This window comes from Patella vulgata, chromosome 6, assembly GCF_932274485.2.
Source record: "Patella vulgata chromosome 6, xgPatVulg1.2, whole genome shotgun sequence".
Taxonomy (NCBI): Eukaryota; Metazoa; Mollusca; class Gastropoda; family Patellidae; genus Patella; species Patella vulgata.
The window spans coordinates 66,957,282-67,080,463 of record NC_065884.2 but is presented as its reverse complement, the minus strand read 5'-3'; the positions used below and the strand labels follow the sequence as shown (position 1 = coordinate 67,080,463).

Below are 123,182 nucleotides of genomic sequence, written 5' to 3'. Positions count from 1 at the left end.
ATTTTATCGTTTGTAATTGATCAGAAATTACAATAACAAAGGGGTTTATATCATTTTATACACTCATATTACATTAACATGTGTTATATCCCCTTTAATGTTATACAATTAATTTGTAGGTGTAAACAATATAATCTTTAAACAAGTTCCTAACTTTATTGATATGTCAAATAGATTTTAATAGTATTAAATTAGTATTTTTATATTTATAATTTATGTATATCGTTGACTTGTGGGGTTAAAATCTGAGGAGGGGGGAACTACTGTTGTGCTTGGTACAATTTGTCTGGAAGTGTGCCGAGCATGGTAATGGCTTGATCCCTACTGGGTTCATTAAATTTATAGGCCAAAGACGTGTTCTTCCAGCTTAACACAGGGTACAAATTTATGGATACACAATAAACTGAGTTTAATACTAAGCGACGTTTATATCCAGCTTGATGTTCGGTGTTCCATATTAGGCCTGTTGGTTGGGTTATATTAACATGCGTATATATACATGTATTGTAAAAGATTTTATCACAAAAGTTTGGGCTAGATCAACCATTGAAGGTAGGCCTACCACATGTACCTAAGAACAAAATAGCCAATGCCAGGCAAAAACTGTAACCTCTATCACGTTTAGGTTTTCGGCAAAGCGGGTAACTCTGGAAAGGAGGGTAGCGGAACCGCTAAATATCCGACAGGGTTCGTCCACAATGCTCCAAACCTTATACCTTTTATATTCTCTGAAAAGGGGAATGACCCTTGAACGGAAGGACGCTGATAATTTATAGGGTTCGTACTGCCATGACCATAGTGATTCACAAGCCAATTGTTGACGAAGAGGCAGAGTGGGGTTTAACGTTCAATCGACACAAACTGGGTCATTTCCGGAGGACCCGGAGAATACCCGAGGTTGGACAGGCGATTACCACCGCCACTTGACTCAATGGCAGACCTTATGATTCAACGCGCACGCGTTAACTACCCCACCCCCACCTCCCAAAAAAGAAGGAATAACTCGGGAATGGAAGATCGCGAAACGCTAAATATGGGGCTCGTCCTCTCTTAAGGGTAATGCTTCGTTCCAAATTCTAAAAAAAAATATTCATTTAAACACTAGTCTCTCGCGATGTTCAAACTTATTTCGGAAAAAGGGGCATGGACCTTAACGTTGTATATAGAGTTCGTTCTGTCATAGATAAACGTACAGCCATTAAAAACTAGCCTCACAAGCCAATTGTAAATGGACCGACGGGTTGACCCATATACTGGACGAAATTTTCTCTGTTCTGATGTCGATGGGACAAAACAACGAGGCCACATCTCATTTGCATTGGTGAATTGTTCTCAAGTAGAAGATATTATTAACACAATTCAGAATCGGAACTTACATTTGCACAAACATAAAATCTAAAAACATGTATGTTAATATCTTCCATAAGACCGCCAATTCCTCTGAATTAACCGCCGACGATTGTCGGCGATGAAAAGTTACAGCCCCAGACGGCCCCAGACGGCATTGCATGTTTTATTAAAACATGGAAGGCGGTCGTACATGTTACGTTGATTTTGATAATGGCGATAATTTTACAGCATTTTATATTTTTGCGAAGAAATTTCCATTATTTATAAATCTGTTTATTGCCTATACTTCGCGATGAAAGTCAAACCAAAGCTATCTCTGAAGGCTGTGGAATTCTCGCCATTAAATCAACATCAACGTAACATGTCCGACCTTCTTTCTTCCATGTTTTAATTGCAATGCCGCCTTATGCTGATCAACAGTGAACACAGAGTAACAATTTACTCTGTGCAGGGAACACAAAATAATATAATCAAAGGGAAGTGACTGTATTGTGATAAATAGATTTATCTCCCTTTAATCAGGCGATACACTTCCGTATTCCATTTTCGAGAAATTTCCCGGATCTTTGTTTACATCGTAAAAACCCACGTTTTCTGTGTTTGAAATTGTCAAGGCGCTAAATTGCAGTCATTAGTAAAGACACTTTCTATTTTGTGGCCTCAGCTCATCAGTCATGACTCGGTCTGAAGTCGACATTACTCCCTCGAAAGATGGAGGGGTTCTGAAAGAAATTCTGAATCAAGGAGATGAAAATGGTGGCTCGCCGGCAAATGGAGACACTGTATACGTTCATTATGTTGGAACTCTGGAAAATGGTGATAAATTTGATTCAAGTCGAGACAGAGGCGAAAAATTTGAGTTTCAACTTGGAATGGGTAATTTTTATTTTTTTTCTTAATTTTAAAATTTCGATCAGGTTCAGCAGGCTACCGCATGAACCTTTGGAAAATTGGTTATTAAATTAGTGAAGTAAAATGGTAGATCGATTTGTGCACCTTGTGAGCTTTTGAAAATTAGAAAGATAAATATCATTTTATACCGAATCTACAGTATGTTACTATGTAGGGCCTCCGTTAGCTACAAGAATTAACGTAACTAAAAACGCTGAGATATACTGATGTGCTTGTTTTTAGCTACGATTGGATGCCTTTAGTTCCAAGTGGCAAACTCACTTTCTTTATTAATGCATGTACCATCTTAAAAATAAGTTAATTTTATACTATATTAGTACTTATTACACATACACAGTCCAATCTACTGAAACAACATTCATTTATCAGCAAATATTGACAATAAAGTAAATCAAGCGTTGTGGTTCACAAAAAACCCAAAAACAAACAATAACAAAATCGTCAAGCAATCATAATATGATATAACATGAATATTATGTCAGCTGCATCGAACCGCCACACCACCATTTTCTGGTTCATTCTAAGCTCCAACTCTAAACAACCATCTTCTGGTTCATTCTAAGCTTCAACATTAAACAACCATCTTCTGGTTTATTCTAAACACCAACTCTAAACAACCATCTTCTGGTTTATTCTAAACACCAACTCTAAACAACCACTTCTGGTTCATTCTAATCTCCAACTCCAACCCACCATGTTCAGGTCCATTCTAATCTCCAACTCTAACACGCCATCTTCTAGTTCATTCTAATCTCCAACTCCAACCCACCATGTTCAGGTCCATTCTAAGCTCCAACTCTAACCCACGATCTTCTGGTTCATTCTAATCTCCAACTCTAACCCACCATCTTCTGGTTCATTCTAAGCCCCAACTCTAACACACCATCTTCAGGTCCATTCTAAGCCCAAACTCTGACACACCATCTTCAGGTCTATTCTAAACTCCAACTCTAACCCACGATCTTCTGGTTCATTCTAATCTCCAACTCTAACCCACCATCTTCTGGTTCATTCTAAGCCCCAACTCTAACCTCTAACACACCATCTTCTGGTTCATTCTAAGCCCCAACTCAACCCATCTTCTATTTTCTTTTTATATTTTAGGAAGTGTTATCAAAGCCTGGGATCTTGGTGTTGCCACCATGAAGAAAGGAGAAATCGCAAAATTCACATGTAAAGCAGAGTATGCCTATGGAGCTTCGGGCTCTCCTCCCAAGATTCCACCAAACGCAACCCTTATTTTTGAAGTGGAACTCTTTTCATGGAAAGGTAGGTTGAAATTGTGGTCATAATGTTGGCTATAGTGATAAATGTAGAATGTACATTTGGTGGGAGTTTGAAATAGATTGAGGCTAAATTAAATATGGCGACACAGGGTTATATTTTAATACCAGAAGCAATTTTCTGCTTTTTATTTTTGAAATTAGAAGCAAAAACTTTCAATAGTTGTCATCACACAAACAATCTAAAATTAATACAACATTTTATTGCCTGGTGCCAAATGGAACAGAATTTGATCATTTGGACCGTTGTCCATTCAACCACCACTTGGAGAAATGAAATGGGGTTTAACGTCCTACTGTTCAGATCCTTACCTGGGCTAATGAAGACGGGCATACGCCATACAGTGTGCTATGAGGGAAATTTTGCCCGGGCAGCGGCGCTACGGCCTACTCTCATATCAAATTCCAACTGCCAAGGGATCTTTTACGTGCACACCAATGTGTACGCTCAACCACTTGGAGACTGGATAACCTCTAATACGTCATGTAAACCAGGTTATCCAGTCTACCACCACTTGTTTACAAAAATGTGTATTTACTTGGTTTTTGCATTTAAAAAATGCGGTAATAATTGTTTACACGAAAATACTAGTATTTTAGTTACGGCTGAATTATTAACCGTGGGAAATTATCTTTTCACCTTCTTAGGGTCAGTATAGTTAGGGATAACACGATTGGTCAATAATATCACATTATTTAAGTTTTGCATATATTATATGTCGGCTGGTGATGTATTATTTCATTGGTTAAGTTATGTGTGGCCGATTATTTCCATTCTCTTCATTGAGACTCGGGAGTTTGTTCAAGGGAAGTGAGTCTTATACACATCAAAATGGTGTCTTACATGAAATTTTGTCCTAAATGCTTTCAACCTTTTGAGAGAGTTTTATAGCTACAGAAAAACTCAAGTTTTAAAATTTCCTTTTTAACCAAAATTACTGTAGTCACAAAAACTTTGCATTCTAGTTCAAATCTAACATGCAATATTCATATTTTAGCACGCTTTTTGCGTCCTTGTTTTTGCTAATTTCGAAGTCTGGCGTTATAGTTCAAATCTTACATGCAATGTTCATATTTTAGCACACTTTTTGCATCCTTGTTTTCGCTAATTTCAAAATCTGGCGACGAGACGTCATATTGAAAAAGGAAGAATCTTTATCTTCAAAATATAGTAAGCCTGATATAAACAAGAGTATCTGAATTATTTCCTTAACAGTCAGAGAATTTGATAATATGTTACTTCTTAAGTATCGACTCCAGGAAAATACACTTTTATCTTAATCTGATCTAATTTAAAGTAGCTGATTCATTAAAGGTCAAAATAAGATCAAACTTTAAAGAGACACTACCACCAATTTTACATCAAGGAGACAAGTCTAATAACACTCAGATTTGCTTATACTTCGAGTCTCAGCAGAATGAGTGGAACTTGATTGTCGAGAATTTTGACCTTGACATTAAACGAAATGAAATAGGGTTTTATGTCCTACTGTTCTGCTCCGGCTGGGCTAATGAAGACGGACATTCACCATACAGTATGCTATGAGGGAAATTTTGCCCGGGCAGCAGCGCTACACCCTACTCTTATATCCAATTCCAACTGTCAAGGGATCTTTAACATGCACATGTAAACCTCATTTCTCTTCTTTTCATTTCTAACAGCATAAAATTATACTATAGAACAGTGGTTCTCAACCTTTTTTTGCCAATGGCACACCTTGGAACACATGTAAATATATACCTGGCTAAATATATATGAAAAATATTTGAATTTTGTGAAAAAAAACCCCCAAAACATGGCAAGTCATATACGGCATAGATTTGTAGACAGAGACTAGTCATAGACACATAGAATGACTCAAACTAAATAAAGAAAAACACAGCTATGAAGTTACCAGTAGACACCCGTGAATACTCAATTGGGATCACATGGTTTTCGCAATTTCTTAGTGTGCCGTTCAAAATTTCGCGTCACACTTAGGAAGATCACAAGGTCTGTCATTGGGTCAAGTGTTGTATCCTATGTTAGTCTCGATATGACCTAGTTTGTGTTGAGTGGATCAGTCTTTCATGTTTATAAAATTGTGCGGGAGCCATAAAAAGCTCCTGATACCTTGAATATATGCAGGTACTGAAAGTAGTTTATTAATCTCAGTATTTAGGAGAGCGATTTAGCTAATTTGCAGGAGTCTTTAATGACTCCTTCGAAGGAAAGCTGACGTGCGTCTGCGTGGAGAGGAACAGGAGCAAAAGCTCTCCTTAAACGTGAAGGACTGGTGGATGTTAATCTCTCTCTCTCTCTCTCTCTCTCTCTCTCTCGAATAGGCCACTCTCTCTCTTTCTTGAATAGGCCACTTTAAAAATGACAGTGTTATCATTATCTCATGGAGTCATAATATATGAAGAACTTCCTGAATTTATGTGAAAAACCCATAAACTTCACATCTTATAATTTGATTAGATTAGATTAGTTTGATTACAACTCTGTGTTGTGATGTGGATGCATTCACCGGTTGGATGTATGTGTAATGAGAGTATGCCACACAGGGGCAAATAACATTGTTCTATATTTCAGGAGTGTTGGTTGGGGTGGGTGAGAGTGATGGTGTGAATGTGTGATAGAGAGGGAGAGATGGGGTTTAACGTCCACTCGACACAAACTAGATCATTTCGGGACTAACATATGGTTTTATTTTTATTTCAATAATTCGCCTGCGCGTAGGGGTCTTTAGTAGTGGGAGGAAACCGGAGGACCCGGAGAAAACCCACGAGGTTGAAAAGGAGACCCTATTCCTTGTCACGTACAACCGGGGAATCGAAACCCCGCCAGTTGACTCAATGACAGACTGTATGATACAGCGCACGTGTGCTAACCATTCGGCCATCCCCCCACCCCCCCTCCCCCGTGATTGTGTGATAGATCTCTTATAAACTTACATGTACATATGAATGTGATCGTACATGTATGGAAGGGTTGGGTGGTCAAATGGTTAGCACGTGTGCGCTGTATCATAAGGCCTATCATTGAGTCAACTGGCGTGGTTTCGAATCCCTGGTTGCAGTGTACGTGACAAGGGATACAGCCGTCTGTCTTACCTCGTGGGTTTTCTCCGGGTCCTCCAGTTTCCTGCCACTGCTACAGACACCTACGCACAAGCGATTTATTGAAATAAAATTAAACCATATGTTAGTCCCGAAATGACCTATTCTGTGTCAAGTGGCCGTTAAACCCCATTTCTCTCTCTCTCTCTCCCTCTCTCCCTCTCTCTATCTATCTCCTCACAATTTTTATTCAATTTTGACAAAACTTGAAATATAGGTTTATATCCCAAAGATCTGTTCCTTTCGATATTGGCATGTATCCGATTGTAATTTCATGGATTATTGTCTCTGATTGTACAAAAAATCACGTTTTTAGCTTGTGGAAAATTGAGAAGTCAGAAAGTTTTTTTTGTTTTTTTTTTCTCCTCCACCTCTATTCTCTATCCATCTCTTGCAAAATGTGGGCGTATCTTGCCTGACAAACGCTGGTTGCTTTTTTGATGAAAAATATTGTTATTGATCCAAAATCTCAGAGATATATAAAATGAGCATATATTTTTATTTATTTCGGTTGTAGGTGAAGACTTGACGGAAAACAAAGATGGTGGAATTATTCGTAGAATTTTAACGAAAGGAGAAGGATATAAACAACCAAAGGATGGCTCATCAGTTAATGGTAAGTACGAAACAGACCGTATGTGCAATCTGATTAAAACACAGATCCTATTTCGTTTCGTTTTATTTATAGTTCAAAATTTCGTTTTACTTGTCTTTACTACACTAGGATCTGGAAGAGTTGTTATCATTGACGAGTTCTGGATGATGTGAGGGATTAGTCAATGAAAAGGTCTGTTACAGCAAGCTTTTGGCATGAGCTGCATGGAACTGTGGGTAATCCACTAGAATCATCAATGCTGATTGGTTAATCATATGTCTGACGTCATAAGGTCAAAAGCCGCACGTATGACCTCTGACACGACCTCACAAAAAAACTGGTCAGATCTTCATGTAGTGGAGGCCATCGAATATTAGAAAACAAAACGAAATATAGATAGTATTTTAATCAGATTAGCTGTATGTGGTATTAAAAGCCCGAGTTGTATTGTGTTTTGAGACATTGTACGTGAATTCCCTTGGAGATGAAACATTGGGAATATTGCCTATCAGGAACGTTCTGCATTGACGGAATTGCAATCGTGTGACATGAAATTCAATCCTGTCCTGTCATAGTTCTGTCAATCTCGACAACTGATGTGGTGTGAGTAGAATTGTGACGTAATTAAACGCAATGAATATGTATCAGCTGTCATGGTTGATTGAGATATTTTCGTATGCAATCCCCATTTTCACTTGATTGTCGCTATTTTGGGGTTTGGCAGAATTTGACTCTGGAACGTTTAATCGAGCATCCCCTGAATGTGGGGGAGGGAGACGAAGGGAAGTTCGACTGAACATGGTTATGAATCTTATGTAAAATAGAATCAAGTATCAACACCAGAAGATACAGAGAGGTTGGATGGCCGGATAGTTAGCATGTGCGCGCTGTATCATAAGGCCTGTCATTGAGTCATCTGGCGTGGTTTCGATTCTCCGGTTGTATGTGACAAGGAGTAGGGTCGCCTGTCTAACCTTGTTGGTTTTCTCCGGGTCCTTCGGTTTCCTCCCACTGCTAAAGACCCTTAAGCGCAAACGAATTATTAGATAAAAATTAAACCATATGTTAGTCCCGAAATGACATAGTTTGTGTCGAGAGGATGTTAAATCCCATCTATCTCTCTCTCTCTCTATCTCTATCTCTCTCTCTCTCTCTCTCTGGTGCAGAAGTGTAGGATGTTAACCAATTTCATTTTATTTGTATTTTTCAGTTCACTATGTAGGTAAATACGACGGTATCAGATTTGATGAAAGAGATGTACAATTTGAGGTTGGTGAAGCAAGCGAGCAGAATGTCATTGAAGCCATTGAAATCGCTGTTACTAAAATGAAGAGGGGAGAAAAATGTCATCTTACCGTAGGACCTCAGTATGCGTATGGTTCAACGGGAAGCGAAGATTTTAAAATTCCACCAAATGCTACTCTAGAATATGATGTTTATCTTTCTAATTTCGAAAAGGTTTGACTTATAATTTTTTATTATTTTGAAATTGTGCAATATGTTGGCATTCAACATACTCCTCGCAGTGTTTCGTTTGATTATACCTAATCCCACAAAACACTGCTTTAACGAAAGCAAATTTCTGTTCCAAATTATGACTGGTCAATGGTCAGATTAACAACCAATAGCTAACTGCGTTACAAAAGCATAACGCTTAAAACAGAGCTCCAAATTGGACCAAATATGTTTACATAACGTTACGTCATGACTAACAATTTTATTATGCCCAATTAACCAGTGCATAGCAGAATATTGCAGAAAAACTAATTGCGTGACAAACGAGGCTATCAAATCAAAAATAATGTAAACAATACTGTTTGGAGACGAACATACTTTCACCGTTTTTAATACCTTAAATCATTGTCCAAAGTTTTAGGGAAGACCCCAGATTAAACGAAGGGCTGTCATGTTGCTGTACTTGGGATAGACAAACTCCCTCAAAAGCTCAAGTATCAGAAACGAATCCAGCAATGGTCAGAGAGGAATTTCTCAGGCCATTGCTTCAGGAATATGGCATTCAATAACAATAGATTTGCATCAATCCTGAAAAGTCAGTGTGGGTGTATGCTGTCCACAATATGCTGCTGACACCAGTTTTCGTTAATTTTTTCCAGAGTTATTACCCTTCATCACTTTTGTGACAAAAGTTACCAACTGAGTACACGTAATTTATATGCATTGTTCAGATAAATGAAACAAAGAATCACATCAAAGTTCAATTACATGTCTGTTAATTACATCTAGAGTGATGGCCCTTTGCTCCCGTAGAAGGTGATGAACACTCTAGCACAATGGTTCTCAACCTTTTTTTGTGAACGGCACACTTTGGAACACATGAAAAAATGGCGGCACACCTGGCTATATAAACATATTTGAATTTTGCAATAAAAAAAAATTTGGTAAGTCAGACGGCATACAACCAGAGACTAGTCATAGACACATAGAATGACTCAAACTAAATAAAGAAAAACACAGCTATGAACTTATCAGTAGACACCGGTGAATACTCAAATTGGGATCACTTGGTTTTTCACATTATCTTAGTGTGCCGTTCAAAATTTCGCAGCAGCACACTTAGGAAGATCTCGCGGCACACTGGTTGAGAATCACTGCTCTAGCAAGAAAGTTCATCATGGGAATTAATTAAAAATTATATTCTTAGTTTTGATTATTTTGTGGATAAGAATTACGATATTGCCCTTGATTATGTTACAGAATCTTGTCAACGCGCCGATGATAGTATCTAAAAATTCAAAACGAAGCAACCTTTGTGGACTGCTGGGGCGACTTGGCAGCTGTGGGCATATGTTGATTTCCTAGCAACCTATATTTGGATGTTTTATATTCTAGATGTCATGAATTTCTTACTGAAATCTACAGAAATTTAGTTATGAGCTAACTTAATATTGGACAAAATTTGAAATTTGTTTAAAAAAGTCCTATCCATTATTATTATAAATCCTATTGTAGGCTAAAGAACCATTTGAAATGGATGTACCAGAAAAATTAGACCAATCAGAACTTGTTAAATCTAAAGGAACCAATCATGTTAAGGTAAGGAATATATTAAAATGGTTAGCGCATGCTCACTGTATCATAAGGTCTGCCATTGAGTCAACTGGTGTGGTCGCCTGTCCAACCTCATGGGTTTTCTCTGGGTCCTCCGGGTTTCCTCCCACTACCAAAGACCACTACGCGCAAGCAAATTATTGAAATAAAATTGAACCATATGTTAGTCCCAAAATGACCTAGTTTGTGTCGGGTGGGGGTGGACGTTAAACCCTCTCTCTCTCTCTCTCTCTCTCTCTCTCTCTCTCTAGATGAGAAAACCTTCCTAGAAACATCAACAGAAATAAACTTTTAAGGAACTTGTATTCCTTACAATGTTACAATCATCTCCTGTGTTATTTTTTTGACTGTTTTCATTTTGTAAGCGATTTTATATAAGCTGATAAAGCTAGTTATCGTATCCTATATTTATTATATAAATTTTGTAAATTTAAATGAATAAAATATTGTTTAAATAAAATTTTGTAATTTATTTTATTTATGATATTTTGTAGGCCGGTGAATATCAACGAGCGATTAAATGTTACAATAAAGTTATATCATATTTAGAACACGAGACGAGTCTAGAAGAAGACGAACAGAAGAAGAGAGATGCTTTAATGTTAGCGGCACATCTTAATCTAGCTTTATGTCATCTTAAACTAGAAGAAAATAACTCAGCTGTTGAACAATGTGATAAAGCTTTAGAAATGGATTCCAATAATACGAAGGCTTTCTTCAGACGAGGACAGGTAGAAATATAAACGCTCAACCTTTTCATTGCAAGTTCTTAAAAGCCTAGGGCCTGTTTCATGAAATTTTAACTTAAGATAAAATCAAATTTTTTCTAATTTGATTGGATAATATTAGATTGATTTGAGTGTTTAGCCAATCAAAATTGAAGTATCTACTAATATTTGGGTTTTACCTTTAGTTAAGATTTCGAGAATGAGGGCCCAGATTCTATAATATTGTCCAATAATGGTTTGATTCTGTTCAATATTTATCCAAGCCGGGAGATTATCAAGATTATTTTAATTTTATTTTCTTAATTGGATCTTAAACTGTGAGAATTTTCATAAGTTCTTCTCCCAAATGTTTCCGGCGTGGTTCCCCCTTGTCAGTGATGCAGGACGGAGGGCCTGACAAGGATAGCTGTCTAGTCCTTCGGATGAGACGAAAAACCGAGGTCCCGTGTATACATTGGAATGCACGTAAAAGATCCCTTGGCAGTTGGAATTCGATATAAGAGTAGGCCGTAGTGCCGCTGTCCGGGCAAAATTTCCCTCATAGCACACTGTATGGCGTATGCCCGTCTTCATTAGCCCAGGTTAGGAGCAGAACAGTAGGACGTTAAACTCCATTTCATTTCATTTCATTTCTTCTCCCAAATGACGAGATATTAAACTCCATTTCCTTCCTTTCAGGCACAACTTAATAAAAATGAGTATGAAAATGCAAAGAAAGATTTTGAAAAAGTTATCGCCCTTGAACCTGAAAATAAAGCTGCGAAGAATCAAATTGTTATGTGTAACCATAAACTAAAACAGTTTATTGAGAAAGAAAAGAAAACTTACGCTGGAATGTTCTCTAGATTTGCGGAACAGGATGCCAAGGTAGGGTTATTACACGTATTTACATGACCGTTTGCTCATGGAGGTGGGGGGATCACGTGGCTAAGTGGGTAAGGCGCTAGCTCGCTAGCCTGGAGGTCGGGTGTTCGATCCCTGCATTGGCCGAGAAAGTTCATCCAGATTTTCCGGCGTGGTTCTCCCTTGTCAGTGATGCAGGATGGAGGGGCTGACAAGGAAAGCTGTCTAGTCGTTCAGATGGGACGAAAAACCGAGGTCTCGTGTACACATTGGCGTGCACGTAAAAGATCCCTTGGCAGTTGGAATTCGATATAAGAGTAAGCCGTAGTGCTGCTGTCCAGTCAGAATTTAGTCACATTGTATAGCGTAGGCCCGTCTTCAATAGCCCAGTCGAAGCAGAACAGTAGGACGTTAAATCCCATTTCATTTCTATTGAACAAAAACAATATTTCTGTATAAATTGAACTGTATTTATTGTGTTTTAAGTTCAGGTTTTTTGAAATTCTTACCGTCGGGTGAGTTCTCCAGGTAGGACAGGTAAATCCAAGGTAAACAAAATGCGTTAGAAATTGACCAGGTGGTAAAATTGTGACGTAGAAAGCCCTGCTTTGTGAAATAGGGGGAATTATGTCCGATAGGAGTTAATATACATTCAAAAGCAATTTATTTCATTTTGTTTCTCATTGCCAGTTTCCTGATAAAAATACACCCGTTATAATCAAAACAAATTCTACTGGTGAAGTAATGGACAACATTGATAATTGGTCCAATGAAATGGCCAAGGATATGATGTCCATTGAGCAAGAGATGGCAGCGTTCGGAGAAACGATGCCACTTATTCCAGACAAAGAAAATATAAATCCTAGGCGCAAGTGAAAGGTTGGTGAATTACCTCCCATTTGTTACCAAATTGGGACTGTCCTATAAAATGAAATGGGGTTTAATGTCCTACTGTTCTGCTCCGACAGCAACCGTCTTCTGATTCTATTTGTATCTTTTGAACTGAACCTGTAAACCAAAAAACCCAACCGCTAACATCTTAGCAGAAGCACCTTTCAAATGAACTTTTTAAAAAAGCATCAAGTGATGATTGCATTATTATGATTTTTAGATTGTAGATTTTTCTTCTTAAAAAAACCCCACAAAAACAACTAATAATGTCTTTTAGAGAGACATGTGATTCATTTTGCACCTTTGGAAGGAATGAAGGGTGGGGGGCAGATGGCCGAATAGTTAGCATGTGCATGTTGCATTATAAGGTCTGTCATTGAGCCCAGTGGTGTGGTTTTGATTCCCTGGTTGTATGTGACAAGAAGTAGGGTTGCCTGTCCAACCTAGTGGGTTTCTCCAGGTCCTCTGGTTTCCTCCCACTGCTAAAGACCCCTACGCACAAGTGAATTATTGAAATAAACATTGAACCATATGTTAGTCTCAAAAGGACCTAGTTTGTGTTAAGTGGATGTTAAAACCCATAATAACTTTTAAGATTTATATGAAAGAAATCCAACCTAATAACATATTTGAGAGAGAGTGCGTTAATGTAAACATATAGGATGACAGGGTTAAACATACATTATCCAAGAGCTAAATCTGTCTATTGCAGGTCTTTCTAAAGGTGTTAAATGTTATATAAATTAATAATTAGACATTTATTAAAATGAAAAGACCATAATCAACTCTCAATGCCATCTTACATGTCTGATTTTCAATGGATTTGAATCTGATCTGCTGTTAAGCACCCATTATGAATGCGAAAATGGCTAATGGGGACTTCGTTAATTATCGTGACAGCAGTAACAGTGACAATCAAGGCTACAGTGATTTTAAAATAAGGTTTTCTCGGCTTGGAGTGTAGCAATATGACTGAAATTTTCAGAATATTCCCTTTACATTATCTCGTTTTTAACTATTATAGTGAGAACTGCCAGCTCTTTATCTTATCTTTCATAATGTATTATTAATGATGCATCATCAGGACTCGGTTTGAATTCCTCAAACTGTGCAATCTGTGAAACAAAATGAAATAACTGTTTTTATGATGAAAGGTCTTTTTTTTTTACTTCCTTCATAGGAAATAATGCCAGTAGACCTAGTGTATAAGAGATGGATTAGATATTTTATATCAAAGTATTTTTTAAAATTATGCGACTATTCTATCTCTGTACCATCCAAAACATGCCCAATAATACAAGAATAGTTTATCCACGACCTCGATCTGGGTTTAGTCGAGCCTACTGTACTGTTATCGTCTGCCACAAAAAAGTCAGAAGAAATTTCCTAAGTCGGATCTTCGCTCAACTAGGATCAAAATGTTCGGTCCATTCGATCTAATTCCAGCTTTTTTCCTTCACCGAAGTCAGATCAGCAGTAATCCTAGTATGTTCAGAATTTCCCGAAACCATGGTCTAAAACAAGCTTAGGTATTCCATGCACAGAGCCCTAGAATACTTTCCTACGTCATTTTGACTCAAATCAGCCTATTTGACGTGACTCATTAATAGAATTTTCCCGGAAAATTCGAAACTAGCTGTCTGCTGTAGGAGATACTGTCCAGAAAATTTAAGACATTTTTCAAAGATGTGCCTTTAAATAATTATTATTTCTAATCGTGCTGTGATTGAATTTTGGTCTTCGGCTAACTCGGATCTTCGCTTAACTCGTATAAAATTGGTCAGTCCACTTAGATCTAACTTATGCGAGGTTTACTGTAATTGAATTGATAATGACTAGAGAAACCTAGTCAAAACATCACTCAATAATTTGCAGTACAGTAAACTTCGCATAAGTCAAATCTAAGTGGACTGACCAAGCGAAGATCCGAGGTAGCCGAAGACCGAAATTCAATCTTAGCTCGATTAGAAATAAACCGCAAGAGCCGGAAAATTGATTCAAAGGCACATTTCAAGCTTTTGTTTGTATGTGCAAGTAGATAACTTCCGTTTTGGTGTGAGTAGATAACTTCTGTTTTGTCGCCATCTTTGAAAAATGTCCTAAATTTTCCCGGAAAGTGTCTCGTACAGCAGAAAGCGAGTTTCGAATTTTCCAGGAAACTTCTATTATTGCATTGTGTCAAATAGGCGGATTTGAGTCATAATGATCCGAGAAAGTATTTTTGGGCTCTGTGCATGGAATACCTAACCGCATTTTAGACCATCGGTACGAACGAAACTGACTTAGTCAAATTCTGAAGATACTGCCTATCTGACTTAGGCGAAGGAAAAAAAACAGAATTAGATCAAATGGACCAAACATTTTGATCCGAGTTGAGCAAAGATCTGACTTAGGAAATCTGACTCTAATAAGAAAAACGTGCAGGATCAAAGGGTCCAAACGATTTTATCCGAGTTGAGCGAAGATCCGACTTATACAAATCGACTTACGCGAAGTTTACTGTATTTTATTTTCTCATTTTAAGACGTTTATTAATAGACTATTTATTTTTCATAGAAAACTCCTGAACCAATGAATCAAGATATTGGAGATAGCAATGGTGAGAAGAAGGAAGAGGAAGGCGGGTCAAATGGGACAGAGGAATCTGAAATGATAACAGAATAACCAACAAGTCTGGAAAGTTTGACGACAAGTTGTAAACAGAAACAGTTTTTTTTATCAAGTTTTGTCAAAAACAAACATTTGTTAAGATTGGATATGTTAAGATGGATGTTAAGAAGATGAGCCATGGTTCCCATGGCAAATTGTTTGAGATGTTTACTTTAAAAGTTTACTTATTCTTTTGTAAAATAAAAAAAATAAAAAACTTGTCAAGGAACTGAAGCTTGTCCCCCTTGGCAAATGGTTTACTTTAAAAATGGACATGGAAAATATGAGAATATTTGTGGAATTGTTTTTCATTGTTAAAGAAAATTAGAATGACAGATGGACATTTACCCTGAAAGTCAGTGAGTACCATGCATTTTTTGATGCCGACATTAATCTTATGTGTGCACTGACATCGTGAAAGAAAAACTACATGGGCACAATCGTCAATCTCGGCTCTCAGAGAAACGTTTACTGTTACTTTCTCTCTGGGGAATCCCCTCTTCATTAGCTCAATCGGTGCAGAACAGTAGGATGTTAAACCCCATTTCATTCCTCTGGGAAATCGCCTTGGCCATATGTCGGTCATTTTGAAAGTCACATGATGTATCCTTCTGCCGGTTGCTTCACATCAAATTTTATGCTCATATTGCCGAATCACTCACATCGCGCCCTAAAAATAGTTCCCAGTAAATCATCAAATCGGCTGTTTTCGAATGAACTTTTGATGTAAAGATGTGGAAAAAGTTAAATGGACCATTAATATGGAACTCGTACAAGGAACCAATGCCTAATTGTCAAGAAATCGTCAGCATTTGATTCAAACAAATCAAGCCAATCAGGAGCTACTGGGGGTTGGGGGGAGGAGCTAAGAAACCCGATTTAGACTAATTAATGTCTGGTGTGTTTCCCCGGAGGGAAACTAATGGTACGTACACCCTCTCTGGGAGCCGAGATAGCACAATCGCATAAATGTTTAAGACCTTTTTGTTCTTGTTTCTAATATTCTAAATGTGAAGTTTAACTCGGCAAACCTCAGCAGATTCTGTTACTCTACATCTAGCCTCGACTGTATGACGGTAAGTGATATGTACCTATGCCTATACAATTGCGATGCGGCACCGGTTTACTTATCAGGAAAACTTGCCGCTTCTAAAAAGAAGTTATCAAAATTGCGTCGTTCGAAGCTTGTTTAGAACTTTCAGTGCAAAGTTGTACTTGTTTGTAGAAAATAGGATAAACTTGAAAAAAAAACAGCTTCAGACTTTGAAATATTTGTATGATAAAACATTCTTCAAAGGCGTCGTGGCGTCGTCATGGGCAATGCTTTTGGTAAATCCGGGAACTTCAGTTGTTCCAATGGCGGACTTCGTCATAAAGCCGAGGCTAGATGTAGGGTACTGAAATCTGGTGAGGTTTGCCGAGTGTGTAAAGTTTATGATCGTCGTAGGAGAGACTGTTAAACATGGAGTGTGATTGTAGGTGTGAAATCAATCTGATTATAATACAGATCTATATTTCGTTTCCTTTTTTTATTCCTTTGATGGCCTACACTACGTGAAGATCTGATCAGTTGTATTGGGAGGTCGCGTCAGGATCATACATTTGGCTTTTGACTTGATAACATCATTCATTCGATCAACTTGTTTCTTGTGGGTATTGTTTACTATTGCTGCGAATGTCTACCCACAGTTCCAAGTGCCAGATGACAAGAAATTGACTCAACAGACCATTTAATTGGCTATTCCCTCCATCAACCAGGTTAGTTAACAACGCTTCCAGTGAAGACAAGTAAAATGAAATCTAGAATTATTAGATACGAAATGAAATAGAATCTGTGTTTTAATCAGATTGGTTTAAAATGGTTGTTTTAATATCAGAACATATGTCTATTACATATTACTTTAAAGTCGCTGATAACATCATTTGCATTTTTGGGACAAAATCTAATGTTTCAAAACTTAATCCACTCTGATAGATTATTTAACATTTAAAAATACATTATGTAAGATTTAGATAAAGAGCTGACCGTTCTTGCTATAATAGTTCAAAATAGATAATGAAAATGAATATATTGAAAATTTCATTCATGTTGATATTTTTATTTCTTAAATGTTAAACATCAATATTCAAGAGCTAAATCTGTCTATTGCAGGTCTTTCTTCAGGCTTGAAATGTTATCTAAGTTATTAATTACACATTAACTTACCGGACGGCTGCGATATAAATAGATTTTAACACGCTTTGTAGTCGATGCGGTTATTGTAGAAATGGATAATCAAGACTTTGTTTATAATCGTAATGACAGTTAAGGCTAGACTATAATTATATCGCTGATATATAGGCTCAGAGTGAAGTAATCTGACTGAAATTTACAGCATATTCATTTTTCATTATCTATTTTTAACTGTTATAGTGAGAATTGTCAGTTCTTTATGCCGCTTTAAATAGTCAATCTGAGATATTTTAGCATTGAAAAACTGACACACAGAGACTTAAAACACTTTTCATTATTTTAATACAGGATAATTTGTTGATCCTTGCATTTAACAATACTTGTTCTATAGTATATAATAAATTTAATTTTATCGACGGATTCTTGTTTTCTTACTTTATTATCCTCGCCTGTCCAACCTTGTGGGTTTTCTCCGGGTCCTCCCACTGCTCAAGATCCCTACGCACAAGCGAATTATTGAAATAAAATTAAACCATGTTAGTCCCGAAATGACCTAGTTTGTGTCGAGTGGACGTTAAACCCCATTTCTCTCTCTTTTATTATAAAATGGTGTTCTACATCCTTCTGTTCCGACTGGGCTAATGAAGTCGGGTTTACCCATAGCCTACAGTGTGCTATGAGGTAAATTGTGCCTGGACAGCGGCACTATGGCCTATAACAAATTCCAACTGTCAAGGGTTCTTTTACAAGCATGCCAATGTGTACAAAGGATATCAAGTTTTTCATACCCATCCAAACAATTATACGTTGTCTCTGCATCCAGCACCACTGCGAAGTGGGAACCTTAAGGGAAGGATATTGAAATGCGATTCATCCCAGATGACGCCTCACGTAAACTGCTTAAGAAAATGAAATGAAACGGGGTTTGATGTCCGACTGTTCTGCTCCGATTGGGCTAATGAAGGTGGGCAAATACTAAATTCAAAGGAAGTTGGTTAAGGGAAGTAACTCATCTTGTTGCAACAGGAGGCAGACCACCATTAATTTCCCCATTGACTTCAGTTTTAATTCTGGCCTCTATGCCCACCTCCAACTTTTCCCCAAATTTCCGTTAGGCTGAATGCTTTCCACTACAGACAGAGGAGCAAATGGTCATGTCTTTGCACTAAAATTTGTATATGGTTGACCACCAAAATTTTGAGATAAACAAACTTGAAAAAGCATAGTAAAAACATGTAACTTGTTGCCGTACATATCACTGTAGCCAACCTGATAACCCTGTTATTCTTCCACCTCAAAATCATGAAGTTACCAAAACCTGGCAGAAAATGTTAATTCAAACTCTCTTCGTCCATTCTATACCAAAATATCAACAAAAATGGGCATGGAAAAGGGGAGAAAAGAGACAGAGAGAGAATTGCTATAAATAGATGAATTACAATTTGTGGGTACCGAGATGGTGAAATTTAATGGTGGTCTGCCTCCAACAAACAAGCTGCCATATTGTTGTAAACGTAAGCAATGAGGCTAAGATGAGTTTGTAAACACGATACTAGATCTTTGTACAATCTGAGAAATATCTTTCTGTGTTTATACCCACAATTCTAACCCTAACCCTTCAGAATAGTTTTAGCCACAATACACCATTGTTACAGCTTCAATTTGTACATTTGACATGTAATTTATAAACCTAACCTGAACCCTAACCCTAGAGAAAGATATTTCTCAGATTATACAAATATCTAGTATTGTGCGGTTTGTAAACTGTTGCCAACTGTTGACTGACCAACAGTTGAAAATGACTACTTATTTCAGCCCGATGGACCACATGGGCTAAAAAATAACAAAGGAATAAAAAATCACAGTTTATTGTAAATAGTATAATAATTTGTGGCATGCAAAATACACAAAATCTACTAATTTACCATATAAATATAATTTGTTATTTATCAAAATCTATTCTGGTAAATCTAAAATTCTTATATTCTATAAATATTATATTGACCCTCGACTAATAATAAGTGGATACACATAAATTCGGAAAATTAGAGTTCAATTCGTAGATTTTCTAGACAATGGAGACAAAGATACCTTGTTTATAAATCAGTTAAGCTCCCTTGAGGACATATTCCTGAAGCAATGGGCCCAGAAATCCCCTCGGATTTCGGTCTAATTAAACACTGCGAGGAGTATGCCTTGGGGTTTCTGGTAGTAAACCTCAAATAATCTACTACTACTACTTGAAAACTATGTTCCAGCGCAATTTGAAATAATAATAATACATTTATGGTACCATGCTTTTAGAGAACCATTTATGGTACCATATCATTAGAAAACCATCTATGGTACCTTGTTATTATGTTATAAAATTTATAGTATGGTACCTTGTTATTAGAATATCATGTTATTTATGGTACAGTACCTTGTTATTAGAAAATCATGTTATAACATTTATGGTACCCTCCCGCCATCATAAAAATTTATGTGTACATAGAGAGATAAATGTATTATTTGGGTTACCATGGATATTATTTTTAATATCACCTAAATGCACTGAGTGTTATAACAACTACTGTAATAATATAAAACACTATAAATAAACCTTTTATAAATATCCTCGGTTTTAAATTCTGGCCTATTTCCACGGTCCACCACTTTGATATATATTTCAGGGATTCAGCCCATGTATATTTTAAGGGTTAATAAATTCCTTGTGTCTAAGTCAATAATTTTGACAGGCAATAAACCTTTTGACTGCTACAAATGTTAAAATTTTTCAATAAATATGACAATGCCCCATAAAATTTACATTTATTTTTGAACAAACTGAGATTCTTTATATATGAACATATTTATGTTAAATAAGCCATGATTGGTCTAGAGCAAGCTTATCACTCACATTCGACTAATCAAAGCGATTATTACAAAAAAAAAGAAATCAAAAATAATACATGATAATAAATGAATACATAGAAATTATGTAGTTCTAATAAAAAAATCTAATAATGTCTAATAAATTGATTATTTTAACCATATTCAACAAGCAAACGAACAAGAAAATAATATAACCCAGTTGTCTGGATAACCATCACTATATCATATACACGTCAGGTAGTCATTATCAACCAGTCTGGACATAAGGCACCTGTCACAGACATTGTCAGGCACAAATTATCACATAACGTACATAGATTAGGCGCGGATCCAGGAGGGGGGGGGGCACACACCCCCTATTTTTTGCGGTGGCGAACAATTTTTTACCCCATATATACTCGCGGGAAAGGAATTAACAGTCAGTTTAGGTTGGAAATCATAATTTACTCTGAAATGAGTCGGTTGGTGACTTGGTTGATTGCCCGTCTGTTTCGCCCACCGAAGGCCGGGCTTCGTACTCCAAAATTGGGGCAGCACGCCCCCCCCCCTTTCTGAAAATCCTAGATCCGCCCCTGTAGATATATATATATATATTTTACTAAAAATGTGTGATTATGTATGCCTGACAAAGTCTCTGACAGCTGCCTTATGTCCAAGCTTGGTTATCAAGCATACAAAATTATAAAATGCTTGATAATGACCCGTGAAATCTTGTGAAAATGTCGTGTGTATATATTATAGTCAATTTTATCCATCGAACTGTGTTTTGTTATATTATGATCAATTGCTAAATGCCATTCAAAGATTATAAAAAGATAATTGATTGTGTACCAGATTCTAAGCAAAATTGTTTTTTTCTGCCACAACTGGAGAAATGAAAACACTACTTGTCTAAGCTTAGCCTGTTTCAGGTGGGTTACACAATATTCATTTATATGGAATTTTGGGTTAGGGTAAAGATTACTGTCACTTATTCAACATTTTCCCCTAACTCATGTTATGTCTACAGCCAATTGATTGAATCATATAATGGAGAATTTGGAAGCCATATATATTTTCAATCTATGCGAAATACATCTTTTCAACAAATGTACTTAAAACAATGTGCAGAAGATATTCATAACAAGTGATTCATATTTTTGGACAAGGAACTGGGGCCCAAACACTACCGATCATGGTGTTTTCCTCTTGGGGGTTCCTTCAATTCAAGTATAATTGACATGAAACCTAGCAGACTCGTTCCTTGGCTTCTATTTTTGTTATGTCAGAATTCCAAATGTCGGCAATGATGACGTCATACTTGCATTTGCCAAGCCTTGGCAGACTACAATACTTTAAATCTAACCTCGGCTGTGTGATGAATTGGAACTATTTTCAAGTTCCTGGATTAAATATGGCAGCGGCCGTGTAGACGCCTGTGAAGAGTGTTTTATCTCAAGAAACTGTATACAGCCGAGGTTAGATGTAGGGTACTGAAGTCTGCCAAGGTTTGCCGAATGGTCATGCTCAGATCCTGGTCAAAATAATTCAGTTATAAATTGAACCACAGATAGTTGAAGTATTTGAGACCGTTGTTTAAATCTAAAATACGTGGAAACTGTTGAAACTTTCTGTTCAGTTCTGACTATTGTATCGTAAGAAAAATTAACAATAACTAACATATGTTTTTCTCTTCGATGTCTATGAAACATATTTATGCTGTCATAAACTTATATAACAAATAATCATTATGCAAAAATAAAAAGCTATCAAAGCTAACTAATAACTATATATATACCCCACTTAGGGTTGTACACATCCTCGGTATTCCCACTGGTATCATTCTATTCTACTCCATTAACCCCTTTGTTCATTCATGGAGTAGTCCAGTGTTGGGATTTCAAAATTTTTCTTGTCACGACATTTTTATCTAAAATAAAGGGACATAACTCTTATCCATTATTCTAGTCCATTCCCACTGGTATCATTCTGTTCTACTCCACTAACCCCTGGGTCCATTCATGGGGTAGTCCAGTGTTGGCATTTCAAAATTTTTCTTGTCAGACATTTTTATCGAAAATAAAGAGACATAACTCTTATCGTTATTTAAGCAGATGGTTTCAGACCACAATTAAAAATCACATGTCAACAAACAATTCAAATTATCTGCTCTTGATGATGGCAAATGTAGAACGGAATGAAACCACTGAGGATACTGAGGAAGGGTTGTACTCTATGATAAATACAAGACACTTGTGCTTTCAAATAAATTACATATTTTTGAATTTTTTACTACATGACTAACTCGCATACATGTGTTGTGTAATTGGGGCGTTGGTCACTTGGGGGATACTCAATTGAACGTTCCAGAATTGAGTGGGATGCTCGATTGAGCATTCCAGAATTGAGAGGGATGCTCGGTTGGACATTCCAGAATTGAGAGGGATGCTCGATTGAACATTCCAGAATTGAGAGGAAATCTTGATTGAACATTCCGGAATTGAGAGGAAAGCTCAATTGAACATTCCGGAATTGAATTCTGTTAATCCCAAAAATAGTGACAATCGAGTGAAAATGTGGATTTGGATCTAGAACCCATGCACCTACTGCTTGAGAACATATCTCAACCAACCATGACAGCTGATACACAATCGTTGCTACTCACACCACCTCCGTTGTCGAAGCTGACAGGAATGTGACTGGACCTGATTCCACGCCACTCAATTGCAATTCTGTCAATTCTGAACTGATCATCAAATACCCCTCGTTAGTCTGCAGGCAAGGAAACAAAAACAAAATCTAATACCATGACCATGTGGTCTTATGTTATAACTGGATGAAAGAGAATTAATCTTATTGTTATAACTGGATGAAAGAGAATTAATCTATAAAGAGGTAGTATTATGACTTATTCCATTTAAAATAGCATTATTCTATAAGTAACCAACTATTTGTATTGTTATCTCCCCTTGTTTACGTAACCAAGCATCTATTAATAATTTACGTCTAAACATGTATAGTGAACAAATCTTGTAGTAGGACATGCATCAAGGCCCTCCGGTTAATTTAAGGCATTAAATATATACATCGCTTTAACATCCACAAAAATAATAAAAAGTGAGGACATATAAATATTGCAAAAAAAAAAAAAGAAATAAAATAAAAAGCTTTGGTAGGTCTTAGCGATATAAGTTTTTAAACAAAATGATTTTTTTTTTATTAATTTATAATGAAACAAATATCCCTGACAATTTCAAACTGTGAATACTCAAATAAAAACAACATTTCAGGAAAATGTTGTCATCATTTAATAAAAATACCATGATCAATTTTACGAGAGCATCTAAAATCTGAAATGGTCATTTTATTTAAATTTAAATTTGTATTCCTTTTCTTAATATCAAATTTTAATCAGTAACATATCAAGGTTTTATTTAGAATGGGTTTTTAATAAAATCTGGTATCCAGACGTTCCAGTGATTCAGCTCCAAAAGCTTAATTTATAGCTGACTCTCCTTCGATCACTGCTTTGTCATTTGTGACCTCTGTTTATGTATACCAAGGTCGTTTACGAGCCCAGCGGATCTGATAACCTGAGTCGACTCGGATTTTGATAGATGCGCCCTCAGCAGCTCGAACAGTCTCTTTAACAGCCTGCATCAGATTCTGGGCATTTCCTACCAACATTTCGGTTGCTTCTTGATCTTCTTCAGAACCTGCCAAACAATAAAACAATGTTTAAGTTATTTCTCATTCAAGATACACTTTCTGGCAATGGAAGTTTTCAAAACTGGAAAAACCCACCTCTATAAATAGAAAGGTGGATTTGAGGGGAAATCATCAAGGACAGCCCCTGTGTTCAGTAAAGTGTTTACTTTGTACCGCTGTCTTCTCTGAGATGACGAATGCTTACTAGTGTTCGGAGCTAGAGTTATTGGGGTGGTTCAACTCAGAACTGTCTCTTGATCTTGACTGTTGACCCTGGCAAAACGTCTTAAAACCTTCAGTATTTCCTGCTGGTTTGCTTGATACTCATATTTATAGTATTTTGTATAGCAGGCAGTGAAACTCTTAAGACGTCCAAGGGTTAGGATTATTATTGGGGTTCAAGTTCAACCATCTCTTGACCTTTTGACCTTGACCATGACAAAACCTTCAGTAGATTTCACTCTCTTTCAATGAGACTTAACATCTGCTTTAACCTAGGGTGACATCGCAGGCAAGTTTTTCCTGGGAAAAGTGTGAGAGGAGCTAAATAAGAGGCTTGTCTCGCACTTGTTGGAGACAGGTGAGCAATTAATCGACCTAATAGATTCTGTTTACATAGATAATTGCACAACAAATGCCTTATGAGTAGCAGCGTCATAGGTCCTTCTGCTTCTAGTATTTTGAATGGCAGTCTGACTAGTGAACCCCCTTTCGTTGAGACTGGACTATTGTTAGAATACTTTACTAAAGTTTGGTTCCGCTAACAAACTAACGTTACGCTACGTTCACTTTAACTGAACACAGGTGACTGACTTCATTCCCAACATTGATAAATATTATGTGAATTTTTCTATTCATAATGATAAAAATGTTAGGATAAACATGTTAATAAATGATAAAGTATGTAAATATATAATAGTATGGTATATTTAAAGGTGCAATAAAAAAAATGAGCTTTAAGTGATTCAGTTTAAATTTTCATTGGTGCTGGTTTATTTTAGGCCTGTTTTCCATGTACACGTTTTTTCGTGGCATTTCCGTAGGCCTTTTCGTGGGTTACATTGAAACAGTCCCAATGCATTACCATTAGACGCTTATATGTTAAACAGGGCTAAGTATTTGTTTAAATCTCAACAGTTCTAAAAGCAGCATCAATGGAATTTCAACTTAACAGCCAATGAGGTTTTATTAAAAAGCAGCAACAAAACATCTGAACTTAAATAAAAAGTTTTTGAACTAATAATTAAATTAAAATAAAAGGGAACACCGGTTTCTTATTTCTTAGCAATGGAAAAAAAAACCCCAAAAACCTAGTTGCTCTTCTCAAATATTTTTACTTCAAATTGTAAGTTTTGAAACTTTTAACCAAACATTATTCATGAGATCAATACTCCCAAAGAGCGAAAAAAATTCAATTGCTCTGGCCTAATGCTGTTTTATAAATTTTAAGAGTATAATGTGACTTGTATAGATATCGTCTAGTAGGAATTCACCGTCTTAATTATTCACACGGATAGTGATCCAGCAGAAGGAATAACTAGATTTTTAAATGTTTTTATTCTCATATACCCACCTGTGGGGGAACTGTATAAAGCATTATGGTAAAGAGGAGAGTGGAATGGGGTTTAACGTCCACTTGACACAAACTAGGTCATTTCCGGACTAACATATGGCTCAATTTAATTTCCATAATTCTCTTGCGCGTAGGGGTCTTTATCAGTGGAGGGAAACCAGAGGACGTGGAGAAAACCCACGAGATTAGACAGGCGACCCTACTCCTTGCACGTACAACTGGGGAATCGAAACCACGCCAGTTGACTTAATGACAGACCTTATGATACAGCGTGCACGTGCTAACCATTCAGCCATCCACCCCCCAAAGTATTATGGTAGAGAGGAGAGTTGAGGAAACAGGGTTTAGCATCCTTCTCTTCAGCACCAAGTGGGCTATGGAAGTTGGGCATATACCATGTGGTGTGCTATGAAGGTTACTTTGCAGGAATAGTGGTGTTACAGACTAATCTTATTTAAAATGGAGCCACGGTGACTAAGTGAGTACGATGTCCACTCGTTAACCTGGGCGACCTTCAGATGTAGACTATAGTTCGGACCATAGTTTGAACTATCCCGGCCGTGCTCTATCGTATGGTATGGTTGGTCACGACCACAGGTTGGACGATAGTGCGAAAATCCGTGCAACCAAGGTCGCCCAGGAGGTCCCATGTTCGATCCTGGTGTTGGTCGAGAATGTTCATCAGGATTCTCTGCCACTGGTTTCCACTTGTTAGTGGTGCAGGATAGTGGGCCTGGCAATGGATAGTCCTTCGGATGGGACGAAAAATCAAGGCCTTGTGTACACATGCGAATGCACATAAAAGATATCTTGGCAGTTGGAGCAGAACAGTAGGACATTACCCCACATTTCATTCTAATTCCAATTTAAAATTCCAACTGTCAAGGGTTCTTTTATGTGCACACGAATATGTACATGGGACATCGTAGTCCATGATCATTTTATTGTATCCGGTGCATTTCTGACAACCAAATCTACCATGTATCAAAATAAAACTTTTTTTTTTTTTACGAACATCCAGTATTTTCAGTAGATTTGGTCTTCCAGAGTGTTATTCCAGTGCAAAAGTAGGTAGAACACAGGGCACTGGATGAATGAATGATTGAATTTTTGATATATCTGATTTAGGATGACGATTTTATTTATAAATGTATAATAGGTAGAACACAGGGCAATCAATTAATGATTGAAGTTTTTATACATCTGATCTAGGATGATGATTTTATTTATAAATGTATAGATTAGTATAAACTTACTTGATTCTGTTACCAAGATAAGCAAGCAAAAATAAAAAGAGTTAAAAGTACAGAAAGATATTAATAGTGGTTCTCTACAAATTAAATAAATTAAAACACATTCAGTGAAGAAAGTATTGATTTCATTGATGGAATCCCCTAGTTGATAACACAATTAAAGAGAGAGAGAGAGAGAAATGGGGTTTAACGTCCACTCAACACAAACTAGGTCATTTCGGGACTAACACATGGTTCAGTTTTTTTTTTCAATAATTCACTTGTGCGTAGGGGTCTTTAGCAGTGGGAGGAAACCGGAGGACCGGGTGAAAACCCATGAGGTTGGACAGGCGATATAATACAATTAAAGATACATTATGGGAGATTAGATAAAGAGCTGGCAGTTCTCACTATAATAGTTAAAAACTAGATAATGTAAAGGCAATTTGCTGAAAATTTCATTCAAATTGATCCACCCTGATCCGAGATATTAGTGATTGAATTTTAATCATCAATATCGTTGAGCAGCAGATCGGATTCAAATCAAGTGACAATCCGACACATAAGATGACATCAAGAGTTGATTAAGGTCTTTTCAACTCAGTCCAAAGAATAAAAACTCTGGTAACTTTCACACGATCAAGCCTGGTAATAAGGCACCTGTCACAGATACTGTCAGGCACCTGTCACAGAGATCGTCAGACACAAAGTCAGGTCATAACTTTAAGAAGAAATTAACGGCACTTGTTGAAAATAAATAGACTTCTTCATCTCACTAATGTAAACAACAATTTTAAAACAAACAGATTATAAATGTAGTCTGAAGGGCGTTCACAAGAAATTGTGGACGACGTACGTACGGATGGATAGATGGATGCGGGTGACGACAATATACAACCACATTTCCATATGGGTATATAAAAACAGTACAATACTTTCTTCAATGAATTAAAATAATATTTAGCTTGCATTAAAATATGCAGAAGAACAAAAGAAGTTAGCAAAATTTTCTACAACTATTAGCACACTTATGCCATTGTGAACACAAGGTAACTTTAGTCTTTCACACATAAAAACACATTATTTCTCGGCAAAAATTTGAAAACATTTGTCGCGGAGGAGAAAAATGTGGTTTAATTTTCTTGTGTGTAGGGGTGTTTAGCAGTAGGTGGAAACCAGAGGACCCGGAGAAAACCTTACTCCATGTAGCGTACAGGCTTGGTATTGAAACAATGCCATATGACAGCACACCCATTTGACCACTCGATCTCCCCCTCCCCACTTTTGTTAAAAGCCAAAGATTCTTCATCCATAAGTTGTTATAGGTAAACTTAAATAGTTAACTCTATGTGCCTATATAGGAGTCTGGTAACTAATTGTGATTTTAGTGTTTGAAAGATTAAAATTGCCTACTTGTGTACAAGGCCTACTTGTGTATCCTATCTGTATTTAACTAGCAGCGAACAATAACATTCATCTTGTTAGCAATATACACAGCCATAAACATTCTCTCATAAATTTTCTCAGATTGCATAAAGATTATCAATTATGACAAGAAATTTGTGTCAATTTTGATTTGGTCTGAAAATATTTCTCTTGATTTATCTCTAGACTATAATTATTCTTTTGAGAGGTGGGGGCTAGATCGAACTCATCAGAGATGTTCTACAGTACCAATCCCCTTTATTTACATGAACACAAGCTGGAGACGATCATCAAGGACTCTTGATAATTAAACATACATTATGGGAGATTAGATAAAGAGTTGGCAGTTCTCACTATAGGAGTTAAAAACTAGATAATGAAAAGGGAATTTGGTGAAAATTTCAGTCAAATTGATCTGCTCTGAACCGGGAATTTAGCGATTGAATTTTAGGCCTAGCTTTGATCACCATTACTAAAGTCACTACGATAAAAAAACATAGTCTCGATTATCCATTTTTTGATTTAATCATCAATGAGCGTTGAGCAGCAGATCGCATTCAATTCAGTGAAAATCCGACACATAAGATGGGATTGAGAGTTGATTATGTTCTTTTCATGTTAATAAATACAATAAATGTCTAATTAATATTTTAGATAACATATCAGGCCTAAAGAAAGACCTGCAATAGGCAAATTTAGCTCTTGCATAATGTATGTTTAATTAATTAATACTGAAAAAAAGTTATTTTCAATTTACTGGTAATTCAAGTTAGATTATGAGATTATACTGTAGGTTTAGCGAAATTTAAAAGAAAGGCCTTGAATTAATATCAAGAAGTCACACAGTTGTTAATTAGAAGAAGAAAAAAAAAGATATTAAAGATTAAAGCAAGGAGGACTTAAAACGCTTGTATTTAATCAAAGCCTACTCTTCTACATAGGTAGACTTTGAGACTAAAAATATGTTTATAAAGTTAAAGGAAATTGTTCAACAGATGAACAAGTTAAACTAACGAAGAGAATTTTAGTCTGGTTTGTGACATTTCGTCCAGTTTAGGTTTAACTAATTTTATTTTTGGCACAAACCATGCAGAAACCAAAGTATATTTTTACCACAGGCTATTTCACTTCCGTCAGGGCTAGGAATCGGATCTGAGAGAATCAGGGAATAAATTACACTTCAACATTGGACAAACATAACAGAAAAACAATTGTTGGAATTTTTTTGGGTACATTTTTCTTCTTATCATTGAGCGAAAAAAAGCCAGGGTCTTCGCTTCAAAATTTTTGATGTAGTTTGTTTAACAATTTGATTAAAACACAGATTCTATTTTGTTTTGTTTATTATAGTTCAAAATTTTGTTTTACTTGTCTTTACTACACTAGGATCTGGAAGAGTTGTTATATAATCCGCGTTCTGGATGATATGAGGGATTAACCAATAAAACGGTCTGTTACAGTGAGTTTTTGGGGGTGAGGTGCACAGAACTTTGGGTAACCACTAGAAACATCAACGCTACTTGATTAATTAATGTCTGACATCATAATGTCAAAAGCCTCTCGTATGACCTCTGACGCAACCTTCCACTACAACTGGTCAGATCTTCATGTAGTGTAGGCCATAGAAAGTATAAAAAAAAACAAAAAAAAACGAAAGGAAATATAGATCTGTATTTTAATCAGATTGGAATATTAGCAAACAAACGAAAACAGTAAATACTTTTTTCTGATTAAAAAAAAATACCAACAAGAGTTGCTGTAGATATAACAATTGAACAGAACATGGACACTGCACCATTTAAAATTGGCAAACAGAGAGGCTGGACAAATCAAAAACATGGACAAATACTTCTCCAACCATTTCACTCCTCAAAAGCAAACCTCAACAATGTGAAAACTTATAAAAACAAACTTCATAATTTACCAAAATTTATGAATAAATCAACACAATGGGGGTTCAATGTCTACTTTTTTTCATCAACCTGGGTAATGAAGACAACAAAAATTTCTTAATCGGGGATTTTTGATGTTTTTTTTTTTGTTTTTATTCTGCATTAGAATCTTCTAAATCTAAGAATGGATTTCAATACAAAATTGTCAAAAAATGTATGGCATAAAAATAATGTCTTAAAACAGATTTCTAATGTAATTTTGAAGTATGTATATATTATACTTTAAAACCGTTTTCTAGAAAATTTCAATTTAATATTATCATAACTTTGGTAGAATTACGAAGTTTGATTTTTTTGTCGTTTCACTTGAACTGAACGATAAACTGAACCTGTAGCAATTTCACTGCCATCTGGACTCGGTATGGGTTCTATAGTTATTCACAGTAAAATATATCAATTTTAAAAAAAATAAAAATTACAATAATAACAAAAGGAAAAAAAGAAGTTAAGCTTTTCATCGTTTTAAAACTACTAAGACATTCATAAAAAACAAAAAAAATATGAAAAAATTAAAAAAATTAAAACAAAAGGAGTTTAGCTTTTCGTTGTTTTAAAACTAAAATGATTACAATATGTGATCTGCTCCCACAAAACCAGGCTCTTGGTCATTTTTATAAAAAAATAGAGCCGGCAGCATATTTGAATAGTCCACAGCCTAAGCTTTCCAAAAATGCAATTCTTTTTAAATTTGTCGTATCATCTGGAGTTCGGCACTTTCACGGCAACAAGGAGGCATATATACAGTTTATGCTTTTGTGCCCGTAGTACAAATTGAAGTTGTGCGACAAGCGCCTGGTTTACGTGGGAGCGGGCCACATATACGGTATGAAAAAAATATTGTCAAGAATTTATTTTAGAAAGTCTGATAAAAAGAAATATTTTTTGGCATTGTTCTACTTCCGTTAGCTTGATGGGCTAAGAGAACAAGTTAAGATTGCCATTTCTTTTCAACTCTGAACTAAGATTACAATATACACTATGAAAAATGTATCATCTAGAATATTTGTTTTTAGAAAATCTGATAAAAAATAAGAAATTTCATACCTTGAGCTCCTAACATAGTAGCTTTAACTGTAGAAAGAATTTTTAACTGTGTTCCTATTGTTGGTATTCTTTCACATACTTGTAATAAACTCTGGAAATAAAAATAAATACTGATAATATCATTTAAATTTATTATTAGTCTCATCGGACGTCACTTTAGTCCTTCTGCTCATAAAAATATAGACTAGAATATGAGCAGAAGGACTAAAAAGATGTCACTGGTTGTTTATTGACCGAAAGTTACGACTACTCGTGGAGAACGTTGAAATTTACCTGTTGCAGATAATATTGACATTCGGGTTCGTGTTATAGTTATGGAAAGGATATGTTCCCGCGAGAATATATGGGGCAAAAAATTGTTTGCCAACAATGGGGGGGGGGGGGAGGTGCGTCGGGTGCAACATCGCCCCCTCCTGGATCCGGGCCTGCTAACAGTGATTATATGAAATGAAAAGTAATGGGGTTTAATGTCCTACTGTGCTGCTCCGACTGGGCTAATGAAAATGGGCATACGCCATGAGAGAAATTTTACCCATGTACACCAATGTGTACACGGGACCTCAGTTTTTCATCCCACCCGAACAAGTATACATTTAGGGACAGGAATTTTGAGATAGGATTGGAGGTTGCAGCACTTTGGTCCTTAAGACAATATTGGTTCTTTGCATAATTGTTGCTTCACTCTGTCTATAGAGTCAAATCACACATAATTAATGAACGGGAATAGAAGTTCAATACTTCTACAAAGTTCAGTGTGTCTACTTTTACCAAAGTTCCTATCGATTTATGGAACAATAAAATTTTTGACAGTAATCGATTCAAACATACATTTCTCATTTTTTTGTCTGTACAGTCAGAGGCTAGTTTTTTAGCCAGACGAGTTACTTCAGTTGACTGCATAGCGATAAGTTTAGCCGTTTCTATTAATTCCTTTTTACTACCACCTTCACCTCTGAAATAATATAAAACATACAAAAAATCAGATATGATTTGTTCAAAAAGCTCATATAACCGTGCAGGTTGTAGTAGTTATATGTTATAATTTAAATCTTGAATATTAAAGATAATGGATTATTAATTTTAAAAGTGAAAGCCTTCAAATTGAATTTATTTAAACTCTCGGGACAATAAATATTCTATTCCTTTAAAACATTAATTGTGTGTGTGCTATTAAAAGGTGACTAGCCAAGGGTGAAATGTTACGTAATTCTAATGACATGTTAATTTATTATAATCCCTTGTTGTTTATAAAACTGTTATAGATAGAAAGTAACTGACAATATGGCCCGTCTGGTGAACATGCCAATCGTATGATTAATCTATTAATTGTTTTATTTACCATTGTTTTATTTCTTATATTGTACATTATTACATCAATGCATATTTATGTCAACACTTGATCTAGCAAAGTGATTAAAAGTAATTCCATATTAAATATGTGATTGTACTTGATACGTCAGTCATTTAGGTCTATCTGACTTAGTAGCATAAGGTACTAGTCAGTTATCCGCGGTAATGTAAGTGTATGTAGATAAATGTTATTATAAGTTTCCAGTATTAAAGATTTGAAGAACCATTCCTGACTCTTGTTATATCTGACGGACCTCACGGTCACACTCATATGCTGTGGTTCCATGGGAGTTTGGGTGGCCGAATGGTTAACACATGCCCCTTGTATCATAAGGTCTGTCGTTGAGTCAAGTGGCATGGCTTCGATTGTACATGACAAGGAGTAGGGTCGCCTGTCCAACCTCATGGGGTTTTTCTGGGTCCTCCTCTTTCCTCCCACTGCTAAAGACCCCTAAGCACAAGCAAGCACATTATTGAAATAAAATTGAACCATATGTTAGTCCCGAAATGACCCAAATGGGCAACTACATGGGAGAGAGAGACAGAGACGGAGAGATGGGGATTAATATATGGTTCAATATTAGTTCAATAATTCGCTTGCGCATATGGGTCTTTAGCAGTGGCAGGAAACCGGAAGACCGGAGAAACTTGGGACCCTGTGACGGACCTTTCGATCTAAAGCACTATATTTCCATGTGGGCATATAGAAACCCTAACAATTTCACTCTGATTAGATACCTCAATGAATTGGATGCTAGGGGTCGTCTCCCCGCTTCCCTTCCACCTAGCTATCCAAAACATGAGTTTGACCTTGGTTTTGTGCATTATAAGGAGTAGGGTCACTTGTCAGAAAAGTCATGCAATGACAAATTAGAATAAAGTTAATTCTATAACTCACCTTACAAGTTGACTGAGTTTGGCCATTAACAAGGCCATTTTTTTAGCTGCAGTAATAATTTCATTATCTTTACTGGACCATTGTTTAGCTTCCATATGAAGAGCATGGGCTGCCATCTACACAAAAATAATAATAATGTATCCTTTCATACAAAGTCAAATATACTTACATAAAATGTATATTAAAAAATAGAATGTAACAGAATGGTAACACATTAGGTAACATCCAGACGACTGGATGTGTCTTTTCCTTGCCAGCTTTGTATCCTGCACCACTGACTGGAAATACCTGTGAAAAATACCCCAAATTTTCTCTGCCAACACCCAGGCCCCTCTGGAAGAAAGGGGAGGGAGGTATCTTACCATAATAGGAGTAGAATGGCAGGGAAAGAACAGGGAGGTATCTTACAATGGAATAGAAGGGAAAGGCAAGTTCTTTCTGATGGTGATAGAAAGAGCAGGGGTACATCTTACCAGATAATAGGAGTGGCATGAAGAAAAAAGCAAGGTCTTTCTGATGGTGGAAAAATGAACAGGGAAGGTATCTTACCATAATAGGTTGATTAGCCTGTGGTATTGGGAAGTCTTCTTCATCATCAGTATCTGGTGGTGGTGGTCGTGGTGGTGCCATCTCATGTGGTAGTGGTGGACGGGGTGGAGCACTATCTATAATACATACATCAACAACATCATATTAATGTTTAGATCATCAGGTCTGTCATTGAGTCAAGTGGCGTGGTTTTGATTCCCCACGTGTTCTCCCACTCTCTCTGATATTAATGATGTCTTTTATTTTGTGATTATTTTCAGACCTGTAATGCTGGAGAGTCTGACAATATTTGATCCAATCTCCCAATCAAGAGAAAGATCCAACGATTTTCAAACAAATATTTGATACAAAATAATGATAATAAAAGTATTGATGGAAGAATATGGTGAAGCTGGAAGAAACAATATCTTTATGATAGAGTTATGCCCCTTTAATTTCGGTAAAAATGTCAGACAAGAAATACCAACACTGGTACTGCTGTCTATCTATAATATATAATGTGTAAAACTTTTCAAAAATTATTTTAAATTATCAAGACCATCTAGGGCTTCCCTACAATTTCAGGAGCCATTTTGTACTCCCAAACATAGAACCAAACAATCCAAGAATTAACACAAGGTACAATTTTATGGATACACAATTATGGATACACTATTCACATACCCGTATCATTTGCTTGATAAAGACGAGAGTATCCTCGTCGAAACGTCGCTTAGTATTAAACTCAGTAATTGTGTATCCATAAAATTGTACCTTGTTTTCAGTACTAAATGCCAATCAAAGAAGAAATCCACGAATTGGGATCAATCACCAATCAGTTAGTTAACCCAAAATATTAAAAAAAATCAATTAGTGAACCACAATATTCAAATAATTAGTATATCATTAAAAACAATATAAAATAATGGAACATTGGTATTTAAAAATGAACTGTGAGTAACGAAAATAATATTCTAATTGATCCAAATCTGAAAAATGAAAAAAAAAATATATAAGGTTTATTAGTTAATAACGAGGACTAAGGAAAACAATGAAACAGCCGAGCCGACCTTGGTTCTTGCAATAGCAGGTATTCTGCAAATTTTACTGATAAAATATTAGGTTGGTTAAAGATGCATTATGTAAGAGAAAGAGAGAGAGAAATGGGGTTTAACGTCCACTCGACACAAACTAGGTCATTTCGGGACTAACATATGGTTTAATTTTATTTACATAATTGCTTGCGCGTAGGGGTCTTTAGCAGTGGGAGGAAACCGGAGGACCCGGAGAAAACCCACGAGGTTGGACAGGCTACCCTACTCCTTGCCACGCAAAAACGAGGTGGCCATTATGTAAGATTTAGATAACGAGCTGGTCATTATGTAAGATTTTGATAACGAGCTGGTCATTATGTAAGATTGCGATAACAAGATGGCCATTATGTAAGATTTCGATAACGAGCTGGTCATTATGTAAGATTGTGATAACAAGATGGCCATTATGTAAGATTTTGATAACGAGCTGGCCATTATGTAAGATTTTGATAACGAGGTGGCCATTATGTAAGATTTCGATAACGAGCTGGCCATTCTTGCCAAAATTGGTTCAAAAATAGATAATTCAAAATGAATATATTGAAAATGTCTGTCAAATTACATGATACAGATGAACTTTCTTGGCCAACGACGGTTAGCGAGCTGAAGTCTCACCGAGTCAATGTCGCTCCTGTAACGTTTGAAGCCATAAAATAGACCGGCAAGAGGCAGCTTTGGTTCTAACATAATGCATCTTTAATATTGATCCATTTTAGTAATTGGTCTCATTAAATAAAACACAAAGATTTATGGAATACAAATCGTACCATGCAAACATACAGCTGTTATATAATCCCCATATATTTATGATATTATATAATTTTAATCCAAATCTTACAAATATTGGTAGCGTGTTTTGTTGTCGCCCCTATTATAAATCAGTAAAGTGTTTTGATTCTACACAAGTATTTAACCGAATAAATTCAGTAATTGTATTCCATAAAGTGTTGTGTTTTATCATGTTTGAAAAGCCAGGTTCTTCCTGATTCAGGAACAATAAGCATTGATTTAATGATACTATTATAATTATATTAGAATTAAGCATACATTAAACATACGTCTCTTTTCTAAATTAAACTTTGATGTCTACAGATTTATTAGAATAAGATAACAAATCGACTAGTTCCTAATATCCAAATCAAATAATAATTATAATAATAATGTTATTTATAGAGCGCTATTTCATACAGAGAGTATGTTCAAAGCACTTGTGATTCAATTCTGTACAATAAAAATTGTACACCAAGGCACCACTCCATAAAGAAATAATGTTTTAGAGGCATTTGTAATTGGATAGAGTAGTGGTTTCCAACATTTTGTTGGTTCCAACCCCATTCTAGAAACCATTATCTGAACGCGACCCCTCTAAGAACAAGGTCACTTTTTACTATGAAACATCATCATTATTTACAGATCAAAATGTTGTAATGGAAGACTAGGGAAACATTGTGAGCACGAGAGAAGAAAGACGACTGGCAATGTGGCAAGAGGTGTATAGATCAGAGATTCATATGCTTTTCATAATAACAAAGCTTTTTTTCAAAAATTTCAGAGTAGTCCCCCACGAAAAATGTTCCGTGACCCCCAAAATTCGGAACCCTGGGAATGGAGCAATAAACGCATACTTATGGAAACAGAGGAGTTCGCCATGACCACAAGAAAAGTGCTCCGTGATCCCAAGGTTTGGAACCCATGGAGTAGTGTAATAAACACATACTTATGGAAAATAGCTACATGTAGTTATATATTTCGGAGACGTTAAGAAGAGTATTCTCTCCCGTAATCAAGCGCGCCATTTATAAACCTTTAATTGGCTTCTACTAACGTTGGTATACTGATTTTTTTTTTTCTTAATTAAATGTTAGATAATCAACTTGAGTACATTTTTAGTTTGGATTAAAGTCTGAAAAGTTAAATACTGTCTTGAAAATACATGTCAGGGATTGGCGACTTGAATAGTTATTCTGACTAAGGAAAATTTTGTTACATTATTTCTGTTAACATTGCAGGCACAACATTACCGGGACACAGTTAATTATTGTTAGAACTTACAGTTACACAGTTTCATACAATTAATAAATTAGTTAATTAATTAGTATTATATCTCTACACAATGCACTATCATTTTCCTGTTAATTTTAATACAATAATTTCAAGTACAGCTCTGGGCCCCGTTTCTCAAAATCTTAACTAAAGATAAAATCCAAAGTTTAGTAGATACTTCAATTTTGATTGGCTAAGCACGAAAATGAATCGATTATTATCCAATCAAATTACTCAAATTTGGATTTTATCTTAGTTAAAATTTCGTGAAACAGGTCCCTGGTTTGATTAGTACAGTACATAGAATCCTTAAACAAATAAAATAAAATTTAAACAATAAAATAAAACTTTTAAAAAATCAAGATGTTAAATTTCCGTTTAAAGAAATTAAAATTTTGTTAAATTTGGGTAAAGGGAAGAACATCGCAAGCTAATAATTAATCTGAACTTTGAACCTCGTAGACCATACTGTTGATGAAAGCCAAATTCTTCTTGTGGGGGAGGGGGAATAGGTGGTGGAGGGGGGGCACTATATTGTGCATTCTGCAAACTAGCTGTAACAAAATTGAACATAAATAAATTAATTCAAACATTCAGAAAATCTTTGTCAAAAAAAAAAAAGTCAAAAATTTAATTATGTAAAATGGTTCGAATACTGTATATATATATATATATTGCTTTTTAAATAAAGATTATAATTTAAAAAAAAAAAAAATATATATGACCATGAAATAAAATATTTTTTTTTTATCCAATCCTAAAACTGACCCATCCCATATTTAAAACAAAACAAAACAAATATGTGTTCTAAAACAAAACAAAATATCAATTAAATAAAATAAAATAAAAAATAAATTTCCTTAGAAAACCTGCATCAATCAATATAAAAAATATAAAATTATATTATCTAAAGTATAATTAAGGAAGGACTTTTCCAGTAAGTCGAGAATGTATCAATGAATGTATAAACTGTGAGGCTTAACATCCTACTTTTCTGCACCAACTGGGCTAATGAAGACACGTATACACCAAGGGAGATTTTTGCCTGGAGCTTTCTCCCGTACTCTTCTCCTATTGCAACTGTCATTGTTGCACACCAACCTGTTCATTGGTAAATATTCTTTGTTTGCATTATCTGAAACCTTTTCCTGGTCAGGCCATCAGTTCTGAACCACAGAAAAGGGTAAAGTTCCAGAGGAATCAAACCCTGGACCTCCTAGCTAGTGGGCTAATCCCTGAAGCCACATTGGCTTCTAGTCCAGTGTGCAGGGTTGGATGGTTGAATGGTTAAACCGTATGTGCCTGTTGCATCATAAGGTTTGTCATTGAATCAACTGGTGTGGTTTTCGATTCCCTGGTTGTATGTGGCAAGGAATACGACCGCCTGTTCAACTTGTGGGTTTTCTCCCACTGCTAAAGACTCCTGCATGCAAGGGAATTATTGAAATAAAATTGAATCATATGGTAGTCCCAAAATGACCTAGTTTGTGTTGGGTGGATCTCTCTGTTTCCGTCTCTCTCTCCAGTGCAAAATATTAGAATGCTGCGGAGAGCGGTGGTGGAGGGGGGCAGGGATAATTCAGTGTACTAGAAATTGGATTAATTCAAAAATAACTTCTTGGGCAGAATGGTTACAACTGATGCAAGATTTCAAGACAATAAAGAAGTGAAAAAAATTAATAAATAAATCAAAATAACCAATAAAATGAAAATGTGATTAAAATAAAGTAAATGTATGAAAGTGTATTGTTTTTGGTACCTTCCTCGATGAGCTCCAGGTGGTCATCTGATGGATAGTCCTCTGGAACTTCAAACAATAACACAAAATGATGATTAATTAAAAAACAACAAATGATAACACGCAGATATGATAATACGAAAACAAAGAGACATTTCATCAAGTGGTACGTATTTAATGAATCACCAGGTAATACGCAGAACAACAAAGAGACATTTCATCAAGTAATAGGTATTTAATGAAATGCCCAGATAATACGGAGAACAACAGGGAGCCATTTCATCAAGTGATGGTATTTAATGAAATGTCCAGGTAAAAACTAATATGGAGAACAACAAAGAGACATTTCATCAAGTGATAGGTATTTAATGAAAAGTCCAGGTAATACGGAGAACAACAGGGAGCCATTTCATCAAGTGATGGTATTTAATGAAATGTCCAGGTAATAACTAATATGGAGAACAACAAAGAGACATTTCATCAAGTGATATGTATTTAATGAAATGCCCAGGTAATACGGAGAACAACAAAGAGACATTTCATCAAGTGACAGGTATTTAATGAAATGCCCAGGTAATACGGAGAACAACAAAGAGACATTTCATCAAGTAATAGGTATTTAATGAAATGCCCAGGTATATAGTAAAAACAACAAAAGGTAGGTGAAGATAAATATTGATTATGATTATAGAATGTATTTTGATTTGGTTAAAATCTCGGGATCCAATTTTAGGGAGTTTGAATTCCTTGTAAAATCAATCTGATTAAAACACAGAGATCCTATTTCATTTCGTTGATGCTATCTATTTTCATGGTGACTGTCTACAAGACAAAGCTTGCATTGACTGGAATAAGCGTTCCACGTAAGAACTAGAATGATTTTTGAATTATGAGTTCAGTGCAGGGTACTTCAGGACATTAGTTTATACCAGGAATTTATCCTAAACTAAAGGAGCTCCGAAATTCGAACTCAATCGTCATAATGGTGTAACGGTGATCTATTTAAACTTTTTTTTAAAATCAGATAAAAATTGTGACGTCTAGAAGGACCACTTGCTGAAAACATGATTTTTCTTTCAATTAGGGGCCATAATCCAGGATTTTATGGTCTGATATGCATGAATATCGACAGGAACCAAGATCAATGGGTTATAAACATGTATTTAAAGTTTCATTATAATTGGATAAAAATTGTGACCTCTAGAGGGACCACCCGCTAAAAATGTGATTTTTCGTTCAATTAGGGGTCATTATCCAGGAAGTTACAGTCCCATATGTGCGAATAACAACAGGAACCAAGATCAATGGGTTATAAACAAGTATTTCAAGTTTCATCAAAATCGGATAAAATTGTGATCTGTAGAGTATCCACAAGGGTGACGACAATATACATACACATAAAACTGTGGGCGTATAAAAAGTTACCATATTGACCAGTGACCAGTAACAATAGGGTTAAACATTTATTAAATTATTCAATGGACTGGAAATATACAGACACTAGTGAACAGATATTTAAACTTCTAAGAGGAATGTCAAATGAAATCAAATGTTCAATGTTTCTTTATAAAAATATTCACAACTTCACACAGCAAATCTAAATAATGGAGATTAATACCACAGCACGCATGAATATTAAATGATGAAAAAAATGAAACAATCGAAAGATTCATAAAATACTGGTGTTTAGAGAAAAAAAAAGATCGCAAATACCGATACAAACAAAACAAAATTCAGCTCAGTGTAGGATCTTGGAAAGGGATACCAATATTTGGAAGGGTATTTTAACACGATACAAATGAACTATGCAGGGAATTTCAGACTTCTTTCATCAAAATTCAAATAAAATGCCTCAATCTCACAAACCAATCAAAAACAATTTGCAACAACCATTTGCGTTAACTCTACCTCTAGCTAAAACGGTTCTACCGGCATTTCTATCTACATCTACGACGAGTGAAATAGGGGCTGGCTGACGCAATGACGCAGCAGGAATGTGATAAATTTGCGATGATTGCACTCTTGGTTGCATAGGTGGAGCTACCCATTGTTGTGGAGGTGGGGGCGTCGAATAAAATCGAGGAGGAGCTGAGTATTGTTTCGGAGCTGAATACTGTCTCGGAGCTATAAGAAAATTTGTATACCTGGTATTTATTTATAAAATTTCTCGATTAAAATTCATGAAAACTTCAGTTAAATTGAATAAGAAGCATTAATTATTATTATTGTACATTTTTACAGAGCACAACTTCCTCCATGACTAAGTGCTCACGTGGACTTTACAAAATATGGTTCAGAAATTAAATATAAAGAAAAAAATTAAATTTCTAAAAATAAATAATTTTTAATGAGAGTTAAAATTCATATTTGTTGATAAAATTACCAATGTTGATGGGAGTCCATAATAATTCAAAACTAACGGCAAAAGATGATAATGAAAATGATAGAACTACCACAATCTTATTTTTCAAGTATTAAACATTCAAGGAAGAAATCATCTACTTATATGAAAATCATAAGACCATATGACTGAGGCCATACAAAATAAAAATATTGTGGTTCTCAGACAAGTCTGGGGTTATTTGAGTGAAATTTTGCCCAGGCAGCGGCACTATGTGTACATGGGACTTTCGTCCCATCCTAACAACTAGACAGCTGTCCGTCTCAGGACCTCTTATCCTACACCAATGACAAGGGGAAACCACATGATTCTACGGAATACTGTTTATTACTGAGCATTGCTTGATAAAGAATGGGGGGTTGGATGGCCGAATGGTTAGCATGTGCACGCTGTATCATAAGGCCTGTCATTGAGTCAACTGGCCTGGTTTCGAAGCTCCGGTTGTACATGACGCCTGTCCAACCTCATGGGTTTTTTCCAGGTCCTCCGGTTTTCTCCCACTGCTAAAGACCCCTACGCATAAGCAAATTATTGAAATAAAATTAAACCATATGTTAGTCCCGACATGACCTAGTTTGTGTCGAGTGGATGTTAAACCCCATCTCTCTCTCTCTCTCTCTTGATAAAGACTAGAGAAACGTAGTCGAAACATCGCTCAGTAATAAACAGTAATTGGGACATGTATATTCCAGTTCAATAACTAAATGCCATTGAAACAGGATAATTAAATAAATCTAATAACAGAAAATTTAAAGAATTAAAATAAAACTGTGAATTCCTTAAATGATAATGTTTGAAAAATAAGATAACAGAATCTAATCAATGAGTCTACTAAGCATGTTAAATAAATCTAATCATTAAAAACAGTTCTTGGTCCTGAAGCAGTTCAGTATTCACTGTCAATATCAAAGCTTTTACTCAAATTCCTGTCAAATTTTCCCCCGAAATATTTTCTATCATCATCTAGAGTCATAAATGTTGATAGTCTGGTCAACAATTGTCTAAATTGTGATGGGTAACGAATTGATTTTTTTTGTAAACCCGGGCGTGAGACTTATGCGTCACTTGCGTGTGTTCGGCACTGTAGAAGACCACTGTGCTTGTATTATTTACAAAACTATCACCTGGTTTCTTGTTGCCGGTCTGCGAGATACCAAACCCTACAACCAGTGCAAGTCCAAAACATAGCCATACAGCTACAGCCTACTCTTATATCGAATTCCAACTGCCAAGGGTTCTTTTACTTGAACACCAGTGTGTACATGGGACCTCGGTTTTGGAATATAAACAAGTGAAATTTGAGTAAAAGCCAGTCATTGTTAATGAATAATATAAACAGACAGAATCAGGTGTAAATTATAGGTGAATATTTTACCTGCGATATGAAGTTGAGATAGATCGGGAGGTGGTGGGGGATAGTTCTCCACAGCATCTTTAGTATGTTCTGTTACACACTGTCTTACTTGTCCCACGGCATCTAATAACTACAATACACAATATAGGTGTAATAAGCTTACACAATACACAATATACATGTAATAAACTTACACAATATAGATGTAATAAAATGTAATAAATCTTCATACCTTGATTACAATTTTTAAACAATGAGAGAGAAAGAGAGAAATGGGGTTTAACGTTCACTCGACACAAACTAGGTTATTATGGGATTAACATATGGTTTAATTTTATTTCAATAATTCGCTTGCGCGTAGGGGTCTTTAGCAGTGGGAGGAAACCAGAGGACCCGGAGGACACCCACGAGGTTGGACAGGCGACCCTACTCCTTGTCATGTACAACCGGGATTCGAAAACACGCCAGTTGACTCAATGACAGGCCTTATGATACAGCACGCAGTGCGCACGTGCTAACCATTCGGCCATCCAACCCCCCTAAACAATATGAAATATAATTTTTTCGGACAAGAAATCTAATAGCATGTATAGAGAAACATCCTTGAAGTCTAGATCCGACAAATTAGCATTAGAGAATTCAATCTCAAAATCCCTATAAGATAGTCACATCGACTCCCCATTGGTAGAGTAAAGGTGTTCTAAAAATACATTATTAAATTACCTACATATCAGATGACCAATAAAGGCCCTGAGTTCACAAAGCATTCTCAGAATTTAAGAATTTACCGAAATTGTTTGCCTTATTTTTACTAAAATATAGCCCTTTATAAAACTTTTATTGTTTTAATATATCAAATACATCAATAAGAAACTATGTGCAAAGTTTAGTGCTTCTTGATAAAAGATATTTCTCATAAACAGTGATTGAAATTTGAGTAAATTCTTAACTTAAGTCTGAGAATGCTTTGTGAACTTGGGGCCAGATGATCAATAAAGAGAATCTGGGTACATATTAATTAAGAAATAAAACGGGGTTTAACGTCCTACAGTTTCTGTCCGACTGGGCTAATGGAGACTTGTTTTAATTAAGACACAATACTGAAGAATGTCTCGTCAAAATATTTAACTAAGCATTGAGTTAGATTTAAGATTGATTTAATGTTAAACTTACAGCTTGATTTGATTTCCTCCAATTAGCAGCTGCATTCGCATCTCGTGGATTCATGGCCAGATTTTTAGCATTCTGTAACATGGGTGCAATCGCTAAAATATGAAGAAATATAAAACATAATTAGACCAGTAAAAATGAAATGAAATGGGGTTTAATGCCCTGCTTTCTGCACTAGACCAGTCGCCATTTGACACACATGAATTTGAACCACACATGAAATCGACACACATGAATTCAAACCACTGCACCTGGACATTAAGTGAACCTTGAACTTTACAACTAGATTATCACTTAAGAGATTTTAGCTGGAAAATGAGAGACTTGGTATTGGCGATGATCGAGGAATCTGATAGGCTCTGAAGCTGGGTCAGTAGTGTTGAAATATTATGTGAAGGGCTTAATGTGCTAGCTCCCTACTTACTCACTATTCCACCAAGACACCCATTGTCAAATTTCTACCCATTTGTACTTACACTGTTTGAGATTTTGTGAAGCAGCATTCACTCGAGCCAAGAACTGTGGATCTTCGCTGTTCTCTGCCTCTTGTTGGGCAACTTGTAAAATACGATTGGCTCTTCGTGCGATGTCACCTGTGTTATTAACAATCTTGGGAACATCTCCCGATCGTATTCCCTCCTCAATTCTATCTGTATCTTTATTAATGGCTTCCTCTGTCAAAAACAAAACAAAATATTTCCATTAGTTTGCATCAATGACAAAATACAAAAGAAACAAGACAACTCAGTATTTCTATAGCAGGAAAAAAACCAAATATATGGAAACACAAAATTTAATAAATCTGAGAAAGTTTCCTAGTGGTTTGTTTATATAATGAGATATGTTCCGGAGACTAAACAAGGTCGGAAGCAAAGAGACCTCATTAATATCCCTCACATAACCTCGAATTACATGGTATAAACAGATCATCAACTATACTTTCAGGGTAATAAATTCAGCAGAGGAAAATATAATGGTGTTCAAAAGTAGAATTTTATTCATGTAGTTTTTGTTCCTCATTGAAACCAGTCTTAAAATGATCTAAAATGGGGTTTAACATCCTACTTTTCTGCTTGATCTGGACATTTGAAGACATGCCTAGGCCAAGCAGTGTGCTATGAAATGAAATGAAATGAGGTTTAATGTTCTACTGTTCTGCTCAGACTGGTCTAATGAAACGAAATGAAATGTGGTTTAACGTCCTACTGTTCTGCTCCTAAACTGGGTTATTGAAGACGGGCATACGCCATACAGTGTGCTATGAGGGAAATTTTGCCCGGGCAGTGGCGCTAAGGCCTACTTTAATATTGAATTTCAATTGCCGAGGGATTTTTTGACGTGCACGCCAAAGTGTACACAGGACCTCGGTTTTTCATCCCATCCAAACGACTAGACAGCTGTCCTTGTCAGGCCCTCCATCCTGCATCACTGACAAGGGGAAACCACGTCGGAAAATCTGAATGAACTTTCTCGTCCAATGCAGGGATCGAACACCCGACCTCCAGGCTAGCGAGCCACGTGATCCCCCCGTCTAATGAAGACCAGTGTGTGCTATAAGAGAAATATTGATTGAACAAGCTGTGCGTATACAGAATCTTAGTTGTTCCTGTCATTCTAACAACTCAACTGTGTTCCTTACCAGATTTGTCTCCAGGTAAAGAAATCAAACACTTACAACTTAAATGTTCATCATATCAAGATCTAGACAGATTTAGATAATATTACCTTCAGCTTTGATAAGTGCAGCTGAGTCTACAGCTTCATCTACCAGGAATCTCAGACGTTCCATATTATCAGTCCATTGTTTCTTAATGAGGTCAAAATGTTCCTGGGCTGCTTGATTACCAGGGTTACAGAATAATACCCTAGCCGCATTAATCACTTGGGGAGTTAAATCTTTGATCTAAATAAATAATATGGAAAATTATTACTGGAATTTTGTATAATCAAATCCGTTACAATGATAACTAATTTCTCTGTTTTTTGATCAATAGGGATATGTATATTGGGGAGAGAGAGAGAGAAATGGGGTTTAACGTCCACTTGACACAAACTAGGTCATCTCGGGACCAACATATAGTTTAATTTTATTTCAATAATTCGCTTGTGCGTAGGGGTCTTTAGCAGTCGGAGGAAACCGGAGGACCCGGAGAAAACCCACGAGGTTGGACAGGCGACCCTACTTCTTGTCACGTACACCCGGGGATTCGAAACCACGCCAGTTGACACAAATGACAGGCTTTATGATACAGCACGCACGTGCTAACCATTCGGCCATCCAACCCTCGTATAATGGGGAAGCAAAGATTCGGCTAAGAATGGGTATGTCTGCAAACCAGTTCATACTTCAGATCTATGATGTCTTGCTTTTGTGGCTTGGAACACCCTTATATTAGGGAGGGGGGAAGAGAGTTTAAAATCAACCCAACCTAGGTCATTTCGAGACTAACATATGGTACAATTTTATTTCAATAATTCACTTGCGCATAGAGGTTTTAGCAGTGGGAGGAAACCGGAGGACCTGGGAAAAACCCAAGAGGTTGGACAGACAAAACCACATCACTTGATGTAATGACAGACCTTATGATATAAAGCACATGTATCAGATCACTCGATCCCCCACCCCACCCCATCATAAGAAAGAACAAATTGAAATTCATTATAATGTATCATTAAGAGATCTATGCCAATAGTACCAACCTGTTTAGAATTAGCGAAGATTTCTTCAACCGTTTTCTTATTACGACATCCACCAGCTGTTGCAACCAGGGTGGCAGTATCGGCCAATTTACAGGCATGGGCTTGGAAGTTCCTAGCTCTGTCATCAAAGTTAGCGTCACGACCAGGTGTACCTGGTGGCGCCACGGCAGCTTCTGTTAATTGTTTTAATGGTGTTGAAATATCCGTGAAATCTTCAGCAACCTGTACAAGTACAAAATAAAACCCAATAAGTCTTAGTGGTTGAATAAAAGCAACCATTTAAAGTTGTCAATACTGGCTTAATCTTTGCTAAAATATACTCAAATCAATTATCTAGCATTTAATTAAGATACATTAGTTAAACATACATTATGCAAGAGCTAAATCTGTCTATTGCAGATCTTTCTTTAGGCCTGAAATGTTATCTAAATTATTAATTAGACATTAATTAACTTATCCAGACCATAATCAACTCTAGATGGCATCGCTAGCCTACGATCTTTAGTGGATTATGAGCCAATTTACTGCATAACTTTCCTTCACGATTTAACGATTAAATAGATAATTGAGACTATGCTGTTTATCGTACTGACTTTAGTAATGATGACCGAGGCTAGGCAGAAATTTCATTCGCTTAGTTTTAGGTTCATAGTGGATCAATTTGACTGAAATTTTCAGCAAATTGCCTTTACGTTATCTAGTTTTTAACTATTATAGTGAGAACTGCCAACTCGTTATCGAATCTCCCATAATGTATCTTTAAGAGTTTAATAAAGAGTTGGTCATTCTTGCTATAATAATTCAAAAATAGATGATAAAAAAGAAAATATTGAAAATTTCATTCAAATTACTTCATTCTCAGCCAAGTTATCATTGTTTGTAGTTTTGACAAGATGTGTGCACAGTGGTAACCAGGGTACTGGTATAATCGGGACTTAGCCTCCCTTTTTATGGCGAACTGTTTTAATCTAGTTAAAATCGCGAATATCCGATGCCATCGAGAGTCGATTATGGTTTTGTTTTGTTAATTAATGTCTAATTAATAGTTTATATAACATTTCAGGCCTAAAGAAAGACGTGTAATAGGCAGATTTACCTCTTGCATAATGTATGTTTAATATGATTAATACAATGACGTCATTATTAATGTGACGTCATAATGTATGTTTAAGAAAATAACCCCAAAATATAATCAGTAGTAAAACTGTCGTCTTGGATTCAATTGAATTAAAAAGAGACTGATGAAAATATTCAGATGATGAAGGTTTATAAACATGTCCTTTTTAATGCTTACAGATGATGCCAATGTTGACAGATGTTCAATTCAACATATCTGAATGGAACTTATCCATATCTGGACTGGTATACCTTTTACAGATTCATCTTTCATAATATAATTGATTTAAAAGCCCTTAAATGATATTCAGAAATGAAATTGGGTTTAACGTCCTACTGTTCTGCTCCTAAACTGGGCTAATGAAGACCGGCATACGCCATACAGTATGCTATGAGGGAAATTTTGCCCGGGCAGCGGCGCTACGGCCTACTCTTATATCGAATTCCAACTGCCAAGGGATCTTTTACGTGCACGCCAATATGTACATGGGACCTCGGTTTTTCGTCCCATTTGAACGACTAGACAGCTGTCCTTGTCAGGCCCTCCGTCCTGCATCACATTCAGAAACCTTAGGGTATTGTTGTTTATTGGCAAAAATGGGACAAGAAGCAAAAGTAATCCAGTACTCAAGTATTTATAGCATTTAGAACAAATAAAATGAAAGTAGTGATTTACCTGACTAACAAGAGCATCTCTTATTTTAATCTTCAGGTGTTGTAGTTTATCAGACATATGTCTGGCAACAGCAGCAGCTTGAGGACTATTTCCCTGAAAAACAAATATTAAAAAATATCATAAAACTATACATAACATGGCGTATAGAATTACTGTTTAACAGTAATTCCAAGGAAAGGAATTCCAAACAATGTTATTGTAGAAAAAGGAATTACAAAGGTGGGGGGGGGGGAGAGAGAGAGAGAAAGAGAAAGAGGAAAATGGGTTTAACATGCACTCGACACAAACTAAGTCATTTCGGGACTAACATATGGTTCAATTTTTAAAAAAAATAATTTGCTTGCACGTAGCGGTCTTTAGCAGTGAGAGGATACCGGACTACTTGGAGAAAACCCATGAGATTGGACAGGCAACCCTACTCCTTGTCCTGTAAAACTGGGGAATGGAAACCATGCGAGTTGACTCAATGACAGACCTTATGATATAACGTGTAGGTGCTAACCATTCGACCATCTAAACTCGAATTACAAATGATTGTAGCAATCTAATTGGCTGATATTCATCATCTATTGGACAATATTTACACCCAATCCTCATCGTTGAGGTTGGAACATAATAAACTACACTGCAAAACTTTCTTCTAGAAAATCCATGTGAAATCTTTCTGTTTGACGTCCACTGACAATTTGGAATATTTTCATACCTGGTTCTTTTTGCACATCTCTGAAAGCTGATTGGTTAGAATTTCAACCTCATCACACGATCTTAATAATTCTTGACGTTGTGGTCCACTACAGCATTGTGCAACCCTTCGACCTTCAGCTACAACCAATCGTGTGGCTTGCTCACCTATAATGAAATAAAATGGGGTTTAACGACCTACTTTTATTTTTCATCCGGGCTAATTGAGACAACAATATAAGCCACGCTGTGTGCTATAAGGTGAATTTAGCCTACCTCTATTTCAATTCTAATTGTCATGGGAGCTTTAAAATGTTACCACAGAGATTCGGTTTCTCCATCCTGCACAAACCAGAAGTGAGAGGGAGAGGTTTAACCTCACTCGACACAAACTAGGTCATTTCGGGACTAACACATGGTTAAATTTTATTTCAATAATTGGCTTGCGCGAAGGGTTCTATAGCTGTGGGAGGAAACCGGAGGACCAGAAGAAAACCCATGAGGGTGGACAGGCGACCCTACTCCTTGTCACGTACAACCGGAGAATTGAAACCATGCCAGTTGACTTAATGACAGACCTTATGATACAGCGCACGCGATAACCATTCGCCCATCTAACCCCATAAACCAGAATGGAAATACAGAGGAAGTTTTATGACCAACACAGGGATCAAACCCAGACCTTTTGGTTACTAACAGCAGCATTTTGTGTACATGAACGATGGGAAATGAAAATGAAATGAAATGGGGTTTAACATCCTACTGTTTTGCTACGACTCTCCTTTTCAGTCCCACCTTCCTGCACCACTGACAAGGGGAAACCACCTCGGCAAATCCTGATGAACTTTCTCGGCCAATGCAGGGAGCCAGCGTCTTCCTCTCTTAACCTCTGTGGCCCCCATGATGGAAAAAGTGGCATGTCCATATATTAACAGAGCCACTGTGACTCATATATCCAAGACTAGCAGACTGGATACACTTACCTAGACCATTGTCATTAATACCAGGATTAGCTAACCATTGCCGAGCTTGTTCAATCTTTCCGTCAACAGTTGGAGCTGGTTTACGAACACCACTTCTTTCTGTGTTCATAATACCACGATGTGTGAGGTTCTGTAAGGTGTCGAGTTTATTCTGTAGTTCTCTGGCTAGTCCAACAGCTTGGGGACTGTTACCCTGGAAATATAAATACATAATAATAAATATTTCTGTTATATATTGTCCACTTCTATTGTCTGCTTGATGTACATCATTTACAAAACCGAGAGAGAGAGAAATGGGGTTTAACATCCACTTGATACAAACTAGGTCATTTCGGGACTAACATATCGTTTAATTTTATTTCAATAATTCGCTTGCGCGTAGGCATCTTTAGCAATGGGGAAAAACAGGAGGACCTGGAGAAAACCCACAATTTTCAACCCTCCTCCTTGTCACATACAACCGGGGAATCGAAACCACGCCAGTTGACCCAATGACAGACCTTTTAACCATTTGGCCAAACCTGTGCCGGACAAAATGACAGGTACCAGTGGGTTTGTCTGAATTTGTACCTGACAATGTCTATGACAGGTGCTTTATTTCCAGGAATATTATTCAATTAGTTTTGTTCTTACCTTTCCTTGGATACGAAGTTCTGACAGAGCATTGGCCATTGATTCGCAGTCACCAACACATTTTAAAATGGTGTCACGATCTCCAGGGTTTGTGCAACGGTCGGCTATCTTTCTAGCATCTTCCAAAATATTACGAAGAGCTTTATCACCTGCAGAAATTAAAATAACATTAATTTCCTAAACTAAACCAATGAATTGCCCAGCCATTAACAGCCCAAGCTCTTGTATTCCAAAAACTATGTCACATTTGTTTCCATGGAAACAGAAAGATTAATAATTCCCAGAAATTGGTAATTAGCAAAAGCTGTATCATTTTCGCCCCAAAAAAGGGTCGATAAATGAACCTACATAACTTTGCCACAAAATAACCGTAGTAAAATCTTGAAAAAAATAATAAAGGCAAGTAGCGCCTAGCGGAGCGAGTTTTCTGGAACTGCAGTTTGAGTTTAAGAACTAGACACCCTGAATCAAAATCAGAATTGTGTGAACTCAGAACTCCGATTGGGTATTGCATCACCCCACCCAATGGCCAGTAAAAGTCCCAGATTTTGGCCACTTCAATTTGCGGGATGGAATAATTTTCATATTTTATATCCATTAAAATTTTATGTCTTTCATCCTTTAGCCAGTACCCAAAAAAATATTTGATGGTTGCCTGAAAAAAAATTGTTTTGCCCGACACCAGAGGGAAGGGGGCGGGGGTGCTCATTCGCTTATGATTTTGTCCATGAATGAAAAGAGTTTGCGAACCACAATATTTAAACATAACATACCAGCACTGCCAACTAAGGCTTTAGGATCTTTCAACCAATCTTGGGCATGTTGCATTTTACCTTCAATAGCATTCTGTAATTATAAATCAAAATACAAATTACATCAAAATACTGTTTTCATATTAAAACATTTTACAAAATAACAAAAACATATAATTTCTTATTTGGAAAGGAAACGAAATGAAATGGGATTTAACATCCTAATTTTATGCACTGACGGCTCAAACCCTTTTTCATTTCATATTTCATTTTGGAGATAAACATCTCCTGTTTGGCATTTAGAGGGGTGTTATTGTCCAATAGACATGTCCTGAGATCATTATATTTCAGAGATGTGTTTGGATAAAGGATGAAGTTTGAAAATAGTGTGATGGTCATTTGAGCAGAATATTTCCTGACGATATTATCAATAAAGACTTGAGTTGAGGAAGATGGTTGAGCACAAAATGAAAAAAGTACACTGTAATATTTATACGCAGGTATTCGCCTTGCTAAAACAGAGGGGTGTTATTGTCCAATCAACAGTGTCTTGAGCATGTTACAATTCTGATTATCAACAGTAGCGTAAATACAGGGACTAAGTGGCCTGGTATGAGATACAAGGCCTTGTAGGACACTGCTCGATCCAGAATTTTTTTTCAATCATACTGACATTTTCGACCATAAAATTACTCAAGTCGATACTTGGCGGTGAGAGTTGGCGTATGTCTAGGGTCCAGTGGTGCTATATTTTGGTTGGCCTCGTATCTGTTTTTCTCGCCCCACCTTGTCCTTGGGTAAATATACACAGACCTGGGAATAATGATTTTAGTTGTACCTAAAAACATTAGGGGCCTGTGATAGTCTAGTCGTTTGTGGAATCACAAGGTATGTCATTGAGTCAGCCTGTCAATAATAAATGAAATGAAATGAAGTTGAACGTCCTACTGTTCTACACCGACTGGGCTCAAGAATATGGGCATACACAATACAGTGTACTGTGAGGAAAATGCTCCTGAACAGAGGTGTTACAGCCTACTTTTATCTCGAAATCAAACTGCCATTTTGTTGATATAAGTTTATAATCGAAGTGTATATTTCACAAAATAATGTCAGTTTTACTGCCAACTTTTATAAAGAGATAATACAGTGTACTGTGAGGAAAATGCTGTCTGGACAGCGGCACTACAGCCTACTCTTATATCGAATTGTTGTTTATATAAGGTTATAGTGGAAGTGAACAATATTTCACAAAATAATGTCAGTTTTACTGCCAACTTTTATAAAGAGATAATTATTTACCTGAGCTTTCTTCATGACAGTTAAATCATCAGCATCCCATTCATCTTCATCATAAGTTGTCAATAACAACACACGGATAATCTCGTGTATTTCATCAGACATTTTACGGACAACATAATCACGATTATTCTGAGCTTCCGTAAAACCCTGATCTATGTAAAATGAAAAAAAAAATTGCCTTATTATGAATGTAGGATGAGAGAAAAGTGTTACTGTAAATATAATTTTTGACAAATCAAATTTGACACCTTCAGTAACAACCCCAAGATTTCCAGCAAGCTTCATCGCATTGAAAGATGAAATACCCAAATGTCTTGTTTTTTCGGCCTTGGGTTTGTGTGAGAGAGAGAGAAATGGGGTTTAACGTCCACTCGACACAAACTAGGTCATTTCGGGACTAACACATGGTTCAATTTTATTTCAATAATTCACTTGCACGTTGGGGTCTTTAGCAGTGGGAGGAAACCAGAGGACCCAGAGAAAACCCACAAGGTTGGACAGGCGACCCTACTCCTTGCCACCTTGGGTTTGTATCAAAATGTATGGTGGTAGTTGTTAAAATTAATTTTATAATAATAATAATAGTGCACTTTTAACGCGATAAAATTCCCATATACTAAGTATATGCTCATAGCGCTACAAAAAGTCTAATGACATTATGGTTTATGTGCTATAACAGTTTTATTTCTTATAGTATTCTTTAAACAGGTGTGTTTTTAATAAACTCTTGAATTGTAATAAGGTTGGTGCATCTTTAACTTCTGATGGTAGTTTATTCCAAAATGTTGCTGAGTTATACTGGAAAGATCGCTGTCCAGATAATCTTAATTTGACTTTTGGGACACAAACTAAGTTTTGGTTAGCCGATCGTAGTGTTCGGCTAGGATGATATTATGAGACAAATTCCGATTGATAACTTGGTATGGTTTGGTGAAAACACTGATATGTGAGTGAGAAGATTTTAAATTTCACACGGGCCTCCACTATGAGCCAGTGAAGTTCTCTAAGTACTGGATTTATATGTGCAGGTTTTCGTCACAGTTCTCGCTGTCGTGTTCATAGTCTGTTGCAGTCTATTTATTTGTTCTTTGGGCAAATTACCCAACAGACTGTTACAATAATCTAATCTTAATAGTACAAGGGATCGCACAATGTGGTAAGCAGCATCTCTTGGGATCAGATTTCTTATGGATCCTATGTTTTATGGAGGTGAAAGTGACAAGCACGATAAATGTTAGTGATACTGATATGTTGTTCCATTTATAAATATGAATCCAGGTGGACCCCAAGATTTTTCACTTTTTTCGAAAAAGTCAAATTAATTTTTATCTACTTACTGTTAGCCTTGGCAGTGATGAATATTTTGATACCACTAATTAGAACAGGTGTGAGATTTTTCACCTGATCCAGGGAACGTTTCAACATATCACGATGTACGATGTGCGTCAATTCTTCTTTACGGGCATCCACTTCCTTCATCATCTTCGTTATTACAGGACTTAAATTCTACAAAAATAACATGGTAAAAATAATATCAGCATTGCACTACAAAAATAATATTACTAATGCACTACAAAAATAATATTACTAATAATAATATTACTAATGCACTACAAAAATAATATTACTAATGCACTACAAAAATAATAATAGTAATGCAGTACAAAAAAAACCACGGTAAAATAATATTGGTTATGTACTTCAAGATATGAAATGGGGTTTAACATCTTAGTTCTGAAACAACATGGGTATTAGTATTAGTAACACTGATAGAGAGAGAGAGAGAGAGATGAGGTTTAACGTCCACTCGACACAAACTAGGTCATTTCTGGACTAGTAATACAGATTATAAGCCATGCAGAGAGATATTAGGGACATTTTTCCTTGGACAACAACACTACAGTGTACTCTTGTTTCGGTTTCACGGTCTGCCAATGGGACATGGTTTTTGGTCTCATCCATCTTGCATCACTGATAAGAGACACAAAACATTCCGTTGATTTCATTTTATTGAAGCTTTATTTTTAATACGAGTATCGGTATCAAGAAGTGAATATTGATATTACTATTTTCCCGTAATCGCCGACGATTATCGGCTATATTGATTTTTTTCGCCAGCCCTACTACAATGTACTCTTGTTTCAATTTCACGGGCTGCCAATGGGGTATGGGTTTCGGTCCAACCTATCTTGCATCACCGACAAGGGGGAAATTAGACTGGGAAATCCTAAGGAACTTTCTTGGCCCATGAAACTCTCACAGATTTAATACTACATGGTTTTTTTTGTTTTGTTGTGATATGACAAAATCTACAGTTGTATAAAACCCTCTTTGCATTATTTTAGCATTATAGAATCTCTCGCAAACTACAATATTGTGAAAGAGGAAACTCTAAAAGGAATATCAGTCCAAAAATTTTTCAATTCCGTTCAGTATCTACAAAGATTTCACAAATTGAAAATTCCATCGATCTTCAACCAAAATCGATATCAGTCTGGTATTATTTTATGCGATATGGATTTATTACTCACCTTTACAAATGTTACAAGATCTTCCATTCTCTCAACCACTTCTGTTATAGCTAAATATTCTAAAACATTTTTACACGTTCGAATAATCTTCCGCACCTCTGATTCATCAAAGGTTAATAATAAAGATGATGTTCCTTGTAAAATACCTGAAACACAATAATTTATAGGGATCAATAAATTATGATAATTTATTCTATATCAGAACTTTACTTCAATGTATATTAAAGTTCCTGAAGCATTTGCAAAATCAAGTAATCCATGGCTTAATCCAAGCTAAAGTGCAGTCAAATTGATGATTTAACATTTAATCAAAAAAGAGTGACAGAGAGAGAAATGAGGTTTAACGTCCACTCGACACAAACTGGATCATTTCGGGACTAACATATGGCTCAATTTTATTTCAATATTTCGCTTGCACATAGGGGTCTTTAGCAGTGGGAAGAAACCGGAGAACTCACGAGGTTGGACAGAAGACCCTACTCCTTGTCACGCACATGCAGAGAGAGAGAGAGAAATGGGGTTTAACATCGACACAAACTAGGTCATTTCGGGACTAATATATGGTTTAATTTTATTTCAATAATTCGCTTGCGCATAGGGGTCTTTAGCAGTGGGAGGAAACCGGAGGACCCGGAGAAAACCCACGAGGTTGGAAGGCGACCCTACTCCTTGTCACGTACAACCAGGGATTCGAAACCACGCCAGTCGACTCAATGACAGACTTTATGATACAGCCCGAACACGCTAACCATTCAGCCATCCAACTCCCCTGCAGGGAATTGAAACCACGCCAGTCAACTCAATGACAGACTTTATGATACAGCCCGAACACGCTAACCATTCAGCCATCCAACTCCCCTGCAGGGAATTGAAACCACGCCAGTCAACTCAATGACAGACGTTACGATTTCACGCACACACGTTAAACCACTAGGCCACCCAACCCCCAATCTGTGCCAGACAAAAGGATTGAGCCTGATTTAGTGATTGAGCCTGACAGTGCGTGACATTTTGTCATGTTCATCTAAAATTGTTATTTACAGGCCGGAGGATAGCTTAACAGAACACAAATTTTAGAATAAAACTAGTGATTGTTTCTACCAACGGCACACCTTGCAACACATAGCGGCACACCTGGCTAAATATGAAAAATACTTGAATTTTGAAAAATAAAAACATGGCAAGTCAGACGGCACTAGTCATAGACACATAGCCATGAACTTATCAGTAGACACCAGTGAATATTCAATTGGGATCACGTAGCCTTTCTTATTTTCTTAGTGTGCGGTTCAAAATTTCGGTGCATACTTAGGAAGATCTTGCAGCACACGGGTTGAGAACCACTGGTCTAAAGAGACAAGAAAAAATCATACCCCGAGATCCTTCTATTAATTTTTTTCTAGCTGGTCCTGAATACGGATCTGATCTCAGCATGTCTGATGCCTCCAGCAGTAGTAGGGAGGATTCATCAACTCGACGTAATGCCGGTGGCATGTCTTGTTTTAAAATCTGATCATCACTGGAATTAATTGTTTCATATCCTACCTGTAAAATAATGAAACGAAATGGGGTTTAACATCCTACTTGTTTGAGAAAAAAAAATGTGCTAAAGAGATGGTCATACATGATGCACTATAGTTTGCCTGACAGTGGCGCTACAGCCTTGTCTAATTTTGAATTCCATTGGTTCTTTATGTCTATGCCTACGTGTACACATGACCTTGGTATTCGTCCCCTTTGAATAAAAAGATGCATTGACTGGTTAGGCCCTACACTACTGTTAAGAGGTAATCATGCCGCAAAACACAGAGGAACTTTCTCAGTCAAAACCGGGGTTGAATCCTCTTTTTTAAAAATAATAAATATATACAAAACAGGATTTTCTTTGAGGCTAGACAGGCTGGACTAATGAGATGGGGGATGGATATGATCATGATGAAAATGAATAATTTGACTTCAATTCAAATTTTACCTTGACTAAGTTATCAACAGCAATTTTAACAGTTCTGACTGGCTGGGCCAGATCAGGCATAGCGTTACCATCTTCTGCTTCTTCATGGAGGATCACCAGCATGGACACCTGAAGAACAAAATAAATTATCAGATCAAAAAATATTTACATGTGAACTTAATAAATATTGTGTAATTCAGTCACTGAAGGAATTAAAAAATTATTACAGACTACAGTAAACTTTGCATAAGTTGGATCTAAGTGGACTTAGAAATAAACTGCAAGAGCCAGATAATAATTGATTCAAAGGCACATTTCAAGCTTTTGTTTGTATGTACGAGTAGATAACTTCCGTTTTGTCGCCATCTTTGAAAAATGTCCTAAATTTTCCCGGAAAGTGTCTCGTACACCAGACAGTGAGTTTCTAATTTTCCCGGAAAATTCTATTATTACGTTGCATCAAATTGGCTGATTTGAGTCAAAATGATAGAGCAAAGTATTTTGGGGCTCTGTGCAAGGAATACCTAACCAAGTTTTAGACCATCGGGACGAAACTGACAGTGAAATTCTGCACATACTTCCGAACCGGCTTAGGCGAAGAAAAAAATCAGGAATTAGATCAAATCGACTGAACATTTTGATCGAAGTTGAGCAAAGATCCGACTTACGCACAGAAATTTAATAAGAAAAACCTGCAGGATCAAAGGGTCCAAACGATTTTATCCGAATTGAGCGAAGATCCGACTTATACAAATCCGACTTATGCAAGGTTTACTGTATTTCTACTTGCACTTTCATTCATAAGAAGTTATTCCATGTGTATTATTAATGTTGCACAGTCAGTTACGTTTTACTGCACGTGTGATTCCAATTATGTTTAGAAATTTCATTCATACATAGTTTTTCCATGTTTTGTATTAAGGAGTAGCTCAGTGAGTTATGTTTTACTAATCCTTGTTTCCGTGTCCCATTAATTGAGAGACAATCATAGGTTTGGAAATTTCATTCATACACAGTTATCCCTTGTTTTGCATTAAGGAGTAGCTCTGTGAGTTACGTTTTACTAGTCCATGTTTGTTCATGTGTGTCCAATAAACAGACAATAATTCAATAGTGAATAAAGTATCCTATCCTGTGTTTTATTGTTATTCTGTGTCTTATGTTTTTATTGTGAATGGTATATTCCATCAGTATCATCGGAGACAGAGGAGTGGAAATAGAATTTTTAAAAACAACTCAATACAAACTTGGTCATTTTTGACTAACATAAATATGGCACGATTTTATTTTAAAAATTTGCCTGGAGTCAATCCAGAGAAAACCCATGGGGTTGGACAGGAGACATTAATCCTTGTCAGGTACAGATTTAGGATCCAAACCACACCACTTGACTCAATGACAGACCTTATTATCCAAACCACACCATTTGACTCAATGACAGACCTTATTATCCAAACCACACCATTTGACTAAATGACAGACCTTATTATCAAAACCACACCACTTGACTCAATGAAAGCAGGGGCGGATCCAGGATTTTCAGAAAGGGGGGGGGGGGGTGCTGCCCCCACTTGGGAGTGCGAAGCCACACTCTCGGTGAGCAGACTGACGAGCAATCAACCAAGGACAGAGATCACTACCATTTTTAAGTATTTTTGTTCTCCTTCCCCGTGAGCATATAAGGGGCAAAAAATAGGGGGAGTGCGCCCCCCCCCCTGGATCCACACCTGGACAGACCTTATGATATAGAGTGCAAATGTTAAACCAGACAGACCTTATTACATGTATCTAGAGCACAAACCTTAAACCGTTCGGCCACCCATCCCCATTGTAATTATAAGCCAAAGTGATATACATGTAATATATTACTGGTGATGAAGTCTCCGAGGCCTTTATTTCTTAACATCATGCACCTTACTGCTTATATATAGCAGGAAGATATAGAGACAGATGACCCTACTCCTTACCATGCTATACTGGTGTTTATTATAGTTCAATTATACTGGGTGTAACATACAAAATGACATCTATTAACATGTTATGTCAAATAAACATGTAATTTATATATCAACCACATACATGTAGGTTTACAGACATAGCCCACAGATAAATATCAGGTCAATGGATCAATCATATAGCTAAAAAAATATACACATTGGTGTATTTCATTTTCTCTCATCATATTTTACAAGCAGAAATAAAATGGGGTTTAATGTTCTACTCCTACTGGGCTAATGAAGACGGGCATACGCCATACAGTGTGCTATGAGGGGAATTTTGCACGGGCAGCGGCACTATGGCCTACTCTTATATCGAAATCCAAGGGATTATTTTACGTGCACGCCAATGTATACGTCACATGTATCAGAAGGACTAGACAGCTGTCCTTGTCAGGTCCTCCCATCCTGCATCACTGACAAGGGGGGAACCACGCCGGAAAATATGGATGGACTTTCTCGGCCAATGCAAGGATCAAACACATGACCTCCAGGCTTTGATCCAGAAGCACAAAAATTTGCACATAGTTTCTTATTGATGTATTTGATACATTAAAACAAAAGTTTTATAAAGGGCTATATTTTAGTTAAAATAAGGTGACCAATTTTGAGCAAATTCTTAACTTAAGTCTGAGAATGCTTTGTGAACTCGGCGCCTGAGCAAAACAACATATAAAAAAGCAGATTGATAAAGCAAAAAGTCAATTATAGTATGTCTAGCTCCATTATTCTGAAAATGGGCTGTATTTTACCCATAACACATAGTAAATGTTTATTTCAGTTAATTTTAACACTAACAGAAAATATTTAGATTTATTTATAAATGTGTCTGAAGCTGGTATTTAAGTGTTATTTGTTGTAAACTAGTAAAATGTTTAGCGTACAAGTAAAAGTGTGTTGGGATGAGTTATAGATGTTTGTACTGTAAATAAATGTTAAATCTAAAGTAATTATTGACATTTTACACTTGTCGGACATGTTTACACTTTATACTATCAGAACTTGTTAGTTTACTAGGGGAGTTGCAGTGGCTTGCTGGTTGTTAGTTTTACTAGGGGAGCCGCAGTGGCTCGCTGGTTGTTAGTTTTACTAGGAGAGTTGCAGTGGCTCGCTGGTTGTTAGTTTTACTAGGAGAGTTGCAGTGGCTCGCTGGTTGTTAGTTTTACTAGGGGAGTTGCAGTGGCTTGCCGGTTGTTAGTTTTACTAGGAGAACCGCAGTGGCTTGCTGGTTGTTGGTTTTACTAGGGGAGCCGCAGTGGCTGGCTAGTTGTTAGTTTTACTAGCGTATGGACCTACTCAACATCTTAAAATGATGGTCATTGCCAGAATGCAACCAGGCTACTTCAGCTATTATCCTGGCGTTGGCAGAGAAAGTTCATCAGGATTTCCTGGAGTGGTACCCCGTTGTCAGTGATGCAGGACAGAGGACCTGGCAAGGGACAGATGAAAAACTGAGGTCCGGTGTGTATACATTGGCATGCATGTAAAACGAATCCTCGACAGTTTGAATTTAAGATATACGGTAAATTAGCACACCGCATGCCCGTATTCATTAGCCCTGTTGGTGCAGACCTGTAGGACATTTCTTTAAAAAGGTCAGTATCATAAACCCTAGACTTAAATCAGTGATCAACTTATCATTGACCTACTTATCATTATGCCATGGCTGGAATCATTGACCTACTTATCATTGTGTCATGACTGGAATCATTGACCTACTTATCATTATGCCATGACTGAAATCATTGACTATGCCATGACTGGAATCATTGACCTACTTGTCATTATGCCATGACTGAAATCATTGACTATGGCATGACTGGAATCATTGACCTAACTATCATTACGCCATGACTGAAATCATTGACTATGCCATGATTGGAATCATTGACCTATGATGTGGTGACCGGAGTGGAGTAGCAGAATCAGTGACCTACTCAGAATTTAGCCCAGTGGGAGCAGAGCAGGAGGATGTTAAACCCCATTTCATTTCATTTCCCACCCAGAATTACATGTACCAAGACATCAATGGAATCTGAGACCTCCTCAGTATGTGTAGAATTTTAAAATTCCTAACCGTAAAAGAAACCTTATTGTATCAGCATAACTCTGATAAAGTTCAAATCTATTGGGTGAACCTGGACGTATTTTTCCTCAAGATATATAAATTTACATGAATCATAAAGAAATTTTTTTGGCGTGAAGACAAGTGAGCCTACTGTGTCTTTTATTTACCTTGATTTACAAGGTACATGTGCTGTATAGATGTTACCTGTGTATATACAGATGTATGTAGGTAACACGTATAAATAACTCACAGATGGTACTATAGTAATGCACAGTTATTTATAGTAACAAACTAAACTACGGGCCTATAATAGTAGAAAGACAAAAATACACAGTAGGGTAATTACATCCACAAATAAATCTACTCAAACAAGTGTCATAGAAAAACATTTCTAGGGGGAGAGAGAAAGAGAGAGAAATGGGGTTTAACGTCCACTCAACATATGGTTCAATTTTATTTCAATAATTTGCCAGAGCGGAGGAGTCTTTAGCAGTCTGAGGAAACTTGAGGAACCGGAGAATACCAATGAGGTTGGACAGATGACCCTACTTCTTGTCATGTACAACCAGGGAATCAAAACAGCGCCGCTTGACTCAATAATAGACCATATGATAAAACGTGCACGCACTAACCTTCCCCCCCCCAAACCATTTCTAGGACTGGAAAACTACAAATGTTTGGCAGACGTAATTAAGGTTCTTTTACCTGTATGATAATTAGTAAACTTTTAATTTATTTATGAAAGAGAGCGAAATGGGCTTTAACGTCTACTCAACACAAACAAGGTCATTTTGGGACCATAATTTATTTACTATATGTGTAATGATGAAAGTGAATAAGTGTTTTGACAATAAGTATACTGGCAGGAGGTTATGAACTAGATTTATTTTATACACTTAAGCTCTCAATAAACAACCATTGAATAAAACTTGTTCTAGCTACACAGATTTGTTGGAGAAATTATGTTAATATTCAATTGACTGACAACCTGTTTATCATTTTGATTGACACCTTCAGGGATTATATGAAATGCCTGTATAATATATAAATCATGATTTAAATAGCAATAACTATCTCGTCCATTCTTACAATGTATCGTTATAATTGTTGATACTTGAATGACAATGAAATGAAAATGGGTTTAATTTTTACAATTACGTTTACAACTTTCGATACTAGAGAGAGAGAGAAAGAGAGAGATGGGCTTTAATTTTATTTTAATAATTCGCTTTGCGCGTAGGGGTCTTTAGCAGTGGGAGGAAACTGGAGGAACCGGAGAAAACCCACAAGGTTGGACACAAGGGCGTGGATTTGTCATAACTTTTGGGGGGGACGGACGAACCCTGGAACCTTTCATTACCAAACCAAAATAATAACTACGAACAGTTTACCAGTGTTATTTCGATGAAAGCTGTAACTAGGGGAATATGATGACGATATGGTAAAATTGACTACCTACAATTAAGGAGGAAGATATTGTGAAGATGAATTACTGTGACGAGATCCAAGGCAGTGGTTAGATAGCCTTCAGAACGGGACATTCATGTATATATAAACCTGAAAATCTGTCCTGGCGATCAAAATCATGGGGGGGACTAGACCTATTCGTTCCCCCCCTTCCGATTCTAAGGGGGGGGACGGGCCGGGACCCCCATTAAATCCACACCCATGGTTGGACAGGCGACCAGACTGCTTGCCATGTACAAGCAGGGAATAAAAATGAAATACAGTCTACAAAGGGAAATTTTGCCTTGACAGCTGCGCTACAGGCTAGTCTTATTTCAAATTTTAGCTATCAAGGATTCTTTTACGACCTTGGTTTTTCGTCATATCTAAACAACAACACTGTATTGAACCATATGTTAGTTCCGAAATGACCAAGTTTGTGTTGAGTGGACATTAAACCCCATGTCTCTCTCTCTCTCTTTCTCTCTTTCTTTGACAATATTTGTTTTTTTATCATAAATTTTTAGCAGATAAAATATTCCAGTTGGCGGAAAAAAAATATCCTCAATTTTTTATATAAAAATTGTGATCCATTTTGGTGAAAAAAAATGAAAGCCAGTGTGAGCTCTGCCTACACATTCTGCGACTTACTGAGTAACCACAGCTCCCTGAATGACAAATGGGTTTGTTATATTTAAAGAAGATCATCTATTTATATTCAGGATTTTAGTTGAATTTTAATCTCTAATATGGACGTGGACCATTTAAGAGAGAGATAGAAAAATGGGGTTAAAGTCCACTGGCCATAAACAAGGTCATTTTGGCACTAACATATGGTTCAATTTTCTTTCATTAATTCACTTCATTTCGATTTTGACCGAGTAATGAAGATAATTCTGCTGATCGTTGTATATTATCATCTCAATAAATAACGGGTGGTTGTTTGTAGATATATAAATAAATATTATTAAATGTTAAAAGGTTAGAAGTGGTCAGGAAATAACCTTTATCTAATAGACTCATTCACTGTTTTACCTACATACAAGATACACGTACACCCTCTACACATATCAAACACAAACTTACAAGATACACGTTTTACTCTACACAAACTGGTTTTCCTTATTCCTGATTTAAAAAACAAATGACATGAAAAGAGAGAGAGAGAGAGAAATGTGGTCATGTCTTTGCACCAAAATTAGTATGAGGTTGACCACCAAAATTTTGATATACAAAACTTGAAGAAGCATACTAAAAACATGTAACTAGTTGCCGTACATATCACCGTAACCAACCTGCTAACTCTGTTATCCTTCTGCCTCTAAATCATGTTAAAATATTAATTCAAACCCTCTTTGTCCATTCTATACCCAAAAAATCAACAAAAATGGGCATTCAAAAGGGGAGAAAGAGACACAGAGAGAATTGCTATAAATAGATGAACTACAATTTGTGGATACGGAGATGGTGAAATTAAATGGTGGTCTGCCTACCATTATAAAATTTTTTCCTTATTTCTAAAGGGAGCCATGGCGAGTAAAACGTTGGCTCACTAACCCGGAGGTATCATTTTTGATCCCGGCATTGGCCAAGATATTTCAGAACCCCCTCCCTACTTTCAAAGAAAAGCCTTTTTTTTATCAACACATGCTGTTACATACATGTATATGTACACCATCTACTTCAGTATTAGCATATATAAACAACATTACTGTCAATCAAAATGACTGATAGGCTGTCAGATATTTTAATTGATTTTTTAAAAATAGTTGATGTTTTACATGTAGCTTTTTTTCTATTTCCTTGACATGTATGTAATATAAATGATACACTTTGAAAACATGGTATAAACCTACAATGTGCATGAAATATTACAGAGAGAGAGAGAGAGAGATAGAGAGAGTTTTTAACATCCACTCAACACAAACTAGGTCATTTCGGGACTAACATATGATTCAATTTTTTTTCAATAATTCGCTTGAGCGTAGGGAGTATTGAGCAGTGGGAGGAAACCGGAGAAACCGGAGGACCCGGAGAAAACCCACGAGATTGGACAGCAACCCTACTTCTTGTCACATAAAACTGGGGAATCGAAACCACCCCAGTGGTAGACCTTATGATACAGCGCGCACGTGCTAACCATTCGGCCATCCAACCCCCCCGAAATATTACGAGAGAAATAAGCATTAATAAAGCCCACTCAACATAAACTAGGTCATTTTGCGACAATCAGAAGATACAATTTTATTTCAAAACATGAAATAAAAAAATAAATATGATGTGTATGAGTAATTAAGGGAGAGAAACTAGATCATATTGGAACTAATAAATAGTACAATCTTTTTTTTAAAGTTTGTTGCGGTTAGGATCTTCAGGAGAAAATTTGTTACCAGATCAAAGTCACATTGACAGTTAAATGAAATGAAATAGGGTTCTGCTCCGACTGGGCTAATGAAGAAGGGCATACACCATACAGTGTGCTATGAGGGACATTTTGCCGCTGCCCTTATATCGAATTCCATCTGCCAAGGTATCTTTTACATGCATGTCAATGTATACACGGGACCTTGGTTTTCCGTACTATCCAAATGACTGATTGGCTGTCCTTGTCAGGCCCTCTGTCTTGCACCACTGACAAGTGGGAACCTGTCGGAAAATCCTGATGAACTTTCTCGGCAAATGCAGGGATCAAACACCCGACCTCCGGGCTAGTGAGCCAGCGTCTTAACCAACTAGCCACAGTTGCAGGGATCAAACACGCAACAGTGAAGCCCAATCATCTGATTTATATGTGCCATGAAGAACATAAACAATTTGTTTTTATTAGGTATGACATATTTATGAGGATTAATTGCCAATCTAGTCTCTTACAAATTCTTACTTACAGTGTTATGCATGTCATAAATTATGGTAATAAAAAGAGAGTTCAACAGAGTGCTATTACATTGCCAAAAGATCATCAATTTGAAAAAAGGAATGAAGCATACATGTACAGAATTCCCACCATGACATGCGTAACAGACAGATTGTTACACACAGCTAGAGAATGTGAACTATAGCATTGTGTATATATGTATCTAAACATGAGCTGGATCTCTTCCAGAAACAAAATAACATTAGTCAATACTTGGGAAGTCGCCTTCAAAGTAGGGGGTTGGATGACCGAATGGTTAGCATGTGTGCATTGTATCATAAGGTCTGTCATTGAGTCAACTGGCATGGTTTAGATTCTCCAGTTGTACATGGCAAGGAGTAGGGTCGTGTGTCCAACCTCATGTGTTTTCTCCCACTGCTAAAGACCCCTACGCACAAGTGAATTATTGAAATAAAAAATTGAACCATATGCTAGTCCCGAAATGACCTAGTTTGTGTCGAGTGGACGTTAAACCCCATTTTTCTCTCGCCTTGAAAGTAACATAACAGGGCTATTCGTGAAAATAGGAAATGAAATGAAATTGGGTTTGATGTCCTACTTTTCTGCACTGACTGGATGGGCTAATGAAGCCAGGCTACAATTAAAATTTTGCTCGGACAACAGCCTACTCTTATTTCAAATTCCAACTATTAAGGGTTCTTTTACGTACACGCCTATGTTTACACAGGACCTTGGGTTTTCGACCCATGAAGACATAGAGAGAGAGAGAGAGAGAGAGAGAGAGAGAGAGAGAGAGAGAGAGAAAGAGTTTAACATCCACTTGACACAAACTAGGTCATTTCGGGCCTAACATATGGTTCAATTTTATTCACTTGCATATAGGGGTCTTTAGCAGTGGGAAGCAATCGTAGGACTGGAGAAAACTCACAAGGTAGGACAGGGGCGAACAATTTTGAGTAAATTTTGGATATAATGATCAGATATTAATGGTAACCCCCATTTATAAAATTTATAAGCTTCTTAACTTCACTAACAGAAGCATGGCATTGATACATAAAAATTGTAATAAGACTGGTGATGAGCTCTTCAGTCATCAACTGGTAATGTGTTTAATACATGCTGGCCAATAATTCATACAATGTGGGTATACTATGGCAGACAGAGATGCTGAACTTTATTTTCAGTTCAGTTTTAACTGAGTGACTCACACATGTATTCCTTTAAATCACCAACAGAGACATGCATGTGCACACACAGGCACAACCCACACAGGACTTTATCAAACAGGATGAATGGTACCAATCTTACTATTTAAGGTGAACATAAGGTCATCACTGTGGTTACCAGAACACATTGAGAGATGGTGGATGTAACCATGTGTTGGTAGTAGATAATATAGTATTAGTTATAGAATGTAGGGTATGTTATCAGTATCTACAGATAAGACAGGATAGAAGTTAGTTTGGGTATCAAAGATCAACAGTGTTACACACAGTGGTTTTCAGAGGACTTTAATAAGGTTTTAGATCATAAGTTATGTACTGGAGAGAGAGAGAGAAATGGGGTTTAACGTCCACTCGACACATACTAGGTCATTTCGGGACTAACATATGGTTTTTTATTTTATTTCCATTATTCGCTTGCGCGTAGGGGTTTTTAGCAGTGGGAGGAAACCGGAGGACCCAGAGAAAACTCACGAGGTTGGACAGGCTACCCTACTCCTTGCCACGTACAACCGGGGATTCGAAACCACGCCTGTCGACTCAATGACAGACTGTATGATACAGCGCGCGCTCGCACGCTAACTATTCAGCCATCCAACCCCCGCACTGGTTGTAATCTCTATAATCAGAAGGTGTGAATTGTATGAGTGACTCCCATCTTCTAGCTGGTTGGACTGCACCATATGGACAGTGATAGAAATAAAATGAAATGAAACGGGGTTTAACCTCCTACTGTTCTGCTCCTATACTGGGCTAATGAAGACGGGCACTAGAGCCTGCTCTTACATCAAATTCCAACTGCCAAGGGATCTTTTATGTGCACGCCAATGTGTACACAGGACCTCTGTTTTTTGTCCCATCCGAACAACTAGACAGTTGTCCTCATCACCCCACCCCTCCCTCCATCCTGCACCATTGACAACAGGAAGATCTGAATTGAAACATCCTTGGAATGATTTACTTTTAGAGATTTTACAAAGATTGTAGTTTGCAAGATATTCAAAATCCCTCAAAATAGTGTAATTGCAAATAACCATCTACAAAAGGAAGAGAATTATTTACCAGATCTGCGCAGTAACTGTTATCAAATAATTTATTGTTGTTGTTGGGCATATTGTGATTTGTCTTCAGAATGAACTGGTTAATTAATTAGCTAGCTATTCATCATAACATGAAGGTATTCATCAGAGTATTTTAACTCTACACTGTTCGAAAAAGTTCAGAGTAATTCATTTTCTCACTGGTGGAAAAGAATCTGAATAATTGATCTTTAATCTGATGGAAATAGTTCATCAACTCTAGTTCAGAGTAATTCATTTTTACTCTGATGGACATAGTTCATCTCTACTCTGGAGGAGAAAGATCAGATTCTCTTTCCAATATCTTTTTTTCTTTAAAACTATCATTCAATATGTTTTGTACAATTCCTCGATATTCCCTTATATTTTTTTGACAATGTATTTTGAACAAGTTCTGTGGTAGTAGCCATATAACTGGTAGTTTCATGATAGACAAAAGAACAAGATCCCAATTGTTATAACATAATAATGTCACTTGAAACTCTGGATTCTTTTGATCCTCCCAAATGATCCATTTTCAGTTACACTGGGTCGGTTCTGCAAAATAATCTCTTAATGTATACAACTACTTTCATTTCACATATTATTTTCATGTTACAGTCAACTTTCCAGAAACAGCCTGCAGCACCTGTTTCTAAGAATTGTGTAACAGTGGTTTGTTGATGTTGTGTGAACAAGTATCACTGAATATCATTTTACTCAAAGACATTTTTGTTTCAGGACACAAAACTCCCCAAAGAATAACATTTCTTGTACATAACAATGTCTGTTTCATAATTCCTTAAAAATGAATTGAACAATAAGCAATACATTTATCAAATTCACATCACATCACTTCAAAAGAATTATGGCATTTCCCTATTTGTTATGCCAACCAATATTGCTGGATTTTATAAATTGACTACATTTCACAATGGTTTCAAAATTCAAAATCCAAGAAAACCTCACACTTGAAGGAAAGGAAGGGGTGGATGAGGCCCAATAACAGTGCAGGCAACTTTGGATCTCAGTGATGCAGCCTAGGAAGAACAGGGATCATTCCTTGTCAGTAAATAATAATGTTTCAAAATTCCTTAAAATTGAACTGAACAATAAAATGATCTCCAGAAATGGAATATGTATAAATTTATCACATTCACGTCGCACCTCTTCCAAAATAGTTATGACGTTTCCCTATTTGGTATATGCCAACCAATATTGCTGTCCATAGAATTTTGTATTTTGACTATATTTCATAACTATAGTGTGTGTGTTGCCACATCACTAATGTCTCCCCCAAATACTAAATTATTATTCTCACACCAGACAGACGTAAATTATCTTGAACATGGAATATCATGCATACATAATATATCCATCAATGACGAAAGAATGCAATATAAACCACCAAGTTTGAGAATCCATCAATGACAGAGAAATCCGCATGAACCACCAAGTTTGAGAATCACAACGTAGAATATTGTAAAACAATAAAGAGAAGATGATTCATGTTTTTGATTCACACAATTCTGGTCATCTTTATACGAGCGAATAAACACGATTTGATAACAACAAACAAGTCTGATTCCGAACTACAGAATGAATAACATATTGGTCATCTTTACACGAGCAGCAAGCGAATAAACACGATTTAATAACAACAAACAAGTCTGATTCCGAACTACAGAATGAATAACGTATTGGTTGTCTTTACACGCGCAGCAAGCGAATAAATATGAATTAATAACAAAACCCAGTCTGATTCTCAACTACAGAATGAATAACATATTCCAAATTCTCTTTAATTCACTTTTTCATCATCCATGTCTTTAAATAATATAGAGAACGCAATTGACGATGTTTTTAATTAGCGGACATCTTTTTTAGGAGAAACCTGAACCGGTTCCGAACCACTCTACAGAATGTTATTTCCGTTTGTTACATAAAACACAGTTGGTTGGCTCATCAATAAATTGGGTGAAGGCAAGGGAAAAATCAATACCTTATGTCACTGATGCCATGTATATTGGATCGGCAATCTCTAAATATGGTATGGGAGAGAGAGAGCGAGAGAGAGAGAGAGAGAAAATGAAATGAAATGGAGTTTAACGTCCTACTGTTCTGCTCCTATACTGGGCTAATGAAGACGGGCTTATGCCATACAGTGTGCTATGAGGGAAATTTTGCCTGGGCAGCGGCACTATCGCCTACTCTTATATCGAATTCCAACTGCCAGGGTATCTTTTACGTGCATTCCAATATATACACGGGACCTCGGTTTTTTGTCTCATTCGAAGGACTAGACAGCTGTCCTTGTCAGACCCTCCGTCCTGCATCACTGACAAGGGGGAACCACGCCGGAAAATCTGGATGAACTTTCTCGGCCAATGCAGGGATCGAACACCCCGAGAGAGAGAGAGAGATTAACCTCCACTTATATTGGATCAAACAACAAGATAGGGCAGCATCTAAATAGGAGAGAGACAGAAATGGGGGTTTAAGGTCCACTTGAGGAAAACTAGGTCATTTCAGGACTAACATATGTTTCAATTTTATTTCAATAATTGTCTTGCGCATATTGGTCTTTAGCAGTGGGGGGAAAACCAGAGGTCACGTTGAAAACCCACGAGGTTGGATAGGCGACCCTACTCCTTGTCACGGGGAATATAAACCACACCACTTGACTCCATGACAGGCGTTGTGATTTTATGCGCACGTCTTAAACCATTAGACCACCACCACTCCCCTCCTCCGATCTAAATATGGAGGGTGACATAAAAATAAACTTACAAATTTTGACATTACAGTTATGTTAGGTTTTGTTTATTTAAGTTACATCCGAAATTTGAAGAAATACTGCAACTTCATTGGATATATGCAAATTGATTTTAGTGGTCAGCCAATCGAATTGCAGTATTTCTTAAAATTTCGATTGTATCTTAGTTTAAGTTTTCGTGAATAAGGGCCCTGGGCTGTACTTGTATAATGAATTAGATAGATTAGACATGTATGTTATACAAGCAGAGTCAAACCGCCCTAAATAAGTAAAGCTGCAAGAACAGAACCAAGTAGATTATTGAATTACAGCAAACATAATTAAGGGAGTTGAAGCATGTACTACAATTATTAATATTGAAGTTAAGAAAACCATTACTGTACTTCATTAAAAAGGGAGGGAGGGAAATGGGGTTTAATGTCCACTCAAAACAAACTAGGTCATTATGGGACTAACACACGGTTCAATTTTATTTCAATCATTCCCTTGCACGTAGAGGTCTTTAACTGTGAGAGGACCCAGAGAAAACCCACGATATTTGACAGACGACCCTACGCCTTGTCATGTACAAATGTAAGCTCGAAACCAAGCCTATAACTCAATGACAGATCTTATGATCTGCCAATTTCAAAAATGCGAAAAAAGCTCCCGTAAAAAAAATCTTCTTAATTATATTGCAAAAGTAATTCTAAATTTTCTTGAATTAAGGAAAGCCAAATTGTATTTATGCTTTAGTCTCGTTTAATATTCTCTTTATATGTTGTTATGAAAGATACTAGAAAATTACAATGAAAATGAGGGTGATATGTTTGGTGAATATGGTAACATCAGAATTATCATCATGGAAACTGATAGCTCTAATGTATGCACTTTAAATATAAACAAAAACTGAAAGTAGTTTATAACTCTCAATATTTAGGAGAGCTATTTAGCTAATTTGCAGGAGTCTTTAATGACTCCTGCAAAGGAAAGTCAAGATGCTTCGAGAGGAGCAGGAGTGAAAGTGCATAAAGTAGCTAATATAAATGTGTGTGTATATTCTAATTTGTCTTGACAAGCTGAACTTGTCATGTTTTAGTTCATGGCTGTGTCTACTTTACCTGTACAAAAACAGAGAGAGAGAGAGAGAGAGCGAGAGAGAGAGAGAGAGAAATGGGGTTTAACGTCCACTCGACACAAACTAGGTCATTTCGAGACTAACATATGGTTTAATTTTATTTACATAATTCGCTTGCGCTTAGGGGTCTTTAGCAGTGGGAGGAAACCGGAGGCCCCGGAGAAAACCCACACGGTTGGACAGGCGACCCTACTCCTTGCCACGTACAACCGGGGATTCGAAACCTCGCCAGTCGACTCAATGACAGACTTTATGATACAGTGCGCGCACGCTAACCATTCAGCCATCCCCCCCCCCCCCCCTGTACAAAAACAAGCTTACTAATACATACAGGTATTGTAGTAATTTGATATAGAAAAAACAACTTGAAAATATTTCATGCTAGCAAAAAATCACAAAAAATGTTGAAAAGAGTCTCTCTTTTCATTTATGTTGATTGCTGAAAACAGATGTTGCTTAAAGGAATCAATCTAACTGTTCATATTAATAAAAGGGAAAACACAATCTAATTAAAATTTGTTTTTTTTATACTTTTGATGACCCACACTACATGAAGATCTGACAAGTTGTACTATAAGGTCATGTCAGGGTTCGTACGAGCGGCTTTTGACACTATGACGTCACACATTGATTAATCAATCAGAGTTGCCGTTTCTAGTAGTTTACCCACAGTTCCGTGTATGGCACGCCAAGAAGTCGTCATAACAGACAGTTTCATTGGCTTATCAAAGTTATCAGTCCCTTCAACCAAAACGCAGATAATATAACAACTCTTCCTGTTCCTAATGTGGTAAAGACAAGTAAAACATAATTTTTAACTATTAAAAAAAAAAACGAAATAGGATCTGTGTTTTAATCAATCTAATTAAAATATAGATCTATATTTCGTTTCGTTTTTTATACTTTTACATGTAGATCTAACAAGTTACAGTGGGACTTCACGTTCTATGACGTCAGGTATCAAGCAAGCGACATTCCATTCGATTATGTCAGTCATTCGATTAACCAATTAGCGACCGCCATGTATTTTTTTATCTACTTTTGCTTTGTTTTGATATCTATTGCCGCTAATGTCTACCCACCACAGTTACGCGCAAACGCTCGATTCAACAGACCATTTGATTGGCTGACCCCTCATTTCATGTAGAACACGAGTTAAATAACAACTCTTCCAGATCCTAGTGTAGTAAAGACAAGTAAAATCGAAATTTTGAATTATAAAAAACGAAACGAAATTGGATCTGTGTTTTGATCAGATTGTGTTTTAATCAGATTGGGGAAAACAAGTCAGAATACAGACATAGAGGGTTATTTTACGTCCACCCCAGTGTGTACATGGGACTTCAATTTATTGTCCCATCCAAACAACTATACATTGTCCCTTGGCAGCCCCCCCCCCCATCCAACACCACTGACACATGGGAACCACGCTGAAAAATCCTGATGAACTTTTTCGGCTGACACCTGGATCGAACATGAAATCTCCAGGTTAAATTAAATCCCAAATTAACATTATTATATAAATTTTCATTTGAAATTATGCATATTAGCATAATCATTTCGGCCACAATAAGATGGGGTCTTTAATATTTAAATTCACTTTTTATTAAAAAAACCCCAGACATTTTCCATTTACAATTTTCCCTACATATATTCTCTGTATTCATTCACTAATATTCAAATCCAAAACTTCTTCTCCAAAACCATTTGAAAAAGTTGAAATATTTCCATATACCAGTACATGTATTTAAAACTTTTAACAGTATTTAAAAATTGTTGATACACTTCTAGAAATATTCATTCACTGTATCCAAATATGTGTAATAATATTTTTTTAAATACTAGGAATTTTTAAATGTGTGTACATCTGGTTGTGATGTAAAAATATTTCTTAAAAAAATTAATAATACTAGGAATGTACATATCTGGTTGTGATGTAAAAATGTTGTAAATAAATTCCTGTGACGTTATTTAAACCGCAGCCAAGTTCAACAACAGTCTTTCATCCATATATGGTAATTATCTACTCATTCGAGTAAATGTCACAGTGTATCTGGGTCAAGAATTGGGAAAGTCCCTTGCTTGCTCTATCACAGCACAATACCCTAGCTGTTTATTCAATCTTCAGTTAAATGTAAAATATTTACAAGAGAGAGAGAGAGAAAGAGAGAGAGAGGTTTTAACCTCCACTCGACACAAACCAGGTCATTTCGGGACTAACATATGTTTCAATTATATTTCAATGATCACTTGCGCGTTGGGGTCTTTAGCAGTGGGAGGAAACCGGCGGACCCGGAGAAAATCCACAAGGCTGGACAGTATTTACAAAAGTAATTGACAATCTTTTATTTCTGAAAACTACTGAAAATTCAAATAAAAGATGATTTATGAATAACAATTACTCATGGTATTCAAGTTTCATACACTATGATGTTTCATCGAGATTTTACAAGTAGTTATCAAGCTTATCTCACAAATAAATATTATTTTTACTCAATAAAACTATTCTTTAAACATTAAAAGAGCACTATGGGAGATCAGATAAAGAGATGACAGTTTTTACTATAATAGTTTAAAAATAAATAACGTTAATAGAATATGCTAAAAATTTCAGTCAAATTGCTCCACTCTGAACCGAGATATTAGCTCTTGAATTTTAGGCTAGCCTCAATCATCATTACTAAAGTCGGTACAATAAAAAACAAAGTCTTTATTATCCATTTTTCAAAAAATGTATTCCAATCCAATAAGTATCACAGGCTAGCGATGCCATCTAGAGTTGATTATGGTCTGGATAAGTTAATAAATGTCTAATTAATAATTTAGATAACATTTCAGGCCTAAAGAAAGACCTGCAATAGGCAGATTTAGCTCTTTCATAATGTATGTTTAAGAGTTATAACTGTTTGGTTGATTCCTCTATTATTTATTCAGTAAACCAGTATACATTGGACATGATAATAGCCCAGCTACATCATCTATAATAACTTCCTGACCATCCAAGTGCTACAGGATATCATGTACATATTAAAACTACCTAAACTATCCCTGCATACAACCTCACTCACACATGTGTATATAATATACATTAGTACTTAATTTATCTAAAGATTTGGTGATTTTTCTTATTGTTACCTCGGGGGAGGGGGGTGGGGGGATTGTCGATTGATTATTGCGTGAGCGCTGTATCACACAAGGTCTGTCATTGAGTCAACTGGCGTGGTTTCGATTCCGAACCTGTATGTGACAATGAGTAGGGTCGTCTATCAAACCTATTTGACAGAAACTAGAGTATAACAAAAGAAAGATAACCATCCTACACTACAGTAATCAACAATGCAAGAAAAAGTTATAACCACACCAGTTTCTGTTATTATTCCAATATTATTATCTACTATTTATATAGATATAGAGATCGTTTGTTTATTCGCTATAGGAAATCAAAGGTTTAAAATAACTTCTTCAAAACCAGTTACAAGAAATTTAATGGTTGTATTTATTTTTTCCTTGGTGTGGTATTTGATCAAGAAACTGATAATTAGAATGATAACTGTGTTATTCTGGATGTTACAAAATTGGAGATTTTTCACCTGTATACAACCCCTGAGAACTAAGCTGGTAATTCATAAAGATAAAAAGAAAATCAGTGTACCATGTAATAAATACGACATACATATACACCCTAGTTATAGGATATCAGTCTGTATATGCTTGGATATAGTCAGAACAATTATCATGATAATGAAAGAAAAACACTGATGATATATGTGATGTCCTAACCCCAAATCCAGACCTGAAAAAGAGTTAGGGAGATGGGGTTTAACGTCCACTTGACACAAACTAGGTTATTTTGGGACTAACACACGGTTCAATTTTATTTCATTAATTCGCTTGTGCGTAGGGTTCTTTAGCAGTGGGAGAAACCGGAGGACCTGGAGAAAACCCACGGGGTAGGACAGGCGACCCTACACCTTGTCATGTACAACCGAGGAATCAAAACCACACCAATTGACTCAATGACAGATCTTATGATACAGTGCGCATGTGCTAACCATTCTGTCATACATGTAGATGATCCAACCCCCCCTAAATCCAGACCTGAAATGAAATGAAATGGGGTTTAATATCCTACTTTTCTGTACTGACTGGGCTAATGAAGATGGGTGTACGCCATGCAGTGTGCTGTGAGGTGAAATTTTACAGAGAGAAGCATTTCCACCTAATTTTCGTCTAATTCCAACATTGGTCTTTTTTATATTATTATTTCCTCAGTTGTAGTATTTGCTCAAAAAACTGATAATTATTCTGGGGAGGTTAGCACATGCGCGCTGTATCATAAGGTCGATCATTGAGTCTTCTGGCGTGGTTTTGATTCCCCGATTGTACGTGACAAGGAGTGGAGCCACCTGTCCAACCTCATGGATTTTCTTCGGGTCCTCCAGCTTCCTCCCACTGCTAAAGACCCCTATGCGCAAGCACATTATTGAAATAAATTGGACCATATGTTAGTCCTAAAATGACCTAGTTTATGTCAAGTGGACATTAAACCCCATTTCTCTCTTTCTACTATCCACTCTATTTATGAATGTCTACCACTATAATTAATTATACCTTCATGTAGTACTGTGGAATTATGATGAAAATGGAATAAAATATATTTGTTGAGTTAGCAACAAATCTAGACCTACACCAAATCTTGACGATCAAGTTGGTTGATGTCAGAATGAATGCCAAATGAATGCCAGATGAATGAATGATTGCTTTCTTAGCAAAATAACAAGAGTTAAGAAGTCATTTAATCCTTTGATACTATCCCTTCAGTACTGAAACAAGAGTTGAGAAGTCATGATATTTTCCCTTCTGTAAATAAATAAGATATTTTCAAAATGTATCATTTGTTAGTTCTTTTAAACATACACTGTACATTATGCAAGAGCTAAATCTGCCTATTGCAGGTCTTTCTTTAGGCCTGAAATGTTTTCTAAATTATTAAGTAGAGATTAATTAACTGATCCAGGCCATAACCAACTCTTGATGGCATGGGATTTCTCTGATATTAAATAGATTAGAACGGTTCAGCCATATTTTAATTTAATTTAAAAATGGAGGAGCGAAACTTAGCTTCCCACAACAAGTACGGTGGCTGCTATTAAATAAAGAGCTACCAATTCATGCTATAATAGTTCAAAAATAGATCATGAAAAATGAATTCATTGAAAATTTCAATCAAATAGCTCAATTGCGAGGGAAGATATTAGCCTTTGTAGGTTTGACAAGATTTGGGCATTAATTGCAACCACCACAGTGGTTGTTCGACGCTTAGCCTCGCTTCACCATTTTTAGATTAATTCAAAATATGACTGAACTGTTCTAATCTACTTAATATCGGAGATATCCGATGACATCGAGAGTTAATTATGGTCTTGTCATGTTAATAAAAGTCTAATCAATAATTTACATAACATTTCAGGCCTAAAGAAAGACCTGCAATAGACAGATTTAGCTCTTGAAAAATGTATGCTTAAGGCCTAAAGAAAGACCTGCAAGAGGCAGATTTAGCTCTTGAATATTAATGTATGTTTAATATAAAATCTTGAATTCTAGGTGAGAGATATATTCCTCTCTATCATTCTCTGATTCACCAGCAGTGACATGTGTTGAAGGAGTGTGTGAAACATACAACAACAGCAGCTGATACACTCAGGTATGATTCACAAATTATTGAAAAACATCATCGAAAAGTTTTTCCTCATTTCATGTAAATTATGGTATTGATAACCAAGCTTTAAGGTGTGGTTCACAAAAAATTACATTGTATGATGCTCCTTATACATGTATGTTTAATATAATATAGGAATAATAAGAGGTGGAATGGCAACACATTTTGCACACAGACAACTATAGACTTTGAGAATAGATCTCTGTCCCGAATGGGCGCCATATCCAAAAATTAGTACACTGTTTTGTAATGTGGTTCTACATGTATATCATTTCATATCTATCATACACAAAAGTATATAAAACAGTTTCAATCTTTTTTAAACTGAAGCAGAATTAAATTGTTTTCAACTAAAATCGTCAATTTAGGACTTAAAATGTCTACTTTGAGAATAGATCTCTGTCCTATTGAAAAACATCATCGAAAAGATTTTTGTTTTCTGTAAATTATGGTATTGATGACGCAGCTTTAAGGTGTGGTTCACAAATAATTACATTGTATGCAAATATGCTCATTATACATGTACATGTACTTTGAAGGGGCATTATGGAAGATTACATAATGTAAAGAGAATATGCTGAAAATTTCAGTCAAATTGCTCCACTCTGAACCGAGATATTAGCGATTGAATTTTAGGCCTAGTCCCAATCATCCTTACTTTTGTCGGTACGATAAAATTTTTTTTATCGATTATCCATTTTTGGATCAAATCATCAATGAGCGTTGAGCTGCAGATCAGATTCAAACCCAGTGAAAATCTGACACATAAGATGGCATCGAGAGTTGATTAACCCTTGTGCGTATACAAGGGGTATTTTGGGACCCCACGACCATATTCTTGACATTTGTGAGGAAATGGTTCATAATTGTCAGCTCTTTAATGTTGAGTATATTGCTGCAAATAGAACGGAAGTGAGGCAGTAGCAACATTCATCATTTGAATTACATTACATTTCAACCTTTTGCTGGTTACAAGTGTCTAATCTGTAATGCGATCGGTGCCAGCTTTGTATTTGGAATCTTTCTTACTGATGATATTTTTGTGTTGGTCATTCTAGTAATCTAGATCTGAAAGCAAATCTAGGTAATCTACCAACCTCATCGAAAGACGATTCTACACAGAAATGACAATTAAGTTATTTTTAGATTTGTATGGTTTCAAACATACCTTATAATTCATATCATCACTGTTAATACCTCAAATATTTATTTTTACTCTGATTGATTATTATTCAGTCTTTATATGAAGCTGTAGTTTGATCGTATTTGAATAAAATTATGCATCAAAAAAACAATTTATATCTGGGGTCTTAGATTACCCCTTGTTGCCTACAATTTTTTCCTACGATGTGTCCACGCAAGGGTTAAGGTCTTTTCATGTAAATAAATATCTAATCAATAGTTTATATAACATTTTGATGCCCCGAAATTCTCTGGAATTTTCAATATGGTTTTCCCTTGTCACTGGTACAGGACAGAGAGCCTGGCAATGAACAGTGTCAAGTTGTTTGGACGGTACGATAAACTCCCTTTCACACTTTTATTTTATTCTAGAATATATTATGTACATACATCATCAAGGTTGATTAACATGAAACAGATGCTATGTTTAACTATTTGAAAAGCTCCAGATGTATGTAACAGTCTGCAGCTAGCATCAATAACATTTCAATATGTAATTATAAGTCACTACTTGTGTACAATCTTTTTCATCTTAAATATAATATACAACAATATAAAACCCTGCCAAAATATCAAGTTTCATCAAAATAAGATGAAAGTTATGACCTCTAGAGTGTCAAGCTAAAAACTTGATTTTTCGTACAATCAGGGGCAATAATCCATAAAGTTATGGTCTGATACATGCCAATAACGAAAGGAGACAGACCTATATTTCAAGTTTTTTCAAAATCAGATAAAAATTGTGACCTGTAGAGTGTCCTCAAACGAAATGTGTACGGACACGTGGATGTAGAGAGAGAGAGAAAGAGAAATGGGGTTTAACGTCCACTCGACACAAACTAAGTCATTTCGGGACTAACATATGGTTTAATTTTATTTCAATAATTCACTTGCGCGTAGGGATCTTTAGCAGTGGGAGGAAACCGGAGGACCCGAGGAAAACCCACGAGGTTGGACAGGCTACCCTAATCCTTGTCACGTACAACCGGGGATTCGAAACCACGACAGTTGACTCAATGACAGGCCTTATGATACAGCACGCACGTGCTAACCATTCGGCCATCCAACCCCCCTGCGGATGTAGAGGGCGGCGACAATATACGTCCACATGAAAATGTGGGCGTATAAAAAGGATCTACATGTACCGGACCAGTATCTTGTTTGATCAATATGAATATTATACAACTATCTTTCAGGAAAACGTGTTTATCTATTTCCTTCCCAATCCAACTTCTTAGTGCATGTAGTAAACATCCTTGATTTGAAGAATGTTTTAAATTAATAATTGATTTGAAGAATGTTTAAAATTAAAGATACATTATGGGAGATTAGATAAAGAGATGGCAGTTCTCGCTATAATAGTTAAAAACTAGATAGTGTAAAGGTAATTTGCTGAAAATTTCAGTCAAATTGATCCACTATGAGCCGAGAAAGAAGCGGGTGAAATTTTTGCATACATGTAGTCTCGGTCATCATTACTAAAATCATTAATATAAACAGCATAGTCTCGATTATCCACTTTTTCTGATTTAATTATCAATGGCCGTTAGCGGCATATACTAATCTAATCCAGTCAACATCGAAGGCTAGCCTTGACATCGAGAGTTTATTATGGTCTGGATAAGTTAATTAATGTCTAATTGATAATTTAGATAACATTTCAGGCCTAAAGAAAGACTTGTAATAAGCAGATTTTGCTCTTGCATAATGCATGTTTAAAATTTATTACTTTAAATTATTGAAAAGCATCAACTGTTAAAAATCATGCTATCTTTTTCAGAAACATCTCATTGGTCTTTCTTTAGGCCTAAAATGTTATCTGAATTTTTAATTAGACATTAATTAACTTATCCAGACCATAATCAACTCTCGATGTCATCGCTAGCCTGCTATATTTACTGGATTTGAATCCAATCTGCTGCTCAAGGCTCACTGATGATTAAATCCAAAACTGGGTAATCAAGTCTATGTTTTTATCCTACCGATCTTAGAAAAATGATCGAGGTTAGGCTTAAAATTCAAATAATATCTCAGTTCAAAGTGGATCACTTTGACTGAAATTTTCAGCAAATTCCCTTTACATCCATTAAAGCAGTTATTCCTCCTAAAGGTAAAAGGTTTAATAAAGAAAAATATACACCAGTCTACAGTGCAGTACACATGTATTCCACTGTATTCAAAGTGCATATACTAACCCAAGAAGATTTCTATAATACACAATGTGTTTATTAGAAAATTTCAATCAGTCTACTGAATGTGTATTTCCAATTATATATACATGTAACCCCTGTTTTATTATACACAATGTGTTAACATGGACCTTCTTGGGCTGTGCATAATATTGAATCCCCATTAAATATACATGTAACCCATGTTTTGTAATACACATGTATATATAAATTAATATGTGTTAATTAGAAAAGATCAATCAGTCTACTGTGTGTATTCTCCATTAGATAAACACATAACGATGTTTTATTATACACAATGTTGCAAGTAAATAACATAATACACCAATATACATCAGTGGGTACATTTGTATAACCCATGTTTTATAATACACACTTCTGCTAGGCGATAATTTATAAACACCAATATAGATGTACACAGCTTATTACCCCCCCCCCCCCCCAACCACATAATAGTCGTATATGTCTTATTTACTAGTGAGTATAATTCATAATAATATCACGGAGAATATTACTTGAGATATATGAACATGGTATAATTTATAAATAACTAGACGATTTAATCGATTTTGGTGAATTTTAGCCTATCCTTATTTTGCTGTGTGCATATTTGTATGTAGGCTTACCACCTTTAGGGTATTTCTTGGCAATCCCTAATGCAAAACAATCTATTAACTACAAATGTTTATTAACTTATCAAACTCATATAATGCACGGTTGTAGCCTACATGTATATTACGACACACACTTGTTTTGTATTTGTGCTTTATTTCATTATTAATTCTTTGAAACTATGTTTGCAATTCCAATCTTGATATGAGATGAAGGTCTTTAGAACTGAAGACTTCCAATTCGCAGAAAACCTTAGAACTGAGGGATTTAATCAGTTAAAATGCACCGTGAAACCAATATCCCACTGCGCGTACATTACATTACATGCACGATCAGTTCTAAACTGACTAATAATGGCTGTGAAATTGGACTTACCTGTTGAGCCACAGGTTCCAAAATACTTTCTATCGTCTTCGTGTGGAAGACCGGCATCTTGGTCAGTCTCCTCGAACCTGCCTAATCCAAATAAACTTTTATAATGACAGATGCTATGCCAAACAAGTTATGTCAACTGCTCCCCGCGACCTACAAAACCAATAGCCGCCTGCTAGGTCAAGAGCTAGTCTTCGCACTCAAAGCCGCCGATAGTATTTCACAAACTTCCTAGAATATTTGATATTTCCGTTATAACATTCCATACAGTTCTGTCATTTCAATTAATAAATCGATTTTCCGATTGTTTTTAAACACGTTTATTATCAATATTTGATAAAGTCAAGTAATTGTCAATAGGAAATCCCCGAAATATGAGCCCTCTATCGTCACAAGAGACGGTTGTCGATTTGCCAAATATGGAAAGCCGTTAGACAGCGTTAGGGAATGGCATATCATATATGAATCACACTTGTTCGAATCAAAACAAATTTGTGCGCTTTAAGCATTCCTTCGATTTATCATAAAGAGCTTAGGAAATATCAAAGCTTCAAAACGTGACACAGACTGATCAGAACGTTTAGTACCTTAGACAAATTTCGTGAAAATCCTGGGGAATACCGCTTATAGTTCAAGGCTATTTTTAGCAACACTTTAAAGCCTTTTGTGTGTTAGGACTGGATATGCCGGCCTGGTTCTTGTCCGTCTGGATAATTAGAGCTAGATTTCCCGCCAAAATTTAAAATCTCCATAAAGAACGTTTTTCAATGGTAATGCGAGACGTTTTGCTTTTTATTATATTATAGGCTACCACTACCAAGCAAATCTTGTGGAATGCATTCAATATGTCTGATTTCATTCAGATGTATTTATTTAGCCTGCATGTGTATTATTCACAACCATTCTGGTAACAGTAGGCTACAATCATAAGAAAACAATGCCTAGTTGATCAGGGAGAAATGGAGAGAGAGAGAGAGAGAAATGGGGTTTAACGTCCACTCGACACAAACTAGGTCATTTCGGGACTAACATTTGGTTTTTAATTTTATTTACATAATTCGCTTGCGCGTAGGGGTCTTTCGCTGTGGGAGGAAACCAGAGGCCCCGGAGAAAACCCACGAGTTTAACGTGCACTCGACAAAAACATTTTTGTACTAACTATAGGCCCTATATTTCAATTTTATTTCAATAATTCGCTTGCGCGTAGGGGTCTTTAGCAGTGGGAGGAAACCGGAGAACCCGCGGATAAAATGGGGTTAAATGTCCACTCAACACAAATTAGTTAATTTCGGAACTAACATGGTTCAATTGTATTTCAATTATTTGCTTGCATGTTTGTGTCTATAGCAGTAGGAGGAAACCTGAGGACCCAGAGAAATCTCATGAGGGCCGGAAAGGCAAGCCTACTCCTTGTCGTGTACAAGCGGGGAATTGTAACCACATCACTTGACTCACCCCCCTTCCCCCAAAGAAAAGTATTACTTTTCAGAAGGAAACAAACTCTTTAATTAGTCAAAAATTATTTATTCAATATATAATCAACTAATGCATAACACTATATACCTACTTTTATTGCATTCTTTATTTTAAAAATGTCAAGTAGAAAAAATGTAGATAATAAAAAACATGATCTGGTTAAAACACATATCCTATTTCATTTCGTTTTTCATAGTTCAAAATTTCGTTTCGTCTTTACTACACGACGAGACCTTCCAGTACAGAGAGAGAAATGGGGTTTAACGTCCACTCGACACAAACCAGGTCATTTCGGGACTAACATATGGTTTAATTTTATTTCAATAATTCGCTTGCGCGTAGGGGTCTTTAGCAGTGGGAGGAAACCGGAGGACCCGGAGAAAACCCACGAGGTTGGACAGGCGACCCTACTCCTTGCCACGTACAACAGGGGATTCGAAACCACGCCAGTCGACTCAATGACAGACTTAATGATACAGCGCACGCACGCTAACCATTCAGCCATCCAACCCCCCCCCTTCCAGTACAACCGGTCAGATCTTCATGTAGTGAGGGCTGTGAGGTCATTGAAAGTATGAAAAACGTCAAAGGGTCAAAAGGTGCTCATATGACCCCAGACGCAATCTTTTACTACAACCGGTCAGATCTTCATGTAGGACATCGAAATATAAAAAACAAAACGAAATATAGATCTGTATTTTAATCAGATTGTAAAAAACATGAACACTATAATAATACATCTAGCCTATAATTATCATTTTGATTAAAAAAAACTACAATACAATCTATAGCAGGCCCAATGGAAGGAAATTCAGGAAATGAAATGAAATGGGATTTAACGTCCTACTGTTCTGCTCCAACTGGGCTAATGAAGACGGGCATACGCTATACAGTGTGCTATGAGAGAAATTTTGTCAGGACAGCGGCACTGTGGCCGACTCTTATATCGAATTCCAACTGCCAAGGGATGTTTTATGTGCATACCAATGTATACACAGGACCTCGGTTTTCTGTCCCATCCAAACACCTAGACAGCTGTCCTTGTCAGGCCCTCCATCCTCAAGCCTGGAAATAAGGCACCTGTCACTGACAATGTCAGGCACAGATTCAGGCTTTGTCAGGCACAAAACCTTTGATGGCTGTCATTTTGTCCAGCACTGATTTGTCTTTTCTATTGATATTATTAATACATGTCCGGCACTAAGTTCAAAATGTCAGGTACTATTTCATTAGTGCCTGACATTTTGTCAGGTACATCAAAAAGCGTTATTTCCAGGCCTGTCCATCCGGCACCACTGTCAGCGTAGTAGTTAGCTAAAATAGGCCAAGAGCACCGTCCAGGAAAATTGTTAAACTATTAGGAACACATATTAGCAAATTATTAGAAAGGATCTGTATAAAATTAATTAATGCTCACACGTTATGTATCACAGACCTCTATTGAAAAAAAAAGCAATTAATGCTAATTAGTTAATAATCTCAGTTTTAATGTTTACAGAGTAATAATATTGTTATTAATTCATGAAAACAAACCATATCCAAAACACACTATATCAATTTTATTATGGACATCCAGTGGTCAATTTGTGTAAATTGTGAGTAATCTTTAACAACAAAACAATTTAACAAATTTTAAAATAAAGATACATTTATTCTTTTACAATTTTCGTGGTTTATTTTTTAAAAATATCAGTTGATCCCCACTTTATATGTTTAGGTAGAAAATAACAAATTTATAACAAAAAAAAAATAGGTTGGCAGGCAACAAGACATGCGTCCACCAGCAGCCTGGTTGGTAATTGTGATTTCTTGTAAACATTATTATCAAAACTTAATGAGAATGAATATGACTCATCCTTTCCATTTATAATCAAATTGCAAAATGATGAGAGTTAACAAGGTTTCATAAACAAGGGAGATAACTCTCACTATCTATTATTTCTTTAGAAAGTTTATTGTATAATTATTGAACAATAGTTAATGAGAGAATGAATGCATGAATGAGTTGATGAATAAATGATGGAATGAAATTATAAAAGAAATGACTTGGTCAATGAATAAAAGCTGGAGGTAATGGGTGACTGAGTTAAAGATGCATTATGTAAGAGCTAAATCTGCCTATTGCACGTCTTTCTTTTGGCTTCAAATGCTATTATAAAGTATTCATTAGACGTTTATTTACATAACAAGCCTATAATCAACTCTCTACATCATCGGATGGCAGAGATTTAAATGGATTAAAATATCCACAAGATTTAAAATTTTAACGATAAAAATGCTAGTCCCGGTGCTATGATAATGCGCTAAATCTTTTCAAACAGTCAAATGCTCATAACTTTGCCCAGAATAATCACTTTTCGTTATCTTTTTTTGAACTATTATAACAAGAATTGTCAGCTCTTTATCTAAATCTTACATAGTGTATCTTTAATGAAATAATGAACAGGTGAATGGTTGATATGAATACAATGATGAAGCACTGATAAATGGGGGGAGTTACCCCAGCAATCTGGCTAGTCTGTTAGACAGATAGATGAATTAATTAATAATAGCGGCATAGCCGACAGCTATCAGGCTGTTCTGCCAGACAGATGGATGAATTAATTACGGTACTGAATGTCCAGTTAGATGACTTGAGAAATGGAGGTACAGCTAACTGAATGGACGGATATATGATTGGTCCGGATATATCAGCAGTTACACTGTAAATTTGTTTAAATTATAAAACATCTGTTAAATCATCGCTGGTTAAATAACACAGTTCACCTCTATCACTGGTACACTGTAAATCTAACCTATTAAATAATATAAAACATAACTAGCATATTTACTTTGTAATAATAACAAGAACAATCACTCATCAATCAAATGAAATGAAATGAAATGAAATGGGGTTTAACGTCCTACTGTTCTGCTCCTAACCTGGGCTAATGAAGACGGGCATACGCCATACAGTGTGCTATGAGGGAAATTTTGCCCGGACAGCGGCACTACGGCCTACTCTTATATCGAATTCCAACTGCCAAGGGATCTTTTACGTGCACGCCAATGTGTACACGGGACCTCGGTTTTTCGTCCCATCCGAACGACTAGACAGCTTTCCTTGTCAGCCCCTCCGTCCTGCATCACTGACAAGGGAGAACCACGCCGGAAAATCTGGATGAACTTTCTCGGCCAATGCAGGGATCGAACACCCGACCTCCAGGCTAGCGAGCTAGCGTCTTACCCACTTAGCCACGTGATCCCCACACTCATCAATCAATAAAATGACATTGAATCAGGTTTAACATCCTATGACACATACTTATGGAAAAACAGCTACTTAATTTATTTGGGCTATGTTTCGAAGAGTATTCCAGGGGCGGATCTAGGAATTTTGAAAAGGGGCGGCGGCTGCAAAATGAAGGCATTGACCGCGGAGACGGGGCACGCCGCTGAGGGGGGGGGGGGTCCCAAGAAAATTATCCTTCATTTCCTTGCCTCTGTAGCCATTCCAAGAGCTATTTCCCAGACTGGTGTGTTTGAATCCGCCTCTGTATTCTCTCAAAGTTATCAAGTTAATACAGTAACGTTAAGAGAATACTCTTCGAAACATCGCCCAAATAAATTAAGTAGCTGTTTTTCCATAAGTATGTGTTTTTGTGTATTGCTCTATCCAGTTACTAAATGCCTCTGAAAGATTATCCTACTATGAGTGAAATTGTGCCTGGACAACAGCGCTACAGCCTACAAATATATCGAATTCCAACTGCCAAGGGATCTTTTACGTGCACACCAATGTGTACATGGGACTTCGGTTTTTTTAATGCATCCGAATGACTAGACAGCTGTCCATGTCATTGACAAGGGGAAACCAAGTCGGAAAATACCAATGAACTTTCTCGGTCAACACCAGGATCAAACCCGCGACCGCCAGGCTAGTGAGCCTGCGTATTACTTGCCCGGGGCCCAAATTGGATGGCCTAAAATATTCATAGGGTTATGCTGGTTAATTAGATAGCACACATGTGGGAGTGGAGCGTGGAAACGAAGCTCGGTGGGTGAACATACACACTTTGATTTTATTAATATAGATAAAACATTTTAATATTCAACACAAATACATCATACAGAGGACACTGTCACATCCGACATCTGAATACTACGGTATTCTGTGAAATTCATCATAATTTTTAATTCTCGATTTATTTCCTTATTACTTCAACCAAAAAAGTTTTGAGTAATCCGTATTTTGAATATTACAAATTCCGACATCAATCAGCGTTCCTGTCAAACGATTTGCATTGAATTAACATTGTATAATCCGGCCTTCAATCCGTGCGTGTTAACCTACAGAAGACTTGACATGTAATCATCAATAAATTATCGATGAGATTTCCTTGATATCAACAAAATGATTTTAACATCAAAGCCTTTAAACATTCCGCACACCTCCTAAAATTCTACGAATCTATGCTGCCGTAATCTGCCGAGGCTTGCTGCGCACGAGTCTTTAAAGTTAGTGGCGAAGCTTGTGTTGATCTCGGTACTGTTGAAGAATTCCGCATGCTCATGCCGTCTGTTATTGTGATGAAACCATTTTTTTTTTTTTTGAGCATTACCTGACCGTTCGTAATGCGAACGTTATAGCAACGTAAATAATAAATTTTTGCCACTAAATACAACATCGATATACAACAAAAGAAGATTATACTGCCGGTATTCAACAGTACAATAATACTTCCGGTATTGAGTATTCCGTCATGCTGTTTATTCCAGCATATTTTAACGATCCTGTACAATGTCGGAAGTGACAGATTCCACTGTATTTCCAGAATTTTTTTTTTTTTTTAAATTTAGGTTTACCCGTTAAGTGACGTTTTTAAAACGTTAACTACCCCCTATTGTGTAATTAATTTGACGAAGTGACAAAGAACTATGTGCTATGTTCTAAGAATAGGTTTGGGAAAATACCTCCAAGGCGTTATATTACGCCCTACACACAGTGAGTGGCAGTTGTCCAGGACGTTATATAACGACCTACACACTTAACGAGTTAAATAAAACAGTTTATGAATTGCCTACCCAAATAAACTTTTAGGTAAAGTTCCATCCTGAACCAGTTTCTGTACTTGTGACATATCTCCTTCCTTTTTAATAGCATCTAAATAATGTCTAAAATAACCAAATAAAATATCACTAATTGGTACATAAGCTTATTTCCAAACATTTATAGGTTTGCTTTCTACTTTCAATTTAGCATTGCAGGCAGAGGCACCAAGGCGGAGATAACTCAACTGAACATTCTGAAATTGTATTCTCTCTATGCCCCGAAATGTGTCAATCAAGTAAATATGAACATTTTGGGCGAAAAGGCAATATGACACCATCTCCACCCAATCAACAGGGCTGAAATGGTTGATTTCATCACGATTCTGTTCATACCACATCGGTTTTCGGGACTTGAAGAAGTGTGACAGGGCTTAATTCCATGCTAAACAATTGCAATTCCATCAATTTGAAACAGTCAAGACTGACATTCTGTTAAACTAGATGTTTATGGATGCCAATTCTTTGAGGATAGTTCTAGCCTTCTTCCCTAATAGGACTACTTCACACTGCAAAACAATATGACATACTGGGCCAAGTAATGAACATTGCCGGTGATCTAGATTATTTATCGTAATTAGAAAGTCTATGCCCAATTGTCCAAATTGCATCAACTTGTGACAATATGTACTAATAATTTGGGGTCATCACAATGTCTATTTTTGGTTAGCAGGGTTGTACAACACCACAACACTGCAGCGTGGAAGAAATGTTCTCTTTACCTTTTTATTATTTGCGTCTGGGAAAATGCAGCAATTTTTGTGTTAAAACTTTCTTCAAAATAATCATCAACAGGCTGTAGATCCTGGGCTTCTTTCGCTTGGTTCACAATTTCATCTAAATCCTAGAAACAGTTTACAAAAAAAAAAAAAATTGAAAATAATTTCTGGACATGTTATATCTCTAACTTAAATTGTTTCCATGTCATTTTGTAATTGAGAGAGAGAGAGGGAGAGAGAGAGAGAGAGAGAGAGAGAGAGAGAGAGAGAAATGGGATTTAATGTCCACTCACACAAACTAGGTCATTTAATTTTATTTCGATAATTAGTGTGAAGAAACTGGGGGACCCAAGGAAAACAGATGAGTTGTCACTCCTTGACATGTACAAGCGGGTACTTGACTCAATCAATGACAGACCATAAGATGCAACACACACATGTCGGATGGCCGAATGGTTAGCACGTGCATCACACGCCAAGAACTCACCATAACAGACCGTTTCAGTGTCTAATCCCTCCGTACAACCAGAACGCGGATTATATAACAACTCGTTCAGATCCTAGTGTAGTCAAGACAAATAAAACGAAATTTGAATTATAAAAAAGGAAACGAAATAGGATCTGTGTTTTAATCAGATTGGTGGTCATGTGAAGTGGGTTAGTCAGTTTTAATATTAAAACATTTTAGTCAGGTCCCGTCTTCACTAGCCCAGTTGGAACAGAAGAGTAGGACGTTAAACTCCATTCCATTTCATTTCATTCTACGCGGGTCTTACCTCGCTGGGATCATACTCCTCGAAATCATCAGCATATTCAACGGATGGTTCTATTGTTGTATCTTCATCTTCTATATTTACAATATCTAAAAGTAACAAAAAACATTGTTTTTAGTCTGTCTAGAGCAGTGATTCTCAACCAGTGTTCTATGTGTCTATGACTAGTCTGTGTCTACGGTTGTATGCCGTCTATGACTTGCCATGTTTTTTATTTTGCAATATTCAAATATTTTTGATACATATGTAGCCAGGGGTGCCGCTATTTTTTTCATATGTCCCAAGGTGTGGTCTAGAGAATATAGGACTATACATCTCTATCTGTATATCATACTTCTCCAACCTAAAATGTGGAGCTTCTGTAATAAGAGAGTGAGAGAAAGTGAGAGAGAGAGAGGGACGGCCGCCTGTCCAACCTGGTAGGTTTTTTCTGGGTCCTCCGGTTCCTCCCATTGCTAAAGACCCCTACGTGCAAGTGAATTATTGAAATAAAATTGAACTATGTTTTAGTCCCAAAATGACACAGTTTGTGTCGAGTGTACACTAAACCCCATTTCTCTTTCTTGTAGGCATCCACTGTGCTGTACTGTCAAGGACCTGTAATGATACAGACTTTACTCAAAATGTTTTCTAGGTTTATTTACCTTCTTCTATTTCAGAATCTGACGATTCATCAAAATCATCAGAATAATCAAGTTCCTCTCCAGCTTCTCTCTTCGGACTTCTGTCGGGCTTCAACTGGTCTGAATTTGGACTTGGATCACATTTAATACTTTGAGAAGTAACCAGCAGATCTCCTGGTGACAGGAAGTTCTGTTTTCGTCTGATTCTAGGACTGGGACTCTGATCACTAGAAACAAACAAGTTGAATACTTTAAAGATACATTATGTAAGATTTAGATAAAGGGCTGGACGTTCTTGCTATAATAGCTCAAAAATAGATAATGAAAAATGAATATATTCAAAATTTCAGTCAAATTACTTTGATTCTGAGCGAAGTTATGAGTGTTGGAAAATGTAGCATAGATTGTTTAATATCGTAACAACAGTACTGGACAACCAAGACTAACCTGTGTTTGGCTAGTTTAATAGCAGAAGACTGGACGACTGGAGACTGTTTACTACTAGAGTTATCTTTTAGAACTTTCTGTTGAAGGAGGGTTTCTTTCTCTTCGATAAATCCAGCTAAGTGTTGTTTTATAAATGGCAAGTTTAGTATGGCACTGGCACTGAAAATATACATTTTTTCATGATAAAAAATCCAAACCGTTAAAATATCCAATACTAAGGTTTTCAAAAGGAAATGTAAAAGAGAGAGAAATGGGGTCTGACATCCCTCAACACAAACTAGGTAATTTCAAGACTAAATTATTGTTCAATTTATTTCAATAAATCGCTTATTTTTGTTGAAGTCTGGTTATATTAAAGGGAATGGAAGCTTAAAATTTTAAAACCCAGTACCTATGGGAAGCTCATTTGACCCAATTCTGGCCGGTTCGTTTCAAAATGGATAAAGAACCCTGGTATGGGGTTTAGCAGTGGGAGGAAACTGGAGAAAACCCAGTAAATTGGGGTCACCACTTGACTTTTTGATAGACCTTATGATTTACAGTTCACACCACGTCAGACTACAAATGTAAAACAAAGTGAAGCAGGGCAGCCACATTCCCACTCAAATCTCTGAGATTTCTAAATTCTTTGAAATTTTGTTGGTGCTTCTAGTCTCAGACGTAAGGCCAATGTCTATCCAAAATTGCCCTCATAACACACTTCATGACGTATGTCGGACATCATTATTTTCCATTTGTTCAGAGAAATTAACACATTAAAACACCTTTCCAATTTGAAACTAGAAATGAATCTAATATCATGACATCAAAATTCCAACTGACCTGGGCCGTTCCTCTGGTGATTTCTGTAATAAACTATTAACTAAACTGTGTAGATCTGTATTATACATAGATGGTATTGGCTGAAATATTTAACGTATTTATGTATCTTATAATAAAAGGTGTAGATCTGTATTATAAGTGGAGTCTACATTTCTTGTCATAAATTGTTTCAATGGCATTTCAGGCCCGTAGCCAGCAGGGGTGGGGCAAGGGGGCAGCCCAACCAATGTCACCTGGCTTTATGGGGCGCCCATACTAATATGGGCACATTGGTCGTTTGCTTTGTATTGGCCCAATTGGGTTTCCGGGACTAAGACGTTTAACATTTGGAGATAAAAAAAGGTGAAGCACTACAACGTACTAACAATTGTTAGTCAGTGTGAGATTACCAGCCGCTTGTAGTGTGAGCACTACAACGTCACACCCAGATTTCAGGCCAATCATGTTCAAAGGCTAAAACTACAAAACAATATTATCATCATTAATAAGTAGCCAATAAATTAACAACTTTTAAATTTTAGACAAAGCCAGCTTTTGCATTTTATCTTTTATACTTCACAGCCCCTTATCTGGGGTCTCAATCCAACCAGTCCAATGGCTGAAATAATCTGTGGTTACGTTTCTGTTGCCTTACCTCGAATTCTGCTTTTATTATCTTAAAGAATAAACTAAGTAAACTATTGGCATCAAATGGACGACGAAGGGCACATAACTCATATAATACACAGCCCACTGCCTGAAATAAAAACAACAAGTCCAGTCAACACAATACATGTGTCACTTTAAGACTAACATATGGTGATTTTCAATCCTATCGGGGATACTCGATTGATTGTTCTGGAAATAAATTCTCTTAATCCCAAAAGGGTTTTCAGGCTACAAAGCATAAGAACAAATCTCAAACAACCATGACAGTGGAAACATATTCAGGATTCCACTCACACCACCTCTAGACTCAATTGATTGCCACTCGATTGCAGTTCTGTCATGATTTCATGTGAGGGGGATAACCCTGCCTGGAGAGAGAGAGAGAGAAATGGGGTTTAACGTCCACTCGACACAAACTAGGACATTTCGGGATATAACATATGGTTTAATTTTATTTTAATAATTCGCTTGCGCGTAGGGGTCTTTAGCAGTGGGAGGAAACCGGAGGACCCGGAGAAAACCCACGAGGTTGGACAGGCGACCCTATTCCTTGTCACGTACAACCAAGGATTCGAAACCACACCAGTTGACTCAATGACAGGCCTTATGATACAACACGCAGCGTGCACGTGCTAACCATTCGGCCATCCAACCCCCCAACCCTGCTCGGACAACAGCATTTATATTTACCCTATTCATTATAAATTTGACAGGGCAACAAAACAAAACAAAACCAAAAACCCCAATAAAATAGAAAATACATTAAATGCTAACCCAGATATCTGATTTCGAGTTATAAGGTATATCTTGACAGAGTTCAGGACTTAAATAGGACGGTGTACCCACAACAGTTTTAGCCACATCAATAGTATTATCTAATCTCTTAGATATACCAAAATCTCCTGAAACATACAATATACATATATCAATATACATACAAACATTACTTATATCAATGAGAGAGAGAGAGAGAGAAAGAGAGAGAGAGGGGGTTTAACCCCCACTTGACACAAACTAGGTCATTTCGGAACTAACATATGGTTCAATAATTTTTCAATAATTCGCTTGCGCATAGGAGTCTTTAGCAGTGGGAGGAAACAACCTACGAGGTTGGACAGGCTACTCTACTCTTTGTCACGTACAACCAGGTAATCATAACCATGCCAGTTGACTCAATGACAGACCTTATGATAAAACGCACACATGCTAATCATTCGGCCATACAACCCCCCATACGTAAAAGAACCTCTGACAACTGGAATCACTGTTCGGGCAAAATTTCACTCATATCCATCTTCATTATCGCAGTCGGTGCAGAAAAGTATGACCTAAAACCAACATTTCATTTCATATAGCCATGTGAGTAACCTGCATAATTTTGTCAGTAGTATTCCACCATTGTACATTCCACATGTTTGACAGTATTGCTGTGAATTGTAACTTACCAATTTTAACAACATTTTTCTTGGTTAGAAAAACATTCTCTGTTTTTAAATCTCGATGTAAAACTTTCTTGGAATGAATATACTGGACGGCCATTACAATCTGTATAAACCACTAGAATAAATAATACATAACGTTTAAAGATACATTATGGGAGATGAGATAACGAGTTGGCAGTTCTCACATCAATTCCTCACATCAACCAGAAAGCCAGTTATATAACAACTCTTCCAGATCCTAGTGTTGTGAAGACAAGTAAAACTAAATTTTGAACTATAAAAAACAAAACGAAATAGGATCTGTGATTTAATGAGATTGGCCCCACATTAAATAGCCGCATGGCATAAAATCAAGAAATCAAATGGGATTATTTTAAAAAACTTCCAAACGAGGTTTTACCTCCATTATTTGTTTTTCTTCAAAGGAAGAATTTATCTGAAAAATATAATATAAATATTATCTAGAAAATAAACACAATCCAAGATGTTAAATGAAGCAAAAAAAAACAACTATGTACTTAAAGATGCTTTATGTAAGATTTAGATAAAGAGCCGGTTGTTCTTGATATAAAAGTTCGAATATATACTAATGTCCAAAAGAAAGTATACACTGCATTTTGTCCTGCTTCAAACAAAGTCGTTTTTCCATTGTATGCAGTATTTTGGTACAATGTCCATTTGTTTTGCCATTTATTTTCTTAGAAATATTGATTTTGGACGCACGAGACATGTTCAGTGTAGTTTTATCACATTTTTTAAAATTTAAACAAAACTTTTTTTAGTATGTATACTTTCTTTTGGACATTGGTATAGATACTTTATTCTGAACGAAGTAATGACTGTTTGAAGATGTAGCATAGACTGTCTATTATCACAACATTACTAACAATCAAAATTAAGTCTTGATTATCCATTTTATCGTTAAATTCTTAAATCTTACTAGTGTTCTAATCCATTTAATTCTCGGCCATCGATGTCTTAGAGGGTTGATTATGGGCTTGTCATGTGAATAAATGTCTATATAATAGTTTATATAAATTTTGAAGCCTAAATAAAGACCTGCAATAGACAGAATTAGCTCTTGAATGTAGCTGGCCCTGCGTAACCACCCTGTCTGTACATCACTATTAGTAAATGCAGGAGGACCACAAAATCTACAAGATAAACCATCTTTAAGTCAAGGAAATGAAATTGCTGAAGATCAGCAATATTTACAGTGATTATATAATTTAATTCTCACACGCTCAGCATCTTGTATTTTATCCTGAATTGTTCCATCATCACAATAATCCTGAAATTACATACGACCATCTATTAAAGATACATTATGGGAGATAAGATAAGAGCTGGCAGTTCTTACTACAATAGTTAAAAACTAGATAATGTAAAGGGAATTTGCTGAAAATTTCAGTCAAATTGATCCGCTCTGAACCGGGAATTTAGCAATCATCATTAGTAAAGTCAGTACAATAAAATACATAGTCTTGATTATCCATTTCTTGATTAATCATGAATAAGTGAAGAGCAGCAGATCAGATCCTAATCCAGTCAATATCGATTGCTAGCGATAACATCGAGAGTTGATTAATGTCTAATTAATAATTTAGATAATATTTCAGGCCCAAAGAGAGACCTGCAATGGGCAGATTTAGCTCTTGCATAATATGTATGTTTAAATAGCAATAAACATCATACAGTATAAAAACAAATTCCCTTGTACATGACAAGGAGTAGGGTCGCCTGTCCAACCTCGTGGGTTTTCTCCAGGTCCTCCGGTGTCCTCCCACTGCTAAAGACCCATACGCGCAAGCGAATTATTGAAATAAAATTGAACCATGTGTTAGTTCCAAAATGACCTAGTTCTTTGTCGAGTGGACGTTAAACCCCATTTCTCTCTCTCTCTCTCTGGTAAGAGACAATGTATAGTTGTTTTGATAGGACAACAACCGAGGTCCCGTGTACACATTGGTATACATGTAAAAGAACCCTTAGAAGTTGGAATTCGATATAAGAGTATGCTGTAGCGCCACGGTCCGAGCAAAATTTTCCTCATAGCACACTGTATGGTGTATGCTCGTCATTCATTAGCCCAGTCAGGGCAGAACAGTAGAACATTAAACACCTTTTCATTTCATTCACCTACCTGTAGTATTATAAGAAATTGGTCATTGCCTTCTAAAAAGGATTCTTGAAAACCAACAATATGTGGATGCTTTAATTGTTCTAATATGCTGAAAATATAAATATTATTTAAAGGGTGTTTTCCTCTATTCTTTGGATCTTAAAATATCAAAATATCGAGAGGCAAAAATGGATCTGAAATGAAAGAGAGAGCGAAATGGGGTTTAACTTCCACTCCACACAAACTAGGTCATTTCAGGACTAACATATGGTTCAGTAAAATTGAACCATATATTAGTCCCAAAATGACCTAGTTTGTGTCAAGTGGACGTTACACCCCATTTCTCTCTCACTCTCTCTATTTGAATAAGTTACAATTCTGCATGTAGACATACCTGGCTTCCTTTAAAACATGTTCTTTTGTTCGAACTTTCTTCTTGTCATCTAATTCTATTTTCTTCAATGCAAATTGTCTGAAATAAAATAAAGAATAAAAGCCACTAATTATAAAGATCTTTTGTTTTCAAATTAAGCCTTAATTTGGCATTATGTAAGATTAGATAAAGAGCTGACAGTTGTCGCTATAATAGTTAAAAAATAGATAAAGAAAAGGGAATATGTTGAAAATTTCAGTCAAAATACTTTATTCTGAGATATCCCCGATATATAATTACACTGTAGACTTGATTGTCATTGCTACCATTATTACGATAATAAACAAAGTCTTGATTATCCATTTTCATGTTAAATCATCATCCGCAAATTGTATTTAAATCTATTGAATATCTAGACTATCCAATGATCTAGAGAGTTGATTATATCCAATTAATAATTTATATAACATTTAAGGCCTAAAGAAAGACCTGCAATAGGCAGATTTAGCTCTTGCATAATGCATGTTTAATTAATACCGTAATTTGTTTGTAATATAATTTGAGAAAATTTATTACACTAGCTAGACATAAAATATTTTGCCTGAATAACACTTTCAACCTCAGAATATTCCAAGGCTTCTACTTTGAAATTTAGACAGCTGTTCATTTTGATAACCCACAGAAACTTTGCAAATTAAATTAACATATCATGCTTTTATGTAAAGTAAAGTATCATGAATTCACGTAACTACATGTATACCATTTTGTTAGTGTTGTCTATATAAGAATTGAAATGAAATGAAATGGTGTTTAGCGTCCTGCATTTCTGCATCGATTGGGCTAATAAAGACAGGCATACACTTTGCAGTGCGCTTTGTGGGAAATTTGGTCTGGACAGCGGCTTTAAGGCTTACTCTTATATTGAATTCCAATTGATGATGGTTCTTTTACAATTACATGCATGCCGATGTGTACACTGGACCTCGGGTTTTCATCCCATCCAAACGACTATACATGTACGTTGCCCCATGTCAGCCCCTCTGTCCCACACCACACCCCAAATCATGAAGAACTTTCTCTGCCAACGTGGTTCCCTAATCTCACCAGTGCGGAGACAAAAAGATTATCTCATATTTTTTACCTTTTGCTTTCTTTATCTTTGGCCAAATAAACAGCACCACAGGCTCCTGTACCTAGTTTCTGTAGAATTTCATATTTCTCCATTTTGTTATAATTTCAAATATTCTGATATTTACATTCACACCTTAAACAAATGAAAATGGTGAAACTCAGAAAAATTAAAATCGAGAAAATAAACTATTTCAATGATGACTTTTCTTAGAGAGAGAGAAATGGGGTATAACGTCCACTCGACACAAGTTAGGTCATTTCGGGACTAACATATGGTTCACTTTTATTTCAACGATTGGCTTGCACGTAGGGTCTTTAGCAGTAGGAGGAAACTGGAGGACCCAGAGAAAACCCACGAGGTTGGACAAACGACTCTACTCCTTGTCACGTACAACAGGGGAATCGGAAAAAACGCAAGTTGACTCAATGACAGACCTTATGATACAGCCCACACACACTAACCATTCGGCCATACAACCCTCCTTTTCTTAGAGCATATTCACATTTGTAATTATAAAATCAAGGAAATACAATCTATTTAAATGATGACTTTTCTTAGAGCACCTTCTTAATTGTAATTTCATTGTAATTAAAATTAAGAACATACAAACGATTTCAATTCCGGGAATGACTTTTCTTAATGCATATTCACATTTGTAATTGAAGATTAATGATAAAAAAACAATTACCGATAGTTCACTTCAACATGATTTAAGTTTGAATGTAATGCAGTTATTAATTATGTGCACTGTACATACATGTACATGTAGTCTATGTTTATTAATATTCAAGAATGAGCTTTGTCCCAAATTTTCACTGGCTATAAAAGTTGCCGTTTTGTGCAAGAACAACAATGACATAAATTACTACTGAAATAATTATTCATTACCTTATGTAATACAGGTCATGAGAAACAAACAATTTATTAACCGTGGCCTTATTAAAATCTAAATCGGTCATCTATTCCAAAACTCAAATCCTGTGTGGTCACTTATAGGGACTATGAGAGATTGATAGCAAGTGAGAGTATAATCCAAGCCATGCTAAGAAAAGACTGTTCACCATAGAAATGTATATCCTTGAACATTCAGTTTGTTTGATTCTCTTAATTCTCCAAATAAACTAATTAATTAATGAAACAAAGAAGCCTATCAAAGATCATAATTTCCATTAATTACTTCTATAATTATGTCCCTTGCTTATTTTGTAAAAACTTGCGAATGCTTTAATAGCAGAAGTTGTTATTGCTCTGTAACGGGCAACAATTAGGCCTACAACATTTTCTGGCTAATTGATTGATTATGTCATAATTAAACCTTGCCATTGTGCAGTATCTGCAACAGCTGTTAATGTGTTCACTTCATTTCCTCAGGCAAAATCGTTCAATTCATTTACACCAGCGTTTGCAGTATACCTGTCCTGTAGGTCTACATAGTACATACATGTAGTACATGTTTAAGTTGCACTTTTAGTAACAGGATGAGAATAACACAGGACACAATTATATGGAATACAAGTTACTTGAAGAGTTTATTTCAGCGACGTTTCAACAAGGGTTCTCCCGTCTTTATCAAGCAAAGAATGACAACCATAGTGCAATGAAGATATATTTATACAAAATATGGTCATGGAACAAAGACAAATATCGAACCAACTTACTCTACTGTCTGATTCATCGTAAATTTTAAACGGATTTCTTCGAATATGAACAAACTACTTAACTTTGGTTATTATAAACTTACCTGTGTGTTTGTAATGAACTCCCGTTCGATAAAATCCATTGCACAACTAATTATCACAACGATGAAAACAATTTCTCTCTTGAAAAATTTGAAAATTTACTTGTAATTTCGACAGAGTCGATGTCAACAATGTCTTCGTGACGTAATGGTCGAATCCAATGTACCTGTTGCGGGGGTTGGTTAACATTGAAAGATAGTTTGACAGCGCGATCATTTTGATCGTATATGGGTTTGGGCGACGAAAAATATCAATTGAAGGCAATTACATAGGAGATTTATATGGAAACCATTGATCGCCAGTCTATCAAATTTTCTTCACAATCAAAATATCACTGATTGCACGGATACTCGTAAAAATAAAGTCATGAATAAACTATAAATATCCTATCTTCTTTATGTTATAAATAATTTAACAAGGATCATGAAGCTTACCTCCGAATTCTCTGAGTGTATTTTTAATTTTATACGCATTCTTTCGATCGAATAATAACCGCTTCAGTAACATCTTTAAGCGTGTTGCGGCAGCCCTCAGCGTGTCTATTGCCGTATTGGGTGCCCGGGTGGGTATATAATGCTACTAAGCCCGTATGACCCCGTAAGAAGCGGAACATTAATTCTCGATTCGACAGTTTTGACCGAAGTGTGATAAAGCCCGTAAAACGAATGTATAGTTGTGTTTGTGCGGCATGCGTGTTCAAAAGTAAATAATCCCATCCGATTCGCTAATCAAATAATTAGAACAAAATATTTCAAAAAGTAAAGCTATAAAATTTGCAGAGATTTTACTAGAATGTAAAAGACGGTAACTAAATACAGGAATGCGGGTAGTTATGTGTGCGAACGCTCAAACTCAATGCCAATTGTCGTAGGTATCCAGACCACTCGGCCCAAAGACTACTCGGACTAAGACCAGCCGGACCAAAACAAGACCAGTCGGACCAATTAAATTATATTATAAGGATAGACAATATGCTATTTATTTATTATTAAATCACAATACAAAGAAGCAAATAATTCTTATACGGAATTCTTATATTTAGAGTTGTTTGGTTCAATTTTGTGTACGGAAAATAAATCAACGATTAGTTTTAAAATTAATTAATAATGGTGCCAAAAAGAAATATCAATCTAATTTTTCTTTACTCTTGCAATGAGACTCGGTATGTCCAGACTTTTGACAGTTTCTACATATACGGGTATACTGTTCTTGTCTGATAGCCTAATTTTACTTTTTCCACATTCGCGGTATCCCCAGTGGTTTCATTCCGTTCTACCCCACTAACCCCTGGATTACTATATATGGGGGGGGGGGGTGGAGACACGTTTTCAAGTTATCCGCCCTTGATGCGTTAATATAAACAGCACATAATAATACGAAGACCGGACGTTTATATGCCCCTTTTTAAACGTGACTACAAGTGTGGTTCTCGATATTTTGCGATTTGGAATACAATTATCAATTTATTCAAACGACACGTTATTATTAGTTCGAGTAGTCATATTAAAACACACACAATTATCAATTTATTCAAATAACACTTTATTATTGGTTCGAGTAGTCATATTAAAATAAACACAATTATCAATTTATTAAAATAACACTTTATTATTGGTTCCAGTAATTATATTAAAACAAACGCAATTATCAATTTATTAAAACAACATTTTATTATTGGTCCGAGTCGTCTTTCTGTTGGGTCCGAATAGTCTTTTTGTATGGTCCGAGTAGTCTATTTGTTTGGGCTGAGTGGTCTATCAGTTGGTCCGACTGGTCTTGAACCGAGTGGTCTTTGGTCCGAGTGGTCATGGATTCTTGTCGTAATTGTACTTGAATTTCCTATGCTGTCACCCCTAATACGAAATGATATCCTCCGCAGAGTGACGTAACCATCTTCCATGTTGGTATTTTTCTCTGGGAAAAGTTTGTGATGTTTCAATTTTTCAAGAGAGAACTTGTTTTCATCGTTGTGATAATTAGTTGTGCAATGGATTTTATCGAACGGGAGTTCATTACAAACACACAGGTAAGTTTATAATAACCAACGTTAAGTAGTTTGTTCATAATCGAAGAAATCCGTTTAAAATTTACGATGAATCAGACAGTAGTCTAAATCAAACTGGCGCACGGTTGCTTGACTAGTTGACTTCTTCAACAACATCGACATGCAACGAAAGATGTCCATTGACTTCTTCCAGAATCCGCATTTATTTAAAAATTCAACATTCGATATATGCTACCCGTAGTCTGTCCAATGCAATATTGAAATCAAAAACAAAATCTAAATACCTGACTTTGAAATATAATATTCATGGAATTCGCACATTTTCAGCCATGATGTCAACAAATCACCACGTGATCAATGCGTGTATAAAATGAGATCTCATTGGGTTATAATCCTATTAGCATCCAATGAAATTTCTCATTCCAAACTTGTTCGTCTCTAATATCAAGGAAAGACAACTCGAAAAATAAAATCCGGGATAAGACCACTAATTGATTATCGAGTGTTAATCGATGCATTCTCCAGCTTTATAACTAGCTATCACGCTAAAATCATTTCTTTAACATCTTGATGGAGATTGACTGGAGTGACAATTTTATAATTTCTGTCTAATATGAAGTCAAAATATTATTTATTTTTCCTTTGTAAAATCTATGATAAATTAAGAATAATAAAAAAAACCCGAAGCTATACCCTCAGGGGCACCCACTACCCAGTGAAAATACATGTAGTGCACTTCTTATTGTGTCGATCCACTGCTAAATACCCCTACGCGCAGGCGAATTATCGAAATAACATAAAATTTTGTTACAAATGACGCTGAAAAGCATTATGGTATACGATTCGTGTACCAATGGCAAAATGTTTATTTTGTCTTAAATATTGGATATCAGAAGCCCATCTGTTTCCGGTAAGATTATAACATCAATGTTGATTTAAATTGACATATAATTTGTGTTTTCAATGTCAAAGAATTTGGACGATATTGAATTAGAGACTTAGCTACTTTAATGTAATGTGAAGGTATATAAAGTGATTGATATTGAATTTAAAACAAATCTCATTTTGGTTTGAATATTATAGGAAATATTGAATTAGAGGTTTAGCTCCTTTAAATTGAACATCATAATCAAAATAATATCAGAATTACCGCTACCAAATTATTGGAAATCCAAACTGACCTGTTTCCAGAAGAAAGAAACAGAGAGAGAAATAGGGTTTAACGTCCACTTGATACAAACTAGGTCATTTCGGGAGTAACACATGGTTCAATTTTATTTCAATAATTCGCTTGCGTGTAGAGTCTTTAGCAGTGGGAGGAAACCGAAGGACCAGGAGAAAACCCACGAGGTTGGATGTTTAGAGAGGAACGTTTTGTATTCGCTCTAATTATATTCCATTAGAGATTGCCACACTTCTGATATTTTAGCCACTCAACAAAATATTTCGAACATGTTTTACTCGCTGTTTATTGTTTATCTGCCAGAAACGCTCAAACAAAATCCCGAGATATACATACATGTAATTCACTGATCAAAGAATTATAGGAGATAAACACTTCCTGATGGGAATTTAGGGCCGCGTCATTGTGCAATAGTCATGTCCTGAGATCATTAGGGCCTCAAGGTTCTGTTTCTTGTTTTAGTTATTAACAAAAAATCACCAATATATAAGGAGAAAATGAGAAAAAACAACAGATTTAGAAGTGGGGTAACAGACATAATCCTTTAGTGGCATTTAGCGTCTGGAAATATAATAGAACTAACACAGTTATACGGGAGAACAACCACTTGTTTATTATACACACAAGCACAACTTTCGATAAGACTCCTCTTAAAGATACGTTCCCAGAAAAGTATTTATCGGATGGTTATTTCCAATAAAATTATGGCAATTTTGGTATATATGGAAAGTAGAGATATCCAATCTTACTAGAAAAATACTGGATTCTCTGAAAAACACTCATGGAGCGTATACAGGACAAAAATGTAAGGGTTCCCCTAATCGACAGCCGGACGATTAGGAATAGGGCAGCGGTTAATCAAAGAACTTAATTAGGATTCAATATTTGTAATAAATAGTCGGCGATTAAAGACAACACTGTATTGTGTATGCGATGAATTCTCCTCCGACTTCGCAACCGTTGTTAGGTACCGAGAGAGGTAAGTCACGTGACACAAACAAGACCTCTTTTGATCGATTTTTTATAGCAGGGGTATTCCTTGGCAATTACAATGTTTTGAGAAGGATTTGAAGCAAAATTATGATAAATTAATTCGTTTGAATATGTTTTTAGTCCAAATGTGTATATCATCAAATCACCCAGTTTGTACGCGGGAATGTATCTTTAACCTTATCAATTACATACGTTGCAGTATCTGGGGGTGCAAGGGAGAGAGAAAGAGAGACACATCATGCGAATTACAAACATTCGGATAAATTTGTCATCTTTATAATATTTTAGAATATTGAAAGGGACTATTATAGAAAAGGAATAACTATATTTCATATTAGAAACTTCATTGTGGAGAGTGTAACCACTTGAAAATCGCAATCAGAGAGAGAGAGAGAGAGAGAGAGAGAGGGTCTAGCTCGACACAAATTAGGTCATTTCGGGACTAACACATGGTTCAATTTTATTTTTATAATTCGCTTGCGCGTAGGGGTCTTTAGCAGTGGGGGAATAGTAAATTACATTTAAGATTAGTTGATATGCAATTTGATTACGATTTAGGGGGGTGGGGTGAATGGCCGAATGGTTAGCGCGTGCGCGTTGTATCATAAGATCTGTCATTGAGTCAACTGGCGTGGTTACGATTCCCCGAATGTACGTGGCAAGGAGTCGGGTCGTATGTCCAACTCCGGTCCCCCCACCCCACCCCACACTGCTAAAGACCCCCTACGCGAATGCGAATTATTGAAATGTTAACCAGCGCCTAGTGGACGACTTAACCAACAGTTGTGGACGACTTAACCAACGCATTGTGGACGACTTAACCAACGGTTGTGGACGACTTAACCAACGCCTTGTAGACGACTTAACCAACGCCTTGTGGACGACTTAACCAACAGTTGTGGACGACTTAACCAACGCCTTGTGAACGACTTAACCAACGGTTGTGGACGACTTAACTGTGGAAGACTTTGCTTGGAAATAACCACCCTACGAAACAGTGGCATATATCTTTATAGATTTTATACTACCAACTAAATTAGTTGATTGAAACAAAAACTACACAATGAAAAGATCAACTTCCTCAAAAGTTATATTATTGGTTACTATAGACAAAACAAGCTACAATGAGTTTGCTGTTTGTGTTGATGTTTATTGTATATTTTCTAGTTTTAGCTATTACGTAATACGGGTGTTGGCGTTTAAAGATCATCTTCGAAAACCGATAATTTCGTCAAATTTACCTCGATCAAAATGGATTGCATCCTTTGTGTGATCATCCCCATTAAAGTAGTACGGTTGACAGATATTATTACGCAGTGATCTAATTTAAAGGGGTGTTAATTGACCAATCTAAACGTATCATTAAAGGAGCTATGTATGCAGTTTAAAAATAAACAAAAACTGAAAGTAGTTTATTAATCTCAATATTTAGGAGAGCGATTTAGCTCATTTGCAGGAGTCTTTAATGACTCCCGCGAAGGAAAGTCAAGGTGCATTGAGAGGAGTAGGAGTGGAGGAGCAGGAACGTAAGCGCACCTTAAAGGAGCTAAATCGCTAATCTTTGGGACCTAGAAATTAACACAATGGGTCGTAACGCATATAATAATGTAATATGAATGTATATAAACTGATTTACATTCAATCGTTTCCGTTTTTACTCTAATTTCAAATGGATTAGTTATGTTCGGCGAAATACGCGAGAAGTCTCAATCGAAGGGCAATCTCTAGCGTCTGGTTATTCCAGTCTACATAGGTAGTATTTATTGCGCATGCTTCCCAGATAAGAATATGACGACACCATTTGACGTGACTTGTGGAATATGTCTAGTCTCGTTCTTTGAGTCCCTTGTTACAAATGGCACTGAAACGCATTCTGGTATACGACTCGTGCACTGATGGTAAATTTTTAATTTGTCTTAAATATTGGATATCAGAATCCCAATTTTTTCTGGTAAGAACCCATCACCAGTGTTGATTTAAATTGACAAATAATTCGTGTTTTCAATGACGTAGACCGCGGTTGATATTGAGTTAGATACTTAGCTACTTAAGTTCAGGGGTGGGGGGCGGTGGGTGGATGGCCGAATGGTTAGCACGTGCGCGCTGTATCATAAGGTCTGTCATTGAGTCAACTGGCGTGGTTTCGATGGCCTGTCCATCCTTGTGGGTTTTCTCCTGATCTTTTGGTTTCCTCCCACTGCTAAAGACCCCTACGCACAAGCGAATTATTGAAATAAAATTGAACCATGTGTTAGTCTCGAAATGTCCTAGTTTGTGTCGAGTGGACGTTAAACCCACATCTCTCTCCTTCTCCCCCCCCCCCTCTCTCTCTCTCCATGTCTCTTTATACTCATTACAATATTCAATACACCACAATTCGTTTCTTTTCTGCTTTTTTACACGACGGAAATTATGTCATATTTAGATCCCTCGACATCCTCTAACACAGATATATTTGTTATACTTGAAGTACTCCAGTAAGTTAACGTTCTATAATACCAATATCGTCGTCACCGGAGAATAACGGTTCCGCTACGAAAACTATTTAGAGGATTAATTGACGCTTTTGTAACCTAACCAGTCTTGATAAACAAAGAGAAAATTCAAAGGTAATTTAACGAAGCATCCCAGTATTGTAATTGATTTATATAAAATATAATAATCTGAGCCTAGTCGACTATAACTCTTTAATTAGTAGAGAAAAATATAATCAAGGCAAAAAGGGCTTTATGTAGTCTCTATCATTCAGAGACATCTTCTACAAATGACTAGGAGGTTCTGGGTGTCCGAGACTATAGTCCATTGGGGGAATAAGGAAACAAAAGATTATCGGAATGACGTAAATATTTTTAGATAACAATATAATCAAATTACATTTTTACACACATGGATGTCGGCGAAAAAAAGGTCTAGATAACATAAATCGAACACATTTCCAATAAAAATTAAATGCACTGGAAGTTTTGCACTAATTAGATACATTATTTACTACCTAGCTTTGTTTGTCATCGACAATACATTATTAATGGTACATAAAAGAGCCAAGTTTTATTTGCGTATTAAAATAGGGGTGCGGGGATTTTCTCGGATTGTGTGTGTGTGTGTGTGTGGGGGGGGGGGGGTCCCGGGTGTTGGTGGAGAGATGTTATGTTTCCGGGCTACCACGCATCCAACTGAAGTCGGCCAAATCAAACTCTCATTGGATCATTTACGTATTACACCAATTGGTACACGAGAATCATATAGCGAACAGGGAGTAGGCAGGTGGGGGTGGGGTTCTGTCATTGAGTCAAGTGGTGTGGTTTCGATTCCGCGTTTGTACGTGACAAGGAGAAGGATCGCCTCTCGAAAATTGTGTGTTTTCTCCGGATCCTCCGGCTTTCCCACATTGCTAAGACCATATTGAACCATATGTTAGTTCCGAAATGACCTAATTAGTGTTGAGTGGACGTTAAACCCCGTTTCACTCTCTCTTTCCTATATCGACGAAATCAAATGAACTCGAATGGGGTTTAATGAGGTGCTAATAGACTCAATTTCTTTGTTACAGAGAGAGAGAGAGAGAGAGAGAGAGAGAGAGAGAGAGAGAGAAATGGGGTTTAACGTCCATTCGACACAAACCAAGTCATGTCGGGTCTAACACATGGTACAATTTTATTTCAATAATTCGCAGTGGGAGGAAACCGGAGGACCCGGAGAAAACCCACGAGGTTGGATAGGCGGCCCTACTCATTGTCACATACAACCGGGGAATCGAAACCACGCCTGCTGACTCAATGACAGACCGTATGATACAGCGTGCATGTTCTAATCATTCGCCCCTCCCCCCTTTGTTAGCACTGCGTATGCTAAACCATAGCAATGGCAGATATATGAGCACCGTCATCTGTAAATATTTTTTAGTTTTTAAGTAGACCTACTAAATACTGTAATGTATATCATGTAAGCCTAATGGGGCTCCACGGTGGCTAAGTGAGTAAGACGTTTGCTCGCTAAACTGGGACCCCATGTTTCATTGGGGTTTTCCGGCGTGGTTACTCCTTGTCAATGATGCATGACGGAGACCCTGGCTGTGGAAAAACGTATAATCGTTCGGATGGGACTAACATCTGAGGTAATGTGTACACATTGATGTGCACGTAAAATATCCTTTAGCAGTTGGAATTCGATATAACCGTAGCGCCGCTGTCCGGGCAAAATTCCCCCATAGCACACTGTATATAGTGTGTGCCCCTCTTCATTAGTCGGAGCAGAACAGTACTGCATTAATTAAAATAGCACAGTCTCGAGCTAAACTGGATACAGAGTTAAACCGCCAACCTGGATTCTTCTCGGTCAACACCATGGTTCGCCCTGAACGCAAGGATTCGCAGTGAACATCATGAATCACCGTAAAAGCAATGATTCGCCGTGAACACCATGAATCACCGTAAACGCCATGATTCGCCGTGAACATCATGATTTGCCGTGAACGCAAGGATTCACCGTGAACGCAAGGATTCGACGTCATGGTTCGCCATGAAAGCAAGGATTCGCCGTGAACACCGTGAATCACCGTAAAAGCAATGATTCGCCGTGAACACCATGAATCGCCAGAAACGCCATGATTCGCCGTGAACATCATGAATCGCCGTGAACACCATGATTCGAAACGATTAAAGGTAACTATTTATTATATTTTGGTACACAATTAGAAAAATACAACTCAACACTTCAACGTCATATTTAAGACTTGAATAAAATGGAAATTAGCGTCTAGGCGAATTGTGGGTCGCGGTGGTTCAGTAAGAAAGGCGTACAGGAGATCCTGTGTTCGATCCCGGTGTTTGCTTAGAAACATCATCTGGCATACCCCCCCCCCCCCTGTCTGTTTTGTAAGACGCAGGCCCTGGTAAAGGACAGCGTATAGTCGTTAGGACGGGGCGAAAAACCGAGGTCCCGTGCACGTAAAAGATCCCTTGACAGTTGGAATTCGAAATGAGAGTAGGCCACAGTGCCTACTAAAGAAGTATAGGAGCCCTACAGATATTCAGCATTTTTGATTTTGAAGTTATCACCTTCCCCTTTTTCACATAAAAAAATGTGTGAACATGATATAGCCTAGGCTACAGTTTATCTAGTGGGTGTTTTTTTTTTAAAATTTGACGAGAAGTATTGTTGCAATGAGTGGATGAACACTGTCGATATTCAGCGTTCTGTGACCTACCGTTCCAGAGTTACCGTGTAAACATGATAGAAGTTACAGTTTTTAAAGCGGAAATTGCACATTTTCAAGTTATATTTTTAAAATGTATTAAAATAAAGCCTTAAAATAGATGGTATCCATAAACAGTTCTACCTTGTTAAAGAATAATCCTATTAATCCAATAATTCGCTATTGCCAGCTGAGAAATTGGCAAAAATATCATTTTTAACTTCAAATTCCAACGTTAGAAAATGGCTGCCCCATGTTGTCAATAGCAAAACAGGGGAGGTAATTGTGTTTTTATTTCCTGTGTCATAGATTTTTAAGGGTGGGAAATAATGCCCATGATCGTATTATGTGATTTGATAACCTATTGAGCAAAAGACATAGAAATAATTATGTTTTGACTTTCTTAGAAAATTTGAAATTCTCGCTTTAACATATTTCCTTTTCAAGCTTGTGAACACGATAATTGTTTGTGAAGAAAATTATCCAAACTAATCTATTCACTTGATTTGATGTTAAAAGTTGTCTATTTCTTTCAAAATCTTTCAACAGGTTTGTAAAGCGCATTTGAGCACCTATAGTGAATTGTGCGCTATAAAATGTTCATAATAATAATAATAATAGTAATAATATCAGTGTAGTTTGTCTTGTCCGCAGGTTTGTCTTGTCCACGGGTTTGTCTAGTTAGTTTTTGTTTGTGTGATGTGCGGTCCTCCTGGCCTTAGTGTTAAACTGGTACTCAACTCTTCAGCTTGATGAACACCGCCATAACGTCAGCTTTAAGTACATCTGAAAAACAAAATTACAAATTTGCTTTAAAAAAATAACCCATATTTACAAACAAAACATATCAGCCTTATGAAATTATATGGGCCCCCATCTTTTAGTGTAAAATGCCCCCCCCCCCCCACCCTGGCAAGGGACAGCCTATAGTGGTTCGGATGGGACGAGAAAACTGGGCCCCGTGCACCAAGTATATTGTACACGTAAAATATCCCTCGGCAGTTTGAATTCGATATAAAAGTATCCCGACCGGGGAAGATTACCCTTATATCACACTGTACAGCGTATGGCCGTCTTCATTAGCCCAGTCGGAGCAGAATAGTAGGACGCTAAACCCTCTCTTTTATTATACAGTATTTGTTATATCACAATAAGTCCTGGAACAATCTGATTAAAATACAGATCTATATTTCGTTTCGTTTTTTTATACTTTCGATGACCTACACTACATAAAGATCTGACCGGTTGTAGCGATAGGTCGCGTCACAGGTCATACGAGCGGCTTTTGACCCTATGCCGTCAGACATTTGATTAACCAATCAGCATTGATGTTACTAGTGGATTACCCACAGATTGGTCCTGGATTGAACAATGTTATATTTTGTTTCTAACCTGTTGAGTCCATTGACACCTTGGTATTCTTGCTGCTGTAGAGGAAAGCAGGTAACGGTCCTGACTCCTTATCAAAGCTACAAAAGTTCTTCTCGACATCAATAATCACCACCCACCCGTTGATGATACCACACTCTAACTTGTTACCACTTCCTTCACTCACAAAGAAATGACGGTTTAGTTGTCTGAAAAACAAAATAGATTCCATTAACACGATTGGGGATTATAAGGTGTTGTCTGGGTAGTTTTCGGGTAAATTTTAAAAGAGGGGTTCACTGGTCCGCGGGTGTACTAGTGGCGGATGGTTTAGTTGCCTGAAAAAACAAAATGGATTCCATTAACCCTTGTCTCAATAGTTTTTGGGTAAATTTTAATGGCGGACAAATATGATAGGGGTCTGTGGCAGTGGCTGGAGGACCCAGATAACACGCACGTGGTCGAACAGGAAACCCCACCTCGTGTTACGTATAAGCAGTGAATCGAAACCACGCCACTTAAAGATGGGTTCCCGCGTACAAACTGGGTGATTGTATATGGACTAAAAACATATTCAAACTAATTAATTTGTGATAATCTTGCTTCAAATCCTTCTCAAACATTGTAATTGCGAAGGAATGTCCTGCTATAAAAATTCGATCAAACCGGGTCACGTTTACGTCACGTGACTTACCTCTCTTGGCAGTCAGAGGAGAATTCATTACATACATAAGACGATGCTGTTTTTAAGCGCTTACTATTTATTACAAATATCGAATCCTAATTAAATTCTCGGATTATCCACTACCCGCGTCTTTTTCCGTCATTTTTATCCCAGAAAGTGATGTACGTCTATTTCTTCATAAAGTTCATCAACGTGTACATCAAGCGCTCAATGTTCGCGTGTGACCTTTGAAATCACGCGTGCAGAATTTCCTAATCGTCGGGCTGTTGATTAGGGGAACCCTTACATTTTTGTCCTGTATACGCTCCATGGTTATTTTTCTATAAACTATAACACATACTTATGGAAGAACAATTACTGATTTATTTGGGCGACGTTTCGAAGAGTATTCGCTCAACGTTTTCAAGCAAGTACAGTAACAAATGTGTAGAGCAATTATATATAGACAAGCAATAACAACAATTCAGAAACCATGCATGACAACAACAAGATCAAACGATTAAAAAACAACATGATCAAATGGTCATTTATGTAATTATCCTTTGTAAACAGTTAAGTGTCTCTTGTACTTATCCTAGGAATAAATGTATGTGTGAGTCTGTCGGAAGGAAGAATGTTGGACTATCATTAGGTGTGCTATGTTGTGTGGATTTTAATACTAATATTTTGTAATTCACTTAAATATGACTTAACCATTTAATCCCTATGTAGCTCACTACTCCTCTGATGTTTTCGTAACATGTATGGCTTCCCTTTTGTTTGGTTTAATGGTATGTTTACCCCTATTATCAGTCCTTTATTATTCCCTTGATGTACCCTCACCTAGCCAATCACATCATGTATGGTTTCTCATTTGTCATGATTGGTTGTCCAATTAAAATTATTTACCCCTATAATCCGTCATATGTATATTGCCTTTGATCATGTTGTTTTTTAATCCTTTGATCTTGTTGTTGTCATGCATGGTTTCAGAATTGTTGTTATTGCTTGTCTATATATAATTGCTCTACACATTTGTTACTGTACTTGCTTGAAAACGCTGAGAGAATACTCTTCGAAACGTCGCCCAAATAAATCAGTAATTGTTCTTCCATAAGTATGTGTTATAGTTTATTGCTCTATCCAGTTACTAAATGCCTCTAAAAGATCGTTATTTTTCTAGTAAGATTGGACATCTCTGCTTTCCATATATACCCAAATTACCATACTTTTATTGGAAATAACCACCCGATAAATACTTTTCTGGGAACCCATCTTTAACTCATTGACAGACCATATAATAATCTAAAGCACACGTGTTTAATCAACCAACGCCAATTCATGTCTCGGCAAAATAGACCCATAAAAAGATTTTATCGAATTTCAAAACAAAAGAATTTATACATTACACCCAGTAGTAACTTTGCTGTCCATGCGAGAATAAACTTTTCACTCCACGAATGATTTAATTCTGTTCAGTAATTACAAAGATGTCATGAAGTGGAAATTTTGGTTAGCAAGCCAGCTGCAAGATCATATATTTTCAATTTCGAGAATGAATGAATGAAATGGGGTTTAACGTCCTACTTTTCTGCCACTAATGAAGAAGGGCATATGTCATACAGTGTGATAATATCGCTCAACTACACCTGGAATTCATATGAACTTTCTCGACCAACACCGGGAGAAAACCCGAGACCTCCAGTTTAGCAAACCAGCGTCTTACTCGCTTAGCCACCGCGGCTCAAGATTGACACGGGAGACCCTTTTGTTAATGAGCGAGTACCGTCATATATTTCCTTTTCGAGAAGAAATGAAATAAAATGAAATGTGGTTTAACGTCCTACTGTTCTGCTCCTGACCGGGCTAATGAAGACGGGCATACACCATACAGTGTGCTATGAGGGGAATTTTTCCCGGACAGCGGAACTACGGCCTACTCATATATCGAATTCCAATTGCCAAGGGATCTTTTACGAGCACGCCAATGTGGACACGGGATCCCGGTTTTTCATCCTGTCTATACGCTGCCAATGGATCTTTTACGTGCACGCCAATATGTACACGGGACCTCGGTTTTCGATTTTCGAGTAGGATCTTACCCTGTCATACTAAAGTGAAATGGCTCAGCTGTTTTAAGATCTGTCCATCGACTGTTGTCCAGTAGACGGTCCCAGCTATACCAGTTATCTTTAGTTGAACCTGTTCCATTAAACGTCATTGATACAACTTCATCGCCATTGTCATAAAAATTAAACCGAACCTAAAAAAGAATAAATTTAAAAAATTGCATGAATTTGAATGAAATTTGCAGTAACCGCGACCGCAATTAATATCCATTATCTAAGATTCAGATAAAAGGCTGACCGTTCTAGCTATAAAATGAAATGAAATACAATGGGATTTAACGTCCTACTATTCTGCTCAGATTGGGCTAATGGAAACGGGTATACGCCTTACAGTGTGCCATAAGGGAAATTTTGCCCGGGCAGCGGCAAATATAGAATTCTAACTGCCAAGGGATTTTTTACGTACATGTCAGTTTTTCGTTCCACCCGAACGACTAGACAGCTGTTCTTGTCAGGCTCTCCGTCCTGCACCACTGACAAGGGTAAACCACGAAGGAAAATCCCGATAATCTTTCTCGACCAATGCAGGGATCGAACAACCGAGCCAGCGTCTTATTCAATGAGCCACAGTGCCTCCCTGTTCTAGCTATAATTATCATAGAAATTAGACCGAACCTGATACGAAATGAGCCACAGCGCCTCCCTGTTCTGGCTATAATTATCATAGAAATTAGACCGAACCTGATACGAAATGATTGAAACATCGAACTTTTAATATAATTAAAGATGCATTATGTAAGATTCAGATAAAGAGCTGACCGATCTTGTTATACTAATTTAAAAATAGGTAATGAAAACTAAATATAGAAAATTTCTGTTGAATTATTTTATTCTGAGCGAGGTTATAAATGACTTAATAAGTCTCAATTGTCAAGTATCATTGCTATGATAATAAATGAGGTCTCGATTTTACATTTAAACGTTCAATGGCAGATATTGTCTACGAACTATATATAATCTACGAACCTTATCAATATCAGTTGAGTCCCATTTATCCAGCCAGCTAGATCTGTAGTGATAAGAACAATTTCCAGTGACAGAGTAACAAGACGGGTCCGTATCTTTGGGATTATTTTTGAGACCAGTGTTGGCCCAAACATCTTTAATCTTGTCCACAATCCCATTCATCCCACGGAATGCCAGGATCCAATCTCCATCGACAACTGATTAGAAAAAAAAACATCATTTGATTTTATAAAATAAATTTATTAGAAATTAAATTAGATGTATGTTTGAAAACCCTTCATTAGATACACGGAACTATTTTCGTGGGTTTTTTTCTAGGTAGATTAAAAGAATTTCATATGGATTTGAAACGCACAGCGAGATACAATTCATGTGGTTTTCAAGAGTAACACAGTGTAAATTGGTAGTGGTTTCCAAGCATACCACGGGACAAATTGCATGTGGTTTCCTAGCGTAACATGGGGGTTATTCCATGTCAAGTGGGTCAATTTTCAGAAATTTGGGAAATCGAACCCCTCGAAAAATTCTGGAAAAAAATATGTTAATGTATATGCAAAAACTAGACACTTTGCAAAATTTGTAGTTTGTAGCTTAAAAATGACTGAGATACGGGCATTTGAGTTTCCATGAGTTACCGATAAGTTTTCGGAACAAAATACGTACCGGTATCAATAATTTACTCGAGTTTGAGATATCTTGTTTTTACCTTTCTAGTAAAGATATACAGCCCAAAATTGGTAGAGAACATTGAGTGTAGATACGCAACTGTAATCCGATGACAGGTGAGTGGTAGGGTTCGCATGCTACTTGGCCATGAAAACCGAAAACAATTGTATATTTTCTGGATTTTGTAGTGCTCCAGTAGTTACAAGATAATAGATATAGACCAACATTTTGGCCTATCCAGAGATTGCCGATAGTACTACATACGAAACATAGTTACGAGAACGCATCAGTCTTCACTAGATTCCCAGATTATTGGCCTCGACTATGGTTTTAGACACAAATTTTCGAAAATTGCCTCGTATTTTCGAGCCAAAGGAACCCGGTAGATAAGTACCTAAAATTCTGAAACTTGTTGCAATTATAATTTGTACTAATAACTCCAACATATATTAAAGCCATTCTTGTCCCCTGCAATCTCGATATTTTTTAAGTTTTTTTCAAAATGTGTGGTTTGGGTCATTCCATGTCAATTATCACCCAATGAGTTAAACCATACCCACTTCGATTTTGCTGAAATATGGTTTATATGCTTAATAGGGCTGAAAAAGCTGATATTCCAAATTTTGGGGATTTCAGCCAAAATGGTCGTGGCCGCTAGTTTGTATTTAGTCTGTGTGTATGACAGATGTGAAACGGAGTACTTTTTGGATATGGCGGCCATGTAGTGCAGACATGTATTTTCGAAGTATGAAGTAAATGGATCTCTGTGTGCAGATTGGCAGTTGGCCCCGGGCGTCATCAAACCTCTGTACGCCATCTATATCTATTTTATGGTCAGTGCTAAATGATAAGGCCAGCTCCAGTTTTGTCAAGGTAGCTGCATGCCAGCTCAAGTTTTGTCAAGGTAGCTGCATGGGATGTAAATAAGGTTAGGGCACGTGATTGTTGGCGAGATTGTAGGTTAGGGTTAGGATAAGCATTGGGGATAGATCCAGGGTTAGGGTTAGGATTTTGATTAGCTTTAGCCCTGTTTACATCTCGTGACCTATGACTAAAAATTGAGCTGGCCTTATCATTTAGCACTAATCCTATTTTATAGTTTTCTTACCGTCCTCGACAACATCATCTACACCATAATAATCCCAATCTGCATCAAAAACTGGTTTGGAACCGAAATCATACACAGTCAAGTTGTACATAACACAAACACCGGTATCTTCTGTAGTAGGTTTATAACCGAAGCTCCGACACTCTTGCGATTGTATGCACAAGTTCGCGCAACGAACCTTTCCAGGATGTGTGCACACGTCATTAACACATGGCGTCATAGTTTGTTGCGCACCTTCAAGTTTTAGTCCAGGTTTCTTGGTATATATTAAACTCATAGTATTTGGTCCAAGTCTAATTGGATTGCTACCTTCGGAAATGGAGACGATAATACAAACATACAACAGTATATTTACAATATTAATAAAAGTCGCCATCTCTGATTTTAATCTACCTCACCGTAGATTACCATAAAGTAAATTATATTAATATCCCGTTTATATAAGACATTAAAATTGCGATTCCAACTGGGTCGGGTTGAACTAAACTAAAGTTTTCATCCTTCGTTTATCCGCTCTCTCACATCATCTGAAAAGAAACCCCAGACATCCTGTAAATAACGAAGATTATTGGATGCATACACACGCTTATCTTTCTCTACTGGGCGAATGGTTGCATTCTATTCTAACTTGTCCAATGATTACAATACTTAGAAGAGATTGGCCTCTCTAATATTAATAAAAGTCCTTTCTATTGGTCGGTCGATTTTGATAGAGACGGGAGCGTGTCATTAAACTGGAATACTAGTTGAAAAGATACCATGATTGTTAAATATCGCGTGAGAAAAATGGGGTTTAACGTATCCTACGTACAAATGAAATGAAATGAAATGAAATGGGGTTTAACGTCCTACTGTTCTGCTCCTAACCTGGGCTAATGAAGACGGGCATACGCCATACAGTGTGCTATGAGGGAAATTTTGCCCGGGCAGCGGCACTACGGCCTACTCTTATATCGAATTCCAACTGCCAAGGGATCTTTTACGTGCACGCCAATGTGTACACGGGACCTCGGTTTTTCGTCCCATCCGAACGACTAGACAGCTTTCCTTGTCAGCCCCTCCGTCCTGCATCACTGACAAGGGAGAACCACGCCGGAAAATCTGGATGAACTTTCTCGGCCAATGCAGGGATCGAACACCCGACCTCCAGGCTAGCGAGCTAGCGTCTTACCCACTTAGCCACGTGATCCCCGTATCCTACGTACAAGCGGGGAATCGAAACCCCGCCACTTGACTCAATGACAGTCACTATAATATGATTTTACGTGCACGCGTTCAACTACTCGACCACTCAACAACCCTTGTTAACTAGCACATCGAAGTGATTACATGATTTATTTGGGAAAATAATGATCTTGCTTGCATGATTCAAAGTAGTTAATTCTCTAACTCAGTATCATCCTAAGTCTTCGAAATTAAAAAAACGAATTAATTGTCAATTTAAATCAACATTGATGTTGTGATCTTACGGGGAAAAGACGGTCTTCTGATATCCATTAATTAAGACAAAATAAACATTTTAGCGTTGGTACACGAATCGTGTACCATAATGAGTTTCGGCGTCATTTCAAGAAAATGGCCACTACCGGAACTCGAACTGTTTCTAAATTAATAGACATATTTATTCAACAGTTGATCTATGACGACATATTTTTCTGTGGGCACTTTAAAAAACATCATAAAAGAGTAAACAAGATCAATAGCGAGTCTTTTTTTTGTATATTGGGACTATCTTGTGGTTAAAAAAAACCTCAAATATATGTATATATACTCTTCAAAAAAAAGTAAGGGATATTCAGAAACAATACAAAACTGCGGAAATGCCCTGCTGTTTTTATTAGAGGTAACCAGTGTATGTTAATAACAGGCCAATTGCCTACACACGAACATAAACAATTCATATGGGCGGCTTATCTGACGGTCCGATTTCACTCGCAAAAAGATACACCGTCAAAAGTGAAAATGGACGTTTTTGATTTTTGTCTTAATAATGAGTAATTGCTCCATCAATCCTCAGACATTCGGCAATTCGTCGTGGTATGCTTTTAATCAACCGTCCAGCCACGATTTGAGCCAATCTGACCCACTCCTCTTTCAGTGCAGTGTTGTCGGTTGACGTTGACGTCAAAGCATAGGTATTTGTATTTCAACATCCCCTACTTTTTTTGAAGAGTATATATATACTAACCTTCATCAGCATGAATTAATCCGATGCTACGACATGTACACAGGCATTATTTTGTACTCGACATTATAGAAGTGGGAGTGTGTTACCTGTATTTGGACACCTGTAGGCTGTTTATTAATATTTAATAGACCGAACGAACTATCCTAGGTATCTCAGGTGTATAGCTATTTATCTATAGGGATTATTGTCATGTTAATACGCGTGACCCTATTATTCACCACCTGTCACACAAGATATTAAATTGATTCATTGGCCTATAAAGGCCGTATATTAATATAATATCAATGGAACCGGGCTTAAGGACCCATTGTTCTGCTCCGTCTAAAGAAGACAGTATAATTATTATTATAAGAAATGACCAAACGTTAAAGATACCACGCCACCCACTTGACTCAATGATAAACCTTATGATATAACGTACACGCGCTATACCATTCGCCCCCCCACCCCCACCCCGTGACACACACAAGAAGAGAAGAAGAATAGAAAAGATTAAACCCCGCGGTCTAACACCACTGGGCACATATTACTTACACATGTTTAAATATTAATTATATCGTACCATTTGTTAGTCCCGATGTGACCTAGTCGTGTCCAGTTGATGTTAACCCCCCCCCCCCTCTCTCTCTCTCTAAACCAACTTGATTGACAAGTAAGATTATCACCTCCTTGGGACGTTAAACTCCCCCTTTCCCTCTCTCTTTAAACCAACGTGATTGACAAGAAGATCAGCCTCCTTGGGACGCCCCACCCCACCCCACCACAATATGTACTATTCACAGCAGCACGACATTCCAATAGATTATGTGATTAGCTGAGATAAATGTAGCGTATACATACACAGATTCAGCTGGGTAATTTTCACTTTCCCTAATCTACGGTTAGTCACATGTGACGAAATGGCTTTTGTATGTGTAAATTTGATTAAAGTTACAATTTCATATTTTTAAGTTATATTTTTAAAATGTATTAAAATAAAGCCCCAAAATAGATGGTATCTATAAACAGTCCTACCTTGTTAAAGAATAATCCTATTAATCCTATAATTCACTATTGCCAGTTGAGAAATTGGCAAAAATATAATTTTCATCTTCAAATTCAAACGTTTGAAGATAGCTACTCCATGGTGGAGAATAGAAAACAAGGGAGGTAATTGGGAGGTAATTGTGTTATTATTTCCGGTGTAAATGAGTTTTAAGTGTGAGAATGACACCTATGATCGTATAATAGTGAGTTGACAACCTATTGAGCAAAAGACATAGAAATAATTTTGTTTGACTTTCTTAGAAAATATGAAATTGTAACTTTAAATTATTTCAAATCGGAAATTTATAGGCTTTATGCGACCCGGAGTAGCGGTTGTTGAGATTGGTATTTTCTCTGATCTCACCGCTGTAGACCAATTGCTCCATATCACAATTTTAGACAAAATATTATTGATATTTCATTTATTACAGGCTATATAAAAACATGTGGTCTATGGGTGGCCCAGTGAATATGAAACAGGCTTACTAACCAGTGGTTCGGGTGGCACGAAAGCCCAGGCCTCGAGTTCATAAAGCATTCTCAGATTTAAGCTAAGAATTTACTCAACTTTCAATCGCTGATTATGAGATATATCTTTGATCTAGAAACACAGGACTTTGCATATAGTTTCTTATTGATGTATTAGATATTGTAAAACAATAAACGTTTTATAAAGGGCTATAATTTAGTTAAAGTAAGGCGAACAATTTTGAGTAAATTGTTAATTTAAGTCTAAAATGTTTTGTGAAACCGGAACTCATCTCAGACAGTAGCGTTTCCCGCCAACACGGGTGGACCTAGTGTTTGTTGTCCCATCCAAACGACTAGACACACTTTCATCGTCATCCCGGCGAGAAGCGGGTTTAATAAAAGCCAAGCCGGGATTCGAATATGGGGCCTGGCAATTTGCATGTCACATAACAGGAAGCTGTACGATATGCCCTATACAGGGGCGGATCCAGAGGGGGGGGGGGGGGTCAGCTACATAAAAAAATTGAATGCCTTGCATTAATGAAATTAAATCACAATTTGTTCCTACATCATTACAAAAATGATTTCTCTCTTTAAAAAGCTCAATTTGTATGCATGCCTATGTAATTTAGAGACAATGATGACAGATTTCCTTAACAGGAACCTTGCAAACCCCCTCCTGAAAAAATTCCTGGATCCGCCCCTGCTATATGACCGTCTAATTGGTATATGGTTTGAAATGTGAGTATTTGTTGGAAGGATGGTTTGACCTGTGGGCTTTAGATTATAGGGTCTGTCTTGATTCCAAGCTTGTACGTGACAAAGTAAGGTCGCCTGTCCATGCTCGTGGATATTTCTCCGGTTTCTCCGGACCCTCCGCGCAAGCAAATTATTGAAAAAAATTTGAAACAAAGGACGTTATTCCCCCCTTTCTCTCTCCGCCCCCCCCCCCTCCGGTTTCTGAGGATCGCTCAGCGCAAGCAAATTATTGAAATAAATTTGAACCATATGCTAGTCCCGATAGGACGTCACCCCCCCCCCCCCCTTCTCTCTCTCTCCCCCCCCCCTTTTTCCTTCCCCCCCCACCTCTCGAACGTAACGAAACAATTCCCTTGATACTTCCTGTGATATGGCGTGACCGACTGTTAAACGATTGCTATTTTAATTAAAAAAGATAATTAGTAAATGTGTAGACTACTAATAAATAGCCGTGATGGTCCACCAGGTTCGTTTGTTGAGATCAATAATATCGATCGATTTATAATAAGTCACATATTATCTCTAAATGTTCATCGGATTAGTATTGGGTTTTTGTTAACCGATAACAAGTCATCAAGTTTAAAGAGGTGGGGTGGATAACCGCAGAACTCAGTCTTTGGCTATTTTTAAAATACGCGCGCACAAAAGCTTAAAGATACATTATAGGAGATTAGATAAAGAGCTGGCAGTCATCACTATAATAGTTAAAAACTAGATAATGTAAAGGGAATTTGCTGACAATTTCAGTCAAATTGGTCTACTCTGAACCGAGATTTAAGCGATTGAATCTTCGGCCTATCCTCGATCATCATTACTAAATTATGTATGATAAAAAACATAGTCTCGATTATCCATTTCATGATTAAATTATAAATGGAAGTCGAGCAGCAAATCGGAACCTAATCCAATAAACATCGCAGGCTAGCGATAATTCAGAGAGTTGATTATGGTCTGGATGAGTTAATTAATGTCTAATGAATAATTTAGATAACATTTCAGGCCTAAAGAAAGACCTACAATAGGCATAATGTATGTTTAAGCTTTTTACTCACAGTAAAATGCCTATACGCCATGTCCTAAATATGTAATGTGACGAATTATTGGAATAAAGTGTAAAAATAAATATTTGTAACATGGACGGGGAATTTTTCTTCAAGTAGATTGGGTGGGGCTTAACTGTGCAATAACAATACATTTTCATTTTTATAAACTTCAATTTCATTCCTGTTCATTTTAAACAATAACGAACGTAGGCCTACTTTGGACCAGGAACCGAACATGTCGTCATCGCGGCCATCAATCCATGCGCATTTTTCCAATGAACAATCATACCAAGTTGCACGTGGGCCGTACTTCAATTGGTAGAGCATTAGGCTTTATTCGAAAGAACAACAAAAAATGGTATCACGGGTAGCTATATATCGCGTCTATCTACGGAAGTGACGCCAACAAATCAGACTGAGACTAATAAGTATTGACTCAAATTTAAAGAGTCACGTCTATTTCATAAAGTTGATTTTTTCATGTGTAATCATTTGTGACGGACAGAAAAAAAATCCGTTGATATGAATAATAGATAGTACTATTTCATATCACTATTGACTGTCACGCATTGATTAAAAGTTTATTTCTGGTATTATTTTTTAATAGAAGTCATTCATGAGGAAATTCATCTAATGGAACCAGAGTTATTGGCAGAAGAATGCATTCCTTTAATTGTTACAATGGAGAGATTCGCAGCGGCTAAGGGTGTATGGAGCTGGATCACTTACTTTTGGTTGGATTCCGGTGTTGGCTTAAACAGTTCCTCGGGATTGTCCAGTCTAGTTTCCCCCTTTGTCAGTGGTGTAGGGTGGAGTGATGCCCCCTTGTGAGTGGTGCAATATGGAGTGATGTCCCCTTGTCAGTGGTACAGGATGGAGTGACGTCCCCTTTTCAATGGTGCATGACGGGGTGATGTCTCCTTGTCAGTGGTGCTGGATGGAGTGATGCCCCCTTGTCAGTGGTGTAGGGTGGAGTGATGTCCCCTTGTCAGTGGTGCAGGATGAAGTGATGCCCCCTTGTCAGTGGTGTAGGGTGGAGTGATGTCCCCTTGTCAGTGGTGCAGGATGGACTGATGTCACGGCTAGATCTATTTGTTAAGGCCAACTCAATTTTCGTCAGGGTCGCTAAGATGTAAATAAGGTTAGGGCACGTGATTGTTGGTGAGATTGTAGGTTAGGTTTAGGGTAAGCAGTGTGGCTAGGTCCAGGGTTATGGTTGGAATTAGCGCTACGCCTGTTTACATTTTGTGACCTTTGACCAGACTTGAAGTTGGCCTTATCAAATAGATCTAACCGTGATGTTCCCTTGTCAGTGATGCAGGACGTAGGTGGTGCGGGGCGGAGTCAACGGCAAGAAAAAGACGTCTTGTCATTCACCGCAATGCATTAATGATTCCATGGTTATCATTAACCTGTTTACAGACTTTCAAAATTAAAACATAAGAAACATTCAAACTCTGCGATATGAAACTCATGGAAGCGGACTTGACACTCCGCCCAGCCTGAGACCTAAATAGCAAAAATTCTGGACCCTGTTTCTCGAAATCATAACTAAAGATAAAAATCCAAATTTTAGCAGATACTTCAATTTTGATTGGCTAAGCACTAAAATAAAACTAATTTTTGTCCAATCAAATTACTAAAAGTTGGATTTTATCTTAGTTAAAATTTCGTGAAACAGGCCCCTGGAGCTTTAGGGCAACTAGCTCTAAACAACAACCCCCCCCCCCAAAATAAAAAAAATAAAAAAAACCAACCCAATCAAATAAAACCCTGTTTAAAAAAAACAAGTGAGACTAATTTTCTCCGTGAAAAACATTTGTTAGGATCATAAAGCAATTTGTCAATTACTTGATATTTTTAAGCATATGACAATGACAGAAAAAACCGAAGTGTTTATTATCGAATAATTAAAATATTTTCTTCCATGAAGTAATTTGTTATCTTCTGTTCATAAATCAAAAGGTATTATTTCGTTAACCTACTTCAAGTATCAAAATGGCAGTTTGCGTGCCGTCTGCTTCCTGCAATGATACGTATAATTGGCGGGAGATTTCAATGGGTGTTTATGTCAGCTATTTTGTGTCATAACAAAAAA

At 36.7% G+C, this 123,182-nt stretch overlaps 4 protein-coding genes across 13 annotated transcripts; 1 reads left to right on the top strand and 3 right to left on the bottom strand.

Annotated features, from left to right (window-relative positions):
* The first annotated feature begins 1,874 nt into the window (after nt 1-1,874).
* LOC126824049 (peptidyl-prolyl cis-trans isomerase FKBP4) lies at nt 1,875-18,012 on the top strand. Of its 2 annotated transcripts, XM_050553209.2 has the most exons (9): nt 1,875-2,226; nt 3,367-3,531; nt 7,165-7,263; nt 8,453-8,700; nt 10,213-10,296; nt 10,806-11,042; nt 11,718-11,906; nt 12,573-12,761; nt 15,330-18,012. In XM_050553209.2, the coding sequence occupies exons 1-8, from the start codon at nt 2,025-2,027 to the stop codon at nt 12,756-12,758; spliced, it is 1,410 nt and encodes a 469-aa protein (XP_050409166.1). In that variant the 5' UTR covers nt 1,875-2,024; the 3' UTR covers nt 12,759-12,761; nt 15,330-18,012. The 2 variants fall into 2 exon arrangements, with proteins under 2 accessions (XP_050409166.1, XP_050409167.1); XM_050553210.2 differs by lacking the exon at nt 12,573-12,761.
* Nucleotides 18,013-19,447: 1,435 nt separating this feature from the next.
* Nucleotides 19,448-82,180, bottom strand: LOC126824009 (vinculin). 9 transcript variants are annotated; one of them, XM_050553095.2, is made up of 25 exons: nt 81,921-82,180; nt 57,305-57,412; nt 56,706-56,877; nt 55,333-55,478; nt 54,139-54,307; nt 52,802-52,953; nt 51,521-51,593; nt 50,748-50,896; nt 50,115-50,307; nt 49,154-49,299; nt 48,451-48,543; nt 46,659-46,880; nt 45,684-45,861; nt 44,435-44,632; nt 43,962-44,053; nt 42,810-42,918; nt 40,942-41,157; nt 39,055-39,102; nt 37,751-37,849; nt 34,180-34,295; nt 33,631-33,746; nt 32,211-32,334; nt 31,383-31,473; nt 30,668-30,706; nt 19,448-24,164 (listed from the first exon to the last, which is right to left on the bottom strand). In XM_050553095.2, the coding sequence occupies exons 1-25, from the start codon at nt 81,975-81,977 to the stop codon at nt 23,998-24,000; spliced, it is 3,273 nt and encodes a 1,090-aa protein (XP_050409052.1). In that variant the 5' UTR covers nt 81,978-82,180; the 3' UTR covers nt 19,448-23,997. The 9 variants fall into 9 exon arrangements, with proteins under 9 accessions (XP_050409052.1, XP_050409050.1, XP_050409055.1 ...); XM_050553093.2 differs by lacking the exon at nt 30,668-30,706 and adding an exon at nt 29,500-29,538 and having other exon boundaries at nt 81,921-82,178; XM_050553098.2 differs by lacking the exons at nt 30,668-30,706; nt 37,751-37,849 and adding an exon at nt 29,500-29,538 and having other exon boundaries at nt 81,921-82,177.
* Nucleotides 82,181-83,431: 1,251 nt separating this feature from the next.
* LOC126824046 (uncharacterized) lies at nt 83,432-101,671 on the bottom strand. Its single transcript, XM_050553202.1, has 16 exons — nt 101,611-101,671; nt 97,592-97,714; nt 96,472-96,549; nt 96,099-96,186; nt 95,196-95,246; nt 94,356-94,391; nt 93,959-94,070; nt 93,288-93,415; nt 92,500-92,601; nt 91,866-91,945; nt 91,044-91,202; nt 90,618-90,823; nt 89,977-90,062; nt 89,204-89,325; nt 88,458-88,547; nt 83,432-86,188 (listed from the first exon to the last, which is right to left on the bottom strand). Exons 2-16 carry the CDS (start codon nt 97,672-97,674, stop codon nt 86,113-86,115), a joined length of 1,497 nt encoding a protein of 498 aa, XP_050409159.1. The 5' UTR covers nt 97,675-97,714; nt 101,611-101,671; the 3' UTR covers nt 83,432-86,112.
* Nucleotides 101,672-108,448: 6,777 nt separating this feature from the next.
* Nucleotides 108,449-116,135, bottom strand: LOC126824090 (uncharacterized). Its single transcript, XM_050553277.2, has 5 exons — nt 115,598-116,135; nt 113,824-114,020; nt 112,831-112,991; nt 110,089-110,273; nt 108,449-109,482 (listed from the first exon to the last, which is right to left on the bottom strand). The coding sequence occupies exons 1-5, from the start codon at nt 115,971-115,973 to the stop codon at nt 109,433-109,435; spliced, it is 969 nt and encodes a 322-aa protein (XP_050409234.1). The 5' UTR covers nt 115,974-116,135; the 3' UTR covers nt 108,449-109,432.
* Nucleotides 116,136-123,182: the final 7,047 nt, after the last annotated feature.

Excerpts from the sequence above, each read along its gene's own strand:
- LOC126824046 (XM_050553202.1), bottom strand. The coding sequence starts at position 97,674 with ATGGAGAAATATGAAATTCTACAGAAACTAGGTACAGGAGCCTGTGGT. Across the intron at positions 91,946-92,499 it reads TAATAAAAGCAGAATTCGAG|CCAATACCATCTATGTATAA; the intron begins GTAAGGCAACAG and ends TAAATATTTCAG. Across the intron at positions 90,824-91,043 it reads ATTAAACTAGCCAAACACAG|TGATCAGAGTCCCAGTCCTA; the intron begins GTTAGTCTTGGT and ends GTTTGTTTCTAG.
- LOC126824049 (XM_050553209.2), top strand. The coding sequence starts at position 2,025 with ATGACTCGGTCTGAAGTCGACATTACTCCCTCGAAAGATGGAGGGGTT. Across the intron at positions 7,264-8,452 it reads GGATGGCTCATCAGTTAATG|TTCACTATGTAGGTAAATAC; the intron begins GTAAGTACGAAA and ends TGTATTTTTCAG. Across the intron at positions 11,907-12,572 it reads TTGCGGAACAGGATGCCAAG|TTTCCTGATAAAAATACACC; the intron begins GTAGGGTTATTA and ends TCTCATTGCCAG.
- LOC126824090 (XM_050553277.2), bottom strand. The coding sequence starts at position 115,973 with ATGGCGACTTTTATTAATATTGTAAATATACTGTTGTATGTTTGTATT. Across the intron at positions 110,274-112,830 it reads TTTCACTTTAGTATGACAGG|ACAACTAAACCGTCATTTCT; the intron begins GTAAGATCCTAC and ends TTTGTTTTTCAG. Across the intron at positions 109,483-110,088 it reads GGTGTCAATGGACTCAACAG|ATGTACTTAAAGCTGACGTT; the intron begins GTTAGAAACAAA and ends TTTGTTTTTCAG.
- LOC126824009 (XM_050553095.2), bottom strand. The coding sequence starts at position 81,977 with ATGCCGGTCTTCCACACGAAGACGATAGAAAGTATTTTGGAACCTGTG. Across the intron at positions 41,158-42,809 it reads ATCTCAACTTCATATCGCAG|CTCCGAGACAGTATTCAGCT; the intron begins GTAAAATATTCA and ends ATTTTCTTATAG. Across the intron at positions 32,335-33,630 it reads AAACTCAGTCAACTTGTAAG|AGGTGAAGGTGGTAGTAAAA; the intron begins GTGAGTTATAGA and ends ATATTATTTCAG.